The sequence below is a fragment of the Mirounga angustirostris genome, unplaced genomic scaffold (genome assembly GCF_029215605.1).
Source record: "Mirounga angustirostris isolate CCGP_5_RB_7025 unplaced genomic scaffold, mMirAng1.0.hap1 SCAF_13, whole genome shotgun sequence".
Classification (NCBI taxonomy): Eukaryota; Metazoa; Chordata; class Mammalia; order Carnivora; family Phocidae; genus Mirounga; species Mirounga angustirostris.
In genome coordinates this window covers 1641872-1778649 of record NW_026991721.1, presented here as the reverse complement: position 1 = coordinate 1778649, position 136778 = coordinate 1641872, and the positions used below count along the sequence as shown (strand labels likewise).

General features: G+C 63.0%; 3 protein-coding genes and 2 long non-coding RNA genes across 11 annotated transcripts; 4 read left to right on the top strand and 1 right to left on the bottom strand.

Annotated features, from left to right (window-relative positions):
* Nucleotides 1-29636: 29636 nt before the first annotated feature.
* TH (tyrosine hydroxylase) lies at nt 29637-37861 on the top strand. 3 transcript variants are annotated; one of them, XM_045892530.2, is made up of 14 exons: nt 29637-29726; nt 30479-30550; nt 31168-31383; nt 32465-32639; nt 32949-33037; nt 33534-33601; nt 33842-33892; nt 34236-34381; nt 34460-34595; nt 34771-34840; nt 35900-35956; nt 36189-36284; nt 36508-36641; nt 37464-37852. In XM_045892530.2, exons 1-14 carry the CDS (start codon nt 29637-29639, stop codon nt 37621-37623), a joined length of 1560 nt encoding a protein of 519 aa, XP_045748486.1. In that variant the 3' UTR covers nt 37624-37852. The 3 variants fall into 3 exon arrangements, with proteins under 3 accessions (XP_045748486.1, XP_045748485.1, XP_045748487.1); XM_045892529.2 differs by having other exon boundaries at nt 29637-29741; XM_045892531.2 differs by lacking the exon at nt 30479-30550 and having other exon boundaries at nt 37464-37861.
* A 2483-nt stretch (nt 37862-40344) lies between these two features.
* Nucleotides 40345-41000, top strand: INS (insulin). Its single transcript, XM_045892528.1, has 2 exons — nt 40345-40535; nt 40853-41000. Exons 1-2 carry the CDS (start codon nt 40349-40351, stop codon nt 40996-40998), a joined length of 333 nt encoding a protein of 110 aa, XP_045748484.1. The 5' UTR covers nt 40345-40348; the 3' UTR covers nt 40999-41000.
* Nucleotides 41001-51645: 10645 nt separating this feature from the next.
* On the bottom strand, nt 51646-59524 carry LOC123856841 (uncharacterized). Its single transcript, XR_010406745.1, has 4 exons — nt 59390-59524; nt 54739-54810; nt 53879-54060; nt 51646-53059 (listed from the first exon to the last, which is right to left on the bottom strand). It is a non-coding gene; the product is annotated as an uncharacterized LOC123856841 (long non-coding RNA).
* On the top strand, nt 59359-70817 carry IGF2 (insulin like growth factor 2). 5 transcript variants are annotated; one of them, XM_054511785.2, is made up of 4 exons: nt 59359-59489; nt 64836-64999; nt 66887-67046; nt 67242-70817. In XM_054511785.2, the coding sequence occupies exons 2-4, from the start codon at nt 64836-64838 to the stop codon at nt 67479-67481; spliced, it is 564 nt and encodes a 187-aa protein (XP_054367760.1). In that variant the 5' UTR covers nt 59359-59489; the 3' UTR covers nt 67482-70817. The 5 variants fall into 5 exon arrangements, with proteins under 5 accessions (XP_054367760.1, XP_045748985.1, XP_054367758.1 ...); XM_045893029.3 differs by lacking the exon at nt 59359-59489 and adding an exon at nt 61026-62077 and having other exon boundaries at nt 64836-64998; nt 66895-67046; XM_054511783.2 differs by lacking the exon at nt 59359-59489 and adding an exon at nt 61026-62077.
* Nucleotides 70818-75346: 4529 nt separating this feature from the next.
* On the top strand, nt 75347-80040 carry LOC123856328 (uncharacterized). The gene is made up of 3 exons (XR_006793710.1): nt 75347-75605; nt 79381-79612; nt 80016-80040. It is a non-coding gene; the product is annotated as an uncharacterized LOC123856328 (long non-coding RNA).
* The last annotated feature ends 56738 nt before the right edge of the window (nt 80041-136778 follow it).

Genomic DNA, 136778 nt, shown 5'->3' with positions numbered 1-136778 from the left:
TCGTCTGAGAGCTGTAGTCAGAGGGCAGTGGGCTCCTGGGACTGGGTCCAGGGGGAGGGCTGGCCTGGAGGATGGACGGACAGGGCCCAGGATGGGGAGGTGAGGGGATGTGGCACTGGGAACCGACCGAGGGGCGGCTCCGCCAGCTTGAGGCCACGTGAGAGGGTCTCGGGACGGACCTGGGGCGAGGCAGCCAGGAGGGGTGCCTGGAGGGGGCGAGGCAGGGTGGGGAGTGGTCTCAGGGCTGCAGGCCAGGGCACATTGCTGGGTGCCCCGCAAAAGCCATTCTGGTGGCTTAGGGGCCCAGCCTCTGGGCATGCGGTCTGAGTGAGGGGACAGGAGGAAATGGGTGGGTCAGTCTCTAGGGTGGAGAGGTTATGGGGGTTTCAGGGCAGGGGAGGGAACTGAGCATGTCCAAAGCCCACGAAAGGAATGAGCTCTCAAGCCGAGAACAGTCACGGAGGAACCGTCAATGAGCATCAGTGGGTGAGAGAAGCTGGTCTGAAGAGGCCGCAGACCGCGACCCCAGCTCTACGGCATTCCGGAAAAGGCAGAACAAGGCAGACGGAACAGAGATCGGGGGTTGTCAGGGTTTGCAGGGGGGAAGGGGTGAACAGGCAGGGCACGGAGGGCTTTAGGGCGGGGACCCCACTCCGCGTGACCCCGTGGTGGCGCACACGCGTCATCACATGTCTGTCCGGACCCACAGGACGCACACTGCCGAGAGTGACCCCTGACGTCCACTGTGGACTTTGGTTAACATGTGTCAATATTGATAAACCAGACATGGTCCATCCATGCACCGGACCGTCACTCAGCCTGAACACGGAGGGACACGCTGACACCTGCCAGAGCGTGGGTGGACCTGGGGGACGTGATGCTGAGTGAGATAGGCCAGACACAGAGGGACAAGTACTGCAGGATTCTCCCCACATGAGGTCCTTAGAGTCTCCAGATTCACAGGGAACAGAGTGGACGGTGGGTGCCGGGGGAGGGGCGGGGGTCGGTGACTCAGGGGGACAGAGAGTGGATGGTGGGCACTGGGGCCGGGGGAGAGATGGGGGTCGGTGACTCGGGGACAGAGAGTGGATGGTGGATACCAGGGGAGGGATGGGGGTCGGTGACTCAGGGGGACAGAGAGTGGACGGTGGGCGCCGGGGGAGGGAGGGGGGTCGGTGACTCAGGGGGACAGAGAGTGGACGGTGGATACCAGGGGAGGGATGGGGGTCGGTGACTCAGGGGGACAGAGTCTCAGTTTGGGAAGATGGAAAGTTCTGGGGACAGGTGGTGGGGACGGCTGCACAACAGTGGGAATGTACTTAGTGCCCCTGAGCTGTGGGCTTAGAGATGGTGAAGACATTTTATGTTCTGTGTATTTTCCTATGATAAAATTAAAGGGGCACCTGGGTGGCTCTGTTGGTTTGAGAGTCTGACTCTCACTCTCAGCTCAGGTCATGATCCCAGGGTCGTGAGTTCGAGCCCCACATTGGGCTCCATACCATGGAGCCTGTTTAAAAATAATAATAATAAAAATGAAAATGTAACGTATGACTACTGGTTTGTCAGTTGTCACAGATCTGCCACCCTGATACAAAATGTTAGGAATCTAAACAAAATAAAGGCTGTTTCTTAAACAAGAGAAAAACTCGCACGGACTTGGGTCTGGTTGAGGGGGGTTTGAAGAGGGAGGTGGTGTCCCGTTTAGCGGGAGCAGGGGCAGGGGAGGCCGCAGGTGGTGCCCCAGGAGTTGGGGGCCTGCAGGTGTGGGGAGGTCGAGGGGGTGGGGAGCTGGGCGGGTGGGAGTGTGAGCGGGCCAGGGAGCTCGGGGGGGCGTTCAGATGGAGGAGAACAGGTGAGGTGAAATTCACATCACATATAATGAACACTTAAAGTGAATAATTTGGTGGCATTCAGCACATTCAGTGTTGGTTCGTTCGGGGACGTTCCCACCACCCCAGAAGGAAACCCTGTGCCCTTGCCCTGCCCCCGATCCCCGCTCCCCCCGAAAGCAGAGGTCTGCCCTCCTCTGGCCCCCAGAATGTCAGTGGCTTGTTATTTTTGTGGTGGCATGTCATTCCCTGTGCGCCTGGACCATCTTCTGTTTATCCACCGTCCACCGATGGGCATGTGGGCTGCTCCCAAGTCTCTGCTGTGCTGCATCCTGTTGCCATGAACCCCGGTGTGCGGATGGCTCTTGGACATCCTGCTCTCGGGGCCCGTGGGTCCGTGCCTAGGAGCGGAATTGCTGGGTCAGGTGGCGACTCCACGTCTGACTTCCCAGGAGCGGCCAGACCATTTTCCACGCCATTCTCCATGCCCCACACTGCACGAGGCTCGCTGCTGTGTCCCCTCTGTCCCCTGGGCCTGGGGGTGCACAGCGAGGGTCCAGTCCACCTGTCCCCCGCTGGGGTGTGCAGCATGGTTGTCCTGCAGGTGGCTCTCTCCGCGTCCCCTGGACGGGCGTCCTGGCTCCAGGGTTCTTGAACAGGGAGATGTCGGGCGCTCTCTGTCTGCCCGTGGGGGCCCCAGTGCAGGATGGCAGCTCCCCGGTGAGATGCGGCTGGTGTGCAGAGGCCAAGCCCAGCAGCTCCCCACCTGGCTCTCCTTGTCCCCTGGGTTTACCCATTAACAGGCCAGCCGGCAGTGGGACCGCAGACAATGGTGCGTTTGTTTGCCGTGGCCAGGGAGGCCTGCACGGGGCCCCGGCACAGCCATCAAAGCTCCATGATTAAGTCTATTAGGGAAGGGATTTGTGCAAACAAAGAGGCAGGTGCAGGGGCCTGGCCAGCTGCCGGGGCCGGGGGCTCTGGAAGGTGGCCATAAACTCCCCCTGGGCCGGCCGGGCCTTCCCCACCATCCGCCTGGCCCCAGCGTGGGTCTTGCCTACCCCGCCCGTCCCCCACCAAGACTGCCTGGAGCCGGGCTGCTCAGCTGTGGACGGGCGCTTGAGGCGGGGCTGGCTTTTCACCCATGCTCTGGTAGCAGCTGGAGCATCTCCTCTCTTCCTTCAGCCCCTCTGAGCAGGTCCTTTGTAAAGTGGTGAAGCAGGTCATCAGCCTGGCAGGTGTCTGCAGGTTGGGGGCTCCGTCCCCGAGGGGGCGTCCTCGCGCTGAGCTGCCTGGATGGTGACCCCGGTGTCCCATCCCTCAGGATGCATGCAGCCTTGCCCCCACCCTGGTCACCTTGGAGTCCCAGCCCTGAGCTGTGGGACCCTGCACCTGGGGGCCCTGGGGGCGGTGGTCTCTGTTGAAACCCAGCTGTGAGCAGAGTGCTGGGAGCAGGCCCAGCCCCTGTGGAGGGGCCCCATGGTCAGGGTTGCCCTGGGTCCAGGGGGCACCAGACCCTTTGCTGGATCCCAGCTCCCTGATTGCTTCTCAGTGGCCACACCAACCCGGTGGGCCCGCAGCCACCTTCTGACCCACGTGGAGCCACAGGTCGACAGGGAGGAAGCCAGTTCCTTTGTCTTCGTGGGGCAACGAGATGTGAACCCACCATCCTCCGGGGCCACCGCAGGGATGAGCCGACACCAGTGCTGGGCCAGGCTGTGAAGGGCTCGGGGTCCCTGTCCAGGAGGGGCACAGGAGGATGGCTACTTGTGGCAGGGGAATTCCCTGCCATCCTGGGCCCACGTGTCCTTGGCCTCCGACCCCCAGACATACCACCCACCAGCAGGCCATGTGCCCGTGTCCCCCAGCCCAGCACCATGGGCTCCACTCAGGCCCTTCTCTCCCGGGCCATGTGCCCTATCTCAACTTTTGCGTAAGACACCCACTGTCTGACCTGATGACCGACCCCCCACGGTCCCCTCCCTGGGAGGTGGGTGGAGACTTCCCACCACAAGTGGGTCCTGGTTGGGCCAGCTGGGGAGCCCTTGGGATCCACATCCCACCTGGAGCACCCCTTTCTCTGCCCTCCCACCCGAGCCTTCCAGAGCCCCCTTCAGGAAGCCTTCCTTGACCTCCCAGGGCCCAGTGGGGGCTCTGACCCAAGCTCCTCTGGAGTGGATAGTGAGTGACCTGGGTCAGCATCTCGGGGCACGAATGCAAGTTTGCACATTAGCAGTGGGGTCAGAGACAGCCCTGCCGGGAGTGGACCGGTGGCCTCCTCTCTGAGCCGGCCACCTCGTGGCCAGATGGGTTGAATCAGGACTCCCGCCTGCCAGGGTTTCTGGGGAGACTGTGACTATGGAGGGTCCCGCCCTACTGGGACGCCCAGATATGGACGGTCTCTGTTCCTTGATGGCCCAGGCCTTCCTGACGGGACTCCTCCCCATGCACAGTGGCCTGCAGCTTCCCCGGGGGAGAGAAGACAGAGCCACAGCCCCGTGTGACCTAACCTCGGAAGTGATGTCGTTCCCTCTGCGGCCTCCTATTGGTTAGAAGCACGCAAGCCCCGCCCACACTCACAGGTGGGAATCTCACCAGGATGGGGACGGGGAGGCGGTCAGTGGGTTTTTAGGGGTCATGGCCACACCAAGTAGGGACATTCCGGGAGCCGTCCACGGAGTCACCAAAGGGCTGGGCAGAGGCCTCGGGGGGAGGGGGCACCTGTGCGAGCCGAGGGCCGGGTGGGGGAGCCTGGGTCACTCCCTCGAGGTCGTCCATCAGGTTGGTCTGCTGGCTTCTCTGCCGCGGGACCCAGTGCAAACTCTGAACCTCCTGCTCTCGGGCCCTGGAGACGAGGTGGCACAGGGCAGGCCATCAGAGCAGGGCAGGTGGGGTGGAGAGAGGCGACCCTGTCCTCGGGTCTCTGCAGGGCTGTTCCTGCCCCGCTGGGGACACTGGGCAGATGTCATGGGCTGGAGCTCCACCCTCAGGATGTTCCAGGTGAGGGTGGCTTCCAGAGATAGTGAGTGCCCCATCCCTGGGGGTATGCAAGCACTGACGGGAGCCCAGCCATGGGGAGGGCAGGACTCGTTCGCCTCAGCCTCCTCCTGGTGGGATGAGCCCGGGACAGCGGGGGGAAGGTGGGCCAGAGGCAGCTCCAAGCCCGCAGGAGTGGGGAGGCAGGCGGCCTGGGGAGCACAGAGAGGCTGAGTGGGGCCTCCTACCCCCTCACCCTCCGTCGCGGAGCCACGCTCGTGCTAGGCGCTGCCCGGGGCCAGGCGGACAGCAGGGGTTCCTTCGGGCCCTCCGGCGTCCCCAGCCTCTCCCCCCTCTTCATCTCCTGAGTGCACCCTGGGCCTCGGGGGGCTCCCTGACAGCCTGAGTCACATCATGCCTTCCCTGCCCAGCCAGCCCTCCGCCGTCGCCTCCCATCCACCTCCCTGGCTCCCCAGCTGCTTCATCTTACTGGGTCTGAGCCACTGCCCTCTGGGGGCCACCCGCCCTGTCCATCGGGGCTCTGCCGGACCCCCTCCGCTCCTCCTCCCTACCCTCCCAGACCTGCCTCTGTGTCACCCTTCTGGTGGTTTCTGGCTCTGCTGCCCTCCTGGCTCCCTCCCTGCAGCTTCAACCGCTGGCACCCCCTCTTGGGTCCTGGTCCCCGCCGTGGGCTGGCTGCATCGGGGCAGGCGTGGGTGCTGCCCGCCCCTGCCCCACAGGGACATGCTGAGACACACACAGCCTGGCTTCTGTGGCGTTAAGCAGGGCAGCCCGGGACCGGTTATTTCTGGAATGCGGGGCCAGCCAGGCTCGGCACGCGGCGTGGGCGGCCGCCAGCTTCCTGCAGCACTGCTCGTGGCCATGGGAGACTGACCCCATTTCTGCCTGGTAGCCAGCTTGTCCTCCCTGCAGAGGCCCCCCCCCACCTGGAGCCAGGTGGCTCTGGGGCAGCCGGGCCGCTGCAGGGCGGAGCTGGGCTAAAGGGTCCCCTGCACGTGCAGGGCATCAGCACAACCGCCCCCCCATTTTCATCCCTCCTGCCCTAGAGGAACTACCCCCCACCCCTGGTTTCCCAGGCCTTGGTCTCATGGGCCAGCCAGTTCAGGGAGCTCCAGGGAGCATCAGCGGTGCATCCCTAGGCCTGCTCATAGCCCCTCGGATTGGGAGTGGGGCAGTGACCTGCATTTTACAGACTCTGCGGGTGGTTCTGAGAGCCCTGATCAGGGGTTCCAGAGCCCAGGGGTGGCCTTGCCTTTCTGTTGCTCCCGTGGGGGCAGGGACATGCTGGTCCCATCGCTGTCCCTCTATGTCCTGGCCATGTCCCCCGCTGACCCGCTCCTCCGCTCCCTCGCCCACTCACTGCCCCTACTCCTCAGCAACAGACACATCCCTGCCTCAGGGCCTTTGCAGGGCACTGCCCCCTGGAGATGTTCGTCCCCACAGCTTCTCCCGAGGAGAGCGGCTTCTCTCTGGGGCAGTGCCTCCCCGCCCACTTTGGGCATCCCCGGACCCTGGTGAGGTCTGCGGAGGGTGCATCTCTGTCCCCACACGTACAGCAGGGCCTGGCGCTCACACCCGGGACGCTCAGTCTCGGGGCCAGCTGCCACGCTGGGAGCAAGCCCCGGTGACGTGGGAGCCCCCTAGAGGTGTGCGAGGCCCCTAGAGGTGTGCAAGCCACGGCCGCGGCTGAAGGCCCACCAAAGCAGCACCAAGCGCCGGACCAGAGAGCCGGGAAGGCTTTGTGAGGCGTGAGGACCTGCGGCCGTCAGAGCCGCCCCGCTGGGAGCCCGCACAGGCCGTGGCTCCCCCGCGGCCCTCGCTGTAAGTCCTTGTTCCCCGGGCAGGCGTCAGATTCGGGGCCGCCTGCTGGCGCCCCAGCCCTGCTCTGCCTGAGCCCGCGCGGCCCGGCTCCCTGCCTCCTGGCGGCCCGAGAAGGGACTGGAGTAGGACTTGAGGCGTGCAGGGCGGGTGGGGGTGGGGGTCGGCCGCTCATCGCACCAAACCTCGTGTCAGGTTGCGCCATGACTTTGTCATCACTAAGGGACACAAGGACTAGAAGCGAGGCCTGAAGCCGTCCTTTCCTCGCTCTGAGTTTAGTTGCGCGCTCGCGGAAGGCTCCACCAGGCGGATGGAGTCGCAGAGGTTTGCTCACTTGGTGCGCACGTGCAAAAGGGAGACACCGGCCAAATAAGCCGCTTGCTGTCCCCACGTCCAAGTCCCCTCTTGCAGCTCCCTCTGGTCCCCCTCCCTTAGGCTTCCCGCCTGCTCTCCCGGGCTCTGGATCTTTCCCTGGAGGGGTCCCCTGGCAGCAGGGGAAGCCACAGTGGTGCGTGGTGAGCTGCGGGCCACAGCTTGACTGCCACGTGGCCAGGGGTGCTGTTAAGACAACGCCTGGTTTCCGACAAACATGCGCAAGAGGCTCGAGTCGGCGAATGTGCCCCGGGAGAACTCTTCTCTGCTGACCCGTCCCCTGGCTTGTCCACATGCAGCGCTGGCCTGGTCCCCCCGCCGCCCCATCTCCTCTGCCATGAGCGGGCTCCTGCCCACGGTCCCCGCGACCCCTCCTGCTCTCTCTGTGGCTCTCTCTCCCCCACATGTTGGCTCAGGGTCTGTCCTGCCCGAGCATCCTTTCCTGTGGGTGCGAACAGCCCAGCCCGGACTCCCTGGGGCAGGGAGCGGGGTCACAGCGTGTGTGTGCGCGGGGAGACCACGAGCCACGAGCCACGAGCCAGCTGCGGGGCGTGGCAGGAGGCTGGCAGGGTGTGGGCTTGGCAGTGAATCACTAGCCCCTGAGGACAGCCCAGGTCTGGGGCAGCGCCGCCCATGCGTCAATTAGCGATTCGTCACCCCCTCCCCTGGAGAACCAGGCCGCCACCGCTGATCCTGCCCCTGGCCATGGCATCTTGCTAGGGGGGAGAGACCTCTGCAGACACACCTACCCAGGGAGGCCCTATGTAGGGATTCCTGCCTCTCGGCCCAACCTGCCCTGCCCCACAATCTTCTAGAATCCTGGGAGCTGCCGAGCCCCACCCCCACGTGGAATTCCATCAGATATCCTAGGAATGGAGTTGGGAAGCTTGCGGGGCCCCTGCGCCCCTCGAGGGGCAGGGGGCCCAGGTTGGGAAGCAGGGCCGTGCCCGGAGCCCCTCTCCTATGACCCTAAGAGCCTGTCACATTCGAACCTCTGGCCCCGGTGGGCACGCCAAGGTCCATGGAGCAGGGTGAACAGGATGAGAGTGGCAGACCCTGTCCAGAGGACCGTCCAGAGGGGAGGACCTGGGGCTGCCGGGAGCCGGCTCTCGGGCGCTCCACCCTGCACAGGCCCACTGGGGTGGCACCCACAGCTGAGCCCCAAGCCCAGTCCAGGCCAGGCTCGGCTAGGTGGACCATCAGGGGCTTCTTGACCTGCTACATGTCCCCCACCTGCCAGGGTGCGGCCTCCCCTGAAGGCAGCTGGGGGCGCCTGTGGTCGCCGCCCCGCCTCCAATGCCCATCCTTCTCCAGATCTGGAGCGCTAGGAGCTATGGCGGGGGTCGCAACGGGCCCCAGAGCATGGCCCGTGACTGACATCCTGGGGGAGAGGCCCGGAAGAGGGGCCCGGCTGGCCTGCTATGGGGACGCCAGAAGCTGCCCCACCGCCTCGTCCCTGGCCCCGTCATCCCCGACTTGAGCCCCCCAGCCCGAGCATTTGGAAGTTCCTCCGTGTCCGTCAGGCCTCGGTGGTCCAGAGGTGGTGTGGGGCGGGGTCCCGGTCCGTAGGAGCCCCCCGCACACTCTGCCCCGCTTCAGGCGTCACCAGCTGGGAGCAGGGCCTGGCCCCGAGGGGTGTACACACACCTGGGTGTGCTTCCCAGAGACCCAAGACGTGGCAGCTCGGGTGGTGGCTTGGGGTGTCCGTGAGGGGCCTCCGGCCGGACCCAGGGTGCGGCTGGCCCGCCCTGGCCGCTCCCTCTGGGGATGGGGCCGCTGGCAGCTCTGCGCCTGTCCCGACCGCCTGCCACCCCCCGGGCGGCCCTTTGATGTCCCCAGACAGGCAGGGGTAGGGCCCGAGGCTTCCTCCTGCCTCTTTGAAGCTGGGCACTGCCCTGTGGCCCACACACCGCAGAACCTGGGTGGCATCGAGTTGGCTTGTGGGGAGCCCCGGGCCAGAGACTTTGGGGGTGTGTGGGAGTTGCTGCACAGTCCATCCCCAGCCCCCTGGTGACGCATGCCTGGGCTGGTGGAGGAGGCCCCGGCCCACTCACAGCAGGTGTGGGAGGGGGCCAGGACCCGGCCTTATCAGAGCAGCTGATGGAGAGAGGGGGGCCCAGCCATAAACCCGTTTGTTCCCCCGAACAAGAGAGGGAATAAAAACATAAGCTCATAAAACAGAGCCAGAATCAAAGCCAACTTATCTCTTCATTTTGTTATAAAATCACAGATTCAGAAAGGCAGGTGGCCTCTTTATGGCCCAGGATTGCAGAGATTTCCGGGTGAGCGGGGCTCTTCAGGGACCCCGCTGCTCAGGCAGCCGTCTGGGCAAAGGCGGGAGGTTGGGGAGAGCGCCTGCCGCTCGGGAACACTCAGATCCCTGCCTGGGCCTCCTGTGGCCACCAGCAGGGAGCCAACCGTTCCCCACGGCCTTCAGATGTACGGCGGGGCTTGACCACAGGGAGGGACACCTACCAGGGGGCGGGGCCCCCGGGGATGCCAGGCACGCCCTGCCCTCGGGCGGGCACCCCACAGCCCCTGGGTCTTGCCGGGTCCCCCCCACCGGGGAGCACCAGCCAGTGGTGACCAGCTAGGACCCGGGAGCCTCAGGCCGCTGGGGGCTCCTTCTGCAGGCCTGGCGTCTCCAGTGGCTGGCACAGGTAAGGGAGGACCCAGAGATGCGCGCTCACCCACCGACACGCACAGCACACAGCTGGGCACTACCTACACGCATCTCCGCCACGTGCACACGGCAGACCCTGCACCCGGTCCCGTGCTTGACCGTGTGCGAGAGCTCCAGCACGTGCAGGCCCTGCTCACATAAGCCCCCGGGCCTGCTGCCGCCACGCTTCCTGCACGCTCACCTCTGCCTGAGCCAACGCCTGAGCCCTGGGCTCCCCAAGAATCTGGCGGCCCTTCCCTTCCAAACAGGACCAACAAGTTATGGCCAGGGATTGCAAATCTCCCCAGGGGGGAGGGGGGAGGGCCGGGAGAAGGGTTGTGAATTCTGGGGCAGGGGCTGGGACAGCCTCCCAGCCCTAGTCCAGGAGGTCGCAGGTCCTAGGCCCCAGGTCCCAGAAGCAGGACAACCCCATGTGCCACCCCATGGCCCCTCATCCCCTCATCCCTGCAAGGTGCTGGGCACCCTGGGTGGGTGTGGGCTTGTGTGCAGGGGTCCCCGCGGAGGAACCTTTCCCGGGAGGCACTTGTAGGCACCGGGTAGGGCAGGGCAGGCTCAGCGCCCTGCCCTCTCCCTGCTCCCCAGGCTATGCTCTGCACCTCTCTGAGTGCCCCAAAGGGCTGGGTCTGGAAGGAGGGTCTGGTGGGGGCTGTGCTCAGGGTTGTCAGGTGGATGCAGGCCCAGGGGAGGGACAGGTCGGGCCTCTACCTCCCACCTGCACAGGCATGGCATTTTCACACCCCGCTCTCTGCTCAGGGCAGAGCCTGGTGGGTGCCCAGGACAGAACCAGGCACTACAGGATGACATGGTCCAGAACTCAGGGAGCTCTCAGTGACTCATGGCCAGAGGAGGAGGACAGGGGGCGCCCCTTGAGTTCAGAGAAGTCTTCTTCTGGGGGTGACCATTCAGCTGGGCTTAGAGGACAAGAGGGATATGGACACACAGATAGCTCTTAGCATTCTCCTGGGGGATCTTGAGATTCTTTTTAGGGCGTTATGCAGATGTGTGCACCTATCTATCTGTGATCCGTCTATTTATCCGTTCAGCCTTAACTTGGTGTACGGAAACTCAGCTGAGGACTTATAAGATCCCAGGGGCAGCAGCTGTGCAGCCCCTGACGTGCCTGTGAAGACCCAGGTGACCAGGGCTTTGGGGGTTATGTTGACTACCCACCAGGCTTGACATTGGGAAAGCTTTGGGTTTTAAGCTTTCTAGGCCTGTTTGCAAGACAATTGATTCAATAACTCAGAGCACACAGGAAGCTGGAGTAGAGCTTCTGAACCAGGAATATAGATTTAGAGGGCCTTCTGAACACAACGAAAGTCTATCTTTTCAGTTTCCCCATCCATTCATCCTTCCCCCATCATCCACTCATCCATCCATCCACCCATCCTTCCATCTGTCTATCCATCCACCCATCTTTCCATCCATCCATCTACCCATCCATCCATCCTTCCATCCACCATCACCCTTCCACCCATCCATCCATCCACCATCATCCATCCACCCATCCTTCCACGTGTCCATCCACCCATCCTTCCATGCACCCATCCCTCCATCCATCCACCATCATCCATCCATCCATCCATCCCCCCATCCTTCCATCCACCTCTCCTTTCCTTCCCTGTTTTCATCTAGTGGTCTATCTATTCATCTACCTCTCTATCCATTAAGTCTCAATACTTTTACTGAGCAAATGGACATGAGTTAAAATGCAATTTATTTCTGATTAAATTATGAACTTGTGGGAGCCACAGTCCACATGTCTCTACAATTATGCCCATACAAAGTGTGGTTCAGAGTGGGCTCCCAGGCATCTGAATGAATGGAAGTATTCAAAAGCAGCTGGACTGTTGTTTTAATCCATTTGCTTTGAAACTATCTGTTTCCACCTTCCTAAAGGATGAGATAATTTGGGGTCTGATGCCACACTTGTTTTGCACATGGGTGGCCCTTGTTCACTCTGTGGGTGCTTCTTGTACCTGAGTGAGCGTGTGAGGACAGGCTGGTGCTGGGCACACGCAGGGCAGGTGGTCAGATGACTGCAGAGAGGATGGAAGGAGGAAGATGTGTGAACGGGTCACAGGAGGCAGGATGGGTGCCCAGCACAGACGTGGGCTTTGACCCCAGGTCAGGTGTTGCCCGGTCAGGCGCTAGGGTGGGTGATGGGTGGGGGTGGGGCGAGGGCCACCTCAGGCGTGGGAGATGTGAGTTTCTCAGGGGAACCCAGTCCCACCGGCTCTGGAGGATTGAGCAACTGGGGTACAGTGGGGACACTGAGCCTCCAGGTGGGAGCCCAGGAGCGGTTGGAGGAGTCCACCCCAGCCAGACAGTTCTGGGCACTGACCATGCACACCTGACCCAGCGCTGGCCCCGCGGCACTAGGAGCAGATCCGGGCAGGAATGGCCCTGAGGTCCTGTCCAGTGACCTACTTTGGCTGTGAAGCAGCAAGCCTCAGTTGCAGGAGCTCCTTGGGGGCCTGCTGACACCCAGGTTCTGGGGCGGGCCAGTCTCCTCATTGGAGGTCATGATGGGTACGGGACCCCAGCCGGCCAGAGGCTCTATCCAGAAGGTTCCAGTCTCAGGAAGGCCCAGGCTGAGGAGGGAAGGGCCCTGACATTGGAGATTCAGAGTACAGGGCAGGGAGCCCCCACAGACGTCTACCCCCACATTTGTTGGCCCCAGGGGATGTGGACAAGGGGGCATGTGGGGAGGGGAGTGCGGTCGGTGAGGCCCCAGTGGAGACGGGGCTGGCCGGCCAGGAAGGACCAGGGTGTTCCAAGCAGGTGGGCGTAAGGGGTCCTCTGCGGTCTGCCCAGGCCTGCTCCCTGCTCTGGGCTCTCCAACTGGCCCACCCCTCCCAGGTGTGCTCGGGGCCTGAAGGTCTGTACTCCTGTGAGCTTTGCCCCCTCACTCAGGCCGAGAGCCCCTGGGGTTGGGCGGCAGCTGATTCCTTCAGCCCCGAGCGGTATCTGCCCACAGGTGCCAGCTCTGTGGGGCCAGTGAGGGCCGCGCCTCGGCCACCTGCTGCGGTCACTCATGCCGACAGCCCTCCAGGCCACTATCTGTGGCAGCCAGGCTGCCGAGGGTGGACAGGTCAGACAGAGCTGGCCGGGGCTACCTGCCATGTGGCCGGGGTCTCGGGCTGGATGCGTCTGAAGGCCCGTTCTGGGCCGACCTTGGACACGCTGCAGGGGGACCTGATACAGGCTCTTTGGGGCTGAGAGGACTCAGCAGGCAGCAGGGGCCACCTCGGATGCCCAGCAGCTTCTGGTCATCAGTCTGGCCCTAGCATTTCCAGCCTGTGGCCAGGCCCGGTGCTAGATGCAAAAGGGATGCTACCCTCTCGGGTGGGGGTGGGGGGGCAGAGATCACCAGGATGGCTTTGCCCTCTGTCCCCACCCTGGGACTGGACAGTGGGCAGCGGGGCTGAAGATGGCCACACCACAGAGGTTACAACCCCTTCCCCCGGAGGATGTTGTAAAGAGGGGTGCACTTTCTGCTTGGGGGCAGCCTCTGAGGGGGGCCCTCCTTGTCCCCAGATAATGTCTGTCTGCCCCTCCCTCGCAGGCTGGGGTCTGTCTTTCTGGGTTGAGCCTTTTATCCTCCTCTCCACATGAACGAAGGACCAGCACACACGTGTGTGTGCGTGGGTTTGTGTGCATGTGTGGGTGTGTTGGGGACCCCTGTGTCCTCAGGCCTGGCCCCGTCAGCCTATGACACCCCTAGTCCAGGCCATGGCCACAGGCGAGAGCCAGAGCCATAAGATGGGACTGGGGAGGAGTTTGGGGCGTTCCCCATCCCCACCTGTGGGAATCCCAGTGGGAGCCATGCCTGCTCCTGGGGGCTTGAGTGACCCCGTCCTGCCTGGAAGTGTCAGCCCAAGGCTGGTCCTGCAGACTGAGGGAGGGGGCTCCGGGTGCCGGCACCTCGCCTGGGCCTGGTGGGCTGCAGCCCCGGCCGGCTGCCCCTCCCTGCCTCCCCCGCCAGTCACAGGCCGGCACTCGGCCTTTTGGGGGTCCCGTCCCTTCCTCCTCGGTCCTGGGGCCAGCCTGGGCTCCCTGATAGCAGCCTGATGGAGACACACACCCCCACTCCGTCCCACTCCCCTGTCTGGGATCTGTTGACCTCTGACTCCTTCTTTCCTTTCCTGTGGAAGCTAAAGCCTCTCCGCTGGTAAATGCAGACTCCAAAAATGGGGCGAGGGCCCCACCGTGTGGCCTCCTGGTCACACTGCGGCACAGCTCCAAGGTCCTGTCTGTGACCTTCATCTTCCTCCCTAATTGTATGTCTGTGTGTGTGAGACAGATGCAGAGACAGACAGACAGACAGAGAGACAGGGAGGTCGGCGAGGCCACACAGCCACGTTCCTGCTGCTCTGTGCGTCCACCCCACTGCAGACAGAGAGCCTCGTGCCCAGAGTGACTGGTCCTCTGCACCCCCACGGCCTGTGGGTGGGGACGATGCTGGCAGATGGACCCCAGAGCCGGCTGGGCTGTAGAGCGGGACACAGATGGCCCACCCTCCTCAGGACCAGACTGAGACCCCAGACCAGCACCAGGCCCCTCCCAGGCCCCCCCCCTCGTGGGCTGAATGGTCACAGGCCCCCCGTGGCCTTGCTCACCCCTGCACGTGATGTCCTGACTCACAGCCACGAATGGATGCCTCCCCTCCATCAAGGCAGGACACCTCCTCCTGAAAGGCCCCCTCCCCACGGTGGCAGAGGAAACCTGGCCCCATGGGGTCCAAAGGCCTGGGTCCCACCCCCACCCACTGCCTTTCCAGGCTCCCGTTCCCCATCTGTCAAGTGGGAGTGATAAGAGCCCCCAGTGGATTGTAATGCCCCGAACATGCCTGGATGGCTGGTGGCGGGTGGGTGGGCCAGGCAGACCCCAGAGGGAGTGGGGGTCCCTGCGGGAGGGCAGGGGCTCCTGGCTCAGAGAACTCCGGGTTGTCCCTTACTGCTTCCTAGCTGACATTCTGACCTGTGCTGCTGACGGCAGCCTGCAAAGCACCACCCACTGATCACCAGTGTCGGGGACTTCCGACAAATCCTGCCTCCAGCTCCGGGATCTGGGAAATGGGGACCCTTGCACTCCACCTATGGTTTAGCCCAATTCTGGCTGGCCCGGGGCCCCGCCAAGGAGCCCAGGCATTTCTGCACAGACCTCAGGGTTCCCCTGCCCCCCCAGCTGCCTCCTGAACTCCTCCCCAGGCAGGCTGCTTCCTCTTTCTCAACCAGACCCCCCACAAAGGGGCGGGCTGGGAGGGAGGTGATGCCCCAGATGGCCGCGTGGGGGTGCCAATCTGTAGGAAATGCCGGGAACAGCCGGCTGGTCAGGGCAGATGTGCCGCCAACACCCAGGGATTCTCTGTGGCTTGGCTGGAACGACCCGGTGTGTCACGGCCCTAGGAGAGCTTCAGCCCCGGAAGCAAGAGAGGGCTGGGTGGGCGAGGGACGCTGTTGGAGCAGAAGCTGGAGTGTGGGCAGCCCGGTCCATCAGGGCCTACAGCTGTGAGAGTGGCTGGAGCCCTGCCCGGGGGGGCAGGTGGACACAGGCTGGGCAGTGGGGGCCTGCGTGTGAGTAAGGTGCGGGGCTCCACAGGGCAAGCTCCAGGTGCATGGAAGGGCCTGAGGACCCCGCCCCATCCATGTCCCAACCCGTGTGTGCGCCCCAAAAAAGCACCCGCACCTGCTCATCCCCACAGACTCAAAAGTACTCACACTCATCCCCGCAGAAACACCCACATATACCCCCCACGACACACCCCCTGCACACACCCTCCCATAACCCGCAGAAACACCCCATCCTCCCTCCATGTAGACACCCCACCACCACTGGAGGTAGAACCTAGTGCCCAGAGAGGGTTGTACACCTACTAAAGGTCACAGATGGGTTCCTGGCCCCCCTCCCCCATCCATGGTGACTATGGCTGTGGGTGGATCCCAGATCCAGCTGGGTCATGAGGACCAAGACCCAGATGCTCCCCCTTCTGTCGCCCCTTCCACTCCCAGGACAGGTTTCTGCCCCCTTGATCAGCTATCATCACCTCTCTTGAAAGATGCATACCCACACGCATGCATAACACACACACTCGCTTACACACACACACACACTTGCATATTTGCACATATAAACACACTTACATATGTACACATACATACACAACATGCACACACACATGCACACACTCGCATACACATCCATGCATACACCCACGCATACCCACATCCTCGCTTACAATGCAAGCATACACATACACACATACATGCACATATAAACACTCCCATGAATACATGTATATACACACTCATGCACACAAACACATGCTCACAATTCACACATGTACATGCATGCTCACACAAACACAACACTCACACACATACATGCTCACTCACACAGGCAGACATGCAAACATGTACACACTCATACCTGCAAACATGCACTCACATGCACGAGTCCACATGCACGCATTCACACATGTACATACACAATCACAGACACAAACATGCACACATAACCACATATATACATACATGCTCAGGCACAAAAACACACGCATACTCACATGTGAGCACACACATACATGTGTGAGTGCACACACATGTTTACATGTGAGTGCACACACATGCTCACATGTGAGCGCACACGCAGACACACAATGCTCACATGAGTGCACACGCAGACATACGCACACTCAAACGTGCGCGCGCACGCAGACACATGCATGCTCACGAGTGCGCACGCAGAGACACGCACGCTCACACGTGAGCGCGCACTCAGACACACCCCAGTCCACAGATACAGCTGTGCCGCAGGAGCACCATTGCTTGACGGGTCCCTGGGTGCAGGGTCCCGGCTCCCAATGCACTGAGGTTGGGTCTGCTGTTTCGCTGGGGGAAGAGCACTGGGCTGAGTCGGAGGGTCCCAGGCTGGTGACCTGAACAGGGGCCTGTCTCCCTGTCACGCGGCCCCGGGGGGTGAGGGTGATGGCAGGGAAGGAGGTCCTTGTCGGCTGAGCTCTACTTCCCTTCCATGGCGCTCACGGTTCCGTTGGTGAAGCAGAGCCTCTCGTGACCTGAAGCTCCACCCCCGCAAGGAGGAGGTGAGCTCGCACCCTGCCCTGTGCCCCCCCCACCCTACCACCCCTCCTCCTTCCCTGCTCTCCCTGCTGCCTGCACCCTGGACCTCAGACTGACCCTGGTCCTCTGAGTACGTCCCCCCTACTCCCCGCTGTCCTTCCTCTGTCTCCCCGGCTCCCCTCGCCCACTTGACTCCTGGTGGAGGAGCGGGTATCACCTGTCAGGGTGACACAAACCAGGGCCGCCTGGCGGAAGGCTGGGGGAGCAGAGCGGCTCCACGGTGCCCGCCGGCAAGGTCAGGAAGCGCACCCGGGAGAGCGCCGAGTGCCCGCAGTGGCGCTGCTGGGGGGTGCCAGGCCCTGTGAACTGGCTGTGGCTGCCGCCAGCCCTCTGGCCACCCCACCTCCCCGCCAATCCCACCGCAGCCTGCCGGCTTGGGGTCAGAGCCCCTGCACGGGGGGCGGGCACCGAGGTCCATCGGGGAGTGGCCGAGCGAGGTCTCCTCTCCCACGTGGCGTCAGGGCCAACCCCGGTGGCCCAGGGCCGAACCTCCTTCCTGCCAGGCGGCATCAAACCCCGGGCCCTAGACCCCGTGCCAGGGGCAGGAGAGCTCAGAACGGCCTTCCTGAGCCCTGGATGGGCAGGGGATGTGGCTGGCCATCAGCCCGGGAGCAGGAGGCCTGTCTGCCCCTGGCCCCCACACACCCCACTGCTGAGTCGTCGCGGCCCAGAGGCATCCCGGAGGCTGCTCCCCTGAGGACAACTGCCCAGGTCCTGGGGGCTTGGCAGGACACCTCCTGCCCTCCCCTCCCATCTGTCAAGCAGGGGTGAATTTGGGAGGGCCTGAGCCTTCTTGTTCCATTGGGGAGAGGCCCCAACGCAGCAGGAGCTGGTGACCCAGGACTCCCGGGCAGGAGGCTGCTCACCCCCAAGGGCCCTGCGCCAGGAGCCGCCGTTCTGCTGACTGCCCAGTTGGGAGTGCCTGGGGCCTCTGCCACTGCCCCTTCCCCCCTGAGCTAGAAACCGCCTCCTTTGGGTGTGGAGTATGGGGGAGCCCTGGCCGCAAAGAACGGGGTCACGTTCTAGCCTGGAGGGGGCGGCCCATGCCGTGCAGGTCCTGTTGGTCCTGAGAACTCGAGCCACATCCCACCACCAGCCCTCGGTGGTGGCAGCTGGGGGGGGCGTTAGCTCTCTCAGGCCACAGCAACTGCCACTCTGACACCAACATCTGCTGAGCACTGTGCACGGCCACGCGGGACACACCGCGGCCCCATTTGCCTCCTGCCTTAAAGAATAAGAGACTCGGGAAGAGCTGAGTGCCCCCCGGACACAGCAACCGCCTTGAGCTGGGGTCCCTCACACCGGGAGGGCTTCCTACCACGACTGCACACGGGGGTCTCCGTACAGAGCACCCCGGTGTGCCCAGGCTCCTGGAGGGACAGTTTCCTGGCTGTTTCCTGGGGACTTTACACCTGCTTTCTGTTTTGGGGGTGCTGGAGAGATAACCTGTCCTTTTTTCCTCCCTGCACTTCTGTAATGAGCATGGATTACCTTTATAATCAGGGTATCCATTAAAACTGGTCCTTCAGTAACAAACAAAGCCACAAACAACCCATCCGCTCGACTCCCAAAGGATACCAAGAGCCTGGTGAAAATCTCAACAGGACTGAGGGACATGGGGGGAAATTCAGCTTCTCTCTGCTGTGGCCCCCAGCCCCCCGGGTGCCTTTCCGGGGGCCAGCCCTGGCGTCCAGATGGTGGTGAGTCTGGAGACCACCATGCAGATGCGCCTGGGACAGGCACCTGGTTCTCTCCCCCTCCCCGCCAAGCCCGGCCCCTGTGTGCGTGGAGCCCTCCTCACAGGCCCTGCAGGCGAGCTTTCTCAGCACCCAGGGCACGCCGGCCTCCAGGGGCCTCTAGGTTTCCATGTTCCTGCAATCACTCTCCGGCGTGCGTGCGTGCGAGGAGTCAGCATGCTATGCTCCCCGCGGCCCCAGGCTCGATCGTGGACAGATAAGAGAAACAGCAACACTCTCCTCCGCTAGTAACGTGTATCTGTTTCCGCAGATATGGGCTTGTGGGGCCTAATGAGACGAGGAAGCACTTTCCAAAACACTTCTACGGCAGCTCTGGGACGTCAGCAGGGCGCCTCCGCTCGGCTGCGCCCGGACCACGCGCCCCCCCACCCCTGCCACCCTGGGGTGCCGTGTGCAGGTGCCGTGGCCTGCCGATCTGGGTGTAGGGCTGGAGCGAACAGTCACAACGGAGCTGAGGAACGGCCAGGGATGCTCAGAGACGCCCCAGTGCGGGGAGCAAGAGCAAAAGGGCGGGCGGCTGCGTGCCGTGCCCTTCACCCCTTGCTGCTTGTTTTCTCTCGTTCTGTTCACTCTGCTGTGTAACGGCAGATAACAGGCCATTATTGCAAAATCAATTCATGGTCTCAATGCTTTCAATGCAGAAGAAATGAATAGAAACGGAGCCTGGCCATCTGGAGGGACAGGGCTTTCTGCCTTACCCACGGGGCCCCCAGGCTGTGCCCGCCCTGGCCCGGGTTTGAAGCCTGTAATCAGATCAGGAGGCACCGCCAGTTCCCGGAGGCCGGGCGGCTGGCTCTGCCCTCTGTGCTGAGAGGGGGAGCATCCCTGGGCCGCGGGGAAAGGACTCATCCTTTCCTCTCTGCCTTCACCCAAGACCAAGGCAGGGAGGATCTCTGCCACTTCGCCCCTGGGCTGGCCTGGGCCATGCCACCGGGGCCCTCTGCCTCAGGCGCCCCTCCACTGTCTGGGAGGGATGGTCTAGGCTGGGAGACAAGGGTCCCCGGGGGCTGCCCCCTTGGCTCTGCACCCCGGGGACCACGGCGATCAGCCCACAGGGCTGGAGGAAAGGCCCCTCGGGCACGTGTCTCTGTGTGCCCCAGGGGGGGTCTGTGTGTCCAGCGCCCACCTGGGCTCCTGAAGCGGGGCTGCTGGCCCTGCCGAGTGTGGCCTAGAGGGACAGCCTTGACCCCAGATCAGCCCTCCCGTGCCCTCAGGGCACGCTGACCAGACAGGACAAAGGAGAGTAAAGCGGAAGGCAGCCCCTCCCTCGGCAGACGGGCCAGCTCTGGAGCCTCTTTGCAGGTGCCCTTTCCACTCTGTGCGGTGGATGTCCACGCACATGCTCACAAATCCAGAACCAGGCTCCTGGTGGAGGCAGCCCTGCCCCACAGCCTGTGCTGAGGACACTCAGGCGTGAGTGTGTGTGCATGCCTGCGTATGCGTGTGCAAGCTCGTGGATGCTAATCTGTTTGAGGAGCTGATCACAAAGAGCAGTGCCTGCCGAGCGTGGCCTCGGGCGGTCTCCAACGCACCGTCTGCAGCCGGGTCCCCACGGAGCCCCTGCAGCGCGACCCCCTCTGTGAGCAGCCCCCAGGGCACTCGGGTGGGTTGCAATCTTCTGCCTTTCTGGCCCCCTTCGCAGTGGCTGCTGCTGGGGCACACATTCAGGTGGGACTGCTGGGTGGTTTGTAATTTGGAGAAGGCCCACCGGGGTGCTCGTGCTCTTGGTGGCACCCACAGACACCCCTGGCTGTGGGGTCAGGTGCCCCTTAGAAAACAAGCTCCCCTGGGGCATCGGAAGCAGGTGGGGGTCAATGTCCATTCTTACTGATGTCCAAAAATATCTGAGGATTTTGTTCATGGGGCCCAGGGAGGCCCCTCCTCTGGGATCTGAGGATGGAGGGGTGCAGGCAGAGGGAAAGGGGGGCCAGCGGGCACCCTGGGCCTGCATGACAATGAGGTCATGCTGTCGCCGACAGGCTCCGGGAGCCACGGGCGGCGCTCGAGTGAGAGTGTGACCCGGGCAGTGAACTTTGGCGAGATCACTGGGGCACAATGTCAGAAGACGTTGGGCAGGGAGAGAGGGTGGAGTGGCTGGCCAGAGGCGAGAGGCCTCCAGACACATCTTGGGAGTCCTGGCCCACCTAGCGCATCTCAGGGATTGGTGGTATGTGCCGCACAGACCACAGCACCCAAACACCTGTGGGGACATGGAGGAGAAAGACCCCCAGGCCAAAGGAGGTGGATCGGGTTGGGGGCACGAGTCCCAGCCACAAGGATCCCCGCCTGGGTGCAGGCGAGGCCAGGGAAAGGGGACCAGGATGCTGGGCACAGAGGAAGAGCAGACCCAGGTTGTGGGGAGATGGGTCCCCCATGACCCAGGTGATGGTGGGGCAGGCGTGGCAGGGGTCCTCCTGCCAGAGGAGGTCATTTGGAGTTCCCATGTCCCCCCCGCCCGGAGCCTGTGAGATCCAATCCTGCAGGCCCCCAGCTCCGTCCCTAATCCCTCACTTCCGTGGGTGCCTGCGAAGGTGGATTGAGTTTCTGCAGCTTGTTCTCTGGCCCCCTAGACGGGCCCCCAGACAGTCTGGGCTCTGGGGCTCCCCGGTGCAGCCCCAGGCGGTCTGGACAGAGTCAAGCCTCTCACGTTACAGAGGGAGCGGGAATGGCTGCGCCCCCCTCCACAGAGAGAGGGGCACAAGCCCCCGTCTGCTCCATCTTGAGGGGCGCGCCTGGTGTTTCTCAACACTTGTCACCCTGACGGAGTTTCCCTGCCTTTTGTAACCCCTGACCCTTTTGATAAACATCAAAACCTCAGCATCCGCCCCAGGAGGTCATGCCCCGTGACAGCCCCCGCCACGTCCATGGGGACTCGGGACTGCTCACGCCAATCCAGAAGATCCTGCCTGCTCTTTGTAACAGAGGCAATAGCCTGGGTCTGTGCTGTTCTTATCCAAATGCAAATCGCACAGTGATGGTGAATTCGGGAACACGGGGTCCCCAGGGCCGCAGTGGAGGGGGCTGCTCCCTTCGGGGTGGGGCTCCTAGACAAGGCCCAGGCAGCCAAGATCGCGGCGAGAAAGGCCGACCGCCTGACCACAGAGAAACAGATGGGCCGGGCGCTGGGGACACGTTCTTGCAGCAGAGGAACGGTGTCCCCAGCATACACGGAGGTCCTCCGACTCCCCACCTCCATGCCGAAGGCACGAGCACCTGCAGGGAAGAGGGAGACAGAGGTACCGCTCTTGCAAGAGGTGGACGTGACCAGGGAGCTCGGGAAGGACTGTCCAGCACGTCCCACTTCATGCCCATCACTTGGGCAAGACACAAAGTTTGTTATGTGGGCTGTTGGGGAGGACGTGGAGCTCAGGCGCTGCGGGCTATGACGGTGTGTGCGGGGCGGCCGCGGGGCGGGCGCCGGGCTCCTAATAAAGCTTGAGATCCACTCACCCTGCACATTCGGGCACTAGGAGGTCCGGGCCCCGGGGGACCCTGGGTTTCCGCGTATGTGCGTGTGTGTGCGTGCGCGCAGGTGTGCCCAAAGTACAACCTGTTGCTTCTGTAACTCAAGCGAGAAACAATAATGCAGATGTGGTGAAATTAAAACCCTCCTGCACCATTGGTGGGAGTGCAAACTGGTGCAGCCACAGTGGGCATGGCGTGCAGGGGCCTCGGACAAACAGAGCTACGTGGGATCCCGCAATCCTGCCGCTGGGTATTCACCCCGAGTGCGTGCAGCAGGGACGCGAGTGGATGCTTGCACACCCACGTTCACAGCCGCTGACACAGGGAAGCGGCCTAAGCGTCATCGATGGACGAGCGGATAAACGTGGTCCATCCACACACCGGACCGTCACTCAGCCTGAACACGGAGGGACACGCTGACACCTGCCAGAGCGTGGATGGACCTGGGGGACGTGATGCTGAGTGAGATAGGCCAGACACAGAGGGACAAGTACTGCAGGATTCCCCCCACATGAGGTCCTTAGAGTCTCCAGATTCACAGGGAACAGAGTGGACGGTGGGCGCCGGGGGAGGGGCGGGGGTCGGTGACTCAGGGGGACAGAGAGTGGATGGTGGGCGCCGGGGGAGGAGTGGGGGTCGGTGTCTCAGGGGGACAGAGAGTGGACGGTGGGCGCTGGGGCCGGAGGAGGGATGGGGGTCGGTGACTCAGGGGGACAGAGTCTCAGTTTGGGAAGATGGAAAGTTCTGGAGACGGATGATGGGGACGGCTGCACAGCAGTGTGAATGTACTTAGTGCCCCTGAGCTGTGGGCTTAAAGGTGGTTAAATGGTAATTTTTATGTTATATGTATTTTACCATGATTTAAAAAAAATAATTATTATTTTTTCAAAACCAATAATTCGAAGAGCATTTGGGCTGGAGAACAGTTGTGGGTGGGGAGGTGGGTGGAGAAGCCACCCTGGGGCCACTGCAGACATCCCGAGGGGCTTCTGGAGCACCCTGGAGTGGACGGTGGGGGGTGGGGCGCCTGGGGTGTCGAGAAGGGAGAGTGGCTGGAGCAGTGGTGAGGCTGCAGGCAACCACCGGGAGATGCGCTGGAGGGGTCAGGAGTGAGGGCCCAGCAGTCACCCCAGCTACAGCGGGGACCCCAGCACCCCACCTTGTCACCTGCTGCCCATTGCCCCTGAACCTCTCTCTTCCTTTATTTAACAGACACCTGGGGCCCACTGTGCTGGGCTGGACGGGGGTGCCCACAAGGACACCCAGAGAGGGTGGTGGAAGGTGCTCTCCAACTACGAGACCGTCAAGGCAGGGACCCTGCTGTTTTCAAAGAGCACCCCAGGCAATGCTTATAGGGTGACCCAGTGAACATGCAGGTGGATGCATGCAGCCCGCCCCCGCTTCTTGCTGCGCCCTTTCCTGGAGCATGAGCCTCGGCTTCGCTAGCTCCATAGGACCCACCGCTGGGGTGGGAGCCGAGGCCCCGTCTGGCATCCACAGGAGACCCTGCGTGAGCTCTCGGTCTGGCCCGGGTGGGGGCCGCAGTCGGTGGCCGGAGGGAGCTGGCTCAGCCAGGACGAGTTTATTAAAAACAAGCTGGAGATCAAGGCGGGCCAGCTCATGTCAGCCGAGCTCATCCTGGGCCCCAGAGTCATCAGAAATAAGAAAGCGCGGATAAGCCCTGTCTAAATATCACGGCAAGCGGGGTCAGCGGCAGGCAGCTGGCAAATGTCAGCCGGGGGCGGGGGCCCTCCGCGCCCCGGGATTAGTGGGAGGCCTGGAACGGTTGTGCCCGCCTCCCCTGCTGCCCGAGGGAGGCCCGAGTGCGGAGGATTATCGCTGCCAGCGTCTCGGGGGGTGGGGGGCTCTGCTTTCGACCCTGCTGGCCCCCGTGGGACAGGAGCCCACTGCAGGGGGGAGGCCGAGCGGGAGGAAGCTGAGCCTGGCCCAGGAGAGGGACACATCCAGGTCCCGGAGCCGGGCTGCCCACAGAAGACCCCAGCGGGGCGGGGCGGGGCGGGGGAGGCGGTGTCGTTTGGGGAAGCAGCGGGACTCCTGGCGGCCTCTGACGGGGCTCCCCTCCCTGTGTGACGGTGGCCCTCGGTCCCCTCTGAGCCTGTTTCCTGCACAGGGCTGCGTGCTTCCTTCGGGGCGGCACAGAGAGTGCAGGTCACCCTCTCTGGGCCTCATGTGTAGTCGGCGCCCTGGTCCCCCGTCCTGGGCTTCCCAAGCCAGAGGGAGCAAAATGTGTCCCTGGTGGGCAGACAAGGGAGGACAGATGTGCCCCGCATGGGCAGTGATCCTGAGTCTCCCGCGGGACCAGCACGCTCCCCAGGGGTGGGACTGGCCAGCACAGCCCCATCCCGAAAATGTCAGCGCGGGGGCCAAGGTGGGACCTCAGAGCAGCTCCCCACGCCTCGCCAAAACAAGATGGAGAGCAGGCGCGGGCGGCCCCGCACTCCCCACTCGGGAAGGCAGGTGGTGAGCCTGCGTGGGACTGTGGGCGGATGGGGTCAGGACCCAGAGGGGGCCTCAGTCCTGGGCAGCCCCCGACTCCCAGCCTGCTGCCAGTGGAGTGTGCAGGAAGCACGGCAGAGGTGCCTGTGGCCCAGGGGTGCAGGGGCGTGGGCCCCCTAAGTGCTTCCAGCGGGCAGGCCCGAGGAGGGCCAAGCAGGCGCTGGGCACCCGGAACAAGCTGGGCCAAGCAGAGCCCGGGGGGACCTCCAGGAACCCACCCTGGCTGCCCGGATGTTCAGCTGAGACGTTCAGCTCGTGTGCTCTGGGCACGTCGAGCAGAGCACTCTGTCCCCTCCTGAGTTTTGGCCCCCGTGACTCTGCTAATGCAGCCCGGGGCCTTGCGGGCCCACAGCCGGCAGCTGGCTCCCCTGTAGGATGGGCGGGGCGGCCCCTCCCCGCCGAGAGCGCCGGGAGCCTGGAGCGGCGGGACCAGGGGCAGGTGACTGGGACCCCAGGGCTGGCAGGGGGCGGGCACCGGGCCTGTCACGTGCCCACGTGCTGCTATCGAAGCACAGCTGTGGGCGCCTGCCCCCGAGTGACTAATGAGAACGGCACGGCGCTCTTGTCTTCGGCGGGCTCCGTCGTCAGCCGACTGAGAGCCGGGGGGAGGGGGCGGCAGGCGAGCGGAGTCCTGCAGGGGCCAGGCGGGGTGGGGGGCCTGCGGACGGACCCCAAGGAACCCACAGCACCTGGCAGGAAGCTGAGGCCTTGGCCGTGACATGGAGTGAGGGTCTGGAGGGACGCGGAGCCAGGAGCCGCCCCACGGGTCAGCCCACCGTGGCCGGTCAGACCTCCTGAGGCCCAGCTGCCCACCGCATGCACCGTTCAACCCCCGTCCACGTGCACGGAGGCTCCCATGGGCACGCTCACGCACAGACCGGCGGAGCTCGTGAGCGTGGGCTCCCGAGCCTGGCTGCACACATGGCCAGGGGTGCTCACAGCCATGTCGGCCTCTGCAGGTGACGGGGGGAGCCTTCCGCCCAGAGCCCCGTGTGAGGCCAGCATCCTGCCCCTCGAAGGCACCTGAGCAGTGAAGAGTTGGGGTGCTCTGGGGGTGGGAGCCACCGAGGACTACAGAGACCTCTCTCTGGCCAGGGCCACCTGACCCTGAGGCCTCTGTGATCTGCCCCTGCCCCCCTTCCTCCAACCCCTTCCCGCCTTGGTCCCCGGGCCTTCTGGGCACCTGGTTCCCCTTGTCACCCCAGTCCAGTCCCCTTGGCCTCTGCAAATCCTGCAGGCCCTCCCTCCTTCATGTGGGGCCTGGGTCTGACCACACTCGAGTCCTGCCCTCCCTTCCATGTCAGCACAGGGATGCCCAGCCCGGCTGCCCTGCCCCAGGCCCCTGCTGGAAGGACCCTAGGACAGGCACTCTTAGGGAAGGCGTGGACAGCTTTTCCAGAGGCCCGAGAGCACTAATCCCGGGTGTCAGTGGGACCTGGTGCTCCTCCTCCCCATGGGGATGGGACAGGGGGCAGAGTCAGGATCCCCTTTCCCACCCTCCCAAAGGTGGATTGCCAGCACTGAGCCTGGAGCCCAACCTTCTGTCAGCCCGTCCCCCTGCCCCATTGAGGGGTCAGCCTGGCGGGAAGGGAGCTCAGATGAGAGGCAGGAGGGAGGTCTGCCTGGAGGAGGAGGGGCGGCCATTGGGCCTGGGGGCCAGGCAGGACTTGGTCTGGGGAAGGGAGCCAAGCAGGTCACTGCTGCAGGGGCCTGGGGACGGGGGGGCGGGGGCAGGGGAGACATGGCCCGCTCCTCCCCTATCTCTTCCTGCAGGTCTGACTTCCAAATGCCCAATTATCCTGAGTGCATCGGATCGACCAGTGGGGCGGTGGCTCTGGGTCCGACCTGCCCCCGCCGGCTCGCCCAGCTGCTCGGTTCCATCCGATGGCCTCGTTAGAGCTAATTGCTCTGACATTTCAGCTCTGACAGGGCCGGTGTGACAGGCGTCTTGGGTCTTCTTCCAGCATGGGGGAGGGTGGGAGACTGCTCCCCCGCCTGTCCCCAAACGTGGAGAAAGGCCCTGGAGCCCTGGGGCTGCGCCGAGGCTGGAGGTGGGCGGCCCGGGCAGGAGGGGCGGGACACAGGCCTCCCTGTCCCCTGCAGCCCCCAAGGACCACGGGGACCCAGGGGTGGCCCAGGGCAGCATGACATCCGGAGTGCCCCCAAATCCTCCGAGGGATGTGGTGTGTGCCCGTGCAGGCCCGTCTCCCTGTGAACAGGGACCCTGGTCCCAGGCTGCGGGCTCTGGAGGGGCTTCTCTGGAGACCCGCTGCCCGGGGCCCCGGGGCTGTGTGTCCCACAGATGTGTGCCTCTCCCACGACACAGACGATGCCCACTGACAAAGACCTTCATCCTGCTCACACCATGGAAGCAACCTCTGACCCCTGATTGCCGGGAAGCACGAACCTCAGACTCTTCGCAGGTGGTTTCCGACGGTGGGGCCCTGCAGAGCCACGGGATGAGGACCCCAGGGAGATGCCCCCCTCGGGTTCCCTCGGCAGCTCAGCCTGGGCCCTCCTGTGGTTTGGGGAGGAGAGGAAGGGCGGGGTCCCGCAGTGGGCAAGGCAGTGGGCCCAGGGGGAGCAGCCCTGCCTTCGAGACAGGCCCTGAACCTGAGGCTGGAGGCCGCCTGCCCCACCCCTGCCCCACACCAGGAACCCGGTCGATGCCAGGGAGCTGCATGCTGTCCTTATGGGCCATTACGTCCTCTGGAGGCCGGGGCACAAGAGGCCACAAGAGGAAGCACCCAGCTCAGCACTGGTGCTGAGTGCCCGGCCTGACGGCTGGGATTATTCAGGGTGATGGGAGGGGCGGGGGGCTGCACAGGGGGCTGGCCCCTCCTCCCGATTCGGCCCCAGAGCGCACCCCCACCGCACTGGGCCCCGGACGCTCTGCTCCTCACCCTGCCCCCCCAAGATCGGCTCATACTCCCAGGGCTGTCTGGGCAGCAGGGACCCCATGTCCTCTCCTGGTGCCCACCTCCTCTGCAGTGGCTTGAAACCCTACCCTCTATCCCTGGGGTGGGGGCCGCTGGTCTCCGTCTGCCCCTTGGATTCCTCTCCTTATGGCCTGAGGCCCTGGATCCTTGAAAGGAATGTCTTGCGAGCTGGGAATCCAGGGCTCCGGACGTTGCAGGACCCAGAGAAATCACTTGCCTGGGGTCTCAGTCTCCCCTCTGCAGGACGGGTCTACAGACACCTCAGCTGTCTATAGGCAGGCCCTACAGATCACCGTCTGGGCTTGAGCCCGGGAGACCCTGGGCGCAGGGGGAGCCGCGGGCCAGAGAGAGGACACGAGGGTGTCTGGCCAGGAAAGAAGATGCTGGCTGGGGTGGACCCGCGGGTGAGGAGGAACGGCCCGGACTGCGCCCAGGTTGGTCAACCAGCCCTGCAGGGTGGGGATGTGTGGTAAAGCCTTCCCAGGATGGACCCCCTGTGCACGGACAGATAGACACCTGGTCAGGGGAAGCCGGAGGCCAGAGGGGGAAGCACACAGCTCGGGAGGGAGTCCGCAGCTTCCGCCCTCCTGCCCGCTGCCACCTGGCCCCGGGGAAGGAAGCTTCGCCCCCACGGAGCCTCCGTGCAGGCCCACGCCAGCTCAGGTAGGCAAAGGAATTAAAAAACAATATTTGTGTCAGCAGAAGACATTTGCCGAAAGGTTAAATCCACACTCAGCCACTCCTCCTGCGCGGTGCTTAACCCCCTGCCCGGCGCCCCCCAGGGCAAACCTGCAGGCCTGGATCCGCATCCCTAAGTGGTCCCTTGCAGCCCACCCTGGAGGGGCGGAGGGGAGCCTGTCCAGAGTTCCAGGAGGCCTGGATGCTGGCTGGGGACCCTGGTGCCCTGGGGTAGAGCCCGCCCCGGCCTGCACCCTGGGGATCTCGGAGCAAATTCTTCCAGGGCCTTCAGGACACAGCGGCATCCCTATGGAAGACCTCCTCTGGGCCAGGCCTTAGGGGCAGAGGCCGCTGAGACATGCTCTTGAGCCCAGAGTCTAGGAGATGAGTCAGGCCAGGGCCCACACCAGGCACCAGGAGATGCAGTGGGCCAAGCAGCTGGGGGTCCTGGCCTCAGGGTGTTTGCAGAGGAGGGAGATTAATATCAGGGACAAGAAAGCACAGACATCACAGAATGAATGGTGGCTGAGCTGTGTTTTGTGGAATGCATAGGAGCTCACCAGGAGAAGAAGGGGGTGAATATTGCAAACTTGGTATCATGGACCCCCAGGCCCTCCTGGAGCAGGAAGTGGGAACAGCCAAGGGTGAGAAGATCAGCAGGGGGAGGTGGGAGGAGGCACTTCCCTCTGCACTGACTGAGCTCTCAGACTGCTTCCAGAGGGCGATGGGGAGCCATAGAGGGTGGGGAAGTAAGAGTGTTATGGTCAGACCGGTTTGGGGGAAGGTCCTGGAGGAGAGGGGCTGGCCAGCCAGACATCCCTCCCTCCGCTTCCAGGCTCCTCACACTGGAGGGATGGGCCTTTCTGGAACATTCCAGGTCTCACTGGCTGTGCCTGGGGATCCAGGCCCAGGGAAATGGGACGAGGGATAGCTAACGCTCCTGCTGGTGGCATCTAATGGAAACATGCCGTGGGATCCTGTTGGGAAATTTGATGAAGAATCTTCTGGAAAAGCAAATGTTCTCCTGACATCCCAGGTTGGAGTCTGGATTTCTCCTCTCGGGGGTTTCCAGGCCACCTGCCACGTGCAGTCTCAGGGTGCCCAGAATAGTACCTCCCTGTGTACCCACCATCACCCCCACCTGGGGTGTGGAGCTAAGGGGACGCCAGCTGTCCCCAGCCCCGCAGAGCCCGTCCTCTGGAGCCGAGGTGACTCAGAGCGAGGGCCGTACCCCTGCTGGGCGCCTGCAGCGGGGACGCAATTAGATTTAATGGGACAGAGCCCTTTCTCCTGCGCGTCTTCGCTCCCGCCCACCGCCTCCCTCAGGCGGCAGGCGGCAGGAGAGGATGCGGGGAGGTGGGAGGTGGGGGACGTCAGCTCAGCCTATAAGAGGCCGCCCGACAGAGGGCTGTGGAGGCGAGCCCTATACGGACACCGGCGCCATGCCCACTCCCAGCTCTGCCTCGCCCCAGGCCAAGGGCTTCCGCAGGGCGGTCTCCGAGCTGGATGCCAAGCAGGCCGAAGCCATCATGGTAAGGGGGCTGCTGGTGCCCGATGGCCAGCATGGGCTGGAAGCGCAGGGGTGTCCCCCAAAGGCTGGCAGGGGCCCCGGACTCAGGGTCCATATGACGCCACAGACCTGGGTGCGGTGTGGGGTCCTGGCCCTGAGCATCTGCTCTGCCCAGGCTGGTAGGCGACCCCCGACCACTCCACTGGGGGGTGTTTGAAGCTCCGTGGGTGGTTCCTCCCCGGCCCGGCGTGTGTGTGTGTGACAGTGTCCTGGGCCTTGGCGGCAGCTCCTGGGGGAAGGTGCCGGCCACATGGAGGGGCAGACCCCAGTCCTGAGCCCAAGGGTGATAGGGGCTCCAGGGCGGTTTCCATTGTCATCCACCTGTCCACCGGCCACGCATTCGTGACCACGTGTGACCTCCTGTCTTGAATCCCACCTCCCCTGCCTAGACACCCTGGGCCCCTCTGACCACAGGACGGTCCCCAAGGCATCACCCAGCACCTGGGGGCCCCCGAGGGCAGGAGGTCCGTGCCGGGCAACCTCACCTCCATGAGGCTGGATAACTGGAGACCACTCAGGCCAGAAGAAGGGTCTTGCATGTCCTCAAGGATGCCCCAGAATGATCAGCTCCCAACATTTCAAATGAGCTTTTGTTTTTAGACCTTGAATGAAAACATGGTTTGGGTTCTGGAAATGTGATTTGCAGGCACCTGCTCAGAGAACTGCCCCCCCACCCCCGTTCTCAGTGAGACGTCCTCCCCACCCAGCTCCCAGGGCCCACCCAGCCTTGCAGGTGCTCCCCGACCCGGGGCTGCAGCCCTGCTCTGCTCACACCCCCGAGGCCAAGCGGGGGCTCGAGGGGCTTCTCCTGCACCCTCCCCACCATGTTCCAAGACCCAAGGACACCAGAACCTTCTTGGAAATTCAGCTCCAAGGGACGAGCCCCAGACATTCAGCTCCTCCTTCATGCAGGCCTGGGGGTCACGGTCTTGGGGACAGGCTGTGGACCAAGTTTGGCCATGTCCCTGTGCTGTGGGGAAGGGCCGGGGTTGGGGTGCCGAGGTGACGTCATTCAGTATGGCTGGCGTGGGGGTCCCTCCCAGGAGCCAGACACCATGTTCCCTGCCCTCCCCAGTGCTCTGGCTGATGTCCACCTCAGGGTCCTGAGTCACCCCTCCTGTCACCTCGTCCAGTTGGGACCCGGGGACAGAAGCAAGGCAGCATGTGGGTGCTGTGGGCCCATCCTCCTGCCACACCGGCCCCCAGCCTGTGGCTCCACATCTTCCTGGCCACCCCCCAACCCCCATCGGGTGGAGACAGGCTCTTAGTTCTGCCCCAGCAAGTGAGGCCTGGCCAGCCGTACCCCCCGTGGGCACAGCAGGGGCTCACGGACGCCAGCTGGTCGGAACAGGGACTGGGGGCGGCCAAGCACAGGGGGAGCTGGGTGTGTCCTCTCCTCGCAGTCCCCGCGCTTCATCGGGCGGCGACAGAGCCTCATCGAGGACGCTCGCAAGGAGCGAGAGAAGGCCGAGGCCGCATCGGCCGCCTCCTCGGAGCCCGGGGACCCCCTAGAGGCCGCAGTGTTCAAGGACAAGGACGGGAAGGCCATGCTGAATCTGCTCTTCACCCTCCGGGGCGCCAAGACCGCGTCGCTGTCCCGGGCCGTGAAGGCATTTGAGGTGAGGCTGGCTGGTGCGGACCTGTGACAGGTGCGGACACGGTGTCCTCTCCACGGGACTCACGCAGAGGCATGACTGCCACTGAGGGCCACCAGGGGAGAGGGGCTCAGGAGCCCTGGGCCTGGGGGTTTGCACCCCCGAGAGCTCTAGGGGGCCCCACGGCCCTCACAGTCCCCCTCGCGGTCTCGGGAACTGCCTGAGCCCGAGCCCTCCACCGGGCCGTGAACCCCCGCCACCCCCACACCCACCACGTCACACACAGGTGACATATGGGGTGAGTGCGTGTGGCTCCCAGCAGGGCAGCCTGGGAAGTCGGGGTTCCCACCCCCCCTGCCCCTGACGGGCTCTGGCTAATGTGATGGCGGATGGTATTAGTTGTTCTGGTCACACCAGGCCGGGCGGGACACGGGCTCCTAGCCCCCAAATGACATTAGAGCTGGGCTCCTGCTCCTGGACATCCGTGTGGCCCGAGGGCCTGTCGAGAACCTGCGTCCTTGTTGCTGGGCAACGGCGACGGGCGGGAGGTGGCGGCGAGCGGAGCCTTCCTGCCAGGCCCCTGGGCACTCAGTGGCGCTGAGCGGGGGGTTGAGCCTCCTGGGTGGGGGGGCCACAGTGGGGTCCAGGGCCCACCCCCAGCCCCAGATGAGGCCACCTTCCGACCAGCGGCTGGGGACTCAGGCCCGAGGGACGCAACACGTCACCCAGAACACTGGGTGGAGGGACCGCGCTGAGGACTCCCATCACGCAAACTGGACGAAACCCCACCTCCCAGCCGCAAGCCCTCCCCAGGCCGCAGGCTCTGACCCGAGTGTGGAGGACGGCTTGGGTGTTCGTGGCCGCAAACGTCCAGGGTGGGGCCACAGGAGCTGACCCCATGGAGCTTCTTCCTTCCCATCCCCGTCTCCCCTCCCTCCCCGTGTCTGTCTCCCTGTCTGTCTCTCTGTCTCACCATCTCTCTGTCTCTCTCCTTCTCTGTCGCTCTCCATCTCTCTTTCTCCATCTCTGTCTCTCTCTCCATATCTCTCTGTCTCTCCATCTCTCTCTCTGTCTCTCCATCTCTGTCTCTCCCTTGCTCCCTAAGACGTTTGAAGCCCAAATCCACCATCTGGAGACCCGGCCCGCCCAGAAGCCACGGGCAGGGGGCCCCCACCTGGAGTACTTTGTGCGCTGTGAGGTGCCCAGTGCCGACCTGCCCGCCCTGCTCAGCTCCGTGCGCCGGGTGGCAGAGGACGTGCGTGGTGCTGGGGAGAACAAGGGTGAGGCTGGATCCTCTGTCCTTGTGGGTAACCCATGACCTTGAGATGGGGCACATGACCTTGAGATGGGGACACAGAAGCTTCCACAGGGGACCCCTGAGGGGACCACATGTGAGGCCTGGGGGGCCCCCCTCCCTGCCGGCTCAGGCCCTCTGCTCATCTGTGTGCTGGCCGGGGCACCTCTGGGACCTGCCCACTGTCACGCCCCCATCCCCCACCCCGCCCCCCACTGAGGAAGCCGCAAGGGAGGCTGCTTCCAGGCCGGCCTGACGCTCATGCAGGCCCCTGTTCCCTCCACCCTCCATGAAGTCCTCTGGTTCCCGAGGAAAGTTTCTGAGCTGGACAAGTGTCACCATCTGGTCACCAAGTTTGACCCTGACCTGGACTTGGATCATCCGGTAAGCGGGTGCCCCCGGGCCTCCTGGCCTCCTGTGTCCCCGTCCTCATGGCCAGGGTGTCATGGATGGGGCATCACTCTCTCTGTCTGCTGTCTGGCTCCCGGCAGAACCACCGAGGCTGGGCTCGGTGCAGCCCCCAGGCACCCTGCTGCACAGGGCAGGGAAGGGGCAGCCAGTGGGGGGGGAGGGCGCGTGTATCGGGCAGGGAAGGGGGCGGTGGGCAGGGAAGGGAAGGGGCAGCAGGCAGGGAGGGTGTGTTGGGCAGGGGAGGGGGGAGTCGGGCAGGGAAGGGGCATCGGTCAGGGAAGGGGTGGTGGGCAAGGAAGGGAAGGGGCATCAGGTGGGCAGGGAGGGGGGTGTGGGCAGGGAAGGGGCGTCCGGCAGGGAAGGGGTGGCAGGCAGGGAAGGGGCATTGAGCAGGGAAGGAAGGGGTGGCGGGCAGGGCAGGGAGGAGTCGGGCGGGCAGGCTCCTGAGCGCGTGTGGTACTGCCCCCAGGGCTTCTCGGACCAGGCTTACCGCCAGCGCCGGAAGCTGATCGCGGAGATCGCATTCCAGTACAAGCAGTAAGGACCCTGGCAGCCTCGGCCTCGGGGAGCCAGTGGAGCCTCACACTGGTGGGGGGGGCGTCTCTGTCACCAGTGCCATCACTGTGGTCACTGGCTCGGGTCCCCGAGTCCCAGCCGAGCAAACAGGAAGCTGCCGAGACCATGCGGCCGGCATGCGCTCAGCCCCAAACCCCTCCTGTGCGCCCCCCTGCCCGCCCTCCCCGAGGGGCCCCTGCTGACTGCGCACCCCGTCCGCAGCGGCGACCCTATTCCCCGTGTGGAGTACACGGCCGAGGAGATTGCCACCTGGTAAGACCCGGTGGCCCTGCTGGGGCGGAGGGGACGAGAAGGGCCGCGTGTGGAGGCCAGGTAGAGGAGGGACTTCCCAAGGCCATCTGGGAGGAGAGGCTGCGGCTGGGCCCGGTCATCCCGTGGCCCTCTGTCCCCCGCAGCCCCCCGGTGGCCAGGGTCTTCAGGGTCCAGCGAGAGGCCTGCAGTGGGGGCCTCTGCAGAGCCTCCCGGGCGGGGGCAGAGAGGAGCGCCCACAAGGACTGGCTGCTGGATGTGGGGCGGGGCTGGGGTCGGGCGGCCGTCAGGCTCGGCCGCGTGGGGACGGGAGCCCCGCCGCAGGGCCTGAGACCCTTGCCCGCAGGAAGGAGGTCTACACCACCCTCAAGGGCCTCTACGCCACCCACGCCTGCCGGGAGCACCTGGAGGCCTTCCAGCTGCTGGAGCGCTTCAGCGGCTACCGGGAGGACAGCATCCCCCAGCTGGAGGACGTGTCCCGCTTCCTGAAGGGTGCGTGGGCCGCAGGGGCGGGCCCGCAGGAGGGAGGCCCCTCCCAGCCTGGCGCCCTGACCCCCGCGGCCCTTGCAGAGCGCACGGGCTTCCAGCTGCGGCCCGTGGCCGGCCTGCTGTCCGCCCGGGACTTCCTGGCCAGCCTGGCCTTCCGCGTGTTCCAGTGCACCCAGTACATCCGACATGCGTCCTCGCCCATGCACTCCCCCGAGCCGTGAGTGTGCACCTGCTCCCCGCGGGGCCGCCCCTGCCGCCCAGCCTGCTGCCCCGCCTCCGCAGCGACCCGCGGGGTGCCCGCCTGCGAGCCCCCGGAACGTGGGGGAGGGGGCAGGGGCGGGCTGCGGCCCCCCGCCCCCGCCCCCAGCCGCCCCTTCTCCCCGCCCCCACAGGGACTGTTGCCATGAGCTGCTGGGGCACGTGCCCATGCTGGCCGACCGGACCTTTGCTCAGTTCTCCCAGGTGTGTCTCAGGCCTGGGGCGGGGGCAGCCCCTGCCGGCCACCCCGGCACCATGCCTGAGTCCCTCGGCGGCTGGACGTTGTCCGCTTGGGTCCGGGAGGCTGCAAGGAGACTGGGTCATCCTGGAATAGAGGGGCGGGTGGGCCGTGGCGGGTGTGCTTGGACCCGTTCTGGGAAAACCACCTTATAAAAATGAGGAGTCAGTCCGGCTGCCGCAGAGCCCACGGGGGGGGGGGGGGGGGGGGGGGGGCGGCTGGCAGAGCCCCATGGCCTGTGCTGCCACCTGCTGGCTTCCTGAAGAACAGCACAGAGCTGTCCTGGTCCCTTGATTGCTCCTGGGAGGGTCCCTGCATCCCTGGAGGGTCCCTGCATCCCAGGAGGGTCCCCCATCTTCGGAGGGCTTCCATACCTGGAGGGTCCCTGCATCCCAGGAGGGTCCCCCCATCTTCAGAGGGCCCCTGCATCCCAGGAGGGTCCCCCCATCTTCAGAGGGCCCCTGCATCCCTGGAGGGTCCCTGCATCCCTGGAGAGTCCCTGCATCCCAGGAGGGTCCCCCATCTTCGGAGGGCTTGCATACCTGGAGGGTCCCTGCATCCCTGGAGGGTCCCTGCATCCCAGGAGGGTCCCCCATCTTTGGAGGGCTTCCATACCTGGAGGGTCCCTGCATCCCAGGAGGGTCCCCCCATCTTCAGAGGGCCCCTGCATACTTGGAGGGTCCCTGCATCCCAGGAGGGTCCCTGCATCCCAGAAGGGTCCCCCCATCTTTGGAGGGCCCCTGTATCCCAGGAGGGTCCCTGCATCCCAGGAGGGTCCCCCATCCTGGGAGGGCCCCTGCATACCTGGAGGGTCCCTGCATCCCAGGAGGGTCCCCCATCTTCGGAGGGACGCTTCATACCTGGAGGATCTCTGTATCTGGGAAAGATCCCCCACCCTGGGAGGCTCTCCACATCCTGGGAGGGTCCCCGAAACCCCAGAGGGCGCCTGGAGCACCCTCGCCCCATGCAGGCGCCCACGCAGGGGTGGGCCGAGCCTCTCCCTGCTGAGTCTCCTGCCTCCACAGGACATCGGGCTTGCGTCCTTGGGGGCTTCTGACGAGGAAATCGAGAAGCTGTCCACGGTGGGTGCCTTCCCCTGCCGGGCCTTGGGGGGCACGCTCAGGACACCTGGGTTCAGGTTGGGGGGCCCCCCATCTGGGCTGAGGTCCCCTCTTCTGTCCAGGGAGTGTCACTTTTACGCTGTGATCCCCAGGGCCGGCCGGGCCCTGCTGGGGCTGGGGGTGCGGCAGGGCCGAGCGGCAGGGGCTGGCGGGGTGGCGGCTGTGGGCACCCACGCAGTGCTGTCCCCGCCAGCTGTACTGGTTCACGGTGGAGTTCGGGCTGTGTAAGCAGAATGGCGAGGTGAAGGCCTACGGCGCGGGGCTGCTGTCCTCCTACGGGGAGCTCCTGGTGAGGCCCGCCCCTGCCGGGCCCCGGCCCCGGAGGGTGCTCGCACTGGGGCTGCGGGGAGGGGGGAGCAGGGTGACCGAGAAAGCTCGTCCTGCGCTGTCCCAGCCGCAGGGTGCCCAGGCCTCGAGAGGACCCCCGCGGGGAGGGTGTGGAGTCAGGGAGCGGCGCTCCTATTCCCTCCGGGCCCAGGGTGGGGGGTCCTGCGACCTCTGGCCTCCTGCAGCACTCCCTGTCTGAGGAGCCTGAGATCCGGGCCTTCGACCCGGACGCTGCCGCCGTGCAGCCCTACCAGGACCAGACCTACCAGTCCGTGTACTTTGTGTCCGAAAGCTTCAGCGATGCCAAGGACAAGCTCAGGTGGGCCAGGGCTCCCAGGGCCGAGACCCACCCCCCACGCCCCCAGACTGGGCTAACCTGCAAGCGGGGCCTGGCGTGCACACCCCTCCCACCGTAGGCCCCCCAAAAGTCCCGGGGGGGTGGGGGGGAGAGCTGCCCGACTGGTGGCCAGGTCAAGGCCAGGTTTCAGGAGGCAGAGTTTGACCTTTGTAAGAAGGATGTGTGGGGCCCTTCCCAGCCTCCTGCCTGCTGAACAGCTGGGGCCATTGGGTGGGACAGAGGGGCAGGGGTGGCTGAGGGTGCAAGGGGGCCTGGAGGGGGCAAGGAGCCCCCAGGGCCGGGGGCTGAGGGTGCGTGACCAGTGGTGTCTGGGAGAGGGGGCAAAGCCTGACGCATCCCACCTGCTCATCCTCGGAAAGAGTCTTGTTTTCCAGCTAAGGGAAACCGAGGCCCAGGGGCTGTGTCTGCAGAGTGGAGGTGCGGGAGGGCCGGATCCCACAAGCAAGTGTGGGGACAGGAACAGACCTGAGGCTCTCTGGGGCACACAGCCCAGGAAGGCCTCCCGGAGGGGTGGGGCGGGATGGGGGTCCAGCAGAGGCCCGCTTGGGAAAGGCCTGTCCTTCCCCTGCCCCCCACCCTTGGAGCAGGCCTCGATCCCCCGCCTTGTCCAGTCGGTTGGTTGCAAGGAGTTTTGGGGCCTGGGCTTGCCCTGCACTGATGATGCGCCCCCTCTCCTGGGGACCGCAGACTCTGTCCCAAGCGGCCCCTGCTCCTCCCCACCTCCCCAGTGCCCCCCGAGTCCCCACCAGGTGACCGAGGGTCCGTACGCCCTCCCCTCCCTAGGAACTATGCTTCCCGCATCCAACGCCCCTTCTCCGTGAAGTTTGACCCGTATACCCTGGCCATCGACGTGCTGGACAGTCCCCACGCGATCCGGCGCTCCCTGGAGGGCGTCCAGGATGAGCTGCACACCCTCACCCATGCGCTGAGCGCCATCAGCTAGGAGCAGTGGGAGAGGCCCCGAGGTCTCCCTTCCCTTCCCCAGCCTCCCCCTGGCCCCTGCCCACGTGAGGGGCTGGGTCACTGGGCACCCCGAGAGCCCGCCAGAGATCCTCCCTGCTGGAGGGCACCCCGCGGATCCCCACCCCACTGCTGCTCAGCTCTGCCTGCTGTGTCCTTGTCCTGCCCATGCTGCCCGCGCCGCCCGCTCACAACCTCAATAAAAGAAAGAATCCCTCTGAGCGCCTCCCTGGCCTCCTGTGTGTGCTGGGCTCAGGGCTGGGCCCCTCACCCCCTGCTCCTAGCCTTGCTCAAAGCTTTCTCTTCTGCCTCCGGCCTTCTCCGAGACCTCACCAGGCAGCCCAGGCCAGATAGGAGATGCCCTGCTCACCCCGGAGGACCAGCCTGTGCTGAGCCCCCAGCAGCTCCGGGGGGCGGAGGGGGTCCTGGCTGAGCGCATCATCCCCGTAGGGGCGGGGGGTGGGGGCATCGGGAGCCGCACCTGGGGCTCACAGCTCTGCGTTTGGCCATTGTGGCTTCCAAGGCAGGGCTGCAGGCTGGGCCCTCCCCACAAGCCGGGTGTCCCCACTAGAGGACAGGGGTACAGGGGCCAGCCCGTAGCAGGTGCAGGAACGGGGCCCTGAGGCATCCCACCCGCACGGAGCAGGGCCTGGAAATTGTCCCCAAAATGTGTGCTGATGGGGAGTCCAGCTGAGCTGGTTCCCAGATAACCTCCCTGGGCCTGAGTCCCCCAGCAAGGCGTCTGCGGGCTGGATTCCAGGCTCTGTAAGCTGCCCCTCAGCTCACTCAAGGGGTCTGACATGGCCCTCCAGCTGGAGCCCCCGCATCCTCCAGGGCTGGCCCAGCCCAAGGGGCTCCTCCTCCCGCCCTGCCCCTGGTGCTCGGGGAGAGAAGCCCGGGGGCTTCCCGGGGCGTGCCTGGCTCCCCCCTCGTCGCGGGGTGAGAAATGCCCACGGGTCTCCCAGGCCCTGCTCACTCCTGGCAACTGTGCCTGCCACACATCACCAGGGCCCCGGCGTTAAGCTTTTAGGATGTCAGTCCCCGTAAACTCCTATTCATCTGTCAAGGCCCTCTGGGGCAAAAGCTTCTTCCCCAGCCCTCCCTGGTGGTCTGAGCACCTTGCCCATCCCAGGCCTCCCCTACCTGCATCCCTTCAGCCCACGAGACCCCAGTGAGGCCATTTCTGAGGGCTGTGAGCCCCACTAAGACCCTGGGGAAGAGGTGAGGGCCGGCCCCAACCCCCGGGCTCTACTGGCCCCTGGGCTCCGCCCTCTCACTGGGGTCCTGCTCCACCCAGCTTCCTGTCCTGCATGTTCCTCTCAAGAGACCCCCAGACCTTCCGCGGCTGCAGACGGCCACGGGCTCCATGCTGGCTGTGGGGGTTGCCGCGCGGCCCAGGCGGAAGCGGCAGTGGGGAAGGCGCCCCACGGGATCAGGGGCGTCCACCCTGTGCAGAGTGCAGCATGGGGGAGTTGCTGAGCTTGGAGTAGGTGGGCCAGGCCCCTGTAGTCCCCCGGTCGTGCAGGGCCACAGACCAGGACTGCCTGGGCAGAGGGTCTAGCCTGGAGACTGGGGTCCATGCTGAGGCAAGGGCACAGGATGCCCCCAACCCTTCCTGCCCACTTGGTCTGAGGCGACAGGAGGAGGCAGGGCTCAGCCTGTCACAGACCCTAGTGGTGTCACGGTTAGACATGGCAGGGGGAGGGGGAGAGGGTTCTGACCTCTCTCCTGGTCCTGTCCAGGGGGCTGGGGAGCACCCCAGGGGCCCCAACCATATATATGAAAGCCCAGGGAGTCGATGGTCTGAAAGTGGTCAGCATGGGGGAGCCTGGCGGGGCCTCCAGAAGCAGGGGTGGCACGGAGGGGGAACGTGGGCAGGACAGGTGGGGCCCCCACACAGAGGGTGTCTGTTGCCCCCACGGCAGACATGAGAAGCAGGGCCTGGCCCGAGCGTCCACACAGCGAGCGGCTGGTCCCCAAGCTCGGCCCTCAGTGCAGCACCCCTGGGTGCTGAGGGTCTCAGCAAGGTTGCCGTGCTGGGGTGGGGTAGGGCTGTGAGCAGGGACGAGATGCTCCCCCACACCACCCCCATGGCCTTGCACCATCCAAGGGGCCCCGGGGGCAGACAGGGGTCCAGGGGCCAGGCAGAAGAAGCCCCCTCCTCTGGCCCCCGGCTCCCCTGGACTAATGTGGAAAATGTGGCTCAGGCAAGGCCCTGGGGGGTGGGGGCTCTGCTCCCATGGAGACATTTGCCCCCAGCTGTGAGTGGCCATCAGGCCCCTCGTTAAGACTCTAATGACCCTGTGGGCCTGCAGGTGCTGACGACCAAGGAGCCGTTCCCGCAGACCCAGCACTGGGGAAATGATCCAGAAATTGCCGCCTCAGCCCCCCGGCCATCTGCCACCCCCACTGGGGGCCCTAATGGGGAGGGCAGTGGGATCAGGAGCTATAAAGCCAGGAGGGCCCTGCAGCCCCCAGCCCCCTGGGACCAGCTGCACCCGGACACGGACGGCTAGCAGGTGTGTCCCCGTGGGCTCCTTGTCAGCCTGGGGCTGCCCCGCTGAGGAGTCCGGGGTGTCTGGGCCCCAGGAGGACAAGAGCTCCTACCTCAGAGCGTTTGGGGGCCGAGCACAGGGTGGGGTCCTGGGTGGGGCACATGCCCCTTCCAGCCTCAACCCCGTCTGTCCCCCAGGTCCCCGTCCCCCGCCATGGCCCTCTGGACGCACCTCCTGCCCCTGCTGGCTTTGCTGGCCCTCTGGGCGCCGGCCCCGAGCCGAGCCTTCGTTAACCAGCACCTGTGTGGCTCCCACCTGGTGGAGGCGCTCTACCTGGTGTGCGGGGAGCGCGGCTTCTTCTACACGCCCAAGGCCCGCCGCGAGGTGGAGGACCCGCAGGGTGAGCCCCCGCCGGCCCCACCCTGGCTTCCTACCTGGCACCGGGGAAGGCAGGCGGGATCGTTAAAAAGAACAATGACATGCCCTTGGTCGCGTCCTGCAGGCGACCAGCTCCCCCGTCAGTGTCGGGCAGCAGGGGCGCATGGGCAGACTCAAGCCTTGGCCCCCCCCGGGTCCTGGGAACAGATGGCAGGGAGCACGGGCCCCGTGCCAGGCGGCGGGCACCCTGCTGTCCCGGCAGAGGCCAGCATGGGATGGTGGGCAGGTGGGGGAGCGCGTTCCCTCCCCGACCCACTCCCCCTTGTTTGCTCCCCGCAGCAAGGGCCGTGGAGCTGGGCGGGGCACCTGGACCGGGCGACCTGCAGCCCCTGGCGCTGGAGGGGGCCCTGCAGAAGCGGGGCATCGTGGAACAGTGCTGCACCAGCATCTGCTCCCTCTACCAGCTGGAGAATTACTGCAACTAGGGCGCCTCCCCGCGCCAGCGGCCCTGAGCCTTCCGAGCCCTGCACCCCAAGCTATTCAATAAACCCCCTGAATGAGCCTTGTGAGTGTCGTCTGTGTGGTGTGGGGATTGAGGCGTCGGCCGGGGGGCCAGCAAGGTGACTGCCTGGGCCGTGGGGGCCCTTGCAGGGGCCCCCGTCCTGTTCTCTACACCAGCCCCTCCAAGCTTGGCCCCTGCTCACTGGGTGCCCACAGGCGAGCTCCTGCCCTGGGTGCTGCGAGGTCCCAGGGCCCCTGGCTGCTCAGGACAGGACAGAGAAGGGCTCTGGGGGCTCTGGGGGCCTGGGGGGCCTTGGGCACTGGCTGGGAGCAGATTCTCTTAGCTCAAAAGCCTTGAGCTCTCAGGGCCCCCAGAGCACTTTCCAAGGAAAGAGAATGAGAACACTCCAGCAACTTCTCCCCACCTAGCCCTGCGGTGCTCTACTTTTAAAGCTATTTCTGATGGAGGCTGAGAGGGGGACGGGGTCCTGCAGGGGCAGGGGACAGAGAAGGGCCCAAGAGGCTCCCCAGGGCTGGGCCTTTCTAGTGCCTCTCCACCACCAGCCCCAGCCCCAGCCCCAGCCCAGATCCAGCCAGAGGAACCCACGGGTGCCCTGGAGGAATCAGAGAAGCCACATGGCAGCCTTGAGCTGAGGGACAGACTCGGACCCTGTGGGCACTGGGCAGGAGCCTTGGGCCTGGCACTCAGGGGTGTCCCAGCTATGTTGCCCCAAGAACTGCAGCCCACAGGGCCCAGGCTGGGTCTCCCTGCTGCCCTGCGGCCCTCTCCTCCTGCTCAGCAGCCCCAGACCAGGTGGTCAGTCCCAGAAGGGCCTTCGGGCCTAAGGATGAGGTCACTTGGGTTCAGGTCTTCAGGGATCCTCCAGTGTGGGCCCACTGGGCACCCCGCCTAAGCCGTCACCTGGCGTGCCAAAGAGCCTGGGGGCTGTCTGGGCTGGCTGTGGCCTGGGAGGTCAGCGGGTGACCCTGGCAGCACAGAAGGCTGGCCAGCCGGCCACCCAAGCCAAACCAATGTGCACCTCTCCTGAAGGCCCCGCCCGGGGCCGGGGCTGGGGATGGCGGGGCCGGGGCCGGGCGCCCAGGCCCCCCGAGCCTGCAGACCACGCAGAGGCGGCCTCGGGGCCAGAAGTAGATCATCCTGCTGGGGCCTGGCTGTCTCGGCAGCCTCCCTGTAGCCCCCAGGTTCCCTCCTGGGCCACCCCCTCCCCACGACATCGACACCCCCAGAGACGAGGCCGTCCCCCAACTAGCTCCGCCCCTGGAGTGGACAGCCGGACACTGGACCCGGAAGAGGAGGGGAGGAGGCGGCTGCCATCGGCGGCGAATCGTCCATGGGAGCACCCAGGTGGCCCCATCCGCAGGGGTAGAGGCAGGGGCGTCCTGCAGGAGTTGAGGTAGGTAAGTGCCCGGGGCCGGCCTGGAGGCAGCAGTTAGCCAAGCCCGTGTTCTGGCTGGCCTGCTGGCGGGCAAGACCCTGAAAGATGACCCAGGTGTCCCCCTCCCCCTCAGGGGCCAGCAAATTCTGTGGAGTGGGGAGCAGGAGTATATGGGGCCATCTCAGCTGGTGGGACTCACGGTGCAGCTGGTCTTGGGTGGTGCTGGGGACTCGGGGGCGTCATTGGAGGACTCCCTTCCATTGGGGGGGCTCAGGAGAGGGCTCATGTCCATTGGGGTGGGAAAGCCTGCCCACCCAAGAGACACGGGCATGGTGTGTGGCCACCCTTGGCCCCCCTGCCTGGGCCGGGGCCCATCTCCCCGTTCCCTCCTGAGACTTACTGCAGCCCTGAGACCCAGGCTCTCCTGCCGAGCCTTTCCCACCAGCCCCTCGGCCCCCCACGGCTGTGTTCTTGGCAAGGTGGGTGCAGGACTCTCCATACCCCCCCCACAAACGGATCCCGGGGGCAGGGAGAAGGGGATGCCCATGGTCGCCAGGGTCCCCGGTGGCAGAGGTGGGATCAGACCCAGCCTCCTACTTGGCACCCTCCTGAGCACTGAACCCCAGATGCCCCAGTTTCCCGGAGCCCCCGGGTCACCCCATGGAAGCCAGGCCCACAGACCTTGGCTCTGCCACCCCCTCCGGGCCCATGCTCCGCCCCTTCTGGGAATTGGGAGAACAGTCGTCCCATGTCCTCAGACCCTGCCTGCCCTTGGAACCTGGGCTTCCCTCGCCTGCGGGGCTGGCAGTGGCTCTCAGCTGCATCCAGGCCAAGTGCCCCTTAGCCAGGGGCAGCGGGATGTGGAGGAGCAGACCCCTGGCCATGCTGGGTCCCCCAGCCCTCTCACCAGAGGGCCAGGGTGCCCCCCGCCCCCACACACCTGCTCTCATGTCTGGTCGGTGTCCCACTGTCATGAGTGCCACGTGGGGTGGGATCTGTTGGACCCATATTCTTAATGGGGAGACTGAGGCTGGAGCCAGGATGTCTGGCCCTCTGGTGCGCACACAGTGTGGCTGCCTCCAGGCTGGCTCCCCAGATTGCACCTGCTCCTGGCACGGATAAACTGGCACTTCCGCCTGGCCCTTGGGGCAGTATTTGCCTTGTCCTGTCAGTAAATATTTACCGTCCTCACAGTTCTCCAGGCCCGAGCAGACCCTGAGGGGCAAGGGAGGCAGATGCAGGGATGCCAGGGTGCCCCCCCCCCGCCCTTGGAGGCTTGGTGCCTGGGGGGGCGGCCCAGGAGAGGGAGCTCCTGGAAGGGCCCCCTGGCAGAGCCCAGGCTAAGCCCCGGCCAGCGTCTGTGTCCCGCCGAGCTGTGAGGGGAGACACCTGTGTCCCCACCTTAGGGAGCCTGCCCTCGGGCCCAGGCATGATCAGGCCCCCAGCGCAGGTGGCTCCCCGAGCAGGCACCTGTCCACGCCAGGCAAGGGGGCCCGGGCGGCCATTCACAGATGTGACCAGCAGAGGGCACCAAAGCCCCATTTTTGCCACACGTCCCTCAGCGTTGTCCAGGCCGATGGTCTCCCCACGGGAGCCGTGGGGCCCTCACGGGAGCCGTGGGGGACGCTGGCTCAAGAGGCCTTCAGGCTTAGGAAGGAGAGACGGTGTGTGCGGGGTCTCAGGCCCCCAGCCAAGTGGGGACCAGGCTGGACAAAAGTACCAGGTCCCCAACATTCTGGGAAAGTCTCCAGGGAAAGCCTGAGCCCCGGCCCCCAGGACTGCGGGGGCCTGGGACCCGGGGTGGGACGATGGCTGAGCACGCTGAGGCCAGCGGAGGGGCCGGCGCCCGTGCCCTCTGCCGAAGGGTCTGCAGGGAGCTGACGGATTGGAGGCTGCGGGCTGGGGGCCGCTGGTCAGTCGGGCCAGCCGGCCCCTCGAGCCGGAAGGCTTCAGCGCGGCAGGGACCCTGGGACCCGGGAGGCCTCAGGCAGGGTCCAGCTGGGCCCCATGTCCCATGTCCACCCCCGTCCCCACCTGGTGCTGAGAGGAGAGAGGTCAGTTCCAGAAAGAACATTTTGGGGTCGGAGGTGGACAGGGGTCTGGGAAGTGCAGAGATAAACAGGGTGGTGGGGGCTGGCCCTCCTCCCGCCCTCCCTCCGGCATTATTGTTTCTGGCCTCCGCACAGGGACAGCGAGGCAGATTCCTTCGAAAGTGGACGCTGACGGGGATGCCTCCCCATCGTCCCCCGCAGCATGGTCAGGCAGCGCTGGCGCCAACCCCCCCGCCCCTCCGGTCCTGAGCCCCCAGGTCACCTGCCAGCCCCAGCCTGCAACTGGCTGGGGGGGACTGGTCCCGACGGGCTCTGAGGCTCCACCGAGGGGTCCCTGAGGCTGCCCCCAGAAGCGGGACTTGGGGCTGTACCGAAAGGTCACCCCGCCATTCCTACCCCCCAAGGCACTGGGCTGAGCCACAGCATCCTGGGGGGCCCTGCTGGGCCCACAGCTGGGTTGCAGCCAGAATCCATCAGGCGGGGGGTGGACGTGGGTGCTGCTTCCCCAGCTCCCCTCACTCTGAGAGGCTCTGGATGTCCAGACCCAAGAGGCTGACCCCTGGACCAAGGTGACAGGGTCATGGGGGGCCGAGCCCAAGCCCCCATCGCCACACTCAGGGCTCCCCATCCGTGAACCCATGAGGGTTGGGCCTGGCCAGGGAGGGAGGTGGGCCTCGAGGCCCCCAGCCCGGGGGGGCAGAAATCCCTGAGCTTCTGGGCTGGCCCCACCCCCTCCAGCCCCATGTGGACTCGGCTGGCTGCTGAGCCATCAGAACCTGGGGGGAAGGGGGCCCACATTCGCCGGCCTCACTCTGACCCTCTTCTCGGCCCATCTGTGTTTTTGGAAAACAGAGCCAGCGCCCCAGCAGCCCTGCCAGCTTGTGGCCATCCCTGCTGTGACTCCGAGCCCACTCCTTTGTTCTTCAAAGGCCATCCTCCCTTCAGAACTTGGCCCAGTTCCAGCCCAGCCTCCCGCGGGGCCACCTTGCCTGCCCTCCCAACGCCCAAGGCGCAGTTGCTGAGGGACCTTGGAAATTCTCTTCCCTCCCTAGACCTCAGGTTCTTACTCAGTGGGCAGCAAGAACAGGGCTGGGAGGAGGTGAATTTGGGAGGCCTGGGATGAAGCTGAGGCTCTGAGCCTGGGGCTCTGGCATCCCTGACCCTCCCTGACCCACTCTGACACCCCCTGGCCTTCCCTGACACTCCATGGCCCTCCCTGGCCCTCCTTGACTTCCTGACCCTCCCTGGCCTTCCCTGACCCTCCCTAACACCCCTGGCCTTCCCTGACATTCCATGACCCTCCCTGGCCCTCCCTGATACTCCCTGACCTTCCCTGACCTTCCCTGACCCTCCCTGACCCTCTATAACCCTCTCTGGCCCTTCTTGACCCTCCATGCCCCTCTGTGGTCTTCCCTGGCCCTCTTTAGCCCTCATGGTCCTCTGTAACCCTCCTGGCCCTCCCTGGCCCTCCCTGACCCTCTGTAGCACTTCCTGGCCCTCCCTGACCCTCCCTTATGCTCTATAACTCTCCCTGGCCCACTCTGATCCTCTGTAACCCATCCTAGCCCTCCCTGCCCCTCCCCAATCTTCTGTAACCCTCCCTGGCCCTTCGTGACCCTTCCTGACCCACCCTGGCCTTCCATGGCCCTCCGTGATCCTTTGTAATGCTCCCTGGTCCTCCCTAACCCTCCCTAGCTCTCCCTGGCCTTCCCTGGCCCTCCATGGCCTTCTGTAACCGTCCCTCACCCTCTATGACCCTGCCTTCATCCTCTGTAACCCATCCTCTGCTCTCCTTGACCCTCCCTAGTCCTCCCTGGCCCTCCCTGATCCTCTGTAACCCTCTGGCCCTCCTTGACCCTCCATGGTACTTTCGTGAGGTCTGTCATGCTCAACTCATCAAGGAGATCTTTAAGGGGCAGGGGTGGGGAAAGGGCAGAAAGGCCTTCTCCAGGCCTAGAGGATGGGTTGGTCCTTGGTTGCCCATGGGGGTGCATTCTGGACCCTGGCCCAGCTGTGGGGAAAGGAAGTGGCAGAGAGGCCAAGCTCTGGAGGAAGGAAGAGTTGGCTGAGAAACTCCTCGGCTCTAGTCACACAGTCAGAGCTCAGAACAGAGGGCAGGCTGGGAGGCTTCCTGGAGGAGGTGTCTTGTGCCCCTACGCAGGCATCTCAACCTTGAGGACAAGTCCATGTCAGGCTGTTGCTGTGGGTCAGGTACAGCTCATGCCACATTCCTTGGGGCCACAGTGGCAGCTGTATTCGCTCAGATGCCCCCCCCCCTCCTCGTGGCTGGGCACGGGCTAGTCCCAACCAAAAAGAAGGGACAGGCTGAGGTCTGGAGGGCATGATGGGCCGAATCCTGTGAGTGTCTCCCCTCCCCTCAAGCCTCAGCATATCAGGGCCAGCCGGAGTGTCCACCCAGGCTAGTGCCATGCTGCAGGGGGAGAGGTGGTTGGCTAGGCGGGCCAGGGTGTAAGTCCCTGCTCTGCTGCTCCTGGCTGTGTGGTCTTGGGAAGGTTACTGAACATCTCTGGGGCTCAGCTTCCTCATCTCTCAGAGGGAAACCAAAGGAGGCTGTCCTTGCCTTGGCTGCTGAGAGGGCCCAGCATGGCGCACTATGTGCGTGGGGGAGCCCCCCAGGACCTGTTCCAATCAGCAGGCCTGCCTCTCTACACCATCAGGTCCTTCCCTAGCAGGATGCCACTGTCATCCCAGGAAGCATCGTCCCCAGTGGGCCAGGCATGTAGGTGAGGAGTCGTGGGAGGCCAAGGCCGGGTTTAGGCTCAGCGATCTGTCCTGACTCCGCTGCTTGCTTCCCATGTCCAGCAAGCTGTCCCTCTCTGGGGCTTGGTGGCATTGGGACAGCCCTGTGGGTCTGGTAGTCCTCCCAAGATCATGCGCAAGAGGAAGTGGATGCGGTCCCCGCCATGTGGCCCATGGGTATGTTGGGGGGGGGGGCTTGCCAGGAGGACCAGCTCCCCAAGGGAGGAGCCTCAGGACTGGGGTCCTGGAGGGCCCCCACCGAAAGGAGGCCAGGAATGGGGCAGAGACCAGGACCAGCCAGGGCCTGCCACTGAGCCACCAGCCACCTAGGTTGCACCCCCATATGGCCCCAGGAAAGAATGTTCTAGTGCCAACAGTGAGGGGAGTCAGGGGCAGATACACATTCACATCAGGAGAGTATAATAGTGAGTGTTTATTAGCGTTTACTCTGTGCCAGACACTGATTCCAGGCCTCTGTGTCCCTGCACATGGAACTCATGAGATCAGGGGAGGTGGAGGCCCAGGGGGTGACCCGGCTTGCCCACCTCCACGGGCAGAGCCAGCACGTGAACCCTGTCAGCCTCCAGGCCTCCTCCTGCCCACTGCTCCCCTCCCCTCCATCATGCCCGGTGCCCCTAGGGCCCTCGTGATGTGGCCTGGGGGCCTTCAAGCCTGTATGCAGCCCCCAGCAATCTCCCCAGGCTGGTCAGACTACCTGCTGCACAGATGCGGGGAGCTGAAGGTATCCGATGGGACAAAACCTAGCTCGTTCAGGTTGGGGTTCTCTCCATTCCTGGGTTTGATAAAGCAACCCTGTTGTTACCCAGGCGGCACTATTACTGATTTAAGGGAAACTAGGCTTTCTGAGGCAGCGAATGCATTTCTACAAGTGGCCACAAGGTGGCAGGATCGGGCCAGATTTGGAAAACCCTGCTCGCAAGCGGGCTTGGGAGAACAAAATTCAGCCTACCCCTGCTCCTCCCAGGGTCTCTGCCTTGGGAAGGGGGTCCTAACATTAACATTCTTCCCAGAGCCTCCCAGTAATAGATCTGATTTTATTCTGATACAAATATAATACAGGCCCCACTAATTTTCAGAACACAACGATACTTCTGGAAGGTGTCCCAGGTTGCACCTGTGGTTTTGGGCATCTGCCTTGCCACATCCGCTAGTGTTGGGGAGTCCCCCAAGGGGGGAATTCCCCTAGGCCTCCCTCCACCACCTGTTCTGTAATGCCAGGATGGAAATGGATAAAAGTCTCCTATCTGAGCACAGAAAAGTGCAGAGCCCACCTGTACCCTGATGCTGTAGCGGGCCCCGCTCCGTAGAGACAAATGTCCTTTTGCCCCCTCAGCCCTCTCCCCAGAATGCCCCAAGTTGTACTAAGACCTGTGGGCTCATCTGCTGTAATTCTAGAAGTGGCCACCAGGTGTCAGCACGAGGCCGCTCAAGCAGCCAAGCAGAGGTAACTCCTCTGCACTTGGGATTTCTGGGGGTGCCCCAGAAGTCTCCTGAATAAATGAGGTTCTGGCTGGAACCGCAGGACGGGATGATCCTCTCCCAGGCCCAAAGGCAGTGGGGCAATGAGGTTTTTGTTATGAGGTGTCCCTGCAAGCTTGGGGGAGAGTTTTAAATTCCCAGCGAGATTTAGTTCAATGGAGCACTCCAAATTTGTCCCTTTTGTGTTCCTTCCCACTACCTGTATCCCTTATTGGCCATGTGCTCTCCCTCCACCATGGAAAAGAAATGGAATGCAGGGCTGTGCGTCCCAGGCCTCACACCCACCTCCCTGACCCATGCTGCTAGTTCTGCCTCAGTGGTGCCATGGCTTAGCTAGTCTTCCATGGGCCCTTCCCACCCTGACCTCTATCCTCTGCTCCCCTCCCCTTGCTTAAGCACTCTGGGTTCCAAGATGCTGGTGGATTAAAATTGCCCCGCATGATTCCCTTTTGGGCCAGGCCTGAGATAGGAATCCAGATTAGGGCAGAACTCAGATTCAAGACACTGTTTTGGGGCTGGGAGCTTCCACATTTCCAGGAAATGATCTATGGGTTTGAAAGGCTACTTCCTTTTCAGCCCCTTAGCTTCCTGCCTTCTCAGTTTGGTGGGCCTCCTGTGGCACGGGTAAAATGGGTAAAATGTTCAGTAACTTTCCCAGGGCCACACAGCTCCTTATGTCTGGCTTAGAGTCAGCCCTTACACTCTCCCTAGCTCCACCTGTGGCTTGGAAAATCCCAACTAAGTCTTCCCATAAGGACCTGGCAGTAGCTCCTTGCAACATCTGGATATCTTGCAGCAGACACAGGGGACAACACAGGATGCAAAGCCTTCAAGCCACAGAGCCCACAGCAGAGTCAGAGCCAACATGAGCAGGTGACTGCTGTACCCCAAGAACTGTGGGCCGCTTCACACTGACTCCCTTCTATGTGCCCCAGACCTGGCTCAGGATCCTTTAGCATCCCTGCATCCCTCCCCATGCAAGAGTCCAGCAAGGAGTCCCACCTGCCTTCTACCTGTAGGGTGGTGTGGCTCTGGAGCATCTGCATCCTTTGGGACACACCTGCCAGATCTGAGTTCCCCCTCAAGTCTCTCTTCCCCACCAAAAGTCCTGTCTTCCCCACTGGATGCCCCATCCCTCCAGCTAAGGAAAGGAGTTCAGGTGAGGGCTTGAGAGAGAAAGGAACAGTGAGTGTTAAACCCAGCATGTGCCAGTTAGCTGGGTAAGCTGGGGTGCAGGGTGCTGGGGGGTGTGGGACTGGTGGCCTTCTCGGAAGTGCACATGTCTTTGCCTTTCAGTGAGTCTTTGCTCTGCTGCCTGCTCTCCCTGCAAGGTTGGAAGAAGGGTTTAAATTCCCAGCAAGATTTAGTCCAATCAGGCAGCACATCTGCCTGCCCATTCCCCAGCTGCTGATGGCTCTGAGGCTGTGCCTTGATTGGAGTTTCAGCCAGGCTCAAAGGCTGTGAACCCAACATCCCACCCTCAGTGCCTATGAGCAGGACTGGTGCTCAGAGCTGCCACCTGCCACCACACTTGTGGTGCAGGGTCCCTATCAGAAGTGATTGGTGAAGGGAGGAAACTCCCAGATGAGGCCCCTACCCCTAAAAGAAGAAATGATGTGAAGGTGCTGCACTGCAGCTGCCTTGGAAGCACCTAAAAAGAGTTTTTTCTGATCACTCTCGAACCCGGCTTCTTTCTGCATATGGCCCGTCGCCATTTTACCCGTGCCACGCCCACTGGCATACCAGGGTGTCAAGTGACTGCCAACTGTCAATCTCAGGAGGCCCCACCCACTCTCCACCCCTCCACATAGTCCCACCTCCTGGGGGAGTGCTTCCGGTCTGTGCCCCCGCCCACACACGCCTCTCCGTGGGGTCAGGGGGTGGGCCAAATCTCCACCCCCTTGTGCACTGTGCCCTGGCGTGAGAAGGTGCCACAGCCAGCTGCCCAGTGGCCCCAGCACCACCGAGTTGGCGCAAAGCTACCCAATTTGGAGGGGCTCGAGGAAAGGCGTGGAGGGGACGAGGAGGTGAGGGGCAAAAATAATTTCAATTGGCATTTGAGCAGGTGCTGTGCTCAGTGGTGGAGAGCCTCTCCCGCTTCTAGGGGCTATTATAATGCACACTCTAAAAGTGCCCTTCATCGTCTCTCCAGCCTCAACCTCGTCCCCCTCCTCCTCCTCCACGTCAACCCGGCTGGAGGGTCTGGGCACCACAGCCAGAGCACCCCTTACTTTGGCGGCGACTGCTAATATTGGCCCGACCAGCGGATCATCGGCCGGGCAGCTTCAGCAGAGAGGCTTGGGCACCAGTGACTCCCCGGTCCTCTTTATCCACCGCCCGGGAACTTCGGGGACTACGCAGCGACTAGAATACAGGTGACTGGGCTTCCCTCCCTCTTGCTGCAGCCTCTGTGTGAGAAACACTGCATGCTGTGTTGAGGCATGGGTGGCTGGGGGCTTGGGGCAGCTAACAGGATCCCCATTTCTGCAGGAGGGACAGAACCTCTCATGTCAGAGAGAAGGCCCAGGCAAGCTATTCTAAGAATAGCTTCAACTTTGGAGGGGACAGGAAAGACAAGTGGGGAGGGGGCTCCTCTATAGGCTGCACAGAGGCTTTTGCAGGGGAAATAGGTTTTCCTTCACTTATCTGCCAGGCAAAGTGGGAGGGGCAGGGGTGGAGGGTAGGGCTGCTCTTCTCAGCAGGAGTGAACAGCTGTTTTTGCAAATGTAAAAGGCAGGGCTTTTCTGTGTGAGAAGTTTGCAGTTGCTGCACCTCCCCCCACCCCACCACCACCGCAGTCCCAACCAAAGACAAACAGGAGACTGTGCAGAGGGGCCAGGGGCCTGAGATTTTGGAGCAGTTTTTTTTATACCATTTTAAAAGTAAAGCTTCCCCCCCCTCCCCACTCCCTACACCTCCCAACCATAACCAAAGAATCCCACTAAGTAATTGGAAAGGAGATTGAGGAGGAGGACAATGAAGGGCCATACACCTTGGTACCCCCACAGCAGGACTGAAAGAGTAAAGCTCCTCTCTCCCTGAAGGCCTGCCGGGTTCTCCTGGTGCCTCTCCTGCCCACAGAACCGTGTGCTGGGGCAAGGGCAATTTCCCAGGGGTGTGCATAATTCTGCACATGAAGTTTCTCTCCCTTCCACCCGGGGGTCCCAGACTTCTCCATACAGCCAATGTGGTGTCTGTGGTGACAGGTTTCATTTCCCAAGGGAAGCCCAGTGTCCCATCCCAAGGCTGCCATCCAGCTGATTTCTTCATACGGAACTGTGTCCTTTGGTTTATACCTGGCCCCCTCCTTGCTTCCACCCAAGGTGGGAATGTTGGAGTGGGTGGGGGTGTCATATAGTGTGCTGTGATCCCCCAAGGCAAGCCTTTTGTGTGCAGCCCCCACCCCATGCCCAGGCAGAAGTCCACACCAGCCAGGAAGGGACAGCCCACCCAACAGAAGGGTCTCTTGCCTCTTCATGGGCAGGCACCTTTGCAGGCTTGGCTCCTGGGAAGCCCAGCTCTAGGTGAACTGTGGGCCACTTTCCTCTTCCCTTGTCCTTTGAAAAAGGGGGAGCTAGGCAGCCAGAGGGACAGGAAGGGGAGCTGCCACCCAAAACCCTGGCAAGGTGACCTGCAGGCCTTCCCACCGAACAGCCAGGGGACAGGGAGGAAGGGACGATGCTCTGGCTTGGGGGAGGTTTGTTTTAAAAGTGCTCATCTCAGGAACACCTTTGTATTTTCCCCAGGGGCCGAAGAGTCACTGCAGAGCTCCTTGAGGAGGAGGTGGATCCCAAGCCCCGAGGCCCTGCATCTCATCCAGCAGAGCCCCCTGCCCAGGCTGCCCCCCAGCCGGAGCCGCAGCCCCAGTCACTGCCCGACCCGCAGCCGGCCAGAGCCGCCAGAGAACCCAGCCCGGAGGTGAGCTGCTGTGGCCTGTGGCCCAGGCGGTCGCCGCGCGCTCAGAACTGAGGCCCGCAGCCAGCCCCAGCCCCACAGAGGTGAGTGTCTTCAGACCCCCAGGGCAGGGCTGAGGTGTCCGCTGGCTTCGTTCTCCAAGTGTCAGCTCCCGGCAGAGGCCTCCTTTCCTTAGGTTCACGGAGCAACCCCCCCACCAGGCCCAGGGAAGCTGGGGCGCATTCAGAGTCACACCGTGGGCATCTGTGATTCAGGGGGTCTGGTCTGCTCCGCTCCGGGTGTCGGTCCCTGGGTCGCTCAGGTGTGGGCACAGCCGCTCCTTGCAGTCTGGGCTCCTCTGGGGGTCCTTGGAGGGGAGCTCCTGGCCAAAGAAGGGCAAGGGAGGAGGAGGGAGCAGCCATGGGAGAAGGGGAGGACAAGGACTAGGTGGGGACAGAATTGGAGGAAAGAGAAAACAAGCGGGTGGGGGGGAGAATTCATCAATTGCGGGGGCAGCAGGAGCCCCCAGGCAAGCTGGCTTCTGCTGGGGCACCTGAGACCCAGGTCCTTCCCTGCCCTGGGCTGCTGGGCTGTGGGGCCTCACACCGGTGGCTTGACCTCTCTGTGTCCTCATTTGTCAAAGTGGGTGGCAGTCTCAGACTCCTGGCTGTTCAGTTGTGAGGAGAAAGGGAGGTCGTGCCCCATGGGCAGGCGGCAGAGGGACTCTTGAGTGCTTCGGCCATAGGAGCCCCGGTGTCGCGATTCCATTGTGTTCGGCCAGAGGGGCTTCCTGTGTGTGTGAGTGAGGGGTGGGGGGTGGGGGGACTAGAAAGGCCCTCAGGCCAGAGTGCCTGGGACACTTCTGGAGCAAGCTCAGTGGTGGTGGCCACGCCGGTTCACGGACAAGGTACTGGGGTTGGGGGCACAGGCTGAGCTGCCCTGGAGGGGTGCTCTGCTCCAGGGTCCTGGGGAGCTTTGGAAGTGGGGGCGGGGTGGGTCTGTGTCCTTGCGCTGGACCCCAGAAGTGACTGAGGCCACCCTTCAGAGCGGGGGGGGGGGGGCGGGAACCCAGCAGGTGACCCCCTTCTAGGTTGGTTGGCCCATCTGAGAGACAGGCCATGAATGTTCTTTTTAAGGTGTCTTTATTTCTGACCCTACAGAAAACAGTACAATAGTGGCCTTGCCTGGGTCCTTCCCCAGCACGCCTACTCAGCCCCCCCCCCCCCCCCGCGTCCTCCACCCAGCCCCTAACCCCTACCTACTTTTGGCTTTGGTTTATGGAACAGTGGTTTGTGGCGCCTTTGTGCCTTGGGTGGCTTGAGCTGTCGTCGGGTCCTGGTGGTTCCGGCTGGGTCCTTGGTCCCTCGCTTCTAGCCAGGGCTGACGCTGAGCCGGGGTCCCTCCTGGAGCCCAGTGCAAGGTCTGAGCCTCAGCGGCCGGTGCCCTGCGGTGGGTGAGGGAGGGGTGCTCAGGGACCCTCGGAGAACAGAGCAGAGTTTGCAGAATGCTGGGCTTGGTCCCAGGGAGCGGGAGCAGCCAGCTCAGAGCCAGAGCTGTGGGAGGACACCGGGAAGGAGAAAGGCTGCCTGCTGGGAGCAGGGGAGTGAGGGAGCCGGGAGGCGGCTCGAGAGCAGCCGCAGGCCTGGGGCGTAGGGGCCAGGCTCTTAGGGTGAGTCCAAATTTGGGGGGGATGATTATTCTCTGTGGAGCATGGGTTTGCGGTCTGCAGGGAGGCTCGTGCTGCCGCCGGGGCTGGAGCAGGGCAGGAGCAGGGCAGGGGGGAGGGTGGCTGGCGCTAGGGCTGAAGTTCTGCCAGCCGGGCTCTGGGCAGGAGAGACCCCAGTCCCGAAATATGCTCGGGCTACTGCAGTTCCCTTCCTACCGTGGAGGGCCGGAAGTCGGGGAGAGCCTGACGCTGTCCTGGCTGGGGGCAGCCAGTGCCTTTTTGAGCCCTAGGGTGACCCGGATCTGCCCCTTCCCAGCCTGCCCCTTTAGCCACACTTTTGACTAAATAAGGCGAGGGTTCAGCGGGCAGCCCCGCGGGGTAGAGAGCGCATGTGCACCCCCCCTCCTTGCCCCCGTGGCTCAGCCTGGCACCCCAAAGTGGCCTCAGCCTTCCTACCTCCAAGGTCCAGGCAGAGGCCAGAGGGGCACGTCTCCAAGCACCGGGCAGAGGCTTCTCCAGGGCAGGCTCCTGTGTGGGCAGAAAGCAGGGGAGGGACCCACTGAGAGGCTGCTGGTGTGGTTGCCCCCCCACCACCCCCAACCAGGGGGAAAGCCCACGCTTTGGAAAGGGGCTCTCACCTCAGCACCCCATCCCACTCCCAGCCTGGGAAGCAGGCCTGGAGGAAAGGTGGGGGGCCCAGAGCAGAGCCACAGGGAGCCCTGTGTTTGTCCATAAGCAGAGGCCCTCCGGAGGGTTTGGAATCTGCTCTGGGCTCCCAGGGACCCAGTTCCCTACCCCCAAATTCACAGGTCTCCACGCATTGGGGAGCGACTTCAAGGCACCCAAGGCTTCTCTGCTGGAGGCCCTCTCCTCACCCTCCCTCTGTCCCCAGGCACACCCCACGCCCGCACAGGCCTGAGAGCCAGGGGCGCGGGAAGCTACAAAGCTGGTGGAGGGGGGAGGGGGCGGTGATGGGGGGGCAGGCCAGATGTTCTTGGAATGGGACACGGGGTGATTGATGCGGACTGGAATTTGAAGGGGGAACATTCCCCACGTGCCTGGGGCTCTGGGTGGAAAATGGGCTGTTTTTCATGGTGGTGTGGGGGGGGAGTCTCCCTGTCTTGCCAAAATAACGTGAAGAGTCCCGCACCTGTCCAATGGCATTAACCCCTGCCTTCCCAGAGTGTCAGGCTTTGAGCCGCCCCCTTCTAACTGGGGTCCTTCTCTGGGGTGACAGTGGGGACAAGCGGTGCCCGCTGGAGGGGCCCCAGGATCCCCACCATTTCTCTGTCCCCGGCAATGCCTCCTTCCTGGGAGCTCCGTACCCCTCAGATGCCCCCCGGGGTCGCTGCCCCCCACCTCAACAGTGCTCAGTCCGAGGTGGTGACCGTGTTCGTGGCAGCAGCGCCTTGCGCCTGCGCTGCTTCAACCCTGGCTTGTGAGCGACTGGGCTTTCCCAGCCGGGCTAGCGAGGCTCTGCGTGAAAATTCCCTTTGCGAAAACGAAAGGAGACCCCTGGCGCCCCGGCCACCGTGCAGGGCTGCCCCCATTCCTTCTCCCCGATGTCTCTCCTCTTCTTCCCCATTCCCGCCCCTCCTTCGTGTCACCCAAGCAAAACTGGCTTCGCCCCTGTGTGGGGACTGGTTGAGGCCCGAAGGGCGCTCGCGGAGCGCCTCGGCGCGCGGGGGTGGCCGTCTGGGGTGCTCCCGGGCCCCCAAGCCGAGCCGGGGACGAGCCTGCCCGCGGCGGCCGCCCGGCCGCGGCTTCGCCTAGGCTCGCAGCGCGGGAGCGCGTGGGGCGCGGCGGCGGCGGGGAGCGCGGGGCCGTCCTCGGAGGCGGCCGAGCGGGGAGCCGGGAGCCCCGCGAGCGCCGGGGCGCCGCGCCCAAGTCGCTCCCTCGCGGCTCCCGGGTTCCTCCCTTCCTCCCGACGCCTGCTCGGCGGGGCTGCCGCCGCACGCGCGCTCACGGCGGCCAGAAGGCCAAAGAAAGAGCGGCGATACTCCTTCCGGGGCGCGCGCCCCGGGGAGCCCCGCGCTACCTGCCCGCGCCGCCCGCGCCCGCGGCCCCCGGGGAGGGCGCCACTGCTCCGCGCGCGAGCCCCCAGACGCGGGGGAGCGGCGGCGGCGCGGCGCCTCCCGGCCCCGGGAGCCCCGCCACTCCCGTGCGGCCCTCCACCTCCGGGGTCCCAGCCCACCGAGCGACCTCCCTGCTCCCACCGAACGCGGACGTAATTTTTCCTGGGATCCTCCAGATGTAAGGCTCGCTCCCAGGTCCTCCCAACACATCCAGCATTTCCCCAGGCCACAAGAATTTTCTTGGACATCAATTTCCGGGGACCCCGAGAAAAGCAAGCCCTTCGCTGGCTTCCCCAGATTCACCTAGTGTCCTGGAACCCCAGACTCATTGGGCAGGCCCTTAACAGCCTTATATACCGTGCTCCATACCCCAGCGGTTTACACATCGCCGACCCGGGATCCCCTACAATTTCAACGTTAACCCCGGGTCCTGTGGTCGTCACGCTGACCAATTTGCCTGGCTCCCCAGAAGGCGGACGGTGTTTTTCTGGCACTTAGGTGCCGTCTCTCCGAAACAAGTGGAGCTTTTTCCCTGTGCCTCCATAATTTTGGACCTTAACTGCAGGGTCTCCCAAGCTAGTATACTTGTCCCAGTTCTGGCTCCCCCACACTGAAGCCCTGTTCCCCGGGCTCCCCACAGTTTAGGACGCTGTCTGCGGGGTTCCACAAATTTATCGGCATCAGCCCGGGTTCCCTAAATTTTACACAAAGATTCCCAGGTCCCCCTAATGCACGAAGCAATTTTCCCAGAACCCTCAGAGTTTGAACGTGGCTTCCTATTCCTTTCCTAAAATTGAGGCATTGCACCCAGTGCACACCAGGCCCTTTTCTCAATCCTAAATAGTCTGCACTCTGGTTTCCTGACTTCCACAAAGTTGGGAGGATGATTTCTGACCCCCAGATCTCATTGAGCAATATTTTTTTTTTGTTGGGGGGGGGATGAAAATTCGGTGAGTTCATTTACAGGACTCTCCAAGCTTCCTGGCCACTAATCAGGTCCCTTATGGATTAGACACTGTCACCCAACCCCGGAAAGCACACTGAGCAATTACTGGAGATGTGCTTCCTTGTGGCCCTGTGGGTTGGGCAGATTCCCCTGGGTCACACCACGCAGGAAACAAACCCTTTGCACAAAGCCTACATCTCCTTGTACCAGGTTCTGTTGGGTGTCCCCAGTAACCAAATATTGGGAACATGTTCTCTTCACCATAACATTTTGAGTATTAAAACATTCCCTGTGTCCCACTGGCTTACTGACAAAAATCCGGATTTTCTGAAATTCAGGCAGTGATCTCAAACCCCAGGATGACACTGGACCCTTTTCCTGATCCCTTATATTTGAACATGCTGGGCTCTCTCAAATATCATGCATTGCCCTCCAGGCCCGAAAACACAGTCAGTGCTACACTTGGATCACAGAAAGACACTGATTTCTTGGATTCCAGAGCATTCTGCATACCCACAAAGTCACCCAAAATGTAAGCAACATTTCCTGGGTCTCTCACACACTGCAAGCTCCCTGTAGATCACCAATTTTGGACACTGATTCTCCAGGCCTCAAAACCTACGGACTCTTAATCCTTTTTCCCTAAAACTTATTGACCCCCAGTTTTCCTGAGGACACTGAGCAACTTCCCTGGATCTCCAGATTCAAAAATTAGTTTGTGGGGGCCTCCAAATTGAGACATGTCTCCCAGTCCTCCAAAATAAATTGGGACTCCCCCTCCAACAAAACAACTGAGCTTTTTTTGAACATTGATTTTTGAGTCTCCTGATTTTATGACCCTTGCTCCCCAACTCCCCCTAAATTCAGGCAACTTTCCATGCCCCCCCCCAAATGAAAATGTCCAGGGATCAAAAAATATCCTAGAAACCCTAGGTCTTATGGGCCTGTGTCCTACAGGCTTCCAGGCTATTACCACTGGTCCCTGAGATTTAGACATCTGCCTCCATTGGACAATTCCCATGGATCCCCAAAACTTGGGACATGTTTTGCTAGGGTTCCCCAAATGCAGACAGTGACCAAGCAAACAGGATATTTTTTCGTGCTCACCAAAAATAAACTAATTGAAACCAATTAAAAATTAAAATATAAGCGGACATGGATTTTTCTGCATTTCCCAAATATACTGATCACACCCCAGGTTCCCCCAAGTTTATACCGTGTTTCTTGAGTCTCTAAAGGACACTGTGAATTGGCCCCAGACCATGACAATTAAGGAGGTTACTTCCTTGGCGGCACTGGCTTCCAGGCCACTAATTTTGCATTTCTAAATTGTGGAAGTAAATCTCTACTTCCCTCCACCACACTGAAATTTCCCCTAGATCCCCAAAATGGGTTCAGTGTTTCTCTCCTCCCAATTTCAGATAATGTGCCTCTGAGGTTCCCCCCACCCCCCACGTTTCATGCTGAGAATTTTCTCAGAGTCACCCAAAACCTATCTCCCACAAATTGGCCTGGGGTTCCCCTAAGCTTGTTGACCAAGATGCTGAGTCCCCCCTATTTCAGAATCGAATTTCTTGTTCCCTCCCCCCCACCCTTTGTACTGAGCAATGTCCCCTGATCCTTCAAACTTGGACCCTGGATCCTGAGTCTCAAATGTTGTCACTGATTACAGTTCCCCACACCAACGGGGCCTCCCTCGGGTCTCCTGCGACGGGACACTACTGCTCTGAGCCACAAACCAGACAGAGCTCTGACTTGCGTTCCCGACATTTGGGCATTGTTCCCGGCCCGCCGGCAGCCCTCTGCACTTTTTCCAACCCCGAGCGGTGGGTACTGGTTTCAGCCTCTCTTCGTCTCCTACGAAGGCCCCCGAACTCCTCGGATTTGGGAAATTTCTCTCTCTATTCCCCAACACACTTGGCCCTGCAGCGTGTCCGCCAGGACGTGGGCAGTGCTGCTCCCGCGTCCAGGAAAACGACTGGGCATTGCCCCCAGTTTCCCCCAAATTTGGGCATTGTCCCCGGGTCTTCCAACGGACTGGGCGTTGCCCCCGGACACTGGGGACTGCCCCCGGGGTCTCGCTCACCTTCAGCAGCGTCCACCGCCGCCGCAGAGAGCTCGCTCGCTGCCTCGGCTCCTCGCGCGCCCGCGGACGCAGCTTTCAGCCTCCAGCCTCCAGCTTTGCGGTGAGCTCCCCGCCGCCTCCGCGGCCCCGGCCGGCTTCCCCGCCCGCCCCGCCACCGTCCCGCCGGGGCCGGGGCTCGCCTCGGGCGGCCGCCGGGGACACGAGAACGGGGCGCAGGAGCCTTTTGAGGGCTTGCGGCTCGGCGGCCGCGCTCGCTGGGACCTGGCGCCCCGAAACCTGCGCCGCTTTCGTTTGCTCTTTGCAAAGATCACAATCGTGGGGAAGGTGCCTCGGTGGCCCCAGAGCGGGGAGGGCCGGGCGCTGGGTCGGAGGGACGCCGAGGAGAGGCGCACCCCGTTCGGGCGGTGCGGCGCCTCCAAGTCCGCGGGGCAGGGCAGTCGGGGAGGCGCGCGCTGAGCGCGGGCGAAGTGATTGATGGCGGAGCGAGGGGGCGAGCCGGCGCGGGCTTCCGCCGGCGGCGTCCCCTTCCCCTCGGAGAGGCGCGGGTGGCCGGGGCGCCGAGGGGCGGGCGGGGCGCCGGGGCTTGTGCGTGGTTTTGACTTGGTAAAAATCACGACTTCTTTACGTCGTCCAAACTCTCCAAGAGATGGTTTCCCCAGACCCCCAAATTATCGTGGTGGCCCCCGGGGCTGAACCCGACTCTACGCGAGTCCAACGCACTGAGGACAGGGGAATCATTATCCGGATATTTTGGGCGGGCCCCAAAGGCGAGCTGCTTAGACGAACCCCCGTGAGTTCGGTCATGCAGGTAGGATTTGAGCGCTGTTTCCCTCCCTGCTTTTCCCTCCCCGGCTAGGCGCAGCCGCGGCAGGCCCCACGTCTGGCTTCCATGTGGGCCTGGCGGGGCCGGCCCTCCCCAGGAACCGCACCTGGCGGCCGCCGCAGCTACACCCCGGCTCCCGTGTGGCACCGGGGGGCGCTCAGGCTCCGGCTGCCGCGACTTCAGGCGCCGCGCCTGCTCGGGCAGGTGGCGGCTGCGCGCCCTGCCCGCGCCCGGAGGTTCCTCCGTCCCCTACAGCTCCCCGCGGGACTCGGGGACCCCAGACTCGGCGCCGAACCACCTGCGCCCTCACTCTTGGTCCGGCGCCCCCGCCGCGTAGCCCCGCGCCGGCGCTAGGGCCTGGGACACCGCCCACCTTTCTCGCTTCGCGCCCCCCGCGCGCGCGAGCCTAGAAACCCCTGGTTCCCCGGAACCCGAAAGGGGGAGCCCCCCAACACTTTAGAACGGAGACTCGGGGTTTCTTTCGCATTCTTCCGCTCCCCGCCCCCAACTCAATCTCTCCGCGAGCACCCCCCAGCCCCCCCCACCGTCGCCCCGGACCCGGGGCCCCCCAGCCCCTCGCCCTCCCTTGCTCGAGCTGCAGGGGCGGTCCGGAGGGCGGGGCCAGCGCCCCGAGGGCGCCCATTGGCGCGGGCGCGGGGCCAGCGGGGCCCGAGCGGGCGCCGCGCCGCGGGGTGGCGCGGCTATAAGAGTCGGGCGTTGGCGCCCGCAGTTCGCCTGCTCTCCGGCGGAGCTGCGTGAGGCCAGGCCGGCCCCCGGCCCCCCCCTTCCGGCCGCCCCCGCCTCCTGGCCCACGCCCGCCCGCGCTCGGCCCGCCAGCGCCTCCATCCGGCCGGCGGTCCCGCGTCGTCGCCGCCCGCTGCCACGCTGCTGACTCCCGCCTTGGGCGCCGTCGGCGGGGCCGCGCTCCGCCGGGCCTGCGGATCCCCGCCGCCTCCTCTTCCATCTACCTCAACGCCCTCCCCGCTTCGCCCGAGGAGGCGGTCCCCCCCGCAGGCAGTCCGGCTCGCAGGCCGCCGGCGTTGTCATCCCCCGCGCTGCCCCCAGCCCTCCCCGGCGCGCGGCCCGCCGCTTCCCTCCTCGCCGCGTCCCGAGCGGCTCGGCGCCGCCACCGCCAGCCCCCCCCCCCAGGGCCCGGGCTCGCGACGGCCGAGGGCTCCGTCGGCCCAATCCGAGCTGGGCGCCCGTGGCCCGGGCGATCCTCCGCTCCGCCCCCCTCAGCACCGTCCCCGGCCCTCGACGTTGCGCCCTGCCCTCGCTTCTCTGTGCTCCCCCGTCCCCTCTCTAGCCTCTGGCCCCGGCGCCCGCGCTCCGCTCTCCCGCAGCCTGCCCTTCGCTCCCTCCCGCCCCCCCCAGCTCCTCGCCTCCGACTCCCTCCCCCTCCACGCCCGCCCTCTCGCCTCGCCGTCCCGAAGTGGATTAATTATACGCTTTCTGTTTCTCTCTGCGCTGTTCTCCCCCGCTGCGAGCCTGCCCGCCTCTCGCTGTCCTCTCTCCCTCTCTCCCTCTCTTTGGCCCCCCCCTTCACGTTCTCTCTGTGTCTCTCACTATCTCTGCCCCCTCTATCCTTGATACAACAGCTGACCTCATTTCCCGATACCCTTTCCCCCCCTAAAAGTACAACATCTGGCCCGCCCCAGCCCGCAGACAGCCCGCCCTCCCCAAACAATCAGACGAGTCCCCCCCCAAAAATAAGCCATCCCCCCGTTCTGCCCCGTCGCACATTCGGCCCCCGCGACTCGGCCAGAGCGGCGCTGGCAGAGGAGTGTCCGGCAGGAGGGCCAACGCCCGCTGTTCGGTTTGCGATACGCAGCAGGGAGGTGGGCGGCAGCTGCGCCGGCTTCCAGGTAAGCGGCGTGCGGGCCGGCGGGGCGGGGAGAGGGACCCGGGCAGGCCCGGGGTGGGGGTCTGGGGGTCCGGCTCCCTGTGGCGAAGCCCGCGCCCTCCCCTGCGCCGCCCAAGTGGGGGTGGGCGGGTAGGGGCTTCGGGAAGTGCCGGGGAGGTGTGAGCTGTCTGCAAAGGCGACTTCCTGGTCGGTTTGTGGGTGCAGGGGGCTGTTGCTGAGAGTCTGCGATCCGTGCCGTGTGTGGGGGAGGGCGCTGTCCCCCAGGGTGTTGGGTAATGAGGAGGGGCGCACGGCTCAGAAACCCACCCTGGTATGTTGACTCCGTGCCAGCAAGACTGAAGGAGGAAAACGGGGTGGGCGGGGCCAGGATGGAAGAGGGGGCGAGCTGGCAAAAGGCTCAGACGAGGCGCCACATTTGCAGTTGGCCCCCCCACACACACGCCCCCCCTTTCCCTGTCCCCAACATTTCCACCCAGGAATCTGGGGAGAGGGGCTGGTTGGAAGCTCAGATGAGCAGGAGCGTACAGCCCATAGAGGGTAACTGCCCCTGCCCAGTGGGCAGATGGAACTTTCCATACAAGGAGGTGTAAAGCAGCCCCCCCTTCTTCCCCTCCCCCCCACTTTGCCTTGTGCCTAGATGGGCTGGGGGTGCAGGATGAGCCCCCACCCCCACCCCGCGGTACTTCGCGGAGGGATGGTCCAGGGCTAACTGTTGGGGGTGCAGGAGAGAAGGGACTGGCTGGGAGGACGGAGGGGGCGGGAGCAAAGGGGGCGGGGGGAGTGGTCAGCAGGGAGAGGGGTGGGGGGTAGGGTGGAGCCCGGGCTGGGAGGAGCCGGCTCAGACATAAAAGCTGGAGCACTGACCAGCCAGCAAACTGGACATTAGCTTCTCCTGTGAGGCAGCCTTCCAGCCTCCTCCTCCTCCTCCTTCTCTTCCTCCTTCTCCACCAGTCCCAGCAAGCCTCCTGTCCAGCTGCAGGTAACCAGGGCTGTTGAGCGAGGACCCCTCTGCCCTCTCGCTCCGGCCTGCTCGCCTGCTGATGGCCTCGGGCCTCACCCCCTCCACCTCTCCTCTCTGCCTCTATCCTCCTCACCCCTACCCTCCCTCTCTCCTCCCTCCTCCGGGGCTTGCTTACCTGGCCCACACCTCTGCCTGCCTCGTGCCTCTCCTCATCGGGCCTCTGCTCTCTGCGGGTGCTCTGGACCGGACCCCGCACTGGAGTGGCCGGGCTTGCAGAAGGACGCAGCTGCCGCTCGGCCGGCGCCCAGTCGCTAGCTGGCCAAATTGTTCTTAGAATTTGGAAGGGGGCAGCAGCGGGGGCAGCCTGGGAGCCTGGCTGGGGCCGGGGCTAGGGCAGGAGGAGGTGACCAGGGTGGCACTTGAGATCCTTCTGTGGATCTGGCCACTGCTCTTCATCCAATTTCAGCGGAGGCTGCGCTCCCTTCTTATTCCCCCTTCTCTCCTCCACGATTTCTGGCATCAGAAAATTCCCTGGGCCTCCCATGCAGCAGCCGGGCTCCAGGCTGGGAAGGGGCATGCTGCCTGGACCCCCCCATGCCCACCTGGTGTGGAGCCTGGGAGGGGCACCTCTGGGCAGGCTGCCTGGCCCCTGGCTTGGGTAGCATCAGGGTGCCAGGGGCTCAGAGGCCCTGGGCCGTGACTGTCGCCCCAGAAGGGGTTTGTACCTGGGCCAGCGGAGGGCAGGCTGGGGCTGCCTGCCTGGATGTGGGGGGGGGGGGGGGTGGCGAATCCACTTTCTGAAGGGAGCAGGGGCAGCTTGCTGTATCCACAAGAGAGCCTGAGGCCCCTCCTGAGCCCCCCGGCCCTGGAGGGACCTTGTTAACCCTTGCCCGGGGCCTGCAGCTGCACACCCTGTGCAGGGGGTGTGTCCTTCCAGGTTGGGCTCCAAGGACCTGGTGTCCAGCCTCCAGGTGGCCTGACCTGTTCTCTCCAGCTCCCAGGGTGGGCTTTGGTACCCCCGTGGGGGAGAGGGTCTGGTGATCCCAGAGAGACCTCGAGGCCCTGGGTGCTGTGATGCCAGGCGTGCAGAGGAGGCTTCTAGTCTTTGTGTTTTGGGGTGCCCAGGGCACTCTGGAGTGGAGGACTGAGCGATTCAGGAGAACAAGGCCCCTGGGAGTGTGGTTGGCACCATGCGGTAACCACCGGATCCTTGACCTGAGCTTTGCGCAGCCACAGACTGGGAGGGTGGGGGAGGGGGCAGGGGTGGGACTGGCCCAGCAGGACCCTCTGCTGCTTGCAGGGGGGCGGGAGGGTGGTCCTCTGGGATGCACATGCTCTGTGGTGGGGTGGGGCTGTCTGCCATCTTGGCTGATGCTGGGAGGTCTGAGGAGTGGCCACTGCCCTTTGCTGGCCCCGCCCCCATGACTTCATAGGACAGAGGCCAGGTTCAGTGTCCAGCACTGGCCCCCGCAGCTCCGGGTGTGGCCGAGCCCCTGCAGTGGTGACGATGGGGAGGATCACCCCCATGTGGAATTGCCGACCAGCACTTGGTACGGATCAGAGACGTGCTTCACACAGGTCCACTCAGCCTCGGGGCCACCGCGCACCCCGCCTTGGGCAGTGAGAGCACGTGTGATTTCTGTAATTAAAGTGGTCACATTTAGGAGAACACCATGCTCTAAACCGAACTTGGAATTAGGAGATGGCTAGGAGGGTGTCTCCGTCGGAGTCGGGGCGGCCTCTGGCCCTGGATGTGGCCTGGGAGGGCAGGCTCATGGCCTCATCTCTCCGCCCCCAGATGCCGATGGGGGTCCCGATGGGGAAGCCGATGCTGGTGCTGCTGACCTTCTTGGCCTTGGCCTCGTGCTGCTTTGCTGCTTACCGCCCCAGTGAGACCCTGTGCGGCGGGGAGCTGGTGGACACCCTCCAGTTTGTCTGTGGGGACCGCGGCTTCTACTTCAGTAAGTAGCTCAACGTGCGGTGGGGCAAGGGGGAGGGCGTACACAGCAGGTGCTCAATAAATGCTGGAGTCCTCCGCGCCATTTCCCAGATGCCCAGGGATACCCTCCGGGATGCCTGGTGTGGGGGGCCAGGTGGAGGGAAGCCACTGCAAGGTGGCGACCCCAAGCTCTCTTGTTCTGAGACTTCATGAGCACAACTGTGTCCACATTTATTGGGCACCTGCTGTGTGCCCGGGTGGTGCTCACACCCCTGATTTTCCTGCAGCATGACTCAAAGTAGAACACTCTCCTCCCAGGAAGGGTGGGATCTGCGTGGGGGCCGGAGCATGGCAGGCGTGTGGGTGGGGGTGCAGGGTGGGCTGGACAGGGTGGGGGGGTAGGCCCTAGCAGGGAGGGGGACTTACCCTCCCTGCCTCCCTGGGACCTGCTTGCGGGCAGGGCTGTGAGCACTGAAGTTCCCCCCACATTTTCATGGTGCCTGACATTTTGACAGTGGGATTATCTGATTTAAAGTTAGATAAAATGGGTCGGAGACCAGTAAGAACAGAAGCGTCTGCCCGCACACCCACATGGGGGTGGGGGAAGAGAGGAGTGCCTGCCTACACAACAGCACTGGGGGAGGGGACGTGCACCCCAGGGGCGAGCCACAATGTGGGGTGCCCACCTGCCCGCCCAAGGGCTCTTGGGTTGTTCCTCCTGCTTCTCTCTTGATTTTCAACCCCCGGCGGACTTTCCCTGAGACCTCTGCTTCTCCTTGCCTCGTCCCTCTGTGGGACCCCCGAGTTGGAGGTGACCTCTTCCTCAGGGGTGTGGGCCCTTGCCCTCATCTCCCAGAAAGCTGGGCCTCAGTTTCCTCATCTATAAGATGGGCGGGGGAGTGTTTATCTGGATAACAGGAGGAACGGGGGCGGGGGGGCAGGCCCAGGCCGACCCTGAGGGTGGGGTGGGTGGGGGTGGGGACGTGACTGGGGTGAGTTGGCCACCGCCCTCATGGTCAGACCCAGCCCTCCTCCCGTGGCATCCCCCTCTGTAGCCTCAACTTACCCACAGACGCCAGCCTTGGATTCTCAAAGCTTCTCTCTGAAAAGCTCTCCTGCTTGTCCTTGCTTCTGAAACCCTACCCACCCTGGCCTCGCCTGTGCCCTCTCTCGCGCCTGCCTCGTTTGGGGGCAGGAAGTGTAGGGTCTGGTGCCCAGGGAGTGGGTCCCCTGCCGGGAGGGCCGGGCCCCCACCCGCGGGACCTCCTCCCCAGGGCGCCTGCCCTCGGCCCCCCAAGGTGAGGGCCGGGACTCTTCCTTGCAGCTGACCTTGGAGCCTGAGCAGCGGAGGGACGGGGAGGACGGGAGGAAAGGAGGACGTGGTTTCATGCAGGTCCTCACTCCTCCCCTCCCGTCTTCCTCTTCCTCTCCCAAGCCTGCAGCGTCTCGAGGGCTGCGGGCCGCCCAGGCTCCTGCTCTGTTCAGGGACGCCAGTTGCGTCCCAGCCTGGCCTTCTGGATGGGACCCTGTGCCCCCCAGCATGGGGGCTGGACCCCTCGTGGGCGGCCCCCTCCCCCGAGCCGGGCTCCCCGCCGGCACATTTTCCCTACCTCCCTGGGCAGCAGGACCAGGAGGCTGTGTCCACCTTCCACGCGAGCAGGGAGGCACCAAGAGGCCAGGGGCTGGTCCTGGATCACACACCCCCCCACTTCCACTCCTGTCCTTCCTGGGCACCCCGCCTGCCCACTCTCTCCCCCTTCCTCCACGAGGCTGGCTGCCCCTGAAGGCCCGCCCCCCCCGGTGGTCCTCCTCCTCTCCTCCCCGCCCCGCTCCGGCTGGCCACGGCCAGAGGCCAGCTCCAGGGGACCGTGCGGCCGGTGCTCAAGTGCAGCTCTCCTTCCCCCTGTGGGACTTCCAGGCAGGCCGGCAAGCCGCGCGAGTCGCCGCAGCAGCCGTGGCATTGTGGAGGAGTGCTGTTTCCGCAGCTGTGATCTGGCCCTTCTGGAGACCTACTGTGCCACCCCCGCCAAGTCCGAGAGGGACGTGTCGACCCCTCCGACCGTGCTTCCGGTAAGAGGGGACCCGGTCTCGGCGTGGGGGGTGTCGCCTCGGAGCCAGGGGACCAGGGCACGTGGCACGGCTGGGGTGCACTCACCTGGGTGCCGTGGGTGCGGACGTGGCCGGTCACCCACCGGAGGGTGAGCGTGGAGCCCCCGCAGGCCCCCGGCGAGCTGGGTGCCCCCTGACTGGCCCTTCCCCTCTCAGGACAACTTCCCCAGATACCCCGTGGGCAAGTTCTTCCAATATGACACCTGGAAGCAGTCCGCCCAACGACTGCGCAGGGGCCTGCCTGCCCTCCTGCGCGCCCGCCGGGGTCGCATGCTCGCCAAGGAGCTCGAGGCGTTCAGAGAGGCCAAGCGTCACCGTCCCCTGATCGCCCTGCCCACCCACGACCCCGCGGCCCACGGGGGCGCCTCTCCGGAGGCGTCCGGCAATCAGAAGTGAGCCAAAATGTCGCGTAATTCTGCAAGACGGCACCGTCCACCTAGTGCCCTCCTCTTGACCAGGGGCCGTTCCACCGGGCCCCGCCTCTGACATCTCTCGGGGTCACATGCCCTCTGCGGGCTCCCCCATCCCCAGCCCCCGCGCCCCAACCTCCCCATGTCAGGCTCTTCTCTCCTTGGCCCCCTCCATCGGGCTGAGGAGATCCTAGCAACATCTCTAAAAATGTACAAACTCGATTGGCTTTAAATATCCCCCCAAAATTACCCCCCAAATTATCCCCAAATTGCACAATCGAAAAACTAAAACTACGAACCCCTAAATCTCACACACACACCAGTCCCCTTAAAATGAATTGGCTTTTTAGAAACACCAGGAACGTTAATTAGCTAAAAACAAAAACAAAAAAACCTAAAATTATCAATTGGCTAAAAAAACCCACCCAAACTGAATTGGCTTAAAAACAATTGGCATCATGAAAGAATTAGGCCCCCCCCTTTCCTTCTCTTCCCCAGGGACCTCGAGTCAGATTGGCCGTGAGCTCGGGCGCCTGGCCTCCAGGAGAAAGGAAGGGACCCCAAATCTACAGGTAGGCACGTCATGGTCCACTGCCGGCTCTGGCCTCCTCAGGCAAAACTCTGGTCGCATTTGGGGAGAATTGGTCATCCTCAGAACAGCAAAGCCCCAGACTCGTTCCTCGCTCTGTTTCCCATCCTTGAAAGTCACCATGGAGCTAGATGGGGGTTCCCAGTGAGACCGAAGGAGGGGAGAACAGAACATGAACACCGAAATCTGTGAAAAGAAACTTTAATTGGCACAAACCCCCCTACACTCTAAAATCCATCCTCCCCAAACCCACATATCCCAAAATCTTACATCTCAGTTTCCACCCTTAAAAACACCCACACACCCACCTGCATCCCTGCAGACACGCCCTTACATGCATGCACACACACACACCCTTGTGCACATATGCACACGCACGCTCACACACACATGCACACACGCACACCCTTGTGCACATATGCACACGCACGCTCACACACATGCACACACACACCCTCAACACACACATGCGCACACACTCACACATGCACACACACGCACGCACACATGCACACGCACACCTTCACACACACACACCCTGCTGCACACACACACCCTCCCACGCACACCCTCCCACACACGCACACTGTCATGCACATGCACACCCTCACACCCATGCACGCACGCACGCACGCACACAGATGGGTGAACCCAGCATGGTGCGGCTCAGACAACATTCTATCTCAGACCCTTCTCTAAGAGGTTTTCATGCCCCGTGCTCCCCTCCTGACCCCTGGGATGCGCTCCTCGGGTGGGAGAGGGCGCTCCCCACGGCCCCCGTGGCGTGAGCCCGATGCCCCCAGGCCCCACCAGCATCTGGGCCCTGCACCATCATGTGGAGCGAGGACCGGGTTTGGCCAGACTGGAGGTGGCTGTAGCCGAGCAGAGACCCAGACGTGCCCTACCGCGGAGCCTGACCCCCTAGGTGTGCTCTTTGAGAAACATCTGGGACCCCCAGCACACCTAGGGACCATCCTTGCTGGCCTCCTAGGGGCCTCTCAGCAATGGGGGGCCCCCCAGGGGGCCAGCAACGATGGTGGGGAGTGTGGGAAGTCTGGCGGTTGGAGGGGCGGGTGGGGGGCAGTGGGGGCTGGGTGGGGGGATGCTCTGGAGTAGGAAGTGGTCCCGCGAGCTTTGGAGAAGAGTCAGGAGTCACAAGAGCAGAATTACAGATCCAATTAGGAGCCCAAATTTACGCCAATTGATCTATTCCCCCCTTTAATTGGTTTCTCCTGGGGCTTTTTTCCTTTTTTTTTTTGATCCCTCCTTAGCTTTTTACGCGCGCTCACATCAAATTAAACTTACCCCCGTCCCACGTAACAGGGGAGCAGTGACAAAGCAATGTACGGAACCACCACCACCACCACCGCGGCCATGCCGCACGTCCTGCTCTCCGCCATTTATCGCCCCGATTCGGTTTTTGTTTTTATCTGTCCCTGTCGCTTGGGTTGAGTCGAGAGTGGGGCCTCCGTGGGGTACTGGCCACTGCACCCCACGGAGAAGCCAGAGGGAAAGGAGTGGGCCGCTGCCCGGCCTGGCCTTCGGGGACAGTGGCTGGTCCCCGGAGGTCCTGAGGGGCGGAGGAGGGGGTGGGGAGGCATCTCCTCGGTGTCCGGAAGGTGCTCGGAGGCCATCAGGAAAGGGCCCCCGGCTGGCCCAGGCCGGCTGGGGGGGAAGGGGCTGCAGGTGTGTGAGTAGAGGGGCTCCATCGGGCTGGAGCAGGTGGCCGCCTTCCGTGCACTTGGGGAGCCCTCCCCTCACCCCTCGGTGACACCTTACCCGCCTTCTCAGCACCCTGTCTTGCCCCCAGGAGGCTCAGAGCTCCGCGGGGCGTCCTGGGGCCCAGGCAGGGTGAGGCCGGAGAGTAGGGGAGGTCAGGAGGGTGTAGGCCCCGCAGAGCAAGGAGAGCTGCAAGAGTGGTCCATCGGCTGGGGTTGCTCCGGCCCCGAGGCCCATGGGTCTGGCGGTACCGAACCAGCCACCATCTCGGCGCCTAGGGCTGTGGCAGGGATCCGGGCGGCTGGGAGGTTTACCTCACCCCCGCTTTTGCCCCCAGCGCAGCCCCCCTGCACGACAGCCCGACTAGCATTCTAGAGGCCCAAGGCTTCTGGGCCCCAGCAACGGGGCTGGCACGACCCTGGGGGCGGTATGTGTCAGCCCACCAGCAGCACAGAGGGTCCTTCGGCAGGCGTCCGGGGAATGGGCCATTTGGAACATTGGACAGAGCTGAAAAGAGCCAAATTGTTGTAATTGGGACCCAGACAGATTGGCCTGAGATCCAAAAAGACTCGGAGGCACCCCAAATTGCCTGCCCATCCTGCCAGACACCCATCCCACCCAGTGTTACATTCTGCCTCTCACGGGGTGGGTGCTCCAGGGCCGTCTGCCGACGCTCCTCTGTGTCCCCCAGCAAACAGCTCCCCCAGGGTCCCCAGCCATCCCGACCCGGGCCCCCGTCTGACCTCCCGAGCCCCGGCTGTGGCCGTCCATCTTTTCTCCCCCCTCAACTGTCTTCAGCGGGACCCCCTCTTGGGTCCCCCCTGTCATCGCCTGAAGACCCCCCACGTGCCGAGCACCCAACGTCACCTCACCCACTGTCGCAGTCCATCTGGCAGTGGCCGTGCGGGCCTCAACTCGACCCCTTTAACATGCTCATATTTCTGGCAAAATTCATTGCTTGGGTTTTGTCTTTAACATTTATCGCTCGCAATCCCAATAAAGCATTCAAATTTATCTTGTTCTGAGTCCTCTGCTCTTTCACGCGCCTACGGGGTCAAGGAGGGAGGGGGCGCCTGGGGGTGCGGGCACCCCTCTGCTGCCTCACAGCACGCATGGCCAGTGAGAACAGCCTGAAAGCCTGCACACTCTCAGCAGCGACCGTGGCCGGGGCTTGGGGCCAGGGGCTCTGGGACAATCTTAGCCACCAAATCCTCAAAGATGGGGTGTCCTGTGGCAGGAGGGGCCCCGGGGGGGCTGGTTTCCAGGAGCCACTGATGAGAAGTGAAGTGCCTTCACTGCCAATCCCAGGGACCTCTCCCAGCCTGGGGGAGGGTGCGGGGTGCCCACCAGGTTCTAAAATGTTCTGGAAACTAGCTGTTGCTAGAGACGGGGATTCATGTCGCCTGACGGCCCAGTGGCACACACAGACTTGCTCAGCCTCCCCCCAAGATGGAGGCTGCAGCAGAAACCCCCTCCTCCTCAGCCCTGAACCCCCTTCCCCCACTGCTCTGGCCGCCGAGCTTTAGGGTCCCCGGGCTTGTAAGAAGGTGGTGAGGTTGGCATCGGTGACGCTTGAGGCCCGAGCTGGACACCTCCCCGCCTCGGCCCCCCAAGCCCTGGGTCTGCAGGTACAGCGTGGTGGGTAGAGGGGCGGTGGGGCCAGGCAGCTTTCAGCGAGCAGACTCAGGGCTCTGTCTGGGTTGGGGGAAGGCCTCCCACCCTGAACCCCGTCCTTCTTTCTGTTTCTAGTATTTTCGAGTATTTCCTGGCCTGGTGCTGGGCTGCAAAAGGCTCACAACAAGTCCTCCAAGGGCTCGGGTGGTGTTCACAGGCTGTCCACACTCACTGCTCTGAGAATTCCAAGCAGAGGGCTGGGGGGCTGCCTGGAGGAGGTAGGACCAGCCTCCAAGGGTGAGGGCAAGAGCCAGGTGGATAGGGACACTGTGCCCATCTTGGGGCAGCCTGAGGCTGACTGCGGCAAGGGCTGGGGCCCAGGTGGGGCAGTGCTGGCACATGCCTCAGTGAAGCACCCTGCCCTGGTCTCCCCACCCTGGAGACCAGGTCTGAGCCTGTCTCCCACCAGCCCGATGCACCACCCGCCCCCGAAGATCCACTGAGCCCTGCCTGGCTCCACTCGTGGGACCCTTGGGGCACTGGGCTCAGGGTCCTCTTCCTCCCAGCTCTGGGCTAGCCATGCCCTCCCTAGCTGCCCCCACCGGCTACACCCAGGGTCCTCGCTCACAACCTCCTCTCCCTCACTGCAGCCCAGCCCACCCGCACCCCTGCCTGTGCTGGCTTTCCCCGAGACCCCCGCTGCCCCTGCTGAGCTCCTGGCAGCTCCCCGACCCTGTTCCACCCCAGTGCCGAGGCTGCCCTCGCCCCAGCTGCTTGGGCAGCCGAGCCCCCGGTCTTCTGGGATGCCCAGCTTGGCTTTTCTCCCCTCTCTCTGCTCTGTAAACTCTCAGCTCATTCCTGAGGCCTCACTCATTCATTCATTTGTTTGTTCACATGTGTGGATGAGCACCCCAGTCTCAGTGTCATGGAGGGAAATGTTGGGGAGCTTTTTGAAGCAGATGGGTCTCATGGAGAGAGTCATTTTGGAGTGCAGGCCTGAAGGAGGTGGGGCGTGGGGTTCTCCTGGAGGGAGGGGTGGAGAGGGGCCTCCTTCTGGGGAGGCTGGGGGGGGGAGGGGTCCGTGGGGGAGATGAGGCCAGGGTGGGAATGGGGGCCATTGTCACTCAATCAACAAACATTTAGGGATTCCTACAGGGCTGGGCTGAACGGTACTCCCCCCAAACACCCCATGTCCCCATCCCAGCCTCTGGAGCCTGTGAATGCGACCTTGTTTGGAAAAAGGGTCTCTGCAGGGGTCAGTGAGGGATGAGCTCCTCCTGGATTAGGGTGGGCCTCAGTCCAAACACAGGTGTCCCTGTGACAGGAGAGAGGGGGCGGGCCCGCGGGGGGAGGGGCCGGTGGAGCCCCGGGGCTGGGGGAGGCAGGAGGGAGCTCCCCTGGAGGCTGGTGGGGGGCTCGGCCCTGGGACAACTGCGTTTCAGTCCGGAGAGCCGACTTTGGATTCCGGCCTCCAGAATCGGGAGAGAAAGGATTCCGTCCTTCCAGCGGCCCAGCTCGTGGTCACTTAGGAAAATTACACCAGGAGACACCTGCTCTGCCCCAGTTCCTGTTCCAGGTGCTGAGACCACTGTGGAGCAGAGAGCAGGTGGCGTGCCCATCCTGGAGGAGCCTTGGGTCCGTGGTCCCACCACCCCAGGCCGCACCCGGGCACCTCCCTCTGATGGTTCTTGCTGGTCTCCGCTCTGACCACATGGAGCCCCGGTGGTCTTTGACAACAGCAGAGCAGGCCCACTTCTGCGAAGTCCCCATGAGGACTTCTGGGTCTGGGCGGACTCATGAGCATGCTTCTGCCTCGGGGCCTTGGCACGGGCTTCCTCTGCCCGGGCCGCTTTCCCGCAGACACCTGCCCATCACCCTCTTTACAGTAAACTCTGCAGACTCGGACTCCCCTCGGTGAAGCCCGCCCCCAGGGCGATAGGGGCCTGCATGTCCCCTCACCGCGCTGGATGCAGAGGGTGACACTGAAGGCTGACTGTGAGTGGTGGGAAGGAGAGGGGCTGTGTGCTGAGCTGGAGACGTGGACTATTTCTGGGCTACGACACCCACTTGGGTCTCCGTCCCGCATTCTCATGGAGCTGCAAAGTGGTATCTGCCGTGGTCTGCCCAGCTCCCTTGACGTCCTGCAGACCCCTGACCCAGTGTGCGCATGGCCACCCCTCGCCTGCTCCAGGGTGCCCTGCCCTCCCCCGCAACAATTCAGCCGGTGGTCAAGGCCCACAGCTCCACCAGCCCCTGGACACGGCTGCCGCCTGCTCGTCTCCCCTATGGCTGCCCTTCCATATGCTCTGCCAGCCTGCCGCATGCCACTCTCCCCTTAGGACCCTCCATCGCTCCCATGGGCCACTGGGTAGAGTGCAAACCCCAGACCAGGCTTCCTCTGGGCCTTCAGCAGCACCCGGCACCCCACAGTTCTCCGGTCATTCGCTGAGCCTCCCACCCCAACTTCACACCTGCTGTCTGCTCCCTCCTGGGCCCTTGGGCATCTGCTTTTACCCTGGTGACAGCCCCCCTCCAGCACACCCTCCATCGCTCCGCACGGCGACCTCCACCTGCCGCCGGTTGAGCCAGGAAGACACAGGGGTGCTGTCGTCGCTGCCCGCGGCGGGGTCCCCCCAAGCCCTCCTGCCCTGTGCAGCCTCAGCGCAGAGCTGGCCAGGAGGGCCCTGGAGGGTGCCCTGAAGGACTCCGGCACACCCGCCTTTGGGGGCCCCTCACCCAGCTGCTCTCCCTCTCCTTCCTAGAGGCCTCCTTGCCTTGGGCCGCCCGCCTGGCTCTGGCCCCTGGGCCTCATTGCTAGCAACCTGTGTCCGCCCGCCCTGCTGGCCGCGGCCCCCCAGGGCCCCTGCTCCTCCCTGCCCAGGCTTGGCACACAGCTGGGGCTCCCTCCCAGGTGTAGCCAGGTCAGGGGGCCACAGAACAGGCGGCACAGCGCCGCCCCCCACAGCCTCTACCTGCCCAGTGCCTCTGGCCCTGGGGGGCGGCGGCCTCAGGCCTCCTAGCGCAGCCCCCAGCCTCTCTCCCTGCTCCCAGCCCCGGCCAGCCCAGGCCTCAGCCAGCCTGAAACCAAAGAGAAAATGCCTGTTTATGCCAGTTATGCCGAAAGCAAAACAGTTTGTGGTTTGTGACCCAAATTTTTTGCCTTTTTTTTCAGAACATAACAAAGCTCAAGACAACTCCCTCCCCCCCACCCCACCCCCCCACCCAGGCAGACAGAAACGATCTGTTTACACTGGCCGCAGAACATTCCTGGCCCGCCAGCCCGGCCCTCTCCCCCAGGCCGTGCCCTCAGCACTGAGCGGTGGAAGGGGTGCGGGGGCCTGATGAGGGGGACACAGGAGGGGGCCACAAGGCTGGGTCGGGGTGCTGGTGACTGGAGCATCCTGGGGCCAGGAGTATCGGGGTGCCTGTCTGTCTGGTTGGAGGGGCTTCCACACGGCCCTGGACAGGGGAGGAGCCTGGATGCATCCAACATTTCCCGACCGGCATCTGCCCCCAGCCCCGGGCTCCCACCCCTTCACACAGACACCGGGTCCCTGGGCCGTCACCCGCCTCCCCACCTTCCTCCCCACTCCTTCCTGTCCTAATGCCCGAGGCCCACATCCCCTGGCCCAGCGCCGCCGTGGAGCCCACGAGGGGTGGGCACCTTCTTTGCCCTGGGAGCTGGCACCCCCACACTCATGTAGGTGGGGTGGCAGGTGTAGAGCCTGTGATCCCAGCCCAGACTGGGGGAGAGCAAGGCAGGGCTCCTCCTCCCAGGGCTCAGCGGGGCCAGGCACACGCTGGAGCCCCGGGGTGGGGCCAGGCAGGACGGCGAGGTGCCGCGGCCAGGAGGAGGGACTAGGCCCCTGTCCCATTCAGACCATTCTCAGGCCAGTCGTGGCCCTCTGGGGACCCCTGCGTGCCCTGCAGCCTCACCAGTCCCCTCCCCTTGCCTTCCCCCGCTCGTCTTCCCATCACCTCTCCTTTCTGTCTTGGCTCCTTTCTGCACCCCTGCACTGGCCTATGCCCCAGGCTGAGTACTGCAGAGCCAGAGCCTAAGAAGAGGGAGTCTCGGGGGCCAGGACTCCAACGTATGGGGGCACATCCACAGACTCGCTAGTGGGGGTGAGGCAAAGCTGCCCCAGCAAAGCCCACACCTGAGGAAGATGCCCAGACCGCATCTGGATGGTGCGTAGGCGCTAGCAAGATGAGGAGGGCTGGGAGGGCATTGTAGGTGGAGGGAAGAGCATGGGCAGCTTTGGAACGACCTGCGGTTCTGTGTGAGCAAGGCCCAGAGGTGGATGCATGGAGAGGGACGTAAAGGCCCATGGCAGCCACGGATGCAAGGGCCCTGAGCGCCGAGCCAAGAAGCTGAACTTGACCTTGAGAGAGCTGTGGGCAGCAGGGGAGGATTTTCGAGGGGAGAGGGAGACCTCTCTGATGTGCGTTCTAGAAAGAGGGTCCAAGCATGGGTCGAGCTGAAGCCAGAGGGTTAGCAGGCAGGTGAGGGGTGGAGGGGACAGAGCAGGGTGGGGAAGCGCGTCAGCTGGGAAGTCCCTGCACGTGTGCCCTGGTGCGGAGGGGGCCGGGGGGGGGGGGGACGGGGAGCATTTCACCCCTCCCCCAACCCCAGAGGGCAGGCCCCAGCTCCCCAGTGTGGGGCTGGGGGGTAGGCGCAGGGGCCCATCCTGCTGCAGGCCCTGGACACAGTCCCGTGTTGCTCCTGCGAAGCTGGCGGCCCCCACTCCCTCGCCTGGCCAGAGCATCATTTTGGAAGGTCTGGCCCCTACCTCTGCTTCCCTCTCCCCTCCTTGTCATCCCTGGCCTCCCCTCGATCAGGAACAGATGTGCCTCTGGAGCAGGAATTCTAGCTATTTGGTTAACCAGTCACTCAAGGGACTTTCTGATAAGGCAATTCGGTTCTCAGCAGAGCCAGGGAGGGGGAGGAGCAAGGACAGGGACTCCCACCCCCACCTTCCTTGCACCCCGGGGCCTGGGGTGCTCCCAGCTAGGGTCTCCCCACCAGCTGGCAGCTCTGGGGAAGACAGGTTTTCCAGGCCTCTCGTGGTGCTGAGGTGTCCTGGCAGGTGGGGGGCGGGCTGAGGCTGCCAGTGGTCTCCCACCCCCTGGACCTGGGTGCAGCCAAGCTCCACCCTCCATAGCCCCAGCATGAGAGCTCGCTGCCTGCCTGCCATCCGTCATTCCTTCCTTCATCATTTACCCAGCCAATGAGGCCCTGGAGCCATGGAGATGAGGAAGCCTCCATTCCTGCCATCAGAACAATCAGACCATCAGAGTGAAGGAGGAAGCTGCTGTGTCAGCTCAAAGACAGATGACTGAGGACACAAGGGCTACCTTTTCCAAGTCCTTCCTGATACAGGTGTGGGGAGCGACCACCTGGGGCTCCTCGCCTGGGGCCCCGATCCTCTTCCTCTCCAGGCAACCCCCAATAAACAACAACTGACTCCCTGCTTAGGCAGGCCCTACAGCAGACCAGCCCTGCTTGGACCTTGGGGGTGGCAGTCCCTGGAATTAGTCACTCAGATCTGCCACTTTGGGTCCCTGGTTTCCCAGAACCCAGTACAGCATCCGATCTTGTTCTACTCCATTCATAGCTGCAGACGGCTGGGACCACTTTGACCCTTTATTTGGTTTTCCAGCACTTAAGCTCTTGGCTTATATCTCCCAGCCATGGACCCCAATGCCTCGCCCAGTACCTGATATAGAGTAGAGACTCACTGTGGGCTCCATGAACGGACAGATGGATGAAAGGGTGGATGGGTGGATGTATGTATGTGTATACGTACATACACATGTGTATGTATGTATAGATGGGTGGAATGTGTGGGCAGGTGGATGGGTGCAGGGGTGGATGGAGGGGTAGGCAGAGGTATAGATGGATACATGTACAGATGGATATGTAGATGGGTACGTGGCAGCTGCATGAAAACAAATATCTATCTGTGTGGTCGCTCGAGACTGTCCTAGTGGGGAATGAGGGAGGACTGAAATTTATTGAATGTCCATCCTCATAGAAATTCTATGTGCTGATTCAGATTGTTATATATCCTGCTTTTAGAGTAGGGAACATAATACGGGTTGAAAGATATTTGTTGACTAAATGGAATTTAAAGGTCTTGTTTAAGTGAACACCTATCTGGAAATTGTCTCAAGAGGACCTAAAAAATCTGAACATGTAGGTAAACAGGTTGTGGACTGAAAGTCCTAAAATCCTACCTTAGAAAAAGGCACAGGGCCCAGAGAGTTTTACAGGCAAGTGTTTTGTTTTCGTTTTTGTTTTTTTTAACGCTCAAGATCATTCTTCTGCACAATGTTTCAAGCATAGAATATGGACACAATTCCAATTCATTTTCTGTGTCCATATAACCCTGATCCCAAGGCCTGATCATGATAGCACAGAATGAGGAAAAACCGCAGACCAAGTTCACATGTGAGGATAGATGCACAAATTATAAAGAAAAGAATTAGCAAATTAAATCCAGCAGTGTACTGAATTAAAGTAATAATATACCATGACCAAGCAGAGTTTACTTCCAAGAATGCAAGGATGACTCAACGTGAAGAAATCCATTAATATCATCATGTTAATAAGCCAAAAGAAGAAAAGCCATATGATGATATTGATAGGTGCCAAAAACATATTTAATAAAATCTAACATGCACTCCCAGTTATAAAATGTGTTTCACAGGCTCGGAATAAAAAGAAACTTCCTTAACATGAGAGAATATCGACAGCTTGCCCTGCCACCCTCTATCCCAGCCTGCTTCACATCACCCTCTGAGATGACCCTCCTCATCAACTGAGGGCATTCCTGTAGTGGACTTCAATAGACACTTCTTTTCTTTTTTGGATGTGACCCCTCAGGAGCATCTGCTGCTGCCAACCCCACCCTCACCCCCATCCTGAAACTCATGTTGGTTCCAAGTATGGAGGATGCTTTCTGTATGGGGTGCTTCTGACAAATCAGCCCTTCTGCAGATAACACCCTTAAACCCTGGACAACAAAGAAACCAACAACTCCCCAAGGGCTCTAGAGAGTTGGCAAAAGTAGGGTAGTCATAGTACGGTGTAAGCATCTAAAATCCCCATAGAAACCCTGCCATCTTTCTGGCTGGAGGTGCTAGGAGGAGCCTGGGGCAATTGAGGTCATTGGAGACTAAGATGGGAATCCCCAAGAGAGGCAGAGGAGGGGGCATCCCAAATTCTCTGTATATGCTCTGCCCAAGTTGCTGGCATGGGGCAGACTGAAGGCAGCCCGGATGGAGATGTGAGCCACCTCTTTGCGCACGTGAGTCTGCAGTTGGAGCCCAATAGAGCTAGTAGCTAAAACAAATGCATCGGCACTCCCCAGAGAAATGCCACACACCCACAGTCTGCGCAACAGAACGTTCGCGGAGCCCAGGGCGCAGTCCAAAATTACACGGTGTACGCGAGGGCCAGGAACGTGTGTTTTCCCTTCAAGGGAAAAGATGATGAACCAAGGCCCACTCTGAGGGACGGGATGTCAGAATTGTCAGACAGACTTTAAAGGGAGTACAATAACCACAACCACCCGTGGAGATAAAGAAAAACACAGTCACAATGAATGAAAAGATAGGAGATTCGGCAGACAGGTCGAAGATGTTAAAAACATCTCAACAGATGATTAGAGCTGAAAAATACAATCTCTAGTAGAGATGTATTAGAGATAAGCAAGAATTACTGGACGAGATGAGTATCGGAATGGGGACGAAACAGAAAGAGTCTGTGAACCCGGAGATCGGTCAGTAGAAGTTACTCAGTGTGAGGCAGAGCGAGAAAGACAATTGAACACAGAACAGAGTCAGGGTCAGACCGGGGGGGTGGGGCGGGGGCAGGAGACCAGTGGGTCTCGGAAGGGGAGGAGTGGGAGAATGAGAAGTGAAACACTGAAGGAATACTGACTAGAAATCTCCCAAACAGATGAAAAACACAACTGATTCGAGAAGTTCAGTGCAAGCCAAGTAGGATCAGATCACGCTCAGGCACATCCACAACAAGCTGAAGAAAATGAACATTAAAAAGGAAAATCTGGAGAAAACAGTACTCTGTGCAGCGGGAAGCGGCGCACCTCAGCAGGAACCGTGGGGGCCGGTGGACAACAGGACACGTTCTTCCTTGAACCTGTTCTCCTCGTGGCTCCTGTGACCACTGGGTCCAGTCTCCTTGTCTGTCTTCTCGGTGTTTTGTTCTGTTCGGTTCTGTTCTGGTTTGGTTTTCGGTCTCCCCTCAGTGCAGTGTTGCCCTGCCTTGTTCCAACCCAGGCGTCTCCTCTCCTCCCTTCCCTGGGCGTCTCCCCCGCACCCAGGGCCGGCATGCCACAGTTCCGGCCATCACACAAAGCATCCCGAACACCCCCAGTTATGGACCCCAGTTCCCCTTGCCCGCGGTCAGGAGCTTGGTTCCAAACCTGTGCTGCCCCACACCTCTGGGTGCCTGTTGTCTGGTCTGTCTTCCTCCCTCCACCGCAGCGTTCATCCAGAAGCTTCTACGGGTTGGGGGCTGCTCCGTGCTCCCTGGCTACATCCAGAGGTGGAGCCTGTGTCCCCATTTTACAGATGGCCAACTGAGGAAGGCAGACACTCGGCGACGGCCATCAATGGCTTCCAAGTGCCCCGCATCAGGCATGTGCTGGGCACGGCCGGGCCGACTGGCAGGCTGCCTGCCCCTGGGAGCTCACCGTCTGGAGGGAGAGCCTGACAGCTAACGAGGCGTTTAATGAGCCGATTACATAATTATGGGCTGCAGAGAATAACAGGGCTCCCGGGCCTGCTGCGTCTACCCTCCCCACGCCCCTGAGGCCGAGGGGCGGGCTCCGTTCTCCTGCCACCCTGGGCCGAGGCGAGATCTGTTTGTGGGCCCGTCTCTTCGGGCGATCCCAGACTCGGCTCCCGGACGTCTCTCCGTCCAGCCCCAGGGAGCAGGTGCAATAGGACAGCCTCCTTCTCTTTCCGCCCCTGGCTGGGAGGCCTCGGAGATGCGCAGCGAGTCAGCCTGGTGCTGAGCTGAGGCCAGGGGAGAGCTCTTCCCAGTCCGGGGCCCTCGGGCACCAGCCCTGCACCCCACGTGGGTCACCCCATGACCCCAGGGCAGCCCTGTGGGCCTTTGTGGTGGGGGGATGAGGTCAGCTCTCCAGCCCCAACCAGGCCTGGCCTCACCTCCGATTCTGAGTGACTTCCTGCCCCGGAGGCAGAGGTGAGCCCCTTGTGTGCCGAAGGAGGGTCAGCATTCCATTTCCCCAGCTCAGGGAGCAGAGGGGGTCCTCTGTGCACAGCCTCCTGCACGTTCCCCACAACCTGGGGTGCAGGCTCTGGGTGGGATCTCCAGCCCTGTGGTCCAGGGGATACCTAGTCAGGAGCAGGAGAACAGGGAAGCTCGAGGTTGCTCCAGGAGCCCAGCTGGGAGATCCTCTGGCCCCTCTGGCCCTCCGGCCCCAGGAAAAATGGCCAGCAGCTTGGAGGCACGAGCAGAGGGAGGGAGGGAGGCACGTGCCCCCGCGTCCAGGCTCCCTTCTCCTCTGTGTCCCGGGGGGCAGGCGGGGTGGAAGGAGTCATGACGGTGATGCCTGGCCAGGCAGGCCCGCCCGTGCCCGCTGTGGGCCGGGGCAGGGCCACGTCTGTGCTCTCGGCTGGACCGAGGCCCTCCCGCCACGGCCAGGCCCCATCCTCTTGCATCACACAGGTCCGGGCCAGCGTGCCTGGGAGATGCCCTGCAGCTCAGTGACGAGGGGCCGGCGCCCTGCGTGTTCCCGTCCGGCGGGCGATGGGGCAAGAGTGTGGACGTTGGCCGGCGCCGCCTGGCCAGATCCACTTCCAGGCCCGGCCGGACGCCAGCTCCCCAAACGGGAAGGGGGCAGCTTTGGGGTGACTTTGGGGTGGAGCATTCGACCCCTTTCCTGGCCCGGAGCCTCCCAGGAGAGGAAAGCCCTGGGGGCTCGGGGCCCTGAATCCTGGCCTTTCCTGCCCACTGTGAGTTCCATGGAAACTCCTTACACCAGCCTGGGATTTCAGGGCTAATTCCCAGTGACATTCGAGGAAGTTCGTTAGGGAGTGCTGGGCACGGGCAGGAGCTTGGGGCAGGGCCCATCGCAGCACGGAGCCGCGCCCCCACCACACTCTGCTTGTAATTAGCAGAGAGGCGAAGGTTTTGCTCTCAGCGGTTCACCGGGGGGTCAGGAGAATTCCCGGAACCAAAGGAATCCCGCTGCTGCCAGGTCCGAGGTAAAGGGGCTTATGGGGTAGCAACGGGGCTGCGAGAGAGACTTCGGGAGGCACTTCCAGGCCCAGTGATGAGGACATAAATGGCTGCAAACACAAGACTGTCCTGGGGGAGGGGGGTCCGGGGGACATTCACAACCTAGTCGGGGGGAGCCGGGAATAGTCAGGGTGCTGGAGGAGCTCCAGGAAGCAGGTTCTTCTAGGCCAGGCTGGTCAGGGAGGGCTCCCTGGAAGAGGAAAGACTCAGAGAAGACGTGAATCCGGAGGAGGGCATGGTGGGGACAGAGAAGAGGGCAGGCCTATGGGGGGGCGGCAGGGTGCCTGGGGCAGCTCTCCCAGCAGGACTCCTTACACGGGGAGGTTGACTGGGCTCAGGGCCCCACGTGAGGCTGGAGCGGGGTCCCCAAGGTCGGGGGGGTTGCACCCCAAGCAGGAGCCGCAGAGCTAGGACCTAGGCCAGCAGCCAGTTGCACTCAAGAATGTCCTTGAATCGGGGCACCTGGGTGGTGCAGTCACTTAAGCATTCGACTCTTGATTTCAGGTCCGGTCATGGTCTCAGGGGCGTGAGATCAAGCCTCGCACTGGGCGTGGAGCCTACTTGAGATTCTCTATCTCTCTCCCTCTGCCCCTCTCCCCTGCATGCATGTGCGTGAGGGCAGACGCTCTCTCGGTCTCTAAAAAGAATGTCGGTGAAGCTGAGATTTTGCCTGTTCCAAGAACTCAGGACCGGGCAGGACATCTTCAGTCCCATGTGAGGGGCAGTCCCGCCGGGGAGGAGCGTGGGGGCCACAGTGGAGAGATACTTACCGTCACGTGCTTACAGAAGAGCGATGCGTCCATTCCCTCCAGGAAAGCGGCTGAGGGGCCTTGCTGTCCGTGATCACCTTGGAGCTTCCGAGCAAAAAGCAGAACTTTGGGAAACTGGCACCTGGGAAAGAGAAGCCGGACCCGGGCGGGGGCGGGGGGGGGGGGGGGGCTTGCCTGCAATAACCCTTTCATTTTGAAGACTTTCAGAGTTGCAGACAATTTGCAAAGGCAGCATGTCGAGCTCCCGAATCCCCTCCCGTGCCCGCCCCCCGTTAGCACCTCCACCCCGGGGTGCGTTTGCAACCTCTCCAGGGCTGGAGAGGGTCCGGGACTCAGCTGCGGCCCTGCTGAGGATTCCACAGCGGATCCGTTCTTGCCCTCTCTCAGCTCCAGTCCTGGCCCCACGCTGCGCTCCTCTGCCCAGGCTCCTGGTCTCCGGCACGAGTGGGCTTCCCTGGCACGGGGACCCAAGGGGCCATCCGTGTGGCCTCAGGCCCCAGAGCGCATCTTGCTTTAAAGAAACCACCACTCGTCGAGTTCTGGTGTAGAATCAAGAAAATCCCCAAGCGTCCTGAAGGCCGTGGGAACACGCCTCCTCCCTCCGGCCACACGCCCCTATTCTTGGTGCCCGGGGACCGAGGGACACGTCGCTGATGCCCGCACGGGAACGCTCGCCACAGGGATTGGCGAGGCGTAGAGCCCTGCCTGCCGCTCTTCTCTCCGAATTGGTTTTGTTTTGAAAACTAGAGTTATTTTTTATAAAAAATAATTTATGTTAATACACAGCATCTGATTATTTTGTGGCTTTTAATTTATTTAAACATGTTTTAATTTCTGTAATGTACATATCTAAAAAAAAAGTTAATGTCTTAGTTTTAACTCGTGTAAGTAAATCCCAGTAGCTGCCACCCCACGTCAGCACAAGCTCTTCGGGGCCCTCACTAGTGTTTAGGGGATGTAACGGGATCCCAGGGCAGGAATCGCGAAGAACAGAGGACACGGAGGCTGGCGTGGGCAGCCAGTGCTGGGTTCAATCCCTGGCATGCGGCTCTGCTTCTCTGTGCCTCGGTTTCCCTGGGTGTCAGGCCGAGAGCGTAGGAGCGGGGATCCCAGAATGATTTGTAAGGCAATTCCTCTTTGTCCCTTTGTTGGGAGGGCTTTTTGGGTCATATGCTGTTGTTTTAAATTCATAATGTTCTTGTCTCTGAAGTCTTAATGCTATTTGTACAAATAGTTGGGTCTCTTACCAGACTTCGTTTGCTTCCCATGGAGCTATAGCCCTGTCTCCGTGGGGCTTTATTAGGGTGTCCCTGCGACGTGATCTCACGTCCGGCTGGTGAAACCCCTCTCTGTCCTTCTGTTTGATTACGTTGCCGTCAGCCAACCCGGGTCTCCCGAACCTAGCTGACACACACCCTTCCTCCCCCGGGGTCAGCAGGGAGAAGTCCGGGGCCCCTGCCCAGGGAGCTATCGGAGGCCCCACGCTGCTCTGGCCCCGAGATGCGAGACGGGGGTCGGGCCCGCTGTGGGTACCTGCATCCAGCAAGCAGCAGCATGCTCTGCGGCTCTAGCACCACTGTCTGGATTGCTGTCCCTGCCAAGGGGATGCCAGCCCCTGTGTCCATGGGGCTTTGAGAGGGGCTGTGGGGGACAGGCCAGGTGGCCCTGCCACTCTGCCCAGGGCCGCTGTATGGGAACCTTTCCTTGCGAGCTCCCATTGACGGGGAACTCACTGCCAGTCCCTGATCTAGGCTGTCCTCCTGGGACCCCACCTGCCCCCTCCTCAAACCAGTCAAGGGCCCCCCTGGGGGCTGGGCCGAGCCCACATGCTCCCTCCTGAGCACACCTCCGAGCCGAGCTGGTCCCCTCTGAGCATCCCCCTCAGCCTGTCCCAGCTCTTTCCCCTCCAGTGCTCCAGGGAGGGGCCCAGCGACACAGCTCTGGCCCCACCGGGACCCCAGGGCCATGGAGGGAGGAAATCCACGTCTTCCTGGCCCAGAACCGCATCTGACCTTGGAGGAGCAGGCTGGGGGCTGGGCTGTCGGGAACACTCAGCCTTTCAGACCCTGGCAGGCTCTGTGGACCCCAGGCCCCGGCCGGCTTGCGGGAGGCCTGCCCTGACCTGCCAAGCATCCCACCATGCCTTGCCCACCCCCTCTCCTGCCCCCACGGGGAGCCCCTGCTTAAACGTACGTGCTCTTGGGCGGGGTGCGGCAGCCCATGCGGGGCGACTGAACCCCCACAGTTGTGAGTGGGCCGTGTGCCAGGATCCCATCTTCCTCAGACACACCCCGGTCTCCCCCGGCCAGGGCTGAGCCCAGGGGTGCCGCCTGACGGGCTCCCTGAGAACCCCAACAGCCCACCCAGCTGAGCGCCTGGCTGTCTCTGCAGCCATGCATGGGGACCCCAGCCCAACCCTCATGTTTGGGGAAAACCAGCCGCTTCCTGCTTGTGTCTGGGGTTCCCTTGTTTTCCTGAACAGTGGTCGAGGGTCGGAGCACCCAGCGAGCCCGGCGCTCCCCGTCTTTGTGGGGCCTGCTGTTCTGAGGAGAAACTTAATCACTTTGTTTTCTTGGTTTAGGTTTTGCTTTTTAATAAAAAAAATGACCCCGCTCGGCTCTGGCCCCGCGGCCCTAAAAGGCGCCACTTTCAAAGGCTCTGCATTGCCAGCCAGGAGCCCCTGGGGGAGGGCCGTGGGGCCACAGTGGCCGACGCTCCTGGGGCCCCAGGCTGGGGGAGCCCATCGGGCAAGCTGGAGGGCGAGGCCGGGGGCAGCTGCCCCCTCTGTCCTCCTGCGTGGCCAGCAGGGCCCCAAGCCACAGGTCAGCACTGGGAGCAGGGCCCTCAAATGCCAGGTGGGTCCAGGGAGGCGAAGAGCCCGAGGGCCCTCAGCTGGGGGGCGGGGGCTGGCAGATCTGAGCGACTTCCAGGCCAGCACACCCCCTCCATCCCTTCTTCCCCCCTCCCTCCTTCCCTCTGTCTCCCAGGGCCTTGAGCCTGGAAAGGTGGGGGATGGACCCCTGGTACCCCTGGTCTTCCTCTGGGCCTATGGGGTCCTGTGATCCCCGCTGAGGGGTCTTCTCCTAGCTGGAGGGGAGGGGAGTGGCTGCACAGAAAGCACCCTTCCTCTGCCTCCCACCCACGGACCCCAGACTCCCCACTCCCTGTGACTTGGGCTGGGGGAGGAGGAGACGGCGGCAAGTGCAGACTGCTTGCCCATGATGCATTGGAGTCAGGTCCAGTGGGCACCTCCGTCCAGAAGGCACTCTCGAAGCCTTCCTCACAGAGCCCCTGGCAAGCCCTGCTCCCAGCACGCCAGGCATGGGCTCGCCCCAGGGTGGGGGAGAGGAGACCCCATCTCTGGGACAGAGGCAGAGCGGGGGGACATCAGTGGAGGGGCTCAGGAGGGAACCAGATGATGGGGATTGGCATGCGGTGGGCTTAGACAGACAGGGAAGCGAGGAAGGAAGGGGGCTGAGGAGCTTGGAGCCCTGGTCGCACAGAGGGCAAACCCCCCAGCTCTCAGGAGCGGGGACGGCTGACCTGGCTGTGGGGCGTACTGCTCATCTCATCACCATTCCATCCCGCATGGACCCCACGCAGACCCCGTTCTCTCTCAACACTGGACACTCAGTAGGGGACGAGAGCAGCAGGACCCCATGCAGCTTGTGGTGGAAACTGGGTGGGGGGGGGTTGGGGGCAATATTGAGAGGCAGGAGAGCATGTGACCAGGACCCTGTGGTGGCCAGGCCACTGCTGGGCATTTACCTGAGCTGGCGAGGAGGTGCAGGGTGGCCCAGGGCTCCTTGGGCTGGCACCTGTCAGGAAAGAGCAGGTGGGAAGCTTGCACCCGGGCTTGGAGGGTAAAGGGCCCCATGAGCTTGGGGGTGGAGGCCCTGTCTTCATGAAGGTCTGGGTGTTTATCTCGGAAGCAGACTGTGGAATGCATGTAGGGCAGAATCAGGAGTTTGGGGAATGGCAGCTCAGGACGGGTCTCTGCATGTGGCTGAGAGTGACGGAGTTCAAGAGAGTGTTCCCAGTGGCCAACCCATGGGCAGCTTCTGGAGGTTAAGAAGACAGGGGTGGGTGTGTGGCTGAACAGAAGGGAGCTAGAGATGATGGAAGTGGGAGATCAGTGCCAAGAGGCTGGAGCAGGATGTGTCCATGCATCCATCCTTCTATCCTTCCATGACTGTCCATCTGTCTCTCCATCTATCCCTCCATCTATCCTTTCATCCACCCATCCACCCATCATCTCTCCCTCCATCATCCACTCATCTATGCATCATCCCTCCCTCCCTCTATCTTGCCCATCCCTCCATCCTTCTGTCCATCATTCACCCACCCATCCATCTCTCCCTCCCTCCCTCCATCCATCCACCACCCATCTCTCCATCCATCCATCCATCATCCATCCATCCATCCATTTATCCCTCCATCCATCCCTTCACCCACCCATCCACCCATCATCCCTCCCTCTATCTGCCCATCCCTCCATCCCTCTGTCCATCATTCACCCACCCATCCATCCCTCCCTCCTGCCCTCCATCCATCCACCACCCATCCTTCCATCCATCTATCCACCATCCATCCATCCACCTATCCCTCCATCCATCCACCCATCCCTCCATCCATCCATCCACCCACCATCCCTCCATCCACCTATCCCTCCATCCATCCACCATCCATCCACCTATCCCTCCATCCATCCATCCTTCTCTCCCTCCAACCCTCCCTCCCTCCCTCTGTCCATCATCCCTCCATTCCCCATCTCTCCAACTGGAACTAGAGTGCAGTGGCAGGTGTGTCGGGGGCAGAGAAACCGCCTGGCAGCCATGTGGTGTCTCTGGGCAGTGGTGAGAATGTGGCAGGAGCAAGGAAGGGTGGCTGGAGGACTGTCCTAGACGACAGGGAAACTGGCCCAGTGAGGGCCCAGGGAGCTCTGAGAAGCATGTGACTTTTTCTCTGAGTCAGGGGCTGGCTTAGGTGTTGGACCTCTGGATGCTGAGCAAACAGGCTGAAAGCATCCAGGTCCAAAGCTAGAAGAAGAGGGGCTGCCGAGGAGGTAGGTGGTGGCTGGACCGGAAGCCAGGTGATGGCAGAGCTGAGAACATCTGCCGAGGGACTGTAGGGGCCCGGGGTGGCTCCCAGCTCTGTCCCAAGCACCTGGGAGGATGGATGGGAGAGGCAGCGGGTGCAGCGGGCTCTGCAGGAGACAGGTGGGGCTCAGCACCGACTTGGCATGTCTGCGACCACTGGGACATCTGCGGAAGGGGGCTGCTGGTAGACATGCAGATGAGGGCCTCCAGACAGCTGGGGAAGGGGTGGGGCCCTGGCTGCTGGGCTCCCGGGCCAGCCATGGGCACCCCTTCCTCAGGGCACCTTCCGGTGTTGGGTGTTGCAGGGAATTCCCAGGGCCTCCCTCGCCCCGGTGGCCCCGGGGCCTGGCCGCCAGCCAGGCGGGGAGAGGGGGCCAGGAGAGGGGGCAGCAAGAGGGGCTTCGAGTACTCAGCCCTTGGCTGGGCCTGGGAGGCTGAAGTTCCAAGGTGTGCTTTGGGCCACAGGATAAACCCGCTCAGATGTTTTCTGCATTACGGAGTGTGTAGGGAGGGAGGAAAAAAATGCTCCACTTTCTACATCAGGCACAAAATAATTTGGTCATTCGTTTTCATTCCAATATCTGGAAAACAGCTGATTCTGGAAACCTAACACTTCCCTGGGCATAGAGCTCAGAGGAAGAGGGCACCCCACGGAGCTGGGGGTGGGGGCGCAAGCCTGGCGCAAGCCTTGTCCCTGCACCCTGGGCCCTTTGGGAGAGAGGCTGAGGCTGGGGCTTGAAGGAGAGAACCCACCCAGGAGCCAGCTCTGCTCACCGAGTGCAGCCAGGTTTCTATGGCACCCGCGAACCCGACACGCGGGGTTTTGGAAACTTGGTGGGCTAATCCGGGCCCTAATCCTAGCAACGGGCTGGGCCTGCAGCCTCATGACAGGCGGGGTTGGGGGGACGCTGAGCAGGCGTGGAGACCCTCCTGTGCGGGGCCTTGCCCCTACAGTGTCAGGGCTTTCCAGGTCCCAGCACCGGGTGCAGCCCCCCAGGAAGTGAGGACTGTCTTGGGCCCTGTTCCGGGCACCCTCTGGGCTGCCCACGGTCCCCATGGCTGTCCTCGCCTTGAGGTTGTCAGGATCAGAGGAGATTAGCAGGTACAGGAGGCCGGGTGCGAGTTGGCAGTGGGGCTCCCTGCTGGGAGCCGGGAGAAACCCCGTGGCCACTGGGGCGGGCTCAGGGACTCTGGCGTGCTCATTCAAGGCCCGGGCTCTGGGCCTGCCCAGTCACCAAAGCCTTGGAGGCCTTGGCCAAAGAGGCCCACCGCACGCGTGTGTGTGCATAAGTGTGCATACGTGAGTGTGTGTGCATGAGCACGGGAGGGAAGATGCACAGAGAGGGCCCTCTGCCTCTGACCGCCCCGCGTGTCCATCAGCAGCACCTGTGAGGGCTGTGTGTTGGAAGGATACCTCTGCTGTGACCCCTGGTCCCCAGGACCCGCTCTGGGCCGGGCGGGTGGCAAAGGGGCTGTGGCCCTTGGGCCCCTCATTGCCGATCCCCGGACCCCACCACACCTTCAGCCTCTCCAGGTTGGGATGGGGTCCCATGTCCGAGATCCCATGGGAAAGGACCCTCTCTCCCGGGGGCTTGGGCCCAAGAGATAGTTGGCAGGGTAAATCCACCCGAGGAGCCTCGCACAAGGCACTGACTCGGTTTCCCCTCCCCGCCCTCCACGCTTCCCTGGCATCTGGGTAGGGCTGGCCTGAACTCACTCTGCCTGACTGGCCGGGTTCCTCTTCTGCCAGCTGGTGGTCTGTGGGAGTTGACCAGTCCAGACTGGCCATGGTGGGAACAGGGAGGGGGTGGCCGCAGGAAGAGGATGAAGGAGAGAAAGGGGGTGTTGGGCCTTCAAATTAGTGACTTGAAGAAGAAGGACTCAAATCAGGAACAAAGTTGGGTTCTGGAGGATGTTTCGGGGAGGCACCACCTGCCCCTCAAGTCCCTTCAGGGAGTCTGGGGGGCAGCCAGGGCCAGGCTGGAGCCCCAGCCCAGAAGGACAGCATCTTTCCAAGCTGTGCAGGGCCCTGGTCTTTCCTGCCCTCCTGCCCACCCCCAGCCCAGCTCCTGGGCATCCAGCTGAAGGGCCCCGCACCCCATCAGAGGTGGAGGCAGCTTGGGTGGAGCAGGGCAGAGGAGGGCAAGGACCAGGCCGGGCCCATTGTTCAGAAAAGGAGGAACTGACTTCAGCCCCGGGCAGGGCATCCCCCCGCCCCCCTGCTTCCTGCTCCTTGGGCGGCCAGAAGGGACTTGGTCCACCTTATTTGGGGATTGAGAAGCCACACTGCGTATGTGGCCCTGGGAGACCCAGCGCAGACCCACAGACTCACAGCAAGGGGGGCCCCTCTGCAGGCGCTCTCCATGACTCAGAGCTACAACGCGTGGGCAAAGGAAGGGCCATTCAGGATCCGTCCTTCCTCCCAGGCACCCCCCAACCCCTCATTCACCCACCCCCCCACTCAGATGTCCACACCTGCCCTCACGTCTGTCCTCAGCCATCCACCCACTTATCCCTTTCTCCAGTCACCCAGCCATCCCTCCACCCTGCCCTCCACAGTACCCTCATCTGTCCACCATCCGTCTGTCCAGCCATCCCTCCACCCTGCCCTCCACAGTACCCTCATCTGTCCACCATCCGTCTGTCCAGCCATCCCTCCACCCTGCCCTCCACAGTACCCTGCAGAGGTGCTCCCCTTGCTGTGAGTATCCAACCACCCTGTCCTCTAACCATCCACACACCCATCTACCCATCTCTCCAGCCAAACCCTCATCCACCCATCTATTCATCCCTCCATCCATCCACCATCCACCCATCACAATTTGGTAATATCTTGGTTTGATACTTGGAAGTCCACTGCCAAGAAACCCTTCTTGAATAAATTCCTCAGCCAAGGAAAAAGTGCTGCTCCATTTCGGTGGCTTGTAGATTTTGCATCATCCCCTCTGAGACCAGGGCCAGGACATGGGACTGTCCAATCAAGACCTTCCATGATGCAGATGACAGAAGCATGCATGGGACACCAAGGAGGCTGGGGTCCCAACGGGAAAGGGCCTCCCCTGGCTCCGTGTGACCTTGGAAAATCACCTCACTCCTCTGGTCTCGACGTGCTCTTCTGTACAATGGGTCGCGGAGACTGTTATGACGGTCAGTAGGGAGCAGGAATCTGCCGGCTTCAGCATTTTCAGGATGTCCCGAGTGCAAGCTGTGATGGTAACTTCATGGCTGCCCATGGACGTGGCTGACCAGGGGCCCTGTTTCCTGGGAGCCCATTCCTGGAAAGGAATTTTGTAGCCCCGGGCTCCAGCAGCCAGTGCTCCAGCCCCTGGAACTCTCAGGACAGCCCTGGAGGGAGAAACAGCTTTGGGTGACAGCTAGGTGGCCACAGGTCCCAGCATGAGCTTAACGCTCAAGAATCTGGGTTTGGGCTAAAAATTATATAGTCGTACTACTGAGAGCTCATCTTATTTGAACAGAATTTTGAAGGATGAATAGGAGTTTGCCACATGGAGGCAGGAAGGGCATCCCACGCGGAGAGAAGAGAGGCAGTGGCACTTTGGGTCTGGAGAGCTGATGTGGATGGAGCTGGCGTGCAGATCATGTCCAGGCCTGGAACAGCCGCAGTGGTGGTTGGAAGGGAGTGGGGGTGGTGAATGGAGCCCAGGGGTCTCCCAAGCGAGGCTGAAAGATTGAACGTGGCCAGGAGCCCACAGGGGCTGAGAGGTGGGCCAGCACGGGGTTCCTGGAGGAGCGGTGTGAGCGGGCCCACTGGCCAGAAGCAGGTAGCTGTGCGGGTCGGGAGCAGGGAGGGGAGAAGGTCCCGGCCCATAGTGGCTGGCAGGAGGGGGAGGCTTCTGTGTGGGAAGGTGGTGAGTCCAGGAGGCCTGTTCCCAGCACCACGCATCTCCTGCCAGGTGCCCGCAGAGGCTTTCTTGGGGTGTGCAGTGTCTAGAAGCCTCCAGATCCTTCCCCCTGAGTCGGGGTTGGGGGGCACCCTCTGCTCTGAGTCTGGCCTGAGCCCCTCTTTCCCGCTGGGAGGCAGAGCTCTGGGAGCCCCTGGTCACCAGCTTCCATTGCCTGTCCTCCCGGCCTCTGCTTGCTGGCCATAGGCATCCAGAAGGACAGCTGACCTGCAGCTCAAGGCCAACTGTCCCCCAAAACCAAACTCTGGGGGCTCAGCAGAGTGCGTGGGGCTGGCAGCTGTCCCTAGGCCCATGACGTGGCCAGTAGGCCCAGGAGGGGTGCCATTGGCAGCCGGTGGTGCCACGTGACTCCCGGTTCCGCAGGCTGGGGGGGTTGGGGGATGAGCCTGGCAGCCCCTCCCTCCCAGCACTGGGCTGGCTTCCTGTCTGGCCCCGGGAAGTGACCTCCGGCCGCCCCCAGCAGACAGTGACGTCAGTGTCTGAGGTGACAAGGCACGGGGCTGGCACCTGCTGCCCACACTGGCCCGGTGATCTGTCCGGGCGGCACGGGATCAAAGGCCACCTGGGCTCGGGGCAGGCGGCCCTCAGAGTGGGCTTCCGGCTGGCTTGAGGAAAACACATTTGCTGATGCCGGGCGGGGTGGGCCAGCATGCAGCAGGTGCCCAAGACACGTGTGGATGAATAAACGAAGACTGACCAAACTTAGGGAGTCCTGGTTTATGGAAAAGCAGGACATTTTAGAGGCGGGGTGGGTACGAGGGGTATCTGGGGTCTGGGCCTCTGTGCAGAGGGCAGGCTGGTGACACCTCGGGGCACCAGGGCCCTGGGAGTGAACGCCCCAAGTGGGAGAGCAGGGCTCTGTCCCACACCCTCTGTCAGGCCAGCATCGGGCAGGTCTTCCAGGCTTGGCCAATGCCACGGACTGTCATGGGGCCCGGACCCTCCTGCCCTGGCCCCCCCCCCCCCGCCCCTGTCGCCCTTCACCGTGCTCCTGCACTGGCTGGGAGGGGGGCCAGAGGCAAGCGGGCACCTGCTGGGGCTGTAACCAAGCAGGCCGCCTGGCACCAGCCTCAGGCAAGACGGGCGTGCGGCTGCCAGGCCCGTCACTCCCACAGGAGCTGTGGTGAGGGGCGTGGCCGGCAGGTGAGTGGGCCAAGGCGGGTGCGGGGGGCACGCCCGGCCCAGCAGCCTGCCACCGGAGGGCCCAGTGGTGCCCAGAGGCCACGCCCCGTGAGGGAGCCCCGTGCCAGCTGCCGGGCAGCGTGTTGAATGACGTTCTGCCGCGAAAGCAGCGGGTATAGCAGCTGTTCCTGGAGGGCCGAGGTTCAGGGAGGACCATGTCCTGATGCCCCCGGGCTGGGAGGGTGCAGGGGAGGACCCCAGTAACGGGCATGGTGGCCAGTCGGTCATGGGCAGGTTCAGTTCGGAGGAAGGTGGGCCAGGCTCAGCTGAGCTGCTCTCCAGAGTCCAGGGTGCTCAGAAAGAGTGGGGCTGGTCTGAACCCAGCAAGGACAGGGGGACGGAGGATGGCGGGCTGCAGCAGAGTGCAACCCAAGGCTGGGGGTGGGGCAGGGGCTGCGGCCACCGGAATAGACGGACAGCTGGGAAGGGCGTAGGGTGCTCTGGGCCCAGGGAGGGGAGGACACCCTGCCACCAGCCAGGCCTGGATGCCTGGCCGTCACTCGCCCTGTGGTCCAACCCCACTCCAGTGCAACCCAGGCAGGAGGCTCTGGTGCCCCATCCTTGACACCGGCTGTCCTGAACCGAGCTTCACTTGGTCCCTACCCCAAGGACGCTCCATCCAGAAAGGAGAAGAGGCAGAGTGGGGCAAAGGCCCGGGCGAACATAGCCGTGTGAGGAGAGGGCAGCTGGGGGCACAGAGGAGGCCCCCCTGTCTGTGCGGATGGGGAGCTTCCTGGGGGGACCCTGCTGGTACATGGAGTCCTGCCCAGTGTGAATGCTCATGTGTCCCAATAGGGGCGTGGGAGGGACAGGAGGCCTAAAGGAGGTGGCCGTGAGGATGGGCAGGACCCTCCCCAGCTTGGCTGCTTGGCAGGGCACCCATGTGGGGGGTCCCAGGCCCTTTGCCTTCTGTCCCAGTCTTTGGCACCATGCCCAGAACTCCAGGCTGCCCTGGCTAAGGGCCCTGCCCCCACCTCCTGAGCCCCCCACAACACTGTCCCCCCACGTGGTCGTCAGTGTGTCTGCGTGATATGGGGTTTCCCGCTTTGGGCTTTGTGGGAGCCTCAGACTGTGGGGGCGGGGCTACTGCACTGCTTCCTGCCCAGGGCCTGGGGGCCTGCCCCCTGAAGGCAGCAAGGAAGCCACCACTGCCGGCCCTCCCGCAACCAGGCTGGCCCTGAAGCCAAGGAGAGACCCCCTCTGGGCCTTCTGGTGGCACATCTGGGGTTCTGGCTTGGGTTCTAGGTTTTGGGAGATGAGTACAGGAGGGTTGGGGGCATCCTACCACCAGCCTTCACCAGCTTTGTCTCGGACACTGTCCCTCTCTCATCCCCTTGGATCTGCCCGCCCGGCACTCTCCTTGAACTTTAGAGACACGGGCTGCTCCCCAGTCTTGGGCACCTGCTCCCTGGGCTCTCTTTTGCCCCCACTGTCCATGGGGAGGTGTTCAGATCTCGCCCTGATGTGTCCACTGAGAGCTAGTTCCACACTCCCTCTGGCCCTGACATCCGACAGATGCGAGTAACAGCATCCCCCACACGTGTCCGCTGAGGCTGACTGCTCTTCTAAACACTCTCGTCTGATAGTTTATGAATTCCCAATGCGGTCCTTCTGCAGGGCCGGGGCATCCCCACTTCCCAGATGGGGAAAAAGCCCGCCCAGGGTGGTGCCGGCAGTAGGGCCGGGCCTGCTCCTGGTCCTCCACCCCCGAGGCTGTGTAGGAGGCAGGTGTCCCCTGGAGAAGGTGGTGTTTAAGCTGAGGCGGGTGGGGGCAGATGGTGCCGCCCCTGGGAGGCACGGGGCAGGGTATTCCGAGGTCGGTGGCTGCGTGTGGCGCAGAACCCAAGGGCAGAGGCAGCTGAGCCCCGAGCACGTGGCTGCAGGGGAGGCCCCAGCACGAGGTCTGATTTGACTCTGGCCGAGCTATGGGGAGCGGGGGGCCATCAGAAGGTTCTCATCTGGGGTGGGTGGAGTTCACGTTGGGGTTCTTGGAGGCTGCTGGTGGAGGACTGATTGGAAGGGTGGGGTGTGTCCATGTGAGGGTCAGAGCCGCTCTGGGAGGAGGGGTAGCCAGGAAGTCTGGGGACCTGGGCAAGCCTGCAGGGATGCTCACGAGCCCGCCATGGAGTTTGTCATGGTGGGGGGGGGGGGGGCGGCAGGCGGCCGGCGGGGCAGGCGGGGGCAAGGCCCGGGTGGGTGGCAGGTCGCTCAGCAGGAAGAAGTAAGTGAGGCCGTGTGTTCCCGCTGAGGACAAGCCCCATTGGCGAACCCACGAAGACCCAAGGGAATCCACGTGTGGCCCTGCTCAGGGTGTGTGACGTGGGCCGGGCTCGCGGGTCAGGTGTACCCCAGGCGCACGCCTCCTTTCTTCACTTGCAAATGACTCTCTAAGGATCCAGATGTTTCATGGGCTGCCCGGGCTGGCCTGCACTCCATCTGGGTCCTGTGGCACGTGGTGGCAGTGGACGGGGCAACGTTCAGGATCCGGGGTTTTGGAATGATTTCTGGAGGTTGTGGTTGCTTTCTGAGCTGCCTGGGCAGAGCGGGGAGCCTCGGGCTATCCAGAGGGCTGGGCTCAGCTGGCTATGGGGCCATGAAGAGCAGGAAGCCACAGGGTCAAGGGGAGGAAAACGGTGTCTGGCAGGGACACGTGCCACAGATGCATGGGGCACTGCTGGGCCGTGGCCTGGAGCCAGCCTTGGGTGGCAGCCTCAGATAACAGCTCAGACCCCCGGCCGCTTGCATGGGCTCACACCGCTCAGTTCCTCCTGATGGAGTTCCAGCTGGGGGCGGCCACACGCAGGCGAGGGCAGAGCCGTCTGTCCCGTGGGTGCCACCGCCCGGTTCGCCAGACCGGCCCAGGGCCCTCTGACAGCTGAGTCGACCCCGAGGGCTGGTTCGTCCTCAGCCTCAAATGCAAACCAGCCCCACTTTCCTGAAGCCAGCCCGGGGCAGCCCAGGGCGTGCTGGAGGGCACGGGGCAGAGTGGGGGGTGCGGGAGCCCAGCAGGCCGGGTCACTGGGTTTGGCAGGCCAGGTCACTGGTGCAGAGAGGAGGCAGGAGGGCAAAGCCAAGGCTACCGAGGGCCTGCAACTGGCTTCTGCCCCAGGTGCTGAAGTGAGCTGGAGCCTGAGAGGGGGCAGACAGCCCGCTGCAGGCTGGGAGAGGCCCCTCCGGCTGGGTGTCACACCTAATTGCGATCCCGTACCTGGCTGGCAAGATGGAGAGCTGGTGTCTCGGGAAAGCTGCTGCACCTGTGTATCCAGAGAGGCGTGAGTTCTCCCCGAGCGTCCCCAAGCCTTTGGGGTGGACCAGACACCTGCCTCTCTCCGCCCGGTGCCCGGTCTTTCCTCCACGGCTGGCTGGGCATGAGTGCGGTGGGCAGGACCAAGGCCAGCGGGATGGCCTTCCCCGTCCACCTGCAGCCAGCAGCATCCTCTCCGTCCCTGTCTGGCTGTGAACACAGCAGGGAGCCTCCCACCAGCTCTGTGCCAGGTCGGTCCTGCTGGCCCTGCACACCAGCCCGGGGCAAGGCTTCGCCATGCGTGAACACAGGGCTAGAGCCGTGTGCATCCCCCAACCGCCGTACCTGCACCCACACGGAGAGCCCAAGGACTCTGACGCCCACAGTGTGGGGAGGGCACCTCTCGGGCATCCACAGCAGGTCCGAGCCGGCCGAGTGGATGGTGTGAATTATGTCTGCCCTGGGGCTGGCGGCTTAGGGGAGGAGAGGCCTCGGCCAGGAGCTGTGACACAACCAGAACAGGGACCTAAGAGGTGGAAGCAGGGGTCCATGGTGAAGGCCTCCTAGGGACAGCTGCCAGCTCGGGTCACCCCGGAAGCCCCGGGGGCCTGGTGGCAGAGGATGAGGCAGGGAGGGATCGCGATCGGCTCTGTGCTTCAGGAAGCTGGTGCTGCTGGACGTGGGGGTGGTCTCGGTGGTGTGGGAGGTGGGCTCCTGAGCCAGGAGGTGGGGGCCGAGGCGTGGCCAGAACTGGCAGGAGGCTGAGTGTCTCCAGCTGCAGACCTTCCAGAGCCAACTGTTCCCCTGCGCCTCGGTGGCCCTGTCCGTACAGTGGGCATCTCCCCGTTGGTCCCTCGCAGGGCTGCTATGAGTATGGGGACCGTGGACCCCAGAGGCACTGGGAACGCCGGCCGAGGAGGCAGCAGGGGCTGGGCTGGGTGTCGGCACTCGGGAAGGGCCCGTGTGAAGGCCGGGACAGCGGGCATGCAGGCAGCGGGGGACGGGCGGGGCCACGCAGGGGCCCAGTGCCAGGACGGCAGGAGAGAAGGCAAGGGCCGAGGCCTTGCTCTGAGTCCTCCTGGCAGCCCTGGCAGGTGGTGTGAGATTATCCCATTTTACAGATGAGCAGCTGACGCTGGGGCCTTGCCAGAGGCGGAGGCTGACGCTCTCTGGCTCCTGGCAGGTAGCAGCCTCGGGGGCCAAAGGGAGGCGCGCTGCCCTTGGTGCGTCTCCCCTTCATTGGCGCCGCCCTCTGGCTCAGGCCCCCTTCGGGGCGCTCCCTCGAGCCTCTGCCCCATCAGCACCTGTGCCCCAGTTCCTGGTCCAGAGCCCGCCCGGGCCAGCCCAGGCAGCCGCGGGGGGCACTCACCCGCCCCGGCCGGCCCCTCGGTGCCGCGGCGGCCCCCTCCCCCGGGCTCCGTGCGGGCACATTCCTGAGCCTGCGGGTCAGCGGCCCCCCTCAGCGGGGCACTAATGAAGAAATAGTCTGGGGTTGTGTAACGGTGACAGCTCTGGGCAGGCGGGCGGCTCGGGTGTGCCCCCGGCCCGGGAGGGTGGGGTGGGCCCAGGGCCTGCCCTTGGCCCCCCGCCTGACCCCCAGCTCGTGGGCTATGACGTCTCGCCTGTGCTGGCCGGGCAGAGGCTGGGCGGGCCTGGACTCACTTTGTCCCAAGTGAGCGTGTGTGTTTATTCTTCGTCACTGAAGCCCGTGTGTAGTGAATTAACTTCCTGATGTAGTAAATGTTCCGGAAGGCCGAGCTCCCCTCCTTCCTGCCTCCGTGCCCACAGAACTCCCCAGGCCCAGCCTGTCTGGTGCCGAGCGGAGCCGCTCAGCATCCCGGAGGTGCCGCCTCAGGCTCTGAGACCCTCTGTTGGCCCCGAAGTCTCCCCTGTGCCCCAAACCTCCCGTCTGGTGCTGCCCCCTTTGCGCCGAGCGTTGTGGGGGTCCTGGGGGCAGGAGGGCTCCCGGGGTGCCCCTGGGGGCATGGAGCTGTCGGAGCTGGTTCTCAGGCCTGCAGCGCAGTGACTGGGAGGCCTTGGGGTCAGGAAGGCCTGACTTAGAGTACCAGCTTAAAGCTGCGTGTCCTCAGCCAAGGAACTGGACCTCTCTGGCGGTCGCCCCTGGGCATGGAGGTGGGTGGGACCAACCAGCCAACTCTGGGCACCATGGGGAAGGCTCCTGAGGGGAGCTGGGACCTTCTTGGTGGTACAGGCTTGGGGGTTGTAGCCAGAAAGGAGTACGGTCTGGGGGGGCAAGCTGTGGAGGGCACAGCCTGGGGGCGCAGCCTAGCTCGCTGTAAAGGCGGGCTCTGTGGTCAGGCCTTAGAGCCGCCCCTCATCCCCGCTCAACACGGCGAGGTCCTCCCGCAGGGTGGGGTGCCCACCTGGCTCTGAGGACCTCTGTGGGACACACGTCACATCGCTGTATGTGCTGAGGTGCAGAGCCGGTCACCCCTGTCCCGCTGGGTTCTGCGAAGGACCTTGGAAGGTGTGGGGAGAGGTGAAGAGGAAACTGAGGCACAGAGGACAAAGGATTGCTGGCAGGGACGGTGAGTGGAGCTGGACCCGGCAGACTGACCTCACCCCGAGCCATTTCTACTTGGCGTCCAGGACTGGGGGGAGGATTGCCCGCCGCAGTCGGTGCGCTGGTGTGTCTGCGTGCCGGTCCGTGTGCATGTGTGTGTTGGTGTGTGTGTCTGTGTGCACACGTGCTCGTATGCGTGTCCACGTCTGCGTGCCTGAGTGTAAGTGCGTGTCCGCATGTGTGGGCACACGAGGGCGAGTGCATGTTTGCATACGTGTGCTGGTGTGCACGTGAGCACGCGTGTGGGTACATGGGCATTTCCCAGCTCTGTTGGCAGTACGGTGTGTTTTCTTATACATGTTTGGCATTTTTTGCCGCTGCGTTGGGGGGCAGTGGTTTGGGGGGAGGCTGGGCAGTCGGGGAGGGGTTGTTTATGCCAGTCGTCCACCCGGGCTACACATTCTTGTGGTTGTGTCTTTAGCTTGGTAAAAATTTGGGAAATTTCTAAATAAAACAAAACAAAGGAAAAGCATTTTCACAAGGCTTTCAAAATCGGTGCTGCCACTTCCCCTGGTAACTGGCCCGGAGGGGCTGGGGAGATGCCCCTGAGCAGGCAGCAGCAGGAGGGAGAACTTTCTAACAATCGGTAAGAGTCACGCTGTGAAGGGATGAGCTCCCCATCAGGAGAAAAATGCAAGCTGCTCTGAGACCCCAGCCGTCTCTGGTAGGAGTCCAAAATTCAGAATTTGGAGGAGAGGCTCGAAGTGTCCCCGTGTGGTTGCCAGGCAGAGAGTCCTGGACCCCAGTCCCTCCGAGGCTGGTGGGGGCAGCTGGGCCTGGGGCGCTGCAGAGAGGTTGGCGGAGGGTCGGGGCAGCCGAGGGGGAGACCAGGAGAAGGAGAGGAGGGGCTGTTGGTGGAGCGAGGTCCCCAGGGGCGGGGTGTGCTTAGCAAGGACAGTGGCCAGAGGAGGGTCTTTGTTGCCTGGGGAGGGACAAGGGGAAGCGTTGGGCATGACTTTGTGGACATGGGGTCTGCCGAGTGCTGGTATCACTTTTGTTTGGTGGGTCCAAGGTCAGGAGGAGAGCACTTGGGGCTTTGCTGGGGGCTGAGGCTGTCTTGAGGGGGCGGTAGGGACAGCCACTCAGAACCAAGAAAAGCAGTAGCTTCAGGGTTCTGCCCAGCAGCCAGGGACAGGCTTAGCACACAGGGGGGCACCCCCAGACCTGGAAGCAAGTCGGAAGCTACGAGCGGACGCTCGGGGGTGGGAGGGCTGGGGAGCAGAAGGCAGGATTTGGGGGCTGCAGAGGGGCCTGGGGGCTGCGGGAAGACAGGAACCCAAAGGAAGGTGGCTGAGGCCAGGTGAGGTCTGTTGTGGGGCATAAAGACCCACCTGGGGCTCAGGTGAGGGGCTCCTGTGGGACTGGAAATCTTGGGCTGCTGGGGGCAAGGGGCTGGTCAGGGAGGCTGGGGGGCCTCCCAGGGTGATGGCACCCACCCTGGAGAACACTGGGGGCCAAGCCGCTGGGGACTCCCCGCTCGGTGGCATTCTCCTGCAGTCTCAGGGTGGGCGGGGGCTGGCCAGAGTTGAAGGGCCAGAGGAAAAGGGTCTGGTCAATCGTCACTCTGGGGGTCACTCTGCAGGCCTCAGCCTAGGCCCTCTCTGCCACACTGGGCCACCTGTAATGCCTCTGGTCCCTCCCCACTGAACAAATGCCCTCAGGGTCCTGGGGACGTCTGTCCACCCGGGGACTGCAGGGAGCAGGCTGGCCTCCTGGCTGTGTGGCCCGCCTGCCCTCAGAGCCAGCACCCACAGTCCGGCTCGCGTGTGCACCTGAAGATCCGACCCCTACCTCCTGTACCTGGGCCTGGCCCTTGGCCAACCCCACAGCCCCGGGCGTGTCTCAGTCCTGCTGTCCCCCTTCCTGGACATTCAGGGAAGTCTGCTTAGGTGACTGGGGGTCCTCCAGAGTTTTGGCTTTCCACTTCACAATCAGACCCCCTGTTTTGTTTGCCAGCAGAGTTTTTAGCTTGTGGCGGCTCCCAGCGTCCCTCCAGGATCCATGAACGAGGGCTTGGTGAGACCTCCTGGGCAGGGCTGGCCTCCCCTGTCTGTGCTACCCAGCTAGGGCCCAGGCTGGCAGCTCAGAGGCTGGGATCCAAGGTCGGGCTCCGAGGGGCACAGGACGCCCCCCGGGGCCGCGCGTCCGGGAGCTGTGTGGGCCAGGAGCCACGAGTCCTCCACGGGCCGCGGCCAGCAGCGTCGGGCTGCCCTCGCTGCTCTGGGCGTCCAGGGCACCGCCAAGCATGGTGGCTCCTGAGCACACGCCCTGCGCATTCCTGTCTGCCCTTCCCAGGGGCAGTGCCCCTCCCGGCCGCACGCCTGCCCTCTGGCCCACTCCCCCTCTCCTCTTTGGCTGTGGACCAGCCCACCGGCTCGATCACTTTAGGAGGGCGATTCCCATGCTGCAGCGCCCCCAGGAGCCCCGAAGATGAGGTGTAGGGTCTCGCCTGTTGGGTGGGACCCCACTGAGTGCTTGCCGATTGCTGGTTCGAGGCCAGGCAGGCTCTGCCCTCTCCACGGCTCCCCAGCACCTAGGCTCTCGTCCAAGCCCCCAGCCCTGGGCACTCATGGCCGCTCCCCTCTGCTGTCCACGCACCGCAGACTCCTGCCACCTGGGTCTCTGCGTGGCCCAGACCCTGTGCCTGGAGCGCCCGGCTCCTTTTCTTCCTGGTGTGTCCTGCATGCTTTCCAGCCCCAGCTCACGTGTCAGCCTCTGGCCACCCCCGCCGACCCTGCTGGACCTCCCCAGGGACGGGTCTCCCCCTCCGCAGCATCAGCCCATCAGCAGCCTCACCAGGAGAGGCCCTTCCTGTGCTGCAGGGAGCTGGCTCCCACTGGGGGTGGAGTGTCATCTGCACAGGTAAAGGCACTGGGAACAGGGCCCATTGCGGAGGACCAGGTGGGACGGCCTGTGATCAAACACCCCTCCCTCTCGCCTTGGGAGGGTGCCAGCCCGGAGGCAGGGACAGTGCCAGGAGCTGGTACTCGGCAGGGCGGGGGCTGCACCTGGCACCCTCCTGTCCAGCCTCCCAAGACAGCCTCGTCTCGGGGGACCCAGGCGGGGATTCCCCACCTGCCCAACGCCCCTGGGGAGACTCTGCGCACCTCCCAGCCAGCTCTGGGAGGAGCTGGGTGCGACCCACATCCAGCAGCTACCCCTGCTGGTTCTGGGGTTCATGCATCAGCAGCTGTGGGCTCCGTGCTGGCTCGATACTGGGGTCTGCACAGAGGATGTCCAAACGCAGGACAGACTCAGCCAGACCCCTAGGAGCTTCGTGTAGGGGGTGAGGGCTGGAGCAGGTGGGGGGCTCCCTGGGAGGGCTTGGGGATGGAGAGGGGGTGCATGACTGATTGAGGAGCACATGAGGGACTGGAGGGAGCTGAAGGGGAGGCACCCGGGGCTGAGCCAAATGGCTAGAAGGAGACAGTGGGGGGCATCTGGGCCATCTCAGCCCACCTCCTCCTCAGGAGCTCCCCCAGGCAGGTTGCAGCCCTGCAGGCCGTTGTACGGGAGGCCCAGGCTTCGTGGGGGCCGGCTCTGGGCTCTGCAACTCGGCAAGCCCCAGCATGCTCCATATCAGGCAGGAGGTCCAGGGCCGGGAGAGACTGGCAGAGGCCCCTGGATGCCCTCCATCCCCACCACACCTGCCTGCCCTGGTCCCCGTGTCCAGCAAAGGTGGACGGACGGGTGAGGACCGTGCCGTCTGGTCGGCAGCTCTCCCGGCCACGTAGCGGTTGGTCCGTCACCCGGAGTCCCGAGGATGAGCGAGCACGCTGGTGGCACAGCAGGAGAGGAGAGGGGCCAGCCAGTTCCGGACTTGCCTGAGGGTTGGGCCGCGTCATGAGGCAGACCCACGGTGCCCTAGGTCGGGGGGTCTCTGCCCGAGGACCTGAGGCCCGAGAGCCCCATCACCTTCCTCCTTGGCCAGGAGAGGGGCTGGCAGGTGGCTCAGGTGGCTGAGGCTCTGGGAATGCCCAGGGACTGCCCCAGATTAGCCCCCCAGCCCCTTCGCCCTCGCCCTCAGCTACTCCGTCCCCCCGGGCTGCAGAGGCTCCCCCCGCTGGGGGTCTGGTGGGCACCTGCCTGAGATTTGCTGTTAAGTCTCCAGGCTCTGTGTGCCCCTCCGAGGGACCCCGTGAATGCCCAGACCTTTGCGTCGTTCCCCAGGGCCGAGCTGGTGCTGTGGCGGTCTGAGTCCACCACCGGCTCTGGGGTGGCCAGGCCCCGATGGGGGGCTGCAGGGCATGCTCTGTGACTTAGGGCCAGGGCCAGCTGGAACCTGGTGGCATCCTGGCAGACCAGCAGCCGCTCCGAGCTCCAGAAGCCTGTGGGTCCTCAGAGACACCGGGGCCCTGAGCTGCTCTCGGCCCTCGAAAGACAGACCCGGGGTGTGGGTGTGTGTCACACGCATGGGTCGCTGTGTGTCCGCGTGCGGAGGGACATCAGAGGCCGGCAGAGACCCGCATGCCCCAGAGGGACTCGGGCAGCAAGCAGGCCCTGAGCTAGATGGGGCTCCATTTCCAGGTGACCCCAAGCAGCGGCCTCCGGGGGAGCTGGCGCAGAGGCGTGGGGCGGGCAGCTGCCGGCTCCCGGGACCCAGTCACTAGTGTCCTGACAGCACAGAGGCCCGAGGCCCTGCGCATGCGCCGGCTCTCACCCAGGGGGCAGTGCCCTTGGGGCCCCGCACTCAGAATGCCTGCCACGATTCGAGTCCCAGATGTGGGGGCCTGACCTGTTCGGCCGGGAACACAAGGATCATAACTGTGCCTGGCTCCGACGGGGCCCGAGACTCCAGCAGAGGAAGGCAGGACGCAACCTAGCAGCCGGCCAGAGCCTGGGGGCCTTCTCTCAACCTCTCTGGCCACCGTCAGGCCCTTCCTCGTGATGGGCACGGCAGTCCCGGCCCCACCCCCAGCCTGGGCACCTGGGCCCTGCCATCAGCTCAGACCCTGGTTTGCCCACTCCCTGGCCAGTGTAGCTGCCCTCCGTCCCCTCGGCTAACTGTCCTCTAGCTGTCCACACCTTGGGTTCCCGGGCTGGGATGTGGTCTGGGAAGTGGCCGGCTGACGTCCAGCTCGCTGTCTGGGCCGACAGCTCTGGGGGAGCTGGGTGTGGTCCCTCAGTCCACTGGCCCAGGTGTGTCCAGCCTGCCCGGCCCTGAGCTCATGGCCGTGGTGCTGGCCGGGCAGGCGAGGGGGCTCCAGGGGCTGCAGCCCCAACCCCCACCCCTACCCCAGTCTCTCTCCAGGATCTTGCCAGACCAAGTGGCCTGTCGGGCCGGGCATGCTCGCCCCAATGTGGAGGACTCTGGGGAAGGGGCTTCTGGGAAGGTGGCCAAGTGAGGCCTTGAATGATAGCATGCTCGGGGGGACCCTGCGGCTGGACGGTCCTCAGGACAGGGATGTGTTGGCGCCACTCCTTCGTGCTGCGGGGTTAACGTCACCCACGCAGGGGCCCTCTGCGGCCCTTCCTCCGTGCTGGAGCCAAGGTCCTGGGGTCTGGCACAGTGCCCCTTCCATCCCGCTTTGTTCCAACCTACAGGCCCAGGCCTGGGCACAGAGCAGGTGTAGGGACATACTGTCGGGGGGACGACAGTCTGGTCTCTGCCACGAGCTTGGGCTACTCTGAAAATGGCCCTCCTAAGAAGGCGATCTGGTCCTACCTGGTCATGTTAAAGATTTTTTTTTTTAATTTATTTGACAGAGAGAGAGAGCGCACAAGCAAGGGGAGTGGCAGGCAGAGGCAGAGGGAGAAGCAGGCTTCCCGCGGAGCAGGGAGCCCGATGCGGGGCTCGATCCCAGGACCCCGGGATCATGACCCGAGCCGAAGGCAGACGCTCAACCGACTGAGCCACCCAGGGGCCCCGTACCTAGTCATGTTGAAACACAGCTTGCCTGGGGCCTGCCTCGGCCACCCAGCGTCCAGCAAGGACAGCACAGGACCAGCGGGTGGGGGTCTGAGAGCCAGGAGCTGGTTCGCCGGTACAAGGTGCATGGATGTCCCTGGCCCACCTCTGCCTGCATGCACCCTCGGTGCCCGGGACAGGCACCCAGGACGGAATCGCAGGGTGCAGGAGAGCATGAACTCAAGACCCCGTATTCTGTTAACAGAAGGAAACACAGAACATACAGATGCTGGGATGAGGCACGGAAGAGCAAGTAGGAAGCTCTCACGTTGGACACGACTTTTTTCTGTGTTGTCCAGACTGTAATTCAAATTAAAACTTCCAATATTCTTTAAAAAAAAAGAAGTCCTTTTGATTTGCTTCAAAATAGCGCGGGGCCAGGCTGGGGAGGCATGGGACCAGAGCCTCCGGCGTCCCGGGAATTCATTGCTCTAGTCTTCATTGGTTAATGTTTAAAATTTTCTACCAAAAATCTTTGGGGAAAAGCCCAATATTCAATATCCCTCTAGGGACTGGAAGATGTATGTTTGGGTATTGACCAGCCTGGGGGAGTGGGGGGCTGCGTGTAGGATACCTGCCTGGGGACGGGGACGGGGGATGACCTCCCTGAGCACAGGGGTAGCAACAAATCCTTGGCCGCTCAGCCACAGGGAGCTGTGTGCTGCGTGGTATCCGGGGCGCCCGCCCGAGCTCCTGCCTCGGAGGAGGACCCTGGGGCAGGCCCTGACCACCATGGGCAAGCAAACCATCTTGGTCCCGACAGCCCCAGCCAGACGGCATTTCTCCAGCGGGTCGGGAAACTGATTAGATCTTGCCTGGCCTAAAATTAGTCCTAATCCAATTTCTCCCCCAAATAGCCGAGCTGTTTGTCCCCAGAGAGCAGGGCTCCCGCGCGGCATCCGGACCAGGATGGCCGCTCAGCCCTCGGGGCGCGCAGGCCATCACAAGAGACCCAGACACACTTTTCTGAATTAAATGCCCTCTGTGTTGTCAGCAAAGGACCTTCTATGGCCGTGAGGAGAGAAAGGGTCCAGCCCGCAGGCCACGCTTGATGACAACCCCCTGCAGACCCCGAGCGTGCGGGGACAGAGCCGGGAGCAGGTGGACAGCCTCTCCCCGACCCACATGCTTTCCCTGACCCCCAGGCCACCCTGCAGAGCCTGGGGCACCACCCCAACACTGCTGAGGCCCCCAGTGTGGGAAGGATCTTTTCCTTGAGAGGCTGGGGTGACGCCCGAGTAGCCAAGGGAGGGAGGGTCTCCAGTCCTGAGCCTTCAGGCCACCACGGAAAGGGGCCAGTGGGAGAGCCTGGACCATGCAGCACTGGGCTTCAGCTGGGAGGTTGCTCCTGGTGATGGGAGGGCCCCTTTAGGGGCAGCGGTGCTGACAGGGGTCCCTGCTCCTTCTCATTACCATCCGCCAGAGTAGGGGATCCCCACAGTGCCCACTCACTGCCACGGCCCTGGCTGGCCTGTGTCTGAGCCCCCAGGATGGACGGTCCAGATAGACAGCAAGCTGTGGCTGGATGTGCAGAAAGTTTAGGGGTGCCAGCCCACTGTGAGCCACAGTCCTGCTCCTCAGGACAGGCAGAGCTCCCTTCCACCGGACCCTGGAGACCTCCTTTGCAGCCCCTGGAGCCTTCTGGGCAAGGGAAGGACATAGCCCTGGGCACCCCCATGCAGACCCCACAAAGCCCGCGACAGGCTGGGGTGCCCTCAACCCCTCCCACATCCTGGTGTGAGTGTCTGCTGTTCCTGCTGGGCACTGCCCTTGGCCATGGGAGGGACCTGATGGACAGCCAGCAGCCCAGGGGCCACCTGCCCAAGGCCACCTCCCACAGCATATGCTGTTTTGTCCCCCTCTCTCCATAGCTCCCCTGCCCTGAAACACTGAGAGCACAGATGGGGGTCTGGCCTGGAGGCAGGGGGGCAGCAGCAGGGTTGAGGCACCCCAGGAAGACCCCTGCCCAGCCCCCTGGTGTCCCGTGGAGCAGGCCCCTCTTCTCTGCCTTCTTGGCTCCAGCTCCCAGACCCTGGGGTTGGAAGTCAAAGCCTAGGTGTGGTGACCTGATGGCCGGGGCCCTGGGTGGGGGGGCGGGGGGAACGCAGCTCCCTGGGCCCAGGACCCAGGGGGACCGGGTACAAAGTGGGGTGCCGATGGCCGTGGGGGAAGGGAAGGGCGATGGCCTTCTGGCCCAGGGTTGTCACAAGCTGTCCCAGGAGCCCAGTCCTGCCCCTGCCTCCCCTGCCCGCCCTCCCTTCATCCGGCAACCAGTGTGGAGTCAAGCGAGCAGGTTAACTGAAGGCGTTCCGACAACTTCCAGAGAAATACTTAGAAAGTCCAAACCTTCTAAGGGGTTTCTGCCTCGGGAGAGATGTTCAGCCACACTTCCAGTGAGCTGGAATCCGGTGCCCGTGAGGCTGGGGGCTCCCGCGTCCTGTGCCTCATGGCTGCAGGTGGCCATGGAGCCCGGGGAGAGCCGTAGTCCGTCAAGAGACGCAAGCTGATCACTGTGGGCACTCGGCAAGCCCTTCGGGTGGGAGCGTGGCCGGATTTCAGCGTCAGCGGCCCTCAGCATTGGCAGCCGAAGGAGCCACACAGGACCTAGCACATTCCTTCCCCAGCACCCCCGAGGGTGTCCCCACAGCACTCCTGGCTGCTCGCTGCTTGATCACTCCCAGCCACAGGGAGCTTACTACTTATGCTCTCGGCACATCCCTGCATTGAGGAGCTGTAGCTCCTGGCCAGTCCTTCTGTCCATGGAGCTGAAATCTGCAGCTCATCATGCCTGCCCAGCCCCCTCCTATCAGGGGTCCCCATCCGGACAGTTCTGCTACCTCACATCTTCCTTGGGCACCGCCCCTGCCCCAGATTCCAGCTGTAGGACAGGCCAGTGGAGACTGGAGTGCTGGGCCTCCCTGTGCCCTGGAGAGTGACCAGAGTCCCGGTGGGACGGGCCTTGTGTTGACCCCTCCTAGGGCCTCTTAGTCTCCCTCCGCACCCCGGGCCTCGGGGCTGCTCTTGACCCAGGCCTGGAGTTGGTGGCTGGAGACTGGTGTGGCCCTGTCGGTGGGACCTGGGAGGCCTGACGAGAGGGCCTGGCCCCTTTGGCTCCCCCACGCCCCCCCTTCCCAGAGCCTTGCCTAGGAGAGCAAGGACAGGTGGCCGTCCTGTGCACTGGCCAAGGACGTGGAGGACACCAAGCCACAGACTGAGGCCCCGTGGTGGACCTGTGGCCTGGCTGTGGCCACCTGGGGCTCAGCACCCCGCCATGCCCCGCTGGGTTCCAGGGCCCCTGGTCAGGCTCCAGGCCTCGGGGGCTGTGGACGAGCGACAGACCACGGCGGACAAAGACCCAGGCCAGATGTGAGGTGCAGGTGTGAGGGTCCGAGAGGCCTCCAGCCACCTCACGTCCCTCTGTGGGGCTGGCCTCCAGCCACAGTCAACGTGGCGCCTCCCAAAGAAAACACACAAACACACAAACACACGGGCAGCACACAAATGCACAGCCTTGCATCTCAGATCTAGAGCAGGACAATATTTGCTCTGAACCCAAACCCCTGAGACCCCGCTGGCTGCATCCCCCTGCTGCCACGTGTGGGGCTGGGATGGGGTTCTCTCCAGAGACTCCCCTCCTTCTCCTCTGCACACGCAGGCAAGCGAGGAGCCCGCCCCGGACCCTCCGTGTGCACAGGGCACGGACAGGACCCTGGACCCGGAAGCCCTTGAACATGAGATGGAAGCAGGCCTAGACCTGCGGCCATCTGGTGCACAGAGAGGAGCCAATGGCTCTGTTCTGGAAGGTTCCAGCCCCTGCTTCAGCGCCTGCTGTCCCCCAGGAGAGCGCCCACCGGGGAGGAGGTGGGTTTGGCTGCAAGCAGCCCCCTACCTCACGGGGGTCCGGGCAGAGGGAGTTTCTGTGTAAGCGGCTGCCTTGCGTTCCTTCTGCTCCCGGCCACACCGGTCCAGCCCCCGCTGGGTCTGACCTCAGAGGGCCTCACCAGGCCTGAAGCAAAGGAAGGTTCTGGATCCTTGTGGGGGGCCGAGAACCCTGGGGGAGGCTGGCTGACTCCAGCTACTCAGACGCCAAAGACCCTGCAGCTGCCCAGGACCACCTCTGCAGTCCCCTCTGAGAGCCCGTTCCCCGGCGGGGCCAGAAGAGACAGGAAGGCCTGAATCCGCTGAGCCCACGTGCCACCCTTAGGAAGGGCAGTCCAGGGGGTCGGCGCGTGTCTCAATGCGGAACCAAGTGCCCTGGGCATGTCGGGCAGAGAGAGCCCAGGGCCCCAGAGGAATGTGCTGTGCTCCAGGGGCCCTGTCCCTTCCCCTCACAGAGGGACACGTCCACCTGTGGGGGCCTTGACAGCCCTGCGTTCTGCCTGACGAGGAGGCAGCCCAGGGCTGTCCCCGGCATCTCGCAGAAGGGTTGCTGAGCCCACGTGGGTCCATCATGTGTTCAGACCCAGCCCCGCCACGCTGCACCGCGGGGCGAGGGCGAGGCCCCCTGGAGTGCGTCTGTGAGGCCGGTGGGCTGGGAGGGTTCAGCCTGAGCAGGGGTGCCGCACAAAGCGCCCAGATGGGGAAACCGGCAGCAAGGGGGTGGTCAGGCCCACAGTGACACGCAGAGTCTGGGCACCCCAGGAAGGAGCTGGTGCTCGGGGGGGAGCTGGGCGGTAGATGTGGGAGACCACGCCCCACACCTTCCACTCTGGGCACTAGCAAAAACAGGGGAGGGGAAGCCAGCCCGGCAGCACCCAGACACGCTCATCCATCCCTCCATCCGCCCGCCCATCCACCTGTCCGCCTGTCCTTCCACTCATGCATCCACTCCCTCACCTTTTGCCTGGCCTCAGCAGGTGTCCGACACTGGGCCAGATGCTGAGATACAGCCGTGATCAAAACAAATCCCATGTGCATGGACCCAGTGTTCCAGGAAGAGGACCCTGGGCCTCCCACCCACCCTCAGGGTGCTTGGATTGTGCTTTGGAATGGGCTTCCCCCCATCCAAGGACCACAGCCCTGCCGCCCGCCGCACCCAAGGATTAGAGAGAGGCGGTCCTCATAGGGAGCCTCCAGAGCGGTGGGCAGGCGTCGGCACGGGGCTCCATGCAGGGCCTCGCTGACCTGCTGGGCCCCTGGCTTCCCGGGGCGCCGTTGAGGATGAAGGGCTGAGCTGCCCCAGCCATCCTCTGCCTCCTCCCCTCGGCCCCCGACCATGTGGCCAAGCCCTACCTGGCAGAGGGGACGGGTAGCCAGGCCGGGCGTCCAGCCCCTGCCCAGCAGCCCTGCTCCGTCTGGGGCCGGGGGAGGGCCAGGGTGACCTCTGGGGGCCCCAGGCGCGGGCTCCCGTCCCCCCAGGGCAGGCATGCACAGGAAGAAGGAGACAGGCTCAGGATGAATGGAGTGGATCAAAGGGACAGATAAGGCCACGCGGAGCAGGATCTGGAAGCGTTTAGTACCTGGAGGAGGAGCGGCTTCGGTTCTGGGGAGCTCTGTCATCAAGCCCTCTGTTGACCGCCTCAGCCTCCACCCACTACTAGCACCTGGAGGCCACGCTGGGGTCGGGCCGCTGTCCGCAGGGTGTGGGGTTCGGGACCCAACGCCCAGCTCCGGGCCACGTAATACTCCCCCAGGCCCTGAGGAAGACCCTCCCCCTCAGCCTCAGTCCCCCACCTGTGCGAAAGAGTCCGAGGGGAGTGTGAGACCGGACGCGCCGGCCTGGGTGAGCGTGAGTGTGACTGTGGGTGCGGGTGTGGATGTGTCGGGGGCCCCAGGGGCACAGCCTCACCAGCCTCCCAGGCTCAGTCCCCTGGGCCCCTCTGGGCACCGCTGTGGTCCCCGTCCCCTGTGTCCCCCTCTCCTGCAGGTGTCCACTCCTACTCCCAGGCCTCCCCGGGGCTACAGACCCACCTGTGCTTTCGCTCAGCATGCAAACCATTGCCACCGCCCGGGTCCGTCCCTGGGGCCCCTCCATGCGTTTCCCTGGACAGAGGGAACATGGGGCTGTTCTTCACACCCCGTTCTCCCTGGGGCCCCATGTCAAATCCCCCTTGGATCCTGGGACTCCCTGCCCAGTGCATCTCCTCTTTGATGGAAGCCCCTGTTCTACCACCAGCCGGCCGCTCCTCCATCCTGCCGCCCCCACCCCGATCTCCCCCACCCTCAGGAAGCACCTCTTGACCACATCCTCTCGCTGGCTCCAGACCCCCCACCCCGGGCCACAGTGCAGGCTCCTGGCAGCCCCAGCACCATCCCTGCCATGTCCCCTACCCATCCTCTCTCCAGGCTGGTCCACCAGCGTGCTCCCGACCCATCACCCAGCCCCCTTGCTGGGTCCACAGGGCCCTGCGGGACCGCACACCCCGGCTACCCCTCAAAGTTCCATGCTCTGCACACACTGCCCTGTGCTCCAGAGCATCCAATCTCCCTGCCCCTTTGGCATCTGGCAACCTCCTCCTGGTTGTTTAGTCACACCTGAAACAGTGGTCCCTTTGGGGGAGCCTCCCCTCTGTCCCCCGCCCCAGAGGCCTCCCAGTCCCCAGCCCCTGCCTATAAACGCTGGGGTCACACAGAGCTTCGTCCCTCCCTCAGACTCTCCCCTGAAATGATCACATTCAGGACCCCCAAATTACTCAGAGTCCAAACAGTGGGGATCCCCATGGAGGTGTGCAGATCTGACCACCCCTCTGAGCCTGGGGCTTTCTGTCCAGTGCCTCCCTATAGCTCCCCTTGGAAATCTCAAAGATGCCTTAGATTCAACCCAGAGGCAAACTTCTGTTCATGCCCCATCCTGACTGCCTGGTCTCCGGGAACACACAGCCTCCACACCCTGGCACTGGGGGAGAGGGGTGTGGGACGTCGCCCTCTAGCACCCACATATGGCTTGGCCTCACCCTCGCCTCCTGTTCCACCTGCCCGTCTCCGTGGCCAGTGCCCTCTTCAGGGGCACCAACATCTTTTCCTACAATGATCCAGCTGCCTCCCAGCCAGCGTCCACCGGCCCCTTCTGGTCCGGTCTTCCAGACCCACACCTTCAATGCAGCCCCGAAATCCCTGAGCAGAGAGGACCCTGCCAAAACCTCCCGGGGGAACACATTCACCCCTGGGGCAATAGAAGCCCAGGAAAGGTTTCTGCCCATTGCCGTGCCATTGGATATCCTTGGAGGCAGGGCCTGAGTGTGTGGTGTGGGTCCCAGCGGGCTGGCGGCTTGGGCTGCTGGGCCCTCCTGGGCCCTGAAAACCCCGGCCACCCACGTCTCACCAACTCCTCCCTGTGGCTTTGTGTAATAAGCTGTGGCATCCTCTCCAACCTCCCTACACCTGTCACCCTGCCCAGCTACTTGCCCCTTTTCTTTCTCTTTCTGGAACATTCTCCTAAACACCCATTCATGGGTCTCCATGGGCCTGATAGCCATGGTGTGTCCCAGTCTGTATCTCACCATCTGTTTTCCCCAACCTCCAAATATTTTGTCTTCTGCATTTGGACCTTGGTCCTCTTCCTGTTCTCTCTGGGTGGACGTTACCTACCCTCAGATCCCTGGGCCTCTTGGATGGTCTGGTCCATCCAAACCCTGGCCCAGAACACAGCACAGCACCAAAGGACGTCCTTTAGAACAGTCCCCAAGCACCTCAAATTCCACCCACCAGAACAAGACAGGAGGATGGTGCTTCGGAGGATGACAGATCAGTGAGCAGGGAAGGGCCTGGGTCCCTGAGTCACCACATGAAGAACCCCTGCAGACACTTACCCTGAGCTGTTCTGTGATCCGGGCATGAAGCATGGTACTGCGTAACCAGCAACCGGCTACCCCAGCTGACTCTTGCCTTCCGGGGGCTGGTGCCAGACGGCCCAGTGGGGTTCTGGTGTGGATGCCCAGGGCCCCAGTGGGCCAGGGTATGCTGAGCCATGGGCACTCTGTCTGGCATGGGAACTGTGGCAGCCCTTGGGGCTGGGAGGCCATCATGTTGTTATCCGTACCCATTAGTAATATTTGTTCTTTCTGTTTATGTTTTTAAAGATTTTTATTTATTTATTTGACAGAGAGAGACACATCGAGAGAGGGAACACAAGCAGGGGGAGTGGAGAGGGAGAAGCAGGCTTCCTGATGAGCAGGGAGCCTGATGCGGGGCTTGATCCCAGGACCCTGGGATCATGACCTGAGCCGAAGGCAGACACTTAATGACTGAGCCACCCAGGTGCTTCAGTAATATTTGCTCTTTCTCAGGTGACTTATTCCTGTGTTTTATAAAGTGAAGGAGATTTTTTTCAGATTATACAAAGGATACACCTTTGGGGAATGAATCCTGGAAGGTGGAAAAGGGAGTTACAGGAAGAGTGAAGGACCCTCTGCATTGTATAACTTCAAGAGTCCCTGTATGTGCTTCCAGTCTCTTCTCCACGATGGCTCGCCCACAGCCATGGTCCCAACATTCGCAATGTCGGCGTGCAAAGGTCGGCATGATGACATAAAGGTAATGAAATTCCTTGGTCATAACTAAGTTGCTCCATGAAAAGATAATGGAAGGACCCCCAAGACATGAGCACCATTAATAAATGCTTGAAAACTGAACACGAGAAGCGGTCTCCCTCCTGCAGCTCATAAATAAGCCTCTATCCCAGGCAGTGGGCAAGCAGACTTGGTAGAAGAAGAGCCCCACTACCACGGTCAGAGTGTCTGAAGCTTTGGCTGTGAGGCCAGAGTCAGGGCCCTGGTTGGGGGGATGGCTGGATGTTGACTTCCAGACTCCTCTGATCGTTCAGAGCCTGCAGACATGGCCTACCTTCCACGAGGAGCCATGTCCTTTCCTGGCTTCCAGGCCAGAAACAAGCAGAAGTCACAGCATAGCCCAGCCAGGCACATGCAGAGTCTCACAAAGGAGGAGAGGGACAGAGAGACACAAGTTCCGGGTATCAGGAACGAGAAAGATGACATCACTACACATCCTACAGATAGTGCAAAGATAATGAGGAATATTTTAAACAACTGCAAGCCAATAGCTCCAACAGTTTAGATGAAAAGGATAGATAGTAGGGACAAACAAGCAGAGGTTGAAATAGAAAATAACATTTACAACAGCACTGAAAATATGAAAAACTTAAGGACAAATCCAACAAAAGATGTAAGAGACCTACTCGCTGAAAACTAAATATTTCCAAGAGGAATGAAAAATCTAAATAAGCATGGAGAGACCTTTCTCACAGGTTGGAAGACCCAGTAACATTGAGATGTCAGCTCTCCTCAACACTGCTCCAACCCTACCGTCCCTGTCTCCAGTTCAGAAAGGACAATGAGCTGATTCTAAGGTCCATGTGGAAATGTGAAGTTTCTAGAGAAGTCAAAGAACTCTGAAAAAGAAGAAACAAGTTGGCGGACTCACACTCCCCAGATAGTGAGGATTTTTACAGTGTGATATTGGTGTGAGGACAAACAGATCAATGAAACAGAATAGTGGATCCCTGAACAAATCCACACATATATGCACTGTGTGTTTACTCTTTATTTTTTTAATCTTTGGAAAGTGCAGACCTCTTTCTTTCCTTTTTTAAATTGAGGTATAATTGACACATAAAATTATATTACCTACCATTTAGTTTTGACCTGAGTACAAAGGCCATGCAGTGAGAAAAGGATAGACTTCTCAACTGATAAGGCTGGAAGAATGGCATACCATACACAAGAAATAAACGTCAAGCCCTACCTCACACCATACACAAACCCTAGCTCCAAAACCAAAAAAAAAAAAAAAAAAAAAAAACACACCTAACCCAGAATGGATCACAGATCTAAATGTAAAACCTAAAGCTTTAAAATTTCCAGGAGGAAACGTAAGAGGAAGTCTTATGACCCTGAGTTAGACAAAGAGTTCTTAGATATGATAGCAAAATTATAATCCATAAAGGCATTAACGGCTAAATTTGCTTTTATCCAAATTAAAAACTGCTCTACAAAAGACTGCCCTACCTCACACCACACACACAAATCAACTCAGAATGGATTGAAGACACAAATGTGTGACCTGAAACCATAACTCCTAGAACAAAACATAGGAGATAAATTCCTTGACATTGGTCCTGGTGATGATTTTTTTTGGATTTGGCACCAAATGCAAAGGCAACAAAAGCAAAAATGAAGTGAGACTACATCAGACCAAGAAGCTTCTGCATAGCCAAGGAAACCATCCACAAATGAAAAGGCAACCTATGGAATGGGAGAAAATATTTGCAAATCATGTATCTGATAAAGGGGTTAATATCCAAAATATAGAAAGAACTACAACTCCATAGCAAGAAAGGGACAGTGTCATTGAAAAATGGGCAGAGGACCTGAACAGACATTTCTCCAAAGAAGACATCCAGATGACCAACAGACACAGGAAAAGATGCTGAACGTCAGTCACCATCAGGGAAATGCAAATCAAAACCACAGGGAGATACCAGCTCACACCTGTCACAATGGTTAGAATAAAAAACACAAGAAACAAAAGGTGTTGGTGAGGATGCGGGGAATGGGGAGCCCTCATGCCTGGTTGGTGGGAATGCGAGCTGGTGCAGCCACTCTGCATGGAGGGTCCTCAGAAAGTTAAGAATAGAACAGCCCTACAACCCCGTGATTCCACTACTGGGTATCTATCTGAAAGAAACAAAAGCAGTAATTCAAAAAGATATCTGGCACCCCGTGTTCACTGCAGCATCACATACAAGAACCAAGACATGGAAACACCTACATCAGCAGGCATATGAATAAAGATGATGGGGCACAAGTACACACATACACACACACGCACACACACACTGGAATACTACTCAGTAATAAAAAAGGAGGGAATCTTGCCATTTGCAACCACCTGGATAAAACTTACGGGTATCAAGTGAAGTGAAATCAGTCAGACAGAGAAAGAGAAATACTGTATGATCTCATTTGTATGGGGAATCCTTAAAAAAAAAAACCAACACAAAACCCCAAAACCAAACTCATGGATACAGAGAACAGAGTGGTGGTTGCTAGAGGGGCGTGTATGTGGCGGGGGCAGGGGGATAACATGGGTAAGGGGGGGGTCAGAAGTTACAAACTTCTAGTTATAAGATAAATAACTCATGGGCATCTACTGTACAGCTTGGTGACTATGGTAAGTTGCTAAGAGAGTAGGTCTTAAGAGTTCTAGTAAGAAAATAAAACATAACTATGTGAGCTGATGGATGTTAGCTAGATGTACTTCTATATACACAATATATAGAATATATTGTATATATTGAATATATACAAACGAGGAGTCATTCTCTTGTACACACGGAGCTGAGCTAACACAACGTTACATGTCCATTACAGCTCAGTTTTTAGAAAGGGAGAAACGGAGAAGTCAGGAGACAGATGGGTAGAAAATCTTTGCAAACTGTGTCTGATAAAGGATTGTATCCAGAAAGTATAAAGAACTCCCCAAAAGTCAACAACAAGGAAATGAACGATTCAATGTAGAAATGAGGAAAAGATTTGAACACTTTACCAAAGAAGACATACAGATAGGGGTAAGTACATGCCAAGATGCTCAGCACGATCGGTCATCAGGGAGAGGGGACAGCTCTCCGCAGACAGGGCAGGGCAGGCTGTGGTGTGGCCACTTTGGGAAACAATGGCGCACAGTCTTAAAAAGTCGGGCAACACCTACCGTGTGGACCCATATCCCACAGCCAGGCATTTACCCAAGAGGAAGCAAATGTCTACGTAACGACTTGCACATGGATGTTCATGGTTTATTTGTAAAAACCCCAACCTGGAAACAACCTACCTGTCCATCAACAAATGAGTGGATAAAAATAAACAGGGGGCATATCCATGGCACAGAATCCCAGACCCCGATAAACAGGCATGAATTTTATGCACACAATAGCACGAGCGAATCTCAAAATGATGACGATGAATGACAGTGGCCAGAACAGTAAGAGTACTCACTAGATGAGTCCATTTATAGAAAACTCTAGAAAAGGCAGCCACGAGGAAGCCAGTGGTGGGGGCGGGGTGGGGGGTGGGCCGAGAGGCACGGGGAAGGGATCCTAAGGGGCACAAGGACATGGCGGGTGTGTTCTCTACCCTGACCGTAGTTTATATGGCATAAACGTACGCCTACACCTGAGAAATGTCCACTTCTTCTCAGGGTGCATACTTTAAATATGTGCATCTACCGTAGCTCCATCGGTCTCCAGAGAGCTGGTTCAGAGACTAAGAGTGAGTGAAGAGAGGCAGAAAATCACGGCCCCAGTAAAAAGCTCTGTCTGGATTTGGGTCTGTTTTCTGACCCAGAACCCGCTGCTTGGAGAGGGAAGCATCCAATGACAGCAACTCCTACCATTGGGTTCTCCTGGTTGGTCCCCAAAAGTAACCACAACCAAGTGGCTGTGCACCAGGGAAAGGGGAACCCCCATACTTTGTGGGGCTGTTAGATACAGGGTATGAGCTTGCCCTGATACCCCAAACCCAAAGAGTTGCCATGGGTCCTCTTTCAAAGAGAAGGTCTATGGGACCAAGAAATAAATGGGGTCCTGGCCCACTTCCAGCTTATACTGGACTTGCTGGGTTCATGGACGCACCCAGTGGTCATCTTTATGGTCCCTGGATGTATCATTGGCATTGAGACACTTGACAGTTACAGTAATCCTAACAATTGGGTCCTGTGGGGTCAAAACTACTGTAGGTCCAGTGGAAAGATACAAGTGGGATCCCCCAAACTGCCTTGGTCATGATAGTAAATCAGAAGCATATGGCATCCTGTTGGGTGCACAGAGCTTAGTGCCACCAATCGAGACCCATGGCGATGCCCATCACGCCTCCATCCTGTTCACGGGTCCGGTCCCTGTGGAAACCGGGTGGGTCACGGATAGTGTTGGCGGCTCAGTCCCACCGTGTCTCCGGGCACAGCATCTCTGCCTGAGACTCAGGTCCGTGGTGAATGAGTATTGATTTGGTGGGGCCCGCTGTGTCAGAACTGATTGGAGTAGGTCCAGCCATAGCTCGCATTCCCACGAGTGGACAATAATATACACACACAGTTTTGCCCCAGTGCTTCTGGGGCATCTTCCAGAACCTGCTGGAAGATAGAGGGAAGAAGCAACCAGTGCATCGGGAGAGTACTTACAAACCACCTGTCTGCTGAGGGGCAGCTATCCAAAACATGTAAGGAACTCCTACAACTCAACAACAACCCTCCCCCACCTGGGCCTCTCCCCAGCCTGGGCCTCTTCCCCTACCTGGGCCTCTTCTCCACCTGGGCCTCTCCCCTAGCTAGGCCTCTCCCCAACTTGGGCCTCTTCCCCTACCTGGGCCTCTACTCCACCTGGGCCTCCCCCTACCCGCACCTCTTCCCAATTTGGGCCTCTCTCATGACCTGGGCTTCTCCCCAACCTGGGCCTCTACTCTACCTGGTTCTCTCCCTCAACCCAGGCCTCTACTCCACCTGGGCCTCCCCTACCTGCACCTCTCCCCAACCTGGGCATCTCCCTGATTTGGGGCTCTCCTAAAACCTGGGCCTCTCCCCCCACCTGGGCCTCTACTCCATTTGAGCCTCTCCTCTATCTTGGTCTCCCTCCTACCTGGGCCTCTTGGCTATCTTGGCCACTGCTCTCAAGAATCCCACCCTCTCTCCCACCTTGGGCCTCCCCATAGCTGGCTTCTGGAGCCTCTGGAAGGTGCCCACACCTTGTTTCCACAAGCCAAATCCTGTCTAGGAGGACGAAGGTTTGCTGATTTAAGAAGACTCAGGATCTCCCGTGTCAGCAAACAAATGGAGGACCCTAGGACCCTCACCAGCCCCTCCTAAAGCCGCCCCAAACACACTCAGACTTGTGCTTTCCTCCACCTGGCTCTGCCCTCGGGGTGCGCCTCCTCACCCAGCCGGCCCACGGCCAAGCCTGCAAAGAAATCCCTCAACGGCCCTGCTGCCGGCCTGAGCTGGAGAGGTGAGCTGACTGACAGGGCAAGTGGCCCATGGCCTCCCTCCCCCAGGCCCCCCAGGGGCTCAGAGCGCCCCTCGAGCTGCCAGCAGGGCGGGCCGGGTGCCAGGGGGCTCCGTGAGCTGTCATTCCCCAGCAGAGGTGAAGGCCACGAGGAGGGGGCGCGTTGCATAAGCAAAGAAGCAAAGGTTAGAGAGAAAACAAATGTGATAAGGCAGCTTTTGATCCCTTTTCCACGAAAAGGCCCTCCTGGTCCCCGCCGTGTGGCCAGCAGGGATGCCTGCCAAGCCTGCTCACCCTCACCCGGCAGGCCCCGTTCCCCCTATGGCAGCCAGTCTCCCGCAGGGAAGGGGCTGGGACCCCACGGTCTCACGTCTTTCCTGTCTCTGCAGCAGGCCCTCTCAGGGAAGAGTGGCAGTGGGAGGCGGGGTGCCCCAGGGGCCCGCGTGTCAGGGGCAGGCTCCTCTCCCTGTCCCTTCCATGACCCCCACCCAGGGCTGCCCTCCCGGGGGCTTCTCTTCTCTTCCATGAGCTGCAAGACCATAGGGTGACACCCCTTGGCCACGGGGAGCTGAAAGCAAATGGGGGAAAGAGGCCTGGGTGGGGAAGGGGCTCCCCTTGGCCTCAAGGAGCAGGGCCAGTGGTCTGGAGATCTGGACAGGAGTGGGGAGGGGTCCTTCCAGGCCTCAGCTTCCCTCGGGGTGGTGGAGAGCTGATAGTAGAGTTTGGCTGGGACCACTGGGCACATCTACTCCGTGGTGTTGGTAACTGAACTTGGTGGTGGTGGGCAGGGGGTGGATCTGAGGCCTGGGGGTAGGAGGGCAAGCCCCCCAGCTGACCCTGAAGTACCTCCAGCCAGCCCCCTGGCCTCCGTCCGGTCCCTGCCCATGCTCCACAGCCTTCTATGGCTGCCAAGTACCTAGAAAAGAATGGTCTTCATGGGTCCCCGCTCTTGCACCTGTCAGCCCCATACCCAAGAGAATGTGTCTCTCCCACATTCCCGGCTGCGCTGGCCTCCCCTTGGTGTCCTTGTTTCCAGCTGCTTCAGGACAGTCCCCCTCTGCTTCCTCTGAAGGGCCCTGCACTGGGCAACCTTCCGAATCCCCCCCACTGCCCGCAGGGCCCCCCAGAACTCCTGCCCTTCCCTCCCCATTTCACCTCCTAAACATCCCTGGAATCCCTCCCCTGACCTGGCCCTGGGGCGGCTAACTTCCCTGTCCCTGCCCCATTTGCCCCTGGATTCTGCCACCACCGGTCTTCCACCCCACTCCCCACCCTGGGCCTCCACCCAGCTCTGGGGCCCAACTTGCCCAGCCTCACCCCTGCAGCCTCTCCCAGGCCCCTGGCAGCAGCCACACCCCCTCCCTCCCGGGCCTTTTCCAGAGCTGCCCAGTCCCCTCCTTCCTGCCCCCCAAACTCCACTCCAGGTGCCCCTGGAACCCCCTCCCTCAAAGGTCTCAGTCCCCAGCTCAGCCCAGGGTGGGGCTTCCTGGTTCCTTCTCTCTGCAGGCCTGGCCCTGGGGGATGGGGAGGGAGCAGAAGGGAGGGGCGGGAGAGCTCAAGGAGGAGGACGGGGTCAGAGGCACAGTGGTGGCAGGGGCAGGTGGGGAGATGCTTATCAGGAAGCCATGGCTTTGGGGAGCAGCTGGGGGGTGGGCTGGGAGGGGCGGGCAGGGTTCCCATCTTGGGGACAGAGCTGGGGGCCCACCATAAGCCAGCTCAGCCCAGGAGGTTCCAGCCACAAAGGGCCTTCCCTGGGAGCCGCTGAAATTTTGTTGTCTCTTGCGCCCCCGTGAGGTGAGTGGACATCATGACATCCACGTTGGCCACTGAGGTGGGGCTTTTGGGGGGGGTGCAGGCGGCAAGCAACCCCAGCCCCCTCCCCCCACCAAGCTGGGACCTTCCGCTGGTTCCTCTGCTCGGGCTGTCTAGGGGCCAGGAGAGACCCTGCCTCCTCTCCCTTCCCTGGGACAGCTCCTGGGCCCAGCCCACCTGCCAGCCGGGCCCCAAGGGAGCCCCAAATCGGGCCTCGGCAGAAGCCTGACTGTGGCCACAGCCTGAGCCCAGCAGCCCCCAGCCCTGCTGTTGGCTCTCGCATGTGCTCAAGGTTTCGGGGATACAGGACTACTCCTGGTGATGGCAGAGGTCTCAGGACAGGTGCCCCTAAGCCCGGACCTACGGGAGGGGTCTCCTGAGAAGGCCCGTCCCTCCACGGACCCCCACGCAGGATCAGCAGCCCCCACAAGGCCTGCTGGCAGGGCCGAACCCAGGGTCAACACTGATAAGAGGGCGCCTATCAAGAGGCGCAGACCTGCTGGCCTCCCACCTCCCCGCGGCCTCCCCAGCATGGTGGGCCTCGAGGCTCAGACCCCCAGGGAGGGGCCGCCCAGCCTACTGCGTGGCCGGCTGCCTCCTCATTCCTGGGGTGCTGGGGCAGGAGATGCAGCTCAGAGGTCTGCAGGCAGGTCCTGGTCTTGGGGTTCACCCAAGGGCATCCATAGGAGGACATGTGCCCCAGACTCGGATGAGCCGCTGGACCTGCCCTGTGAGCTTGGGGGACAGTGCTCTGCGGGCCACAGGGCAAGGGGGCTTCTGAGAAAGAGAAAGAGAGTTGGCAGCTCACCGTGGGGCAGGAGGGGGGTGTGGTGGGGTGCTGGTCACAGACGCGCCCCTCCCCCCAGGCAGGGCATGGAGGGGGTAGCCCAGTGGAGTTGTGCAAGCCTCCTCCCCCCTGGGACTCAGGCCTCATTCACCAGAGGTGCAGGGGGTAGATCGCCCTCCCACTGAGCCCCCTCCCAGCTCACACGGTGTTGTTGGAGGTGAAGACAGTTGGTGGATTCCTGGAAGAAGTGTGAGCCCCCCTTGAGGACAGGGGATGCCCCTACCTGCCCCAGCCGACCCTCCTGGTAGAGTGGCTTTCATCTCCCTCCCCAGGCCTGGCTGCGGACAGACTGCTCAGATCTGGGGCCAGGGCAGGGACAGAGGAGGGGGCACATGGAGAGCCCAGCTGGGACCACAGACCGGCCGGGGGGTGGGCTCCCCTGTCCCTGGCCTGCCCGCTTCAGAGGCTGGCCCTGGCCGGCTGGGGAGACCTCCATGCATCTCTCTCTGCAGCCAGCGCTTGGCCCTGAGAAATCCAGGGGTTAGGCTGGGGTTTGTGAGGGCAGGGTGGGGGTGGGAAGGGGCACTGAGGAGAGCAGAGGATGCTGGGAGTGACTCTGAGCTGCTGGGGTCCCCATGGGCTGTGCAGGTGCTTCCGGCAATGGGTGCCGGGATTCTAGAGGCTTCCCACTGGAAGAGAGGTCTAAGAGACCGGGGTCCTGCTCTGCCCTCAGTGCCCAGTGGTGAAAAGAGGCCAGCTCTGCTCTGGGCTGCCACACAGACCAAGTCCCCACCCGCCACCCAGCGGGCAGAGGGAGCCCCAGGCCCGGTTCCACGAGGACTCATTGCAGGGGAGACCACCATTGCCAAGGGCAGCCATGGAGGGACCACCCATCCTTGGCTCCGTGATATCTCGGGGGCGTATAGAGCAAACCCTCAAGCCCGTCCTGCCGGTGCCGCTCCCCCCACCCAGGAACCGCACCTCATCCTCGAGGGAGCGGCTGGGGGCCCCACCTAGCGCTGTCCCATGTAGGCCTGTCCTCCAATGCTTGGGGCCTCAGCCGCCCCGTGGGCCAGTGAGTGGGAATCCGGCCCCGCTGACCTCAGGGGTTTGGAAAAACAGCTGCTCTTCCACCCGCGGGACCTCCCCCCACCACACAGGGGGAGGGCCAGGCCTCATCTGCGCCACTGTCCACTGTCGGGGGCTCACCTTCAGCAGAAGCTCAGGCAGCTCACCCAGCCCCGGGCAAAGTCCGGGCTGTGTCACCGCTGGGGCTGCAGCCTCTTGCTTCCTGACCCTCCTGCCTCCCCTCCCCCAAAGTCTGAGGGAGGGGGGGACTGGGGACTCACAGGGGTGGGGGGCGGCCCAGCTCAGGACAGATAGAGTGGAGGGAGCGCTGAATGCAGTGTTCACCCTGCAGGCCCCAGGGCCTCCTCCCCTCTCCCCGAGCCCACCCTCTGCTGCCTGCCTCCTATTCCCTGCTCAGCTCACGGGGGGCCGGAGCGCCGCTGGTCACCCAGCTGGTGGCCCCCGGGGAAGGCCTGTGAAGGCTGTGGACACATGGCAAGGCCCCCTGGGTGCAGGGCTGCTGAGGTTCTGCCCACCTGTCCCTGGTGGCAGGGGAGGGAGGACGGCTGGAGCGGGTCCCTTCAGCACAGACCCCCGGCTGCGGCTGGGTCATGGGTGGTGCCCTGGTGGGTCAGTTGCAGCCCCTTCTTGGGCAAGGTGCCTTCCCCCAAGACCCACGCTCCAGAAGCACTGAGCGGCCTTCAGGGACTCTGGCTTTCCCGGGCAGCCAAGGCCAGACGCAAGAGGTGAGGCCACCTCTTGGTGGGCAGAAGCAGGCTCCCGACAGGCCAGGGCTGTGGGCCCCCAAGTGGCCCCCGGCCCAGGGATCCGGCTCTGTCCCCTCACCGCCAGGGCCTCGCCATGGCCCGTCTCCCCAAACACTCAGGATCCACTCCCAGGTCTGAGTGCTGGCTCCATCCCACCCCGTGTCTGGCCAACCTCGGGGGCAGGGCTGTCCGTCCTCAGATGCTTGCTCCCATGGCAGAGCCGCTGGGGAGGAGCGGTGGCCTCTAGCAGGACAGGCCCCTCTTGCCCAGGTTCCAGTCGTGGCCCGATGGTGGAAGGGCCCGGCCTGGGCTATCAGCACCCCAGACCCTCCGGTCACCTGCAGGGAGGCCTGCCTTACTCCTGTCTGTGGCTCTTGGAGCTGCCTGAGTGTCCCCTCCCCACCAGCACCGGGGGGTGGGAGGCATCCCCACGGGCCTCCTCTGGGTGCATGGGGTCTGCACCAGGCTCCAGACATTGGGACCAGGAAGGAGCAGGGTGCCCCACCCACCTGCACACCTCTCACATCTGGGGACTCGCTCAGGCCCAGAGCTGGACTGGCCTCCTGTGGCTGCGGCCACAGCCTCAGCCTTATCTGGCCCTGCAGGCCTCGGTCCGGAACCCTAGTGCCCCCGGGGCCGCTCCCCTGCCAGACCTGCTTTTCCACACTCCAAGGCCGAAGCTAATTTGGGCTCAAACTGGACAATAAGCTGTTATGTGACGGAGGGCCCAGCCACCCCCGGGGAGCCTGGCCCTTTGGCTCTGCCCAAGGAGGGGGAGTCCCCAGGGGCTGTGGGCTGGCATTGACCCTCTAGCCCTGAGCTTGAACCCTGGTGAGGAGGGGCCCCACCTGGGCTGGAGCCCAGCTATGTCTGCCCAGCCCTGCAGGGTCCTCAGGCCCTGTGACCTCCCCCCATGGGTGACCCTGGAAACCCCGGAGTGGGGACCCCCAGGGCTCTAATGGGAAACAGTGGGGCCTCTGGGTGGCATTTGGAGGGAGAAGCCCCCTCCAGAGCTGCCATGAAGGGGGCCCTGGATTGGACCCCCGAGCAGAGGCCACGAAAGTGTCCAGGCCCTGCTCCCTGTGGCTCCTGTGGATTCTGAGCCCTGAGGCGTGAGGACTGAGCAGGCCCCTGGGGCCTCAGGTTGACTTAAGCCAGAGTGCCTAGTGTGCAGCCATAGGTGGCCGGCCCAGGACCCCCAGCAACACTGTCCCCACCCAAGCCGGAGTCCCAGCACCCAGCTGACCGCCCACCCGCTCAGCGCCGGCCACTCTCCCTGCCCTGTGTGCTCTGTCCAAGCCTGGCCCCCTGCCTTCCCTTGCAGAGACCCCCCCCACTGTTCCTCCCCCGGCCACCCCAGCCTTGGTTGACTCTTTGGGGAGGGGGGCCTGCCTGCTGTCCTGCCCTGTCCACTTCCTCACGTGCGGCACGCTCTCGCCCTGTCGATGGCCTTGGGTCCCTCCTGTCCCCACAGCCCCTCCCCGAGATCCCCATGGCCCCGAGGAAGTGGGACCCTCCCTCCCGCGCGGCCTGAGGCCGCTTCCTTCTCAGTCCAGCGGGATAAACACAGGAAACAGGAGTAATGAGTAAGGGGAAGCTGGGGCCCCGGAGAAGCCCTCTCCAGCCGGCTGGGCTCGGAAATACCTGTGCCTGAGAAAGCTTGTGGCCGGACCCGTGACACCCCGGCCCCGGGCTGCACTGCTGGGAGGGAGTGGGGTGCAGGAGAGGGGCCCCGGCGGGGCGGCGCGGAGCCACTGACTGGAGGGAAAGCTAGCGTGTACGGGCCGAGTCAGGGGCAAGGCTGCCCGGAAGCCATCGGAGGGGGACTCCCTGCCGTCCACAGCAGGACACACGGCCACCTCTGGGCTGTAGAGAGCACAGGGGAGCCCCACTCGGGTGGGCCTGGGAAAGAGAGAGCGACCTTCCCCAAGCGCTGTCCCCAAAGGTGGCCGAGGCCTCTTCCGCCCAGCTCCCTCTGAGGTCAGCACAGAGGGCTGCCGACCTTCACCCCGGTGGAGCCCCAAGGATGGCGGCCTGCAGCCCTGCTGAGCACGCTAGGCCACCCTCCGTCTGTCCCCTGCGTCAGCCACTCTTCTCCCCCTGGGGCCGCAGGCCTGGAGCCCCCTCCTGGCTGTCCTGTCCCTGATCCTCCTTCCTGGCGGTCCTTGGTGGTCTGGCCCTGGGCTCCCCCCTCCCCCACCCCGCCAAAGGGTATTCGCTGAGCCCCTCACACTCAGAACGAAGTGGGACTCCCCTGCCAGCTTGTCTCCAATAGCACAGACTTTGGTGGCCCTTTGCAGAAGGCCATGGGGGCATTATGGGGACACCAGTTGGGTCGGGGAAGGTGGAGGCCAAGTGTACAGACCACTCCTATGGGGGGATGCTGGAGAAGGAAGACGGGCTGGGCAGGGTTGGGGAGGACAGGGTGAGGAGGACTGCTCCAGGTGGCTGGCAGGAGAGCAAGCCCAGGCATGGTGGGGACCCGGGCAAGGTGGGGTCCCGGGCATGGCGGGGTCCCAGTTATGGTGGGGTCCCGGGCATGGTGGGGTCCCGGGCATGGCGGGGTCCCAGTTATGGTGGGGTCCCAGGCCAGGGGCACCGATGCAGACCCAGGATGGGGGAGCAGGTGGGGTGCCTCTCAGATTTCTGGGGCTCTTGGGGGGTCTACCCCAGGCCCTTCTGCCCTGGTTTCCTTGGGGCCTGGCCCTGCTGGGAAGGGTCCCAGTGCTCCAGGCTGCCTGGTCCGAGCCAGAATGGGGTGGGGGCGGTTCTGCTCAGACCCACTCATGGTTGCCACTGGTCCTACGGGATGGCCCAAGGCTGGGGGGTGGGGGTGCAAACACATGTGTGTGGGCCTCTGTGGACACGTGTGGGAAGCAGGCCCAGCCTTCCTGGCCACCGTTCCAGCCCTGGGGTTGCCCAGTGGGGGCAGGGGCAGCAGGGTGGGGGTGGGGAGGACTGCGTGACAGCAGGGGTGGAGTTGGGGTGCCACGGTGAGGTGTAGTGTGGGGCTCCCTGGCACCCAGAGCCAGCGTGTGGCATCCAGGAAAGTCATTTCTGGGTCTGGCTCAGAGCTAGAGCCATCCCCACCGCCCTCAAATCCACCTGCTCCCACCACCGGCCCACTCCTCCTGGGCCTTTTCTCCCTGAAAAAGATTTTGAGGGATTTCTTAGAAAGAGCAATTAGAGAGAGCCGCAGGCCCCTGAGGTCCAGGAGACTGCGAGGCCAGCCCAGCCCTCTTCCTCCCCGCCAGGAACGCCGGGGCCCAGGGAGCCAAGGACGCAGGCGGCCAGCCTACCCAAACTCCGGCTCTCACCCAGGAGCACGGAGCCTCTCCTCTCCAGCTTCCAGAGCCCTGCGCGGGGGACCCGAGGATGTCTCTGATAGTCCAGACTAAAGGCGGCCTCGTGGCAGCCCACTCCCCGTGGCCCCAGGTCCCCAGGTGCCCGTGTGGTTTGGGGCCCAGACAGCGGGCACTGGCCAGGAGGTGGGTCCTCCTGGGGTCGGGCCACTGTGAGCTGTTGACTTCAGCAGTGGCAACCAAGGCATCCATCTGGGGGCGGTGGCTTCTGCTGGGGGGTGGCGCAGAGGGACCAGGAGGGCTTCCTGGAGGAGGGATGTATGCTGAGAGAAGCCCCCAGAGAGCTTGGGGTGGGGGCAAAGGTCTCCAAGCACAGCGGGGTGGGTCTTGCAGGGCAGACTGGGGGTGAGCACCAGTGAGCTTGTGGGGCCCGGGGTCACCCCCAAAAGCTTCCCAGGTGTGGGTTCGCTGGGAGTGGGCAGGCAGCACCCCGGGGCAGGGACGGCCACCCCGTTCTCTGCTGCTCTCCACCCTCCTCCTGTCGTCTGGGATCCAAGGACCGAGTCGGGAAGCGTTGTGTTCCGCACGTGACATGGTGGGGTGCACAGCCTGACGAGGCCGGGCCGCCTGCTGCTTCCCACATCAATGGACCCCCAGAGCCCTCGCCCGCCGCGGCGTTCATGGGGCAGTGAACACTGAGCTCAGATCCCCCCGGGGCACGGGACCCCTCAGCGTCCCCAGGCTGTGTGGGACGCTGAGCCTCCCAGCCTGGGCTGGCAGAGCCCCCGGGACACCCTGTGTCCCCCAGTGCCAGCCCCGCACGTATAGTCCCCATCCGAAGCAGCACCTCGTAAATCACAGCCCCGTCTACAAAGGGGGCCTGTGTGAGGCCCCGTGGGCCTCAGGACCAACAAGGCTGAAGGCAGACGGCTGAGGAAAGGCTGACAGGGCCGCCCGGTTCCCCGGGGAAGCCATTTATCACCCGAGGCTGGAGCATGGCGGTCAGTGGCCCCGTGGCCAAGGCGGCTGTCACCGTCCACCCTCAGCGCTCTCGGCCGTCCCCACTTCTTCGCCACAGAGGATCCCCCCAAACCCCTGAACCTCGCCCTGTGCTCCCCCCAGTCGCACGCAGAGCCCCAAGGAGGACCCCCAAAGGTGAGGTGCCCACCCCCGTGCCCACAGCACCCGGGGCACTCGGATGAGTTATTTTGCTGTCGGGACCCCGGGCCTCCCCATGACCCCCCTGCCTCTGGGGCATTTCCACTGCGGACGCCAGGCAGTGTGCCCTGGGTTTGGCCACAGCTGCTGACACAGTGGGCCGTTTCAGCTGCGGCCAGGGGAGCCGCTCCGGCCCGGGCACCTTGGGCAAGGCGGCCACTTCCTGGCGGGGACGTGTCTGGGCACCACGCTTTCCTGGACTTCTGGGGCCTCAGGGCGCTCGGGCAGCCAGGTGGCCCTGCTGGGACCTCGGCCTCCAGGCAGGGTGCTGGGGGCAGACCCCCGTTCTAGCACCCCTGCTCTCTTCTCCTGGCCTTCTTTCTGTGCCCACGCTGGAGTGGCCCAGGGCTGAGCATCTGGGCCCGCAGACTGAGGAGTGGACACCCAGACAGTGGGAGGCCAGAGCTGGCCCAGCCTGTCAGGCTGCCTGGGGACCCTCTCTGGAGCAGAGATCCGGGAGGAGGGCTCCTGGGGCGGGGAGGGTCTGTCTTTGCCCCCCTCTGCCCCGAAGTCATCCCCTGGGGCCCACCTGCCCCCGGCCCACTGCCTGCCCCCTACCCGGCCTGGGTCTCACCTGCTTAGGGCAGGCAGCTAGTGGGGGCTGCACACTGGGCGGCCACACTGTGTGCCCCTCCCCTACAGAAGTCCCAGGGGACCCTTCATCAGCTCCTTGCCGCCCACCGGCCCCTCGATGGGCCCAGCATCTGCGCTCACTGGGCCTGGCACAAGGGGAAGGCAGAAGGTGCATCCTGGGCTGAAGGGGCCCCTGGAAGGGTTTGGAAAGGCAAGGAAGGTAAACCAGGACTTCCATTTTGTTCTGGAGAGGAGGCTGGAGGCCAGGAGCACTCCTGCAGCCCTCAGGATGTGCTACCAGGAACCCCCATTCCCGGGGGCATAGCTAGGATTGAGAGCATGCAGCTAGCTCTGTGGGCCCAGCCTGTCCTCGTTCTGTAGCTGGGACTGGACCCTCCAGGCTCAGCAGTCACTAGCCAGAGACCCCTGGCCTGCTGTCCTGGCTTTGTCTGAGAGAAATGTAAGCCAGTCACCCAGGGAGCCCAGCCTGGGGGCAACGCTGGACCCCAGCCCCAGGCCCGGCACTCCAGGAAGGCCACACTTCCTGTTTGCCAGCCCCGGCCTGCTTGGCTGGATGTCCCTGTCCAGTAGCCAGGTGTCCCTGTCCAGTGGCCGGGTGTCCAGGTGGCCTGGCGTCCACCCAGTGAGACCTCAAGCTCCCTGTGGGCAGGGCTCCTGATGGTCCTACATCGGAGGCCCCCGGCTGCGGCTGTGAGCTCGAAGGGCTTTTGAAGCCTGTTAAATCCAACCTCCCAAGCCCGCCACCCCGGCTAAAGGTCCCCCAAGAGCTTCTGGCTGGTGGGGAAGCCTTTTGTCCCCAGCTCCGAGGCCTGCAGTCAGAAAGTGCTGGACCCTGTGGGCTGAGCCGAAATTTAGCTCAGCTGTGCTGGCCGCCCCCACGGCCCCACCCCCAGCGCAGCAGGCTGACCCACTGGCTCTGGGGGGGCCGCTGGTCCCCGGTCCCCATCACCTAAGGCGGGAAGCGGTGGGTAGGCACAGCCAGGGGTGGGGGTGGGGGCCGTGGGCTGGGGCAGCTCTGGGGCTTGGCGGGAGCTCTGCCCCGGACGTGGTGGGGCAACCCAGGCTCTGTTTTCGGGGGGCTCAAGCTAGGGCCCGGGTGCCTGCCTCGGGAGCATCCGTGCTCCCCACTGCCTGGCAAGTACCCGCACCAGCGCCTTGTGCCCTGGGGCAGGAGCAGTTTGGCTGCCTCTGCAAACCCTGTGCCCATTTTGCGCACTTCCCTGGAAGGAAGGCAGGCGGCCTACAAGCACATTCTCGGGCATTTTTAGCCCCAGGAAGCGCTGTCTAGGGAGTGTCCCCGGAGGACAGGAGACGGTCAGGGGAAGATGCCAAGTTGCCTTTCTCACTGTGCTTGCCCCTGGCCTTCCACACATGGCTTCCCCCGTACCCGCTGCCCACTGGCCTCTGGGGCAAGGTGCTCCCTGCTGCCCTTCTCAGCCAGAAGGAGCCTGGCGGGCATGCTGGCCGCCCCGCCGCACGCTGCTGGCCAAGTTCCCTGGGGGGTCGGGGCTATGGCTGGTTGCTGGCCCTTGTGGGAGGCCCGCTTGGGCTGGCTCTGGCTCTCCTGGATGCGGAGGGCAGCTGAAGAGGGAAGACGCCACGGCGGGCAGAGAGGACCACACGCTTATTGTCGCATAGCCCTTTGGGAGGGCTGTCCAGCTCTCAGGATGGAGGTGGCCTGCTAAGCCCTCCCTTGGGTGCTGCCCAGTGCTGCCGAATCCTGGGACTGGCCCCTGCCACGCTAGTGTGCAAATGAGGGGGCATCTCGTTGTCCTGAGACGTGGTGAGCCCAGCCCTAAAGCTAGACCGTGATGGGGCAGCAAGAGCTGGGGGACCACGAAGGCAGCGTCGGAGGGCTGGGGTCAGCTCGGCACCCCCAGGCCGGAGGCAAGGAGAAGGCGCTCTTGAGAGGGTCAATCCCCAAACCTTCCCCCGAACGCGGGTTTAGGGACCTAGTGATGCTGGGGACCTTGAAACAGCCGGGGCTGAAGCCTGTGAGCTCATGAGCAGAAAGGAGGCCGGGCGGCCCGAGCTGACCTCTCCGCCTGGCCCTTGCTGCCCTTTTTGGGGTCTCAGAGTACACGGCCGGCGCCAGCAGGCAGGGTGTCCACATTCCCTTCCTCTTTGGGAGGAGGAGAGGGAAGCCAACACCGGGCCTGAAATAGGGACCTCTTGCCCGCGAGTTCGGCCACGCTGATAGGCCTCCTCCGGTGGGTTCCAGCGCCCCTGCACAGACAGGCCCAAAAAAGGCCTGTAGCCCCTCTGAGCGCCCTGCATGAGCAGGAGCGGCGGTGCCTGGCGGTGGGCCGGGGGCCAGACAGGCCTCAGCAGCTGGGGCTGCCACTCGCAGCCAGTGGGGACAAAAGGGGACAGCTGGTGGGAAGGGTCTGTGAGGACATTCCCCGTGGGGGCAGAGCTTGGGCTGGGGAAGGGGCTGCCAGAGCCTGCACCACCCCCCACGGGCCCGGCTTCGGCCCCAGCCCTCAGATGGGAGCCGGGGGGCCCGGCTGGGCAGAGGGGGTGTGGGCCCTGGTGCCCTTCTGTGTGCGGCACACCCCCTCCCCTGCACACCGGCCCTGGGAGGGGGGCAGGGGGGCGGGGAAACCCGAGAAGGCCGCTGCCTCTTGTTTTCCTGGACACCTCAGCAGCTCGTGCCCTTTCTGGGGCCTCGGGGCGCCTGACGGTCTCAACTGTCCATGGTGCCCACATTCCCTGCCTCTCTGGGAGGAGGAGAAGTGAGCCAGAGGCCGGAAATAACCCTGCCTTGAAGTGGCCCTCGGGGACACCTGTGTAGCCAGGGGCTGGCTGTCTGCACCACGAGGCTCGGCTCGCCACATCGCCCTCCTGCCCTCTGGCTGTCCCCGCTCCCCTGGCCTGGGATCTGCGGGCGGAGGGTGGGCTGGAGCAGGGGGTCCGAGTCCTCTCTGGGCGTGGACATCGGAGGGGCCGCAGGGAGCAGCTCGGGGAGGGGCGGGGAGCCCGCATGGCGGCCCCACAAGCCCTCGGTGCTGAAGTTTCTCACCTCCAACTACTTTCTGCTTCCCGTGTTTGCTTTCCTTGGTCCCCGGCGGGCGGCTGGGGAGCCTGCTCTGTGCAACTCGGCTGCTTCGGAGCACTTCTGGGACGCTTGGCACTCCCCTGCCCGGCCTCTCCCGCCCCCACGCCGGCACCCACGGGGCGGCACCTGCCCGTTTGCCCAGAGACCCCCGTCAGGACAAACAAGGACATGTGTGCTTTGTCCTCACGTGGGGAATGCGGTGACAGGTGCTTTCACTGGGGGCGTTCTGCTGCGTGCTCCTCACTAGCCCTGTGGCCTCAGGCAAACCCAGCACCTCTCTGGGCCTCGGTTTCCCCATCTGTCATCCGGGCCCCTAGGGTGCAGATGCCAGGACCGGCCATCCCTCCTCTTCTCTCTGGCCTCTGCTCTCGGCCCCCTACCCATAGGGACCCGGCTCCACACCGTCCACTCATCCTCCCCGTAGTCGGTGGCCCTCCCAGCCGGCACCCACCTTCCCCCCATTCTTTGTCACTGGGGCAGGTGCACAGTGGGTATTCCGCGGGGACCAGGACCACGACCTCCCCCTTCCCACTGGTGTCACCTGGGCCAGGGTGGGGGACTGCTGCTGGACCCCCAGCCTGGGCTCCCCGGGACAGCTCCCTCGGGAGAGGACAGGGGACCTGTCAGCCAGCAGCCATGTGGGGACAGGAAGGTGGTCCCCAAGAAGCCAGGGACCAGGGCATTGGAGTGGGAGGGGAGAGGGGGGTGTTGGAGGTTTCCCTGAGGTCTCTCGAGGAGCCCCCCTGGGTCATGTGTGCCCGTCGGGTGGCAGGGGCTGGAGGGTCGAGCAGAAGGCAGAAGGCTGGGTCGTGCCCACTCTGGGATGTTACGGTCAACCCCGGTACTTCCCGAATCTGGGCAGCAAGTAGGTGCAGGGAGACCAGGTAGGGGTGGAATTCAGGAAGATTCCAGGATACCAGCACAGATGCACAGACTTGGGAGGGGGTGGGCCCGCACAGTCAGGACCGTGTGGACCAGCTGTCCATGGGGAAGCCGAGGCTTTCTGCCCACGTGGCCCTCTGCCGCTGTCCTCCTGAGCCTCTATCCTGGGCGGCCACTGGGCCCCCAGAGCAACCAGTTTTCCCGCCTCTCCCTCAGGGTCTGCAGGGGCAGGGTGGGCAGACCCATCATCCCCAGTGAACGTGAGCAGAGCAGGTAGGGCCTCCGAGCCCCAGGGCCCCGAGACCTGCTGGGGCTGCCCCCAGAATTGTGCCTGTTGGCTGAAGAGGGGAGCCTGGGGAGACGGAGCCCCTTGGGTCTCAGAGAGACCCCAGCAGCCTGCACACAGGCCGACCCCGTGCACGCCCAGGTCCAGCAGGAGCTTGTGCCTGGGCATGCAAGCGCCCTGTATGCTCAGTCACCCTGGCCTTGTCACCTGGGAGAAGCCTTCTATTTCTGCTCCCATGCAGGGGCAGCGTACGGGGCCTTTCCCACCCTTTATGCTGCCCTGTGGGAGGCTCCAGCTACCGAGGCAGCGGAAGGCGCGGGCAGCCTGGGGAGTGGGGGGCCAGGATGGCGGAGGGGCTGCCCGGCGGCTCCTTGTCTGCATGCCCCAGCTGCAGGCTCCTGCTCGCAGCCTCCTGGATGCCCCGAGCATCAGGCGTGGGTTTTGGGGAGCAGCTTCAACGCGCAGTCTTGTAGGGAATGGGGGTGCAGCTCGGGGTAGGTGGAGGGAGGCCCGTGTGCGTGGCGGTGCCGGCAGCCCAGCCTGGGTTCCCGGCCCTGGGAGGGGTCCCTGTCTGGAAGGCACATAAGGAAAAAATGGAGCCTGGAATTTTTTTCTCTGGAAAAAAAAAATTAAAAAGCAAACTTGTTTTAAAAGGGGAAAGATTGATGTCCTCCTTGCTTTCCTACGCTTGGTCTGGGGCCAACGAGGTGGTTTCAGGAGAAAATCCCCCTCTCTCCAGTGTAACCAAACACGATCCACGTTTGCAAATCACACGGGGACCTTCAGGGGCAGCGCTCAGGAGCCCCCGCCCCCGCCGGGCCAGAACAGACAGGCCTCTCATCCTCCGGCCCAGGGCTGGGGGCCGCGCTGGGGGCCCGGCGGCGGCGGGTCCTGCAGGACCCGAGTGTCAGGAGGTGTCCAAGACGAGGAGGGTGGAGGCTGCGGCCTGGAGCGGGGGCCGCGCGGGGTGGGGGCCAGGGTCCCGCAGGACCCTAAGGAGAGGGTGGCAACCAGGCAGCCGCGTCGTCCAGGGCCATGGCTGCCTTTCCCGCCGTCCCTCGGCTCCTGGAACTCTCTAGCTGCCCACCAGCTTGGGACAGCCGAGAAGCCCAGATGGGAGGCAGGGCACAGCGGGCCCTCGCAGAGTCCCCCTGGCCCCCAGGCCCCCAGGCCGGGCCGCGATGCCCTAGCCGTGTTTGGGCCTTTGCCTGGCCTCAGGCTGGCCCCTAACTCCCTGCACGTGCAACCCACCGGCCTCCACCATCCCAGCCCTGGAGCCTCCCTGCCTCTCGGGAGAGAAGGAAGAAGCTGCTACATGCCAGACGGGGAACCAAGGCCAGTCCCTGGACCCAGGGGCTGAGGGACCAGGGCCCTGTGCTCTTGCCATGGCTCAGAAGGGCGGCGCGTGGGGACGGGGATCCTGCTTGCTGGAGGGGTGGCTCTGGTCCAGCCTGTCCACAGGGACCCTGGGTTCTGCCTGCTGGGCTCTGCGGCCCCATCACGTGAGTGCGCGTACACACAGATATCCGTGCATAGGCACGCGCTGCACACGGACACACGCACACTCGCACACAGATGCACACAGACGCACAGAGAGGCTGTCTCTTCCTCCCCAACACGTAGCGCTTGCAAGCCCAGAGTCAGGAAGGAATAAATCTTCGAGGCTTGCAACCTCCCTGAACCCCTTCTTACCACTGCTCTGCATACCCCTGAGGGCTGCTCGGACAACCTGAGGGGCGGGGGTGGGGGAGCCTCAGACAGAGTGCAGAGAAGGGGCGGCAGTCCCCCCAGGACGCGCGACAGACCCAGCTGGGGAGATGGGACAGACCCACCGTCGGGTCCCCAAGAAGGGGCTTGTCGGAGCTGCCCGCAGGGACCGGGGCCAGCAGCCTGCTCCCCGTGCCTTGGGAGGCCTTGGAGAGGCAGGCCCCTCTGCCCGCCGGCCCACCGCAGGAAGGACATTCTTGGAGTCCAGGGGCCAGGACCCCCGAGCAGGCCTGCCCTGCAGTCACATGGAGTAGAGGCTAGGGGCGCTTCCTCCCACCTCGAGATGGCTGTTTGGACACAGACCAGTGACACTGGTGTCCCCCCCCCCCACAGGGAGGGTGGAAAACAAGGGAGAGGTGGGGCGCATGGGGAGGGTGGGAACATCCCGGGGACACAGTGTGGGCCCGAGGCAGCCTGAGCAGGCCGCAGGGCCCGGGTGGCTGTGCTGGGGCCCATCTCAGGGGGCCCACTGTGTGCGGGGCCCAGAGCCAGGGTGGCCAGATGCAGAGCCGCTGCCCTGGCCCAGGCATAAAGCGGTGACAGCCAGCGTGGGGGTGGCGGCAGGAAGAGGAAGGGGCCCTCACCAAGTGCCCCAAGTTCCCAGCAGCCCAAGGCTCCCCCGGCCAGAAGGCAGGGCGGAGCAGGGTGCTGAACAGGGGGGCCAAGGCCCCAGACCCTGAGGCATGTGCAGCTGACCACATAGGGCACAGGCGGGTCTGGGCCCCCCGGGGTCTGGAGTCCTGGTGCCCACCCCTTGGGGCTGCGCCCTGGAAGTTCAGTGTAGCAGAGCCTGAAGGGAATGTCGGCTCCAGGGGCGATTTCCTTCTCTGCTCAGGCTCACGCACTCCAGCTGATTCCTCTCCGTCTCTGAGGGGTGCAGGGCCAGGGAAGAGGGCCCCTCGGAGCAGGCCCACCCAGCAAGCTGGGAGGGGGAGGCAGAGGACAGACTGATGAGGCTCTGGGCGCCGGGCGGGGAGCAGAGGTGGGCAAGGGGCAGAGAACAAACTGAGGCTCCCAGAGGCCCCCCTGAAGAATTTCTCCACTTTCGAGCTGGTCAGTGCAGGGGTGCTGGCGGCCAGGGGCTCACGACGGCCGGGTGTCCCCCAGTGCCGTCTGCTGGCGGCCTGCAAACCAGTGGCGGGGGCACCGTTTACACCACGGCGATGGGCAAACTGCGAACCAGGGCACCTTCCCCCTGGCGGGCGGGGGGCTCACACCGCCCCAGCTGCGCTCACCCCGCAGACACGCCGGGAACGGCCTGTTTCTGCCGAGTGGCTCAGGGCCACATGGGGCTGTTTCAGCCCACGTTCCTGAAAACCAGAGACTGCCGATTCTTCCCAGGAACTTTAAGCGGGGGAACATACTAGCTCCTAGTTAAACAAGGACAGGAGACCTGACCCTCGAGAGGCCGTCTGCCCCCCCCATGAAAGTGGCTCAGGGCTCGCAGCCCCGGGGCGTCCCTTGGACCTGCCACTCTCCGGCAGGCGCCTGCTGGCCCGCTTCGTGGATTAGGTAACAGCACATTCCATCGGGCCTTCTCTCAACAGAAGAATCTTAATAGGAAATTCACCTTAAAAGGTGATCGGTGTCTACCCAGGGCCACCTTCTGCGAGATGGAGCAGGTCAGAGCAGGGAAAACAAGGCTTAATCCCCAGGGCTTTCCTGTGGGGCTTTGCAGAGGAGACGGCACGGCTCACGACCCAGCCCCCTGCCTCCCGCCTCCCCTCCCACGCCTTCCCCCACCCCTGCCCCGGCATGTCTGCCGTGGGGGGTGGGGCGGGGGGCTCAGGGCCACAGCCCCACACGCGGGAGGCCAAGTGGAGGACAGGGACGCAGGCTGGAGTGAAGGGCTTCCCGTTGGCACCTGCAGGCCTGACATCCTTCCCCAGGGCCAGACGCCCCGCGGTCAGACAAGGAAACTGAGGCTCGAAGTCCTAGGAAACCACATGCCACATGGAGGGGGGAGGCAGGGGGGCCACAGTCCCGTGGCCAGAGTCCCGCGGCCCCTCTGCTCAGGGAGTTGACCACAGGAGCTGTGGGGACGCCAGAGGGAAGCCCTGTTCTCTCCTCTCTCCCTGCCCTACCGGGGTGCTGTGTGGGGTACAGTACCCCCTGGCCCTGCCAGTCCTGGAGAGTCATGCCCACAGAGGGTGGGCTGTGGCTGGCCCTCCATCCCCGGGTGCCTGGGCAGCCCCCTCCCCTGGCCGCTCCCCGCCAGAGTACGGAGGGGCGAGCTGCAAATGGCATTATTACCAGGACCCATTTATAGGGTGCACTTTGTACACATACGGGGTTTACAATCCCTTTTATTAGTCATAAAAAGGGTAGGGGGGAGGCCACAGCCCTGTGGGAACCAGAGCTCAGCTGCCTCCCCCATAGGCGGGCACGGGTCCCTGACCTCTGGGTCCCACGTGTTCCCCTGGGGCCCAGCTCCCCGGGGAAGGGGCTGAGCCGCAGGGACTGTACCTGCATGGAGGGTGACAAGGCACAGAGGACAGCTCGTTGTGCTCTAGCTTTCTGGGGCAGAGGCTGAGACCCAGAGTCTGGACGTTGTCCCTGATGAGTCTCCGCTTCTGAGCCTCCTTCCCAGCACACGGGGCTCCCTGCTGCCCAGGCCCCTCCCTGCACCCACACCTGCTGTGGATGGCACCTCTGACCCCAGGGAGCACCCCCAAAAGAAAGGCAGAACCTGTCCTGTCTGCGGCCAGGGTCCAACCTGGCCCCTCCTTCCTGGTCTTCTGTCTCCTAAGGCTGTACCCCAAATGAAAACAGGGAGAGGAACCTGCCTCCCAAGCTGCTCTCCCCAGCTCCAGCCCTGTCGGGAGCCCCCAAGCCCTGCAGAGGTAGCCTTGGAAACCAGAACTGGAGTCA

Bases quoted from the DNA above. Each gene is read 5' to 3' on its own strand.
- IGF2 (XM_054511785.2), top strand. From the start codon at position 64,836: ATGCCGATGGGGGTCCCGATGGGGAAGCCGATGCTGGTGCTGCTGACC. The intron at 65,000-66,886 runs TAAGTAGCTCAA...TCCCCCTGTGGG, and splicing joins GACCGCGGCTTCTACTTCAG to ACTTCCAGGCAGGCCGGCAA. The intron at 67,047-67,241 runs GTAAGAGGGGAC...TTCCCCTCTCAG, and splicing joins CCCCTCCGACCGTGCTTCCG to GACAACTTCCCCAGATACCC.
- TH (XM_045892529.2), top strand. From the start codon at position 29,637: ATGCCCACTCCCAGCTCTGCCTCGCCCCAGGCCAAGGGCTTCCGCAGG. The intron at 35,957-36,188 runs GTGGGTGCCTTC...TGTCCCCGCCAG, and splicing joins AAATCGAGAAGCTGTCCACG to CTGTACTGGTTCACGGTGGA. The intron at 36,642-37,463 runs GTGGGCCAGGGC...TCCCCTCCCTAG, and splicing joins GATGCCAAGGACAAGCTCAG to GAACTATGCTTCCCGCATCC.
- INS (XM_045892528.1), top strand. From the start codon at position 40,349: ATGGCCCTCTGGACGCACCTCCTGCCCCTGCTGGCTTTGCTGGCCCTC. The intron at 40,536-40,852 runs GTGAGCCCCCGC...TGCTCCCCGCAG, and splicing joins CGAGGTGGAGGACCCGCAGG to CAAGGGCCGTGGAGCTGGGC.